Source organism: Sus scrofa, chromosome 8 (genome assembly GCF_054392235.1).
Source record: "Sus scrofa isolate SSC_HxYL_T2T_F1_AM1 chromosome 8, Sscrofa_HxYL_maternal_Yorkshire_Landrace_v2.0, whole genome shotgun sequence".
NCBI lineage: Eukaryota > Metazoa > Chordata > Mammalia > Artiodactyla > Suidae > Sus > Sus scrofa.
Genome location: NC_139390.1, coordinates 45,249,023 through 45,393,201, shown reverse-complemented (window position 1 = coordinate 45,393,201; position 144,179 = coordinate 45,249,023). Strand labels below are relative to the sequence as shown.

At 37.9% G+C, this 144,179-nt stretch overlaps 2 protein-coding genes and 1 long non-coding RNA gene across 8 annotated transcripts; 1 reads left to right on the top strand and 2 right to left on the bottom strand.

Moving 5' to 3' along the window:
• The first annotated feature begins 54,304 nt into the window (after positions 1 to 54,304).
• CTSO (cathepsin O) lies at positions 54,305 to 90,372 on the top strand. 2 transcript variants are annotated; one of them, XM_084972118.1, is made up of 8 exons: positions 54,305 to 54,442; positions 71,570 to 71,678; positions 72,492 to 72,631; positions 75,752 to 75,919; positions 77,501 to 77,622; positions 84,477 to 84,640; positions 85,446 to 85,538; positions 88,134 to 90,372. In XM_084972118.1, the coding sequence occupies exons 1-8, from the start codon at positions 54,338 to 54,340 to the stop codon at positions 88,166 to 88,168; spliced, it is 936 nt and encodes a 311-aa protein (XP_084828244.1). In that variant the 5' UTR covers positions 54,305 to 54,337; the 3' UTR covers positions 88,169 to 90,372. The 2 variants fall into 2 exon arrangements, with proteins under 2 accessions (XP_084828244.1, XP_084828245.1); XM_084972119.1 differs by lacking the exons at positions 71,570 to 71,678; positions 72,492 to 72,631.
• Positions 78,368 to 86,254, bottom strand: LOC146400458 (uncharacterized). Its single transcript, XR_014812511.1, has 2 exons — positions 86,144 to 86,254; positions 78,368 to 78,756 (listed from the first exon to the last, which is right to left on the bottom strand). It is a non-coding gene; the product is annotated as an uncharacterized LOC146400458 (long non-coding RNA).
• Positions 90,373 to 93,402: 3,030 nt separating the features above from the next.
• TDO2 (tryptophan 2,3-dioxygenase) lies at positions 93,403 to 110,615 on the bottom strand. 5 transcript variants are annotated; one of them, XM_084972115.1, is made up of 12 exons: positions 110,531 to 110,615; positions 110,194 to 110,299; positions 108,878 to 110,007; positions 106,224 to 106,294; positions 104,884 to 105,011; positions 103,503 to 103,689; positions 102,160 to 102,267; positions 99,713 to 99,824; positions 98,575 to 98,632; positions 97,921 to 98,000; positions 97,029 to 97,119; positions 93,403 to 94,000 (listed from the first exon to the last, which is right to left on the bottom strand). In XM_084972115.1, the coding sequence occupies exons 5-12, from the start codon at positions 104,991 to 104,993 to the stop codon at positions 93,847 to 93,849; spliced, it is 900 nt and encodes a 299-aa protein (XP_084828241.1). In that variant the 5' UTR covers positions 104,994 to 105,011; positions 106,224 to 106,294; positions 108,878 to 110,007; positions 110,194 to 110,299; positions 110,531 to 110,615; the 3' UTR covers positions 93,403 to 93,846. The 5 variants fall into 5 exon arrangements, with proteins under 5 accessions (XP_084828241.1, XP_003129045.3, XP_084828243.1 ...); XM_003128997.7 differs by having other exon boundaries at positions 108,878 to 108,968; XM_084972117.1 differs by lacking the exon at positions 97,029 to 97,119.
• Positions 110,616 to 144,179: the final 33,564 nt, after the last annotated feature.

Genomic DNA, 144,179 nt, shown 5'->3' with positions numbered 1-144,179 from the left:
TCTCTTTATTCTCCTTATGAAATCCCTATCATGTGTAGATTGGCATGCTTTGTATTATCTCATTGGTCTCTTACATTGCTTTCATTTGGCTTTCTGTCTGCTATTTTGATTGGGTGATTTCCATTATCCTATAATCCAGATCACTTATTCATTCTTCAGCATTATTAATTCTGCTATTTATTACCTTTAGCTCAGGTTTCATTTTGGTCTAATTTTTCTTGTCTCCTCATTGTTACTTTTTACAGTAATCTGTATTTCTATTGATAGCCTTTCTTAATTCTGTCAATATTTTTATTATCTCTTCTTTAAATTTGGTGTCTGTTAGATTGGAGAGGTCTGTTTCATTGTTTGTTCTTTCAGAGAAGTACTCTTGACCATTTACCTGGGAGAGGTTGCTCTGCTTCTTCATGTTACTTATATTTCTCTGGTTGTGTTTAGGAAAAACAATTTTCTTTGAAGGCTATTTATATGTGGAAGCATCCTGGTGTAGCTTGTATAGGTTTACTATTTTTTATGTGAAGACTGTTTTTAGTATTTATGCTATCTGCCTCTTTCCTCAGTGTGTGCAGGCTGTTATCCCTTTCATAGCGGGTATGTGGATGTGGTAGATGTGGCATTTTATGTGTGTTCTTGGCGCCTGAGATGGTGGAAGCAGCAGTTGGAGTCTACTCCCAGATCTCACAGTGGCGGTGTGGCTCACACCCACCTCCAGATCTCATGAAAGCAGTGTCCTGTCTCCTGAGGGTGTGATCATGGGAAAAGTGGCTCCTGTATCATTTCCCCTCCCCTGATGTGCCTCTCAACAATGGTGTCTCTCACCTCTGGTCGGCCCAAGCTGCTTCTGTGTACATCCCCAGTTGCAGCTGCTCCACACTTCAGCCCTTTCAGGCTGTTTCTGCATAGCCATCCCTAGTCCTCTCCTGGAGTCTGACCTTCAAAGCCCATGCTTCAGCTCCCAGCCCCCTCTCCCCACCTCCACACCAGCAAATTCACATCTCAGGATGGTGAGCACAGGTGGTGGCACTGACCATCTATGTCTATACAGGTCTCCCTTTGTTCTGGCTGCTGCAAACTGGTCACTGCACTTTCCTGCAAGACTCCAAAGCTGCCCCTCTGCTCTGGCTGATCTTTCCACTGGTGAGGGAACTTTTCAGGGTGCAGGAAACTCTCCTCTTTCATAGGTCCCTCCCAGGGGTGCAGGTCACATCCTAATTCCTTTCTCTCATTTTTTTTTCTCTCTCTTTCTGTCCTACCCATTTATGTAAAGATTTTCTTGCCCTTTCAGAAATCTGAGGTCTTCTGCCAGCATTCAGTAGGTATTCTCTGAGGACTGTTCCACATGCAGATGTACTTACGATGTATCTGATATATCTGTGGGATGAAGTGAGTTCCACATCCTACTGCTCCACCGTCTTGATCACTGAAAATCCCAAATAGTAATTTTCTGTGTCTCTAATGAATGGAAACTTCACATAACATTTAATGCTGCTACAGTGGATGTGCCATTGTAGCAATAACTCTGTCCAATGGGAGACACAGCAGGCTCAAGCCTCAAATGGCAGGTCAAGTCACTTTTACCGACAAAAGTGTACAAAGCTTCCTCTTTTTCTGCTGTAATGTGGAGAACACAGTATAAGTTACAACATAAGCCAGCAGCTAAGAATGAAATGAAGCAAAGTGGACACTGAGATATGAAGTCCTTAGCCCCCCAAAGATTCACTTTTGTTTTTAGGTCCTCACAAACAGGAAAGGAAAACTGGAGTTCCCATTGTGGTTCAGTGGGTTAAGAACCCAACTAGCATCCATGAGGATGTGCATTCAATCCCTGGCCTCATTCAGTGGGTTAAGGATCTGGCATTGCCTCAATCTGTGGTATAGGTCACAGATGTTGGTTGGACCCTGCATTGCTGTGGCTGTGGCATAGACTGGCAGCTGCAGCTCCAATTTGACCCCTAGCCTGGGAATTTCCATATGCTGCAGATGTGCCCCTCCAAAAAAAAAAAAATGAAAGAAAAAAAGAATCTGAGGTGAGCAGTGCACAGTGCAGAAATGATCAAAGGAAGTAGCCCTCTAAGCCAGGCCACTGGAGGAAATGCTCCATCAGAGGCTGAACCTGAAGCACTTCAATCTAAGAACATGATTCGCCTCACACAAAAACAGGGGAAACTTGACCTCACAGGCCAAAACAATCTAGCAAAGCTTACCTACCAACAGCCTTGGCTCATGTTTTTATCAGGTCCTTAATGAAGAGAAGTGGAAAGCTTGTGTCAGAGTCCCCACACTTACCACTGGTTGTTGTATATAAATTATGTGTGTATTAAAGGTATAATTTTCAAATAATTGAATAGAATGTGTCTTGTCTCTAAAATTAAGATTTTTTTTCATAACTCAACAAGTCCTTTATAATAGTCACAAGGTTCCAAATGTTTAAAAAGTATGCAGTCCATATATTACTTGTGAGTGAATATCTGAAACACAGAATGCCAATGAACAACTGCAGTTAAGGTTATGATGCACAGAAAGGACAAAACCAACTGAGGAGTGTGCCTTAAAGAGGACTGCTTCATAGCACTACTGACAACTCTTTATTCTACAGTAGACACCATTAAGATAAGAAAATAGGAGTTCCTATTGTGGCTCAGGGGGTTAAGAACACAATATAAGTGTCCATGAGGATGTGGGCTCACTCAGTGGGTTAAGGATTGGGTGTTGCCATGAGCTGTGGTGTAGGTCACAGATGTGGCTTGGATCCAGTGTTACTGTGGCTATAGTTTAGACCTCAGCTGCATCTCTGATTTGACCCCTAGCCTGAGAATTTCCATATGCCCAGGGGAAAAAAAAAAAAAAGAAAGAAAATATACTGAGAAAATGATATCTTGTTTTTGAGAAATATCTACACCACATTTTTCATATACTCATTCTTTTACATAATAAAATAACTATATATTCTTATACAAAACAATAGATGAAATTGCAAAAAATACAATATTATTGTATTTTATTAAAGTTTATCCAATCACCTTTGAAGAAATTAAGTATAATTTCCACATGATTAATCTATTTTCTTTCATATGTTCTCATTTAGAATTCATAATTCAAAAATGAAAATTCCCTAGGTACTTAGATATTCACTCAGATAAGATGGATACCTGGATTTTCTAATTTTCCCATTGGACCAAACTGATAAATAAATTGCAAATTAATGAGTATATGTCTTTATAAAACTACAACACCCAAATATCAACACAACAAAATCCAGAGGGAGTAGAATGATCAACTCCATATTTCCTAAGTCAGTCTTATGAAAATAAATACTAACTTTGCATTGGGTTTCAGAATATCAAATATGCAGTCTCAGAAAAGGAGTGGGAACAGAGATTTAAAAGAGAGGGAGCAAGAGAAAGGAAAAGAAACAAAAGAAAAGAAAAAGAAAAAGTAAGAGGAGACTAAAAATCAATGTGAAAAGTCTAAAATTCTCAAGAGTTTTAATAGTAACCAGAGTAACAAAACCTGTGTCACATGGCTGGCAACATAGGTAATAGGCTAAAATAACAGGGAAAAAACTCTAGAACAAGGGTAACATTAGGTTGAGATCCATAAGTGTATTTTATTTTCCTCTGACCATAAGACATATGGAGTTATGATTTTAAAGAGAAAATAGAGGAAGTTCAGTTCTCTGTTTCCTGTTCTATTTTTAGTTCTCTTGCATTTTATTTTAATTTAATTATTTTTTAATTGAAGTGTAGTTGATTTACAATGTTGTGTTAGGTTCTGGTGTATATCAAAGTGACTCAGTTACAGGTACATACACACATATACACACATATGTACATATATATATATATATATATATATTCTTTTTCAGATTCCTTTCCATTATAGATTACAAGATATTGAGTATATAGATGGCTATGCTGTATAGTAGGTCCTTGTTGGTTTGCTTCACATTCTATTCCATTTCCATGTCCTGTTTCTTATCTTTTCTGATGCTCCAAAATTTACTAAAATAAGATGTAGAACATATCAGTTCCCTCAAAACACAGCCCGTGTCTAATGGAATGTTTACAAATCAACTTCCATTTAAACTAACAACAATACATCAACAGGAATAAAAACAAAATTACAGTAACTATAAAGGTAAATATTTGCATTTGATACATTTTGTATATTCAGATATACAGATGGCTTCTAGAGTAGACATATATTTTGAAAGGTGATTTCTTTGTTAGTGGAAACTATCTCACACATGTGCTTGAGTAAACTCTCTCTCACACACACATACACACACAAGCATATGTGGCAAAAGAAATGCAAAGCAGAGCTATTATTAATTTTTAATGACAAATGGGAGTACAGAAGTCTTTGATCTTTGCATGCCATCCACAGGATAGACTGGTATTTAATGTAGTTCAGGAAAATAAAGCAAATCAAAGTAAAATACTTTTAATTAGTGGTTTAACTATGTGATTAATGATGCTTTTTTAAAGAAAATGCCTGAACCAGTAAATGAAAAACTCATTATTTACAAAAGCTGGTTTCTTCCACTTAATGACTTCTAATAGGCAGATAAATTGAATAACAACGTATGAAAACTATTAGCCTGAACATTTTCACAGGGAACAAAATAGAATGTTGTGTTTCAGCTTGTTAATCAACTAATCTTAAAATAATGAAACAAACAACATTATAAAAAGGCTTCTGTTAAAATGGCATGTGGCTAGCTTTTAAACAACTACACAACAGAGCTGAACTTTATTTGCATAAAAGAATAATCTGTACTAAAATGAAAAGCATTTACCAAAAGATTAAATCAGCCCTTGAAAACACATTCTGGTTTTCTTTATGCTTTATTTATTTGGAAGCAACTGCAACTCTATTTGAAATGTCTAAATAATAAATTTCATCCCAAGAAAAGATGTCAAATAGGTCTTTAAATACCTGGTTAAAAATACTGAAAGTACACAGAAATTCAAGACACCACTATCTTAAAATCAATGAAATGGGGACTTTATCAGTAGGATAGAATTATCAGAAACTTGGCCTCAGGGTCAGCTGAACTTTGTGTGACTCCAGCTTAGAGTTTCACAGATGAATGTCCTTGACTGGATCCTGAATATTCCTGAGCCTCAGTAGACTCATCTATAAACTGCACATAATAATATTATCTTTCAAAGAGTTCTCATGAAGCATGAGGTAATGCACATATTAGCTGTAGATGCTGGTTTTATTAACCTTAACTATTGCTGTACCAACCAAATGTGTTTAATAGCTTTACCACTAATCGTGCTTATCACTATGTGTAGACCCCAAAAGCAAAGATGGCAATCATCTTCTTTGAAAATTTAACCAATTTCCCCTATGCTGTTTGTACAAACATGTTCTCAAAATAAAATGTAAATATGACTGTTGCCATCAGAATTTTCCTAAGGTGACCCTCTATCATCCATGATTATAGAATTGGGTGAGGGCTACAGTAATATGTCTTCATTTCACTCTTGGAGGAATATTTATTTAGAGTGAAATAGTAATTATTTGATATAATTGAATAAACTAGCAAACTTTTCATTGGAACAGGTTTTTCTTGGTTTTGGGAAGTGTGGAAAGTGTTTTTCCCTTCTATTCCCATCTACTGAAATATTACTCGTTTTTCAAGGAATAAATGCTTTTTTTTCCCAAAAAATGATTTATGTCAATACTCAAATGAGGATCCCTTTGTGGCTTAGCAGGTTAAGGACCAACTACTTTGTCTCCGTGAGAATGCAGATTTGATCCCTGGCTTCCCTCAGTGGGTAAAGGATTTGGCATTTCTGCAAGCTGTGGCGTAGGTTGCAGATGCAGCTTGGATCCAGTGTTGTCATGGCTGTGCATAGGCCTGCAGATGCAGCTCTGATTCATTCCCTAGCCAGGAACTTCCATATGCTGTAGGTGCAGTTGTTAAAAGAAAAAATAGATACTGAAATGAAATTAGATTATGCTTTTTCCTCTGATGCCATAGTGAGTCCCTTGTGACTCTGTTTGGCCCTTTCTCCCTTCTGTTCCTCTTACAATTGTCTTACTTGTGTATGTGATCTAAAACAGCTTCTGACGGTTTCTCCACTCCCCACCCCGATGGTTCTCAAGGACAGGCTAGACATGGTCCAGCTCTTACTTCCTTCTCTAGTCTTTCCCTGCATCATTTCCATGGCTCAGGCTTCAGCTCACCACTCAAACCTGGACCAGAAATGTCTGGAAGACCCTGTTCTGGTTCTTCATGTGGCTCTTCTCATCCTTCTGGCTTCAGTTCAAAAGTTGATCCTAAAGAGAGGATTTCTCTGACCAGATTTTCAGAGTATCCAAGCCACCATCCTCTGTCACTCAGACCATAACTGTAGCTTTACTATGGACCCCTGGGAACAAAGATTATTTTCTCCCTTTGCGATTTAGATGTCTTTGATTCTTTACATTTGTAGTTGCTCTGGCTGGGACTTCATTACTTTATTGAATACAAGTGGAAAATGTGAGAATCCTTGTCTTGTTCCTGATCTTATAGAAAAAGCTTTTTCGTTCACCATTGAATATAATGTTTGTTTGGGGTTTTTCATACATGAGATTTATTATTATAAGGTAGACTGCTTCTGTTCCTAGTTTGACCCATTTTATCATAAATTTTGTCAAATGCTCTTTCTGCATAATAGAGATGATCATGTGGTGTTTCTCTATTTTATTAATGTGGTTTTCTACACTGATTTTTGTATGTTGAACCATCCTCACATTCCAGAAATAAGTCTTTTCTTGGCCATGGTGTATAATCTTTTTCATATGCAGTTGAATTTGTTTTTTGTGGAGTTTTGTTGAAGATTTTTACATCAATATTATACAGGATATTGGCCTGTAGTTTTCTTTTCTTGTATGGTGTTTTTTTCCTGGCTTTTGGTAAGACTAACATCAAAGAATGAGTTAGGAAATTCTTCCTCCTCTTCACTTTCATAGAATAGTGTGGGAGGAACTTGCATTAATTCTTCTTTAAACGTTTGGTAAACTCCAACAGTGAAATCATATGGGTCCAAAAAGACTTAACACAGGATAAACAGAGATGAACACAGGATAAACAGAGATGAACACAGGATGAACAGATAAGTCACTGGTACTCCATCCCAGTGATGCCCTAAAAGGAAGTTGTGATTTCTTGGTGGGCTTGGATCAAACAAAATATAGTTAGGCACTTTAGTTTGATGCTTTATGGCAAAACCTCCCATTACACATAAAAAACTTAAGGTCAAGTTGGTAAATTGAAAAGTGCTGTTTTGTGAGTTTATTCAATGACTAATTCTCATCATAAGCTGTGGAAGCCTAATTAAGAGCACAGTTGCACTCATTACAATTTAATGTTTGACAATTCTTAAGAGCTGAATGAAGTGAACAGAGAGATAAAGCTGTCCTTTCTCTGACAAAAATAAAGTGTGTTTTTACCTAATATGAATTCTATTTCCAAGCAGTGTAATAAAATTCTGTGATGTGATTAACTTCCTTTATTATGCAGGTCAGGACGTCATAGCATTAACTTCTCTACTTTCCCATCTTTGATGTAACACAGATGAAATGGCATTAATTTATGGATCTGAATATCTGGTTCAATACAAGAGGAACCACTTTTCCTCAGTTGTTTGGTCATACTTACATTTTTATGGGTCACTTTGGACTCCTCTATAGTCTAATGGAATAGTAAAAATAGTGCCTTATAGTGAGTCCTTAAATATATTTGTTCCAGATATTGAATTAATCATGAAGGGAAAAAAATTGATCCTAGTGATTCAAAATTTTTTTGAATTTTGAAAATAGTAATTGTCTAAATTCCTAGAGTAAATAGTAAGCATTATATCCTTGAATGAAAATTAATTTACTAAAGATGGGCTCATGCTTTTTGATGAGTCTATTTTTAATCATGTCAGTAACATTAGAAACACTCTAAATATTTCTATTATTTACTATGGTAACAAATTAAATTTAAAGAGTACAGAAATTAAGTTTTAAAGATCATAAAACTAGATAAATCACAAATACATTTTTGTTTAAAATCTTTGTCTAACTCAATCTATGAGCCTGGATATACTTTCCCAACAGTACATATATTTTTTTAATAAATCATGTTTGCAAAGTGCCTTAACAAATTCTGTAAAGATGGCAGAGTAGATACTAGTATTTCATTTTACAGAAATAGATGTCCTCTTTAAAACTGTATTTCAAAAATGATAAAAATTCACTTTTGAATCAAAACTTCCCAAATGGCAAAACAGTTTCAATCACTTGTTATTATTATTATTATTTTTTAGGGCCACACCCATGGCTTATGGAAGTTCCCAGGTTAGGGGTTGAATCAGAGGTACAGCTGCCAGCCTATACCATAGCCACAGAGGCATGGGATCTGAGACTCATCTCTGACCTACACCACAGCGCACAGCAACACCAGATCCTTAATCCACTGAGTGAGACCAGGAATCGAACCTGAATCCTCATGGATAGTAATCAGATTCATTACCACTGAGCCACAACAGGACATCCACTTGTTAATATTTAATTAATGTTTATTTGGACCAAAATTATATTTTTCAGGTTGTCAAAGCAAATCATATTTTTTTCAATCCCTTGAAAATGGATTGGAGTTTACAACTGACATAACTTTAAACATTTTTGATTTTCAAAGTTAATGACTATTTAGTAACTATACCGGACATAAGTTTTGGATGTTCATTACAGAATTTTGGTGTATTGACTTACCTAAAATTCCTTTGGAAAGATTAAAAAGTATCCATATAGAAATACCGTATTACATAATATTATTTCAGAGGTGAAAAAGGTTACAGTATTTACAGGAATAGTATTTTTGGTCTATTTTTAGGCAATAGAACCAAAGCAACTTCATATTAGAGGAAATGTTACAGAATTCTGATTGTTTCAAGTTGTGTTTTGTCAGGAGAATCTTCTGAAATGAAGATCAGAGCAGAGGACGTTTCTTAGTGAAATGCAGCCCAAAAATGTCGTAATTGATTATAAGTGGAGCTTTAGGCCAAGGAAGGCCTTCAAAGGACCACTGTGTTAATGTGTCATGGCACGGAGGGTGTTCCAAGAAGGAGGTCAGACCCAGGACAAGGCGGTTATCTTCTACTGAAGCAGCAAGCAGAGGGCTGACACCAGCAGGTAGGCTTCAGGCTGCAGGGGTCATAAGCCCCTCAGTCCCCAAGGGAGAGATGTTTGAATAGAAGACAACTTTGAACTTCATTACTGTGTTCATTACTGTGAAATTCTAATGACTGATGTGGCTGAAGGCTGCTGAGAAGTGGGTGATTACCATTTACCTCACCCCTCTTGTCTTTTAGGTGGTCACAGTTGTGGTTTATTGAGTCTGGTGCAGTTTGTGTTTCTCACACTTCATTTCCTAAGACAGTGCTGTTATATTTGCTATTGTGTTTCACAGCTGTCTGTGCCTAGCCATGCCCCCACTCCAGCCCATCCCCTCCCTCTCCCTCTGCTAATATCTGCACGTGCTAAATTTCTCCCAAGCCTCCCTAGACCACTCTGTCTATGCATGACTCGCTGGAGAAGGGACAGCGAACCACCATGCCCCCTTCTCTCAGCACTCCATCCAGAACTGAAACTGACAGCACTTATGATTTGAACCATGCCAGAACCGAGATTGGGACTTGAACGCATGTTCTGGGACTTGAACCCAGCCTAAACCCAGATTGGGACTTGAACACATGGTTTTAAATTAGAATCACTCACCCAGTATTTGAATTTACTGAGGTTCAGGTCCTTTGTGCATCAGTGAAGAAGGAATTCAGTAAGAGACAAAACTATAGGCAAGAAATAGATTTACTTAGATAAAATACTTGTAAGAGATATAAGTGGGCAGGCAAGGAGGCTCTGCCCCGAGGATTAGGTGGGCTACAGTTTTATAACCCAAGGGGAGTGGGAGTGGGAAAAGACCGCCTCTTCATCTTTCTTCAAGTAGTAGCTCCTCCTAAGCATCCTGTAAGAGAGCATTTGACCCGACAAGGTCAAACCAGGACAGTTTGACCTGAGGCATATATCATGCCTCCACTAGCCAAGCAAGCCTTCCTCATTCTGATGGCTTTCTTGAGCAATTATTAACTTACAGTTGTCTCCCAAAGTTCCCTAGGTTTCCCTCTATCTATGGTCCCTTATAGGGAATTCTACAACTACCTGTGTAACTAACTATCCTGCTCCATCCTTATCAGAAACAGGAACTGCCTTGGACTATATGTCATAACATCTTATCCCCAGGTGGCCGGTGCTTTGCACCACTATCCAGTTTCCCATGGAATAAGCTTCAAGGACCCACAATGGGAGCTCTCATGGTAGCACTGGCTGCCTCACCTTTCCTGGCTCAATTTTCCTTTCTTCCCCTGTACTTTCCTGAACCTCCCCAAACAACTGCTATCACTTGTATCCTTGATTCAGTGTCTTCTGGGGAATCCAAACTAAGATTTTATCTTTTCATTCAATAGTTTTAGGAAACAGCTTAGGGCAAACCAAGAGGATCCTGGAATTAGACTACACTGCTGGGATTCGGATATGAAATTCTCCACACATTTGCTCCAGGATTTTGAGCAAATTAGCTAAAGTATCTAAGGCTTTGTTTCCTAAACAGAGAGTCAGCCAAATTCAAGGTTAAGGAAGAATCCTCCAGACAGCCACGTCTGCCTAAGTACTGCAGTGAGACTGCCAAAATGTCAAATCCTCATAACCCCACCCCTCACTTAATGCATCAGCAGGCTGCCTTCAGAATTGATAATTTGCTAGAACAATACTCAAGAGCTCAGAAAAGTTACATAGACTTAGTACTGATATATTTACTGATTATTAGATACAATTACTATTATAGTTTTATTATAGTCAGAAGATACAAGTAAGAACTAGCCAAAGTAACAGCTGCATAGTGGGATCTGGGAGAGCTGCAGATGTGAGCCCTCCTCATCCTCAGGTATGTGCACAGACTATAGTCAACCCAGGGAGTTCACCAGACCTCAATACTCAGAGTTTTTATTGACATTTCATTGGGTGGGCATGGCTTGTTGAATCATTGCCATGGGGTTGAATTCAACTTCCATCTCCCTTCTTCCAGCAGACTGAGCTGATATCACCTGGCCAAAGCCCTAACTCTCTAATCACATGATGAGTCTTCCTCATTAGTATAATAACAGTCATCTCATTGGCATAAACAATCTGGTGTGGTTAAGGCCCACCACAGATAACTAGGACGCTCTAATCACCTAGGAAATTCTAAGGGTCTAGCGGATAATTTCTAGTAACTGGGAACAGATGCCAGACTTCTATTTGGACCAAGGCCAAATTTTTAATATGCATTTTCTAATTTATAAAGTGAGTTTAATGGCAGCCTTGTATATTGGATTTTGTAAGGATTAAATGAGTTTTACATATAAGTTACTTGTACAATTCATGGCAAAGTCCTGCAAATTTTAAAATATACATATATATTTTTATGATTATGTTTTCTTTATGTGCCAGTTATATTTCCTTTACTTCTTTGACAACTGCATGTAAGAGCCTTTATAGGTAAATTTGTAGAAGGATATTCACATATTTGCAAGCAGAGCTGTAGAAGCAATCTAGGATTTGATGACAGAAAAATTAAGGTCTAGCTGATTTTCCCAAAGACAAATTAAAGGTGAAAATAAATAAGAAACAGTAATTTATGATACTGAGTGAGTCTGTTAAGTGCAGATCACCATTCAAAATGAAACTGAGAAAAACGGGGAATATTTCAGAAAGTGATTACTAGGTTCAAATGTAAATAAAATGAATTTTTTCTACTTTAACTTTTTTCAAGTTATGGAAGAAAAATACTTTATTCTCATTTGTTTTTTTTCTTATATTACACTGAAACATAAAAATAATGATCAGTATGTCCAGGTATTACTGACCACAAAATTACTTTAGACTATGCATCTGAGAAAAATAGTTACTTATCCAATGTGCCAACTCATCACACATGCAATACCTGTGCTATGGGAAAATAAATGACTAAAATATAAATGGAGGCTGGAAATTTCACAGATGAAGCCAGTGCAACAATTCTCATTAACCTCTAAACTAAAATGTTCTATGAAACCAATTTGTGTCCTGCCAGAACTGCATGTTTAATATTCTCTCTATAACTTTAATTTGTTCTTTATCTTTTCTCCACAGACCTCAGTATGAAAATTAGAAATTATGCATTACCATTATAAGTTTAATCTTTAACTCTATCTGGCTGTTGTTCACCTTGGACTAAAATATAGAGTGATATATAGGGAATGAAATTAAAAAAATTTTTTTTTTCTTTTTAGGGCTGCACCCACAGTATATGGAAATCCCAGGCTAGGAGTAGAATCAGAGCTACAGCTGCAGGCCTACACTACAGCCACAACAATGTCAGAACTGAGCTGCATCTGTGACTTACACCACAGCTCATGGCAATGCCAGATCCTTAACCCACTGAGCAAGGCCAGGGGTAGAACCCACATCCTTATGTACCAGTCAGGTTCATTACCACTGAGACACAACAGAAAGTCCAGAAAAAAAGCATTTTTAATGAATGTTCATTTGTTTTGCATGTAATTTGTATATATGATAATGTTCCCAGTGATTTTAAATAACGAATGTTTCATTAATTAGGTCACAAAATAGAAAATAAGTTAAATATTATTTTTCTTATGACTGGAGTTTCCCAATGAATAAAATAAAACCATGAATCTGAGATGTACCCATGCCAGTATCAATCCACAGTGTAGCCAGAGTTTGACTCAGGAATAATATGGACACATGCATCTGCAAAGTTCTCTTTGTTATGTTTTCATATACATAAAATAAAGTCTCTCACCACTGACATTTAACACACCCTGAAAGAGCTCAGGGTGGAGATCAGGAGTGAGGACTCTGTGCTCTGGGAAAACTGGCTGGACAGGTCTTCAGATAGATATTTTCATAAGGAGAATTTAGGAGCCCAATTCTTGCATCCCTCTTATAGATAGAAAAGCACAAGAATAACTAATGGAGATATCTGCTCCTCATGACTGGCAGGAACCTTCTTGTGACTAGCAGTAACCGTCTATCTAAATATGTGCTTAATTGCTTAATTGCCTGAAACCCCCTTCACCAAAATCACACATGCTGACCTCTTCGTAGCAGTTCCTCAAAGCTGTCTGAGAGGTTGTCTCGCAGGCTATAGTCCTCATTTCGTTCCAAATAAAACTTAACTCACAACTCTCACATTTGTGCTTTTCTTTTTTGTTTTTTTTTTTTTTTTTTTTGTGTGTGTGTGTATGTCAACACCACTAATTTTGTTTTTACATATTTTGACTCAAATGATAGAAATATAAATTTCTATACTGTACTCAACTTCAAATGATACAAGGAGCTTGGATAATTTAATTCTGATATTCACATTATGGTGATCATTTATTTTAGTTTTACCTTCATTTCTTTGACCCTATGAGATACTGTTTTATATACTCAATGTTTGTTGAAATGTGTCCTCACATTTACCATTTACTTGCTCATCATTGCTTTTTGCATATCAGACCTCTCAACTAGGATCACTTTTAGGGTGGCCAGAGGCTAGAATATAGGCTTTTACTTAAGGTCTGAAAATGTCCCAGTTTTTGCTTACATAAAAATGCCATCATTTTACTCTCATGTCTGAAATACCAGTTAGCTGATTATACAGTTCTATTTTTGTGGCTATCTTCTTTCAGAATTTTGAAGTAGTCTTCCGGTTTCTATGGAAAAATTAGCTGACAAACCAATTGTTATTTCTTTGATTGTAATCAGTCAGTTCTCCATGGTTCTTCTTAAGAACTGTGTCTTTGGTGAACTGAAGCTTTGCTGCAACATGCCTGGGTCTGTATGACCTATAGGCTAGGTGAAGTCTGCTGTTCTCAACTTCGGCACCTCTGACACTTTAGGCTGCATAATTCTTTGTTGTGGATGCTGTCCTGTATCTCCTAGGATTATTAGCAGCATCCTTGGCTTCTACTGAGTGGAGGCCTTCAGTGTGACCCAGCTACGTCAACCAAAATTATACCCATCATTGACAAATATCCCCTGGAAGGTAAAAATCACTCCTCAGTAAGAACTGCTCAACTAGCTTAAACTACGTTAAAAAAAAAAAAAAAAAAAAAAAAAAAAAAAAAAACAAAACTTCCAATTTCAACTATTTTATCTTGAAAGAAAAATCTCTCAAGATTACCCATTCTCTTTCTTCTGTTACAGTTGACCCTTGAATGACAAGTGTTTGGACTTCATAGGTCTACTTAGACCCCATTTTTTTCCAGTGAATATAGTAATTCACAACCCCAGGCTGGTTGGACCTGTGGCTGTGGAACTGCAGACTGGGAAAGACAACTATTGATCTTTGTCATCCACCATCTTAGTATCCACCTAGAGTTCAGGATCCGATATCCCCAGGTGACCAAGGGACAACTGTATATACTAACTAAATAACCCACTGGTAATTTTCTCTCCTGAGTGCCTTTCTCACATTGAGTACCATGGTGAAATACTCAAATCGAATTCTCCATAAATGTTTTTCTTTCAAGATTTAGCTCTCTTCATAAATTCATAAATTGGCATTCTGGGGGGAATATTAGTTTCTAATAGATCCTCTTTTTTTAAGAATTTTTTATTATGGTTGGTTTACAATGTCCTGTCAATTTTTGCTGTACAGCATAGTGACCCATTCATTTATATATATATATATACACACACACACACATTTTCTTTCTCTCACATTATCCTCCATCATGTTCCATCACAAGTGACTACATAGAGGTCTCTGTGCTATACAGCAGGATCTCATTGCTTATCCACTCCAAATGTAATGGTTTGCATTTATTAACCCCAAATTCCCAGCCCATCTCTCTCCTTACCCCTTCCCCTTGGCAACCACAAGTCTACTTTTCATGTCTGTGAGTTTGTTTCTTTTCTGTAGATAGGTTCATTTGTGTCATATATTAGATTACAGATATAAGTGATATCATATGTTATTTGTCTTTCTCTTTCTGCCTTATTTCACTTAGTCCCATTCCATCCATGTTGCTGCAAATGTTAATATTTCATTCTTTTAACGGCTGAGTAGTATTCCATTGTGTATACGTACCACATCTTCTTAATCTATTTACCTGTCAATGGACATTTAGGCTGTTCCCTTATCTTGGCTACTGTGAATAGCACTGCTGTGAACATAGGGGTGCATATATCTTTTTCAATGACTGTTTTGTCTAGATATATTCATGGATCCTCTTAACATATTGATCCATAAGAGGTTAATTTGCCCTGGTAGAAAAAATAAACTTGAGTTTCTAAATCTACAAAGCTAAGAGTCTGCCTTTGAATAATGTATTAGAGCTCTGTATGCTTGTAAGTAACAAAAATAAAAATAAAATGGCTTGGGAGTTCCTATCGTGGCTCAGCGGAGAAGAATCTGACTAGCATCCAATGAGGACACAGGTTCAATCCCTGGCCTTCCTCAGTGGTTTGAAAAGCCAGTGTTGCCATGAGCTATGGTGTAGGTCACAGATGTGGCTAGAATCTCACATTGCTGTGGCTATTGTGTAGGCAAGCAGCTAACTTATTTGACCCCTAGCTTGGGAACCTCCATATGCTGTGGGTATGGCCCAACAACAACAAAAAGACAAAAAATAAAATAAATACATAAATTGACTTAAATAATAAAAAGAGAGGGGGAGTAAATATTATAAGAAGAAGATATTTGATGGAATAGCAAGGCAAGGGTATAGTACAGATTCAGAAGGAGCCAAAAAAGTCATCTTGCATCCAAGAAGTATTCTCCTCTCTTTCCACTGAATCTGCTTACACAGCATCTTCTTCCTACAGACTAGTCTTCTGGTTTGCTACTTGGTCCATTGGACAGACAGAACAAGAAGGACTCTTAACCTAGTCCTGCATCTCCAGGGAAAGGGGCATGGGGGGTACTTAGGAGAACCTTCCTCCAAATGTTCTAAGTTTCTTCAGTGCCTACATCTGGTAGGGCCTAGTGACAGAACCTAGTCATGTGCGGGTCCTGGAAATGTAAACCCTGAAATGTTGTATTGTCCACTGGGGACCAGCCAGCTCAGCAGGCCTTTCTGGGCAGGACACCCCAAATCTGTACTAGGACTTTACTGGCCTCAGTCCCTGTTTCTCCCTTTCAGGACTCTCTTAACGATACCCATCTCTCTCTGTGCGTGGGGCCCACCAGGTCCCCAGGAACTCTGGGACTTGCAACTGTGGGGAAGCTATTGATTCTTGCATTAGTTTTCTAGTGATGCATAATGAATTACTACAAATTAAATGTATTTTAAAAAACCTTCAAAATATACCAGTAGATAATAGCAACAAATGTTTATAAACAGTCTCATATATGCCACATGTCCATTGTGGGCTGACCATGGCTTTGCTCCATGTCTGGGATCCAGGCTGATAAATGAGGCTTTATTAAGGGCATTTCCATTAACCATGGCAAGAAAAGAAGGAAAACCTGACTAAATATATGCTAGCTCTTAACACTTCAGTTTAGAAGAGACCCATGTCGCTGCTAATTCTGTTTCATTAACTAAAGCAAATTGCATTGCCAAGCTCAAAATTAATTGCATGGACAAGATCTTTCCTCCATAGGAAGAAGCAGAGAATATCTGGAATAATAATACAGTCTCACACAATATGAATACGCTTTAATTTATTTGACCTCTTGAATCTGAAGATTATAATCTTATATCACCTCTACTATACTCAGTAAAACTTCCAAAGTTTTCTCTCTCTGTTATTCTTCTCTTCTGGAATTTCAATTTGTGGTACATTACTCTTTCTGAAACTTCTTTGAATCTTAAACTTCCTTTCACTTTTATTATTTGCTTAGTCTTCATTATGCATTATAAATAATATCATTAAATACATCTTCCAGTCCACTAATCTCATCTCCAGCTATCTTTTAGAGCTTATTCTTCTGGTTACCCTTAAGTTTTTATGTGCATCTTGGACCTAATGAAGGTGTACATTAATTAATGTTTCTGATAATAATTAGAATGCCTTGATCCATCCTCCGTCATAACATTTGCCCTGTGTATTAGTTCCTCCTTGTATTTAAAATCCCAAATTTTGGGAGTTCCCGTTATAGCGCAGTGGTTAAAGAATCCGACTAGGAACCATGAGGTTGCGGGTTCGGATCCCTGCCCTTGCTCAGTGGGTTAACCATCTGGCTTTGCTGTGAGCTGTGGTGTAGGTCGCAGACGCGGCTCGGATCCCGCGTTGCTGTGGCTCTGGCATAGGCTGGCAGCTACAGCTCCAATTCGACCCCTAGCCTGGGAACATCCATATGCGGCGCGAATAGCCCAAGAAATGGCAAAAAAGACAAAAAATAATTAAATAAAATCCCAAATTATTTATCAATAAATTATATCTTCCACATGTATTATATGTATATACTATATAATATTACACATATTTTATATTAAATAAATGTATACTACATAAACACATACCTATTATATGAGCATATACATATATGCTCATATATATGTATATGCTCATATACATATATATGAGCATATATATACATATCTTCTTTTTAGTTCTTTTACAATAGCTTTTTTCTGGATCCAGTTTCTTTCCTAATAAACTTCATCCTTTCATTTCAGTAAAATTTCATGAATGATAAAAATTCACTTGTATGTTAAATATCTTTATTTTACCCTCACTATTGAAGGATAATTTAAGTTGATAGTTATTATCTCTCAGCACTTTCAAAGACATATTTTTGCCGATATGAAATTTTCTGCCAAGTTATAATTCCAGTACTTTATTGTTTATAATTTGTAATTTATCACTTCCCACTTAAATATATTTACCTTCATCTTTCTCATTCTGCAATTTTTCTTTTTTTTTTTTTTTTTTTTTTGTCTTTTTTGGCATTTCTTGGGCCGCTCCTGCGGCATATGGAGGTTTCCAGGCTAGGGGTTGAATCGGAGCTGTAGCCACCGGCCTACACCAGAGCCACAGCAACGTGGGATCCGAGCCGCGTCTGCAACCTACACCACAGCTCACGGCAACGCCGGATCATTAACCCACTGAGCAAGCGCAGGGACCGAACCCGCAACCTCATGGTTCCTAGTCGGATTCGTTAACCACTGCGCCACGACGGGAACTCCTGCAATTTTTCTAAAATGAATCTCAGAGCCTAGGTAATTATCAGGACTTAAGTTACTCCTACAATTGGAGGAATTATTTACTTCTCAGTCTGAAAAATTATCTATTATTTATTCTAATTTTGCTTCTTCTCTATTTTCATTTGTTTCTTCTTTTGGAACCCCACTAGATAAATGTTGCCTCTGTCTTAGTCTCCCTTTGATATCTCAACATGTTACATTTTCCATTTCTGTTTTTGTGTTTTTTCTGTGCTCAAGCAACTGGAGGAGAAGAAGGTGTCTTATACAGGGCATAGGACATTTTAAAAGATGCTATAAACGCATGAAAATAAATATAGCAAACTAACCACTTAAATAGATAGTTGCTAGGAAGAATTTTACATAGCATATAAATTATGAAAAACTCCTTCAATAGCAATAGACAAAAAAGAAAAATCAGCATTTTATGTAAAAATGTAAAAAGAAACATTCCCATACATTAAAGGCAAATCACTTTCAGAGTGAAGTAGATTAGTTCTCTTTTGTTTAAAAATATACATTCCATGTGGTTTTTCTTTAGTTTGTTACAAAAAAAATCCTAACATTGTAATGAAGCCTAGCAAGAAGGTTTATAAAGAGTAGAAAGTATCTAGAAATATCCCTAAGCTTTGGTATTTTGTACCTGGATTTGTGAATTCTTACTATTCTCTCACAATACATCCTGATATAGGAAATTAGGTATCATTCACTCTTACAATAATTCCTTCAATAATCGCTATGATTCCATGCTCGGAATGACCAGCCAAACACAGCTTCGTGGCCACCTGACCCTTTCCTTTACAGTTATGACATTTCATCCCTCTTTCCCTTTGATAAAGACTTCTCATAGAATCAGTCTCAACTATACTGCAGTAAGATAGCTTTCCTACTACCCAATAAAGGATATGCACAAGTTTAAATCTTTGACCTTGAGACCTGAAAAATAGCAAAAACAAGAAACATTTCTCTGGACCAAAAAAACGGAAATTGTTATTGGTGAATGCAATGTGCAAGAGACAGAAACACACTCGAACAGAAGGAGGCCACACTTGGGAAATTCACTTCAGCTGAGGAAAAACAGGGGTCAATATATTTTATACGGATAAATAATTCTGACAGCTGTAGAGGATTTTCTACTTTCTGTGGAACAGTCTCCAAATAAAAATGTCTGAGTGCTTGCTCTAATATTACAAAGCTTTCCACATATCTACCACTGATTCTTCTCTTAGTATTACCAAAAAATGGCAGCAAGCATTTGCTGGGAACTTACTGTGGTCAAGGTCACAAATTGCTCCTATGCTAAACACACCTGAGTGGTTTGAGAGCCAAAGTATCCTTAGAGAAAAAAAAGAATAGAAAGATACAGTTCTCTATAATGGATTATATTATTAATGTTTATAGATTCCTGAGAGAAGTAGTCAGAAAGAAATTTCTTCACCCTTCTGTAATGTCAAAACAGACATTTCCAACTAAATGATCATTTTTCTCTCCTCTCTTTTGACAATGGACAAGGTGACCTTGAAGGCACATAAATGATCCATTTGTTCAGAGTTGGACATCAAAATACCACCCTTACATTTAGATTGCTTTTATGCCTGCAGACTAAGGAAGAGGCAGGTCATGTCATTGGAGAACAACCAAGAAGGGATATTAGTAAACATCATTGAAAATGATGTTGAATTAAAAAAAAAAAAAGTGTCTTTCTTTATTTGGCCACTTGAAAACCTCAGTTCATTCCTCTCAGTAAAGTTCCCATAGAAATTTTCACCTTCTACCTCTACTTGGGACCCTGCAAGTGGTTTCAGTGGAAGATGTGAATAACCCCAATTAATGTGCCCTAAATAAATCAGAGTAGACTCAGAAACAAGCTTGGAGCCTGCACCTTCATTGTTTCCATGCTTCCAGGACTCAAAGAGAAGCAAATTTTCCTGCTTCCAGCTCTTCCTTTGTCTCTCCTGATCATTTGATAAACTTGGTGAGAAAGATGGTAGACTGGTCCTTCCTTCTATGGTTTCCCTAACAAACTGTACAAACTGTGGGAACGGAGGCACTAACAACTGTGTTCCACCGTCCTAGTCATCATAAGCATCATTGCGTAGGCAGGAGAAAAAGAAGACTTCAGAAAACAGTTCTTTACTGGGCAGAAACTGCTCTGAGATAATCCCATTTTAACTGCTCAATTACACTAATGCAGGAATTTAAGAAAAACAAAAAACATTCACACTGATTACAGCATCACTAGACTATGTAACAAATTGCATATTGAAGTTCTCCTGGAGAATTATACCATCTCTCTCATTGGTAGAGATAGGCCTGTAAAATAGACTTGACATTTTAATGCCAGTGCATTCTAAAGTTCCAGATGACAGCTGCAGAGCCAACATTTTAAAGCGGTCAGAAAATTCATGCTATACAATGGTCACAGCTGGACCCATCCATCAAACTGTTTTTGCTCAAATGAGATTCAGTAGTTGTCAGATAATTAAACCGTGTGTGTTCTGGACTTTAGGATTTTAGCCATGGGAGCTAGATTTGGAAGGAAAGCAAAAATGTTAAGCTTTCCCTGTTAATTTAGACTGAGATGTAGATTTTTAAAACCTTGCGTAATTCTAGGATGTTTCTGCATTAATTGAGCCCTGTAGTTGTTATCAGCCGTGTTGGTCACTGAGGTTGAGAACATTAAATGATGAGGATTGAATTAAAATACTGATATTCACCCTTGTAGAAACAGAGGGTTCAATATAAGTCAGTTTCTCCTTTCCTCCTTACCAGGGTCCATACACAAAGTAGTCTGTGGTTCCAGTGTCTCAGGTGTGACAGGCCCTGAGTTTCACTCTTTGTACACTTTTGGGTAACACATATCAATCGAGATGGTTTTCACTGTATGATACTGGAATATATGATTCTGATGCCTCAAGTGAAAACATGACTTTTAAAAAACCTTGGCTCTGATTCATTTCACACTAACCGGAGTTAGCATTATCTGTGAGCCTCAGTTGAAAAGTGTCAGGCTTGCTTGAATTCAGGTAACCCTCATAATAGTTCTCTGAGGTAGACCTCCTATTATTCTTATTTTTCACCCAAGGGGACTTGAGATACATCTTAACTCATTTAGCCTCAAAATATTCAATAGCACCCATTTTGCAGAAATGGTGATAAGGCTCAGAGAGATGGAGCATTGAGCACAAGACTCGCTGGCTGCCGCGTGGCAGAGTTGGGAATGGAAGCCAACATGCTAACTCCACAGCCTGTCTCCTTAACCATTGGGCCATCTAAACTCATCTTTGCAACATGAAATAGTGGCTGCAGGAATTCCCCACATTTGTGACTGTATCTAAGGGCAGAGGATGAGCGAACACCCCTGTGTTTATTTTAAGAATCAGAAACCCGTTGCTAAGCACCCCCCCACCCCCCGCCAAAGATCTGCACTTGAGTCACACTCTCCAGAATGGTCACCTGCCCAACCCAATGCTCATTGCAAGTGGCACGGCAGCTCACAATTTGCCTTGCGTGGATGGGAAGCAGCCAGGCTCCCTGGAAGCCTCCTGGAGAAGCAACTCCAGAATGACACCTGTGTTCTGCCAGCAAGGATATGGTGTTTGCTGTAGGTTTGCCCATGGAAGCCAAGTTCCTGGAATGTTCAAATAGGGACCCAGTACATGGTCTCAAACAGTCCTTAGCCTCAGGTCTCCCTTTGCAGTTTCAAGTCATGCCAGAATAAAAACGGAAAAGAACTGTCAGAAAAGAAAAATGCCTGCAGCAAATCCTCCCCACATTGAATTCCTCTTAAAACAAACATCCATTCTTTGTTCTGACAAAATATGTGTTGAAAACATTCCTTGTGCCATTTTTCTAATGTTAGAGATACAGTAGTGAACAAACACACACAGTCAGGTTTGTGGAGCTGACATGAGAGGAAATATTTAGCATGTAATATATAAATGGATATTACAATTGGAAAGGATGGGGCTAGATGGTGGAGTGGTAGAGTGAGGCAGGATGGATGGTCCAGCAAAGCTTCTCAGAGAAGGTGACATTAGATAAAGGCTTAAATGACATGAAGGAGAAGTAAGGTGGCTTGATGGAGTTTAGCATCAGGACTCTGAGGTTCAAGGACATCAGTTCAAATCCCAGCCTCTGCCTCTGGTTCCTCACCTGCAGAGCTGGGACACCTAGGAGTTAAGGGAAGATTAGATGAGTGAGCACCTTTCAAGATGCTTGTACTGCAGAGTGGGGCACTGTGAGTGCTCAGTAAATGTCAGCTCTGTTATTATGTCAGAAATAGTAGTCCAGGTACAGGCATCAGCAAGTTATCCTAAATAGGAATGATGCTACTGGGAAGCAGAAGGAAAGGTGGGGGCAGGAGGGAGAGGAACTCAGTGAATGTGAAGAGGGAGTTTGGAGGGGATGAGATCTGAAAGGGAGGCAGGTGCTTATTTCCCCCCACCAGTGATAAATCCCAACTCTGGCTCTACATAAGGCTGACCTTAGTCAGAATCTCTAAAATGTGAAGCTCAGGTGTTAGGTTCTGAAGTTCAGCCAAAAAGGAAAATCACTGATGTGAGCTTTGCCTGTTAAAGAAAGGAGCTTGCCTTTTTATTCTAAGAGAAGAGCCAAGCCATTGGGATGTCCATTGTGTCCGTCCTCCTACCCACTTCTGCCCTCAATCTCATTTCGGCATATCAAATCCTGAACTGTCTTTTTTTTTTTGGTCTTTCTAGGGCCGCACCTGTGGTAAATGGAAGTTCCCAGGCTAGGGGTCAAATCAGCTGCTGGCCTACACCACAGCCACAGTAATGTCGGATCCAAGCTGCATCTGTGACCTACACAAGGGCTCACAGCAACACGGGATCCTGAACCCACCTAGCAAGGCCAGGGATCGAACCTGTGTCCTCATGGATATTAGTTGGGTTCATTATTGCTGAGCCACAATGGGAACTCCCGAACTGTCTTTCAAGGATGTCATGTTCTCTTGGATTAGAAGACTCCTGTGACAACCTCTCTCTCCTCAGGGCCCACCAACACTTTTCCTTTGCTTCTGGATAACTCAGCACTTCACAGATTGTGCTTTTGTGTCCCTGCCTTTCATTCTCCACCAGTAGGTAGATTGTTCCACAGACCGGTAATGTCCTGTGCATTAAGATGCAAAGAGGTATTTTGAAAGAATGAATTTAGGACTTTGCTCAGAAACAATGGCTTAGAATAAAAGCTGGTATTATACCAAAGCTCCCTAGCTTTTGCAAATTGGCCCACACAACATACATCCAAATGGTAAGCACTAAAAAATGAAGAGAAAGTTCCTGTTTTGGCTCAGCAGTAACAAGCCCAACTAGTATCTATGAGGATGCGGGTTAGATATCTGGCCTCGCTTAGTGGGTTAAGGATCCAGTGTTGCCATGAGCTGTGGTGTAGGTACAGATGAGGCTCAGATCCTGAATTGCTGTGGCTGTGGTGTAGGCCAGTAGCTGTAGCTGCAATTTGACCCCTAGCCTGGGAACTTCCGTATGCCACAGGTGTGGGTCTAAAAAGTAATAATAATAATAATAATATAAAAAATAAAATAAAGTAATGAAGAGATCAAAGATGTTTTCATCAGGTTAGAGGTATTTGCTGAAATTGGGAACACCCAGAATACTGTTATGCAATCAGGGTCAGAAAGACAAAATAAGAATGTCAACTACATGGTCTAAGCTTAATTTCCTCCAGCAAATTAAATGAAGTAAATTATACTCAGAGTTTTAGGTTTTATATCATTATTGGTGTAGGGGAAAATGTACCAACAAAAAGTTCGAAAGGAGATATCCCTGCCATGATGACTAAGCAAAATCTGGCCAAACTGCCTCTAACCCAGCCAACTACCTCTAACCACCCCTCCCCCACACATCTGCTTCTGTAAAACTCACTCCCGCATCTATTACTTTGCCAGTTCTCACTCCGGTCCGCCAAGCACAGACCCAGAAGAACTAGCCCATAAAAGCCTTGTGAAACCCCTCTTCGGGGCTCAGACTTCAGAGAGCTATCTCCTCTGAGCCTGCTGGCATAATAAACCTGAGTTTTCTAACTCTCTGAGTGCTCGCTTGGTTTCTCGCTGGGTGAAAATGCTGCTGGAGCTGGTACACTGAGGCCACAGAGCCATTGGAGCTGGTACACTGTGGCCACAGAGCTGCTGGAACTGGTACGCTGGCCATAGGGCTGCCACCAGAGCTGATATACTCTGGCCTTGGGCCGCTTCAACATTGGTACACAAGAGTGATAGATTCAGTTTTGGAGCACTTTCTTAGTTTTTCCTTTTTATTTATTTTTTTTTCTTTTTACAGCTACACCTGTGGCATATGGAAGTTCTCAGGAGCAGGGGTTGATTTGGAGCTACAACTGCAAGCCTACACCACAGCCACAGCAACACCAGATTCAAGCTGCAACACTAGATCCTTAACCCACTGAGTGAGGCCAGGGATCGAACCCACATCCTCATGGACGTTATGTCAGGTTCTTAACCCACTGAGCCACAGTGGGAACTCCCAGGAGCAATTTCAAAAGTACAAGGAAAAATCATATGAAAATGGAATTCAAGAAAAAATTGCTTTATGGCTTAAGTGTGCTTTCCACTTTGAGCTAAAACTGCACTTAGTCTTATATGCACAATTAGTATTTATCAAATATCATTCACTTTTCATGGCTGTGATGGACAGCTGGTCTGTCATAAGTTCCCAAATGGATGAATAGTGAAGAGGAAAGAAGGCAAAGTCACTTGCTAGGGCTACTAAAGTGTTTTGCAGTGCAATACATTTAAAAGAATTAGGTTGTCTAACAAATAGAAGGAAACTCCATGTGGAAAAAAGGCAGTCACTTTATATGGGAACTTACCTTGAACAGCAGTCTACAAACAAAATAACAGTTAAAAATGGACTTGTAAGTTCAAGGCTGGAAAAGCATTTAAATGTCAGGCCAACTTTTGTTCACATTGTGATGTATGGTCCTCTTGGGTGTAGATTGTCAAACTGAGTTAGTGTCAATGAAAGAATATGGGAGACAAACTTTCAGGTGTTCCCATTCAGCTAAAAAGAAAAATACAATTCAAAGATTTTTTTACCTACTGAGCTTTTCAAATATCCACTCAGTAGGATGGACACTGCACTGGGAAGAGAGAGTCCGTCTGAATACTAAAAGAACTTGACATCTCATCATTTTTTAAAGGGAATCCAGGCCATTGCTTCTATGCTTTTACCTCAAAAAAGTAAATAGATGCTAAAGATAATGTCATCAGTGGATTCATGTGGTCACTTACCTGGTGAAGTGAGTTTAGAATGGATACTCTTACACAGCTTTCATTAAATTAACTCTCTGCATCCATCAGTTGATACCTTCCATTACCTCTTAGTTCATCCCTGTCAATGTTGGTCATGGTCTGTGACCTTCTGAACTTCATCTTCTACAGACAGAGGTCAGGCATGGTACCTCAGGCAGTCTTTAAAGCTGATAGCCAGGGCATTCAAGATAATATAGGTGGGATATTATATAACTTTTCTTTGGTCTTGGACATACAACAAAACTTGGTCTTACTGTGCAAAATGCAAATGCAAAAACTTAGATTGACAGAGAAAGACAAATAGCATATGATACCACTTATGTATAAAATCTAAAATATGACATAAATATCTATGAAACAGAAACAGGCTCATAGATACAGAAAGACGATTTGTGGTTATCAAGGGGGAGGGGAGGTAGGGAGGGTTGGAGTGAGAGTTTGGAATTATCAGATGCAAACTATTATATATAGGATGGATAAACAACAAGGTCCTACTGTGTGGAACAGGGAATTACATTCAATATCCTGTGAGAAACCATAAAGTAAAAGAAGATGAAAAAGTATACATGTATACATATAACTGAATCTCTTTGCTGTATAGCAAAAATGGACACAATATTGTAAATCAACTATATTTCAATAAAAAAATTTTTTAAAAACTCAGACTGAAATTTTCTAAAGTTCAACTTTTGCACAAACTATACTTGTATATATTTTTCCTGGGTAACTCTAAGTCCCCTTTGATTTGCTAAATCAAACATTTATATAGCATCTGACAGTTAAGTATGTTGAGCTACCTTATTTTGGAAAATCCTCTGAGCAACAGCTTAATTTCAGAACATCACCGCTTTCATCAATAAAGCAGTGAAATTCTTTGAATTTTTGTTGTTGTTGTTCATTGGCTTTTACAGAGCATCTCCACTTATGCTTTGTAAAAATAGAGGGGGAAAACACAAATTAAATACTGAATCTTTCCTTAGAAATTAGTCTCAAAAACTTAACAAGGATGGATAAGATTAAACTGGTCATCTGCTTCAATAAACACACTTGATTAGCCCGAAGTTAGTCAGTCATAGGTGGAATTGTGAAATTAGATATCAAAACGTAAGACATATATGCAATGTAGAAAATCTTCAAAAATTGTATCTTTGTAACTTATTAATTAAATTAATTAATAAAGTCTGTGTAGGGCTTTTGCTTTCTGAATTTCTTTCCTCTTCAACTCAGAGATATCTTTCTGTTCGTTCACAAGAAGATAATGCTTTGTATACTGTTATGAGACCAGCTATTTTCTGGTTGGAATGAATCCCAGGTCATTGAAATTGCTGACAATATGCAATTGGAAAAAAATAAACTCCAAATGGATTTAATGTTAAGATTAAAATAATGTGAAGTCTTAGGGTATGAAACTACTGAAAATCTGTAAGTTTAAGAGAAAATGTCCCTGGTTGGCTCCAAAGTGGAAGATATTAAAATACAGGCATTTACTGTAATTCAGTCCCAGCTCTAATGATAAAACTAATAAATTTAAGCAGACTAGAAAACAAGAATATATTTGTAAGATTTAATGGAATACTGAGCATAGTCAGATATGCAGTCTCAAAACTGGGAGATCATCTAATTCAAGGAAGCAGATGAGTATCAGAAAAATTAATCTGTGATTTTAGGATTTTTATAATCTTTAGGCTGGGAAAAGCCAAGTAAATCCCTCAGTCAATACTTACCTTTAGAGTTGTTCTACTAAAATCTCCAGCATTAAACATTTTCAAAAAAGAACCATCTTCTCTGTCCCATTCTTCCTCTCTATTTTTCCTTCTTCCATTCTTGCTTAAAAGTGGAAACTGAAATCTGAACCTAGAAATTATCACATTAAGTGAAGTTAGTTAGATAGTGAGAGATACAATACCACTTACATGCAGAATCTATAAAAAGGATAAAAATGAACTTATTTGCAGAACAGAATCAGACTCACAGTCTTTGAAAACTTATGGTTACCAAAGTAGACATGTTGAGTATGGGGAGATTGGATGGGGGAGGGATTGGAATTGGCATATGCACACTGAGGGATATGGAATGACTGGCCAACTGGGACCTGCTGTATAGCACAGAAAACTGTACCAAATATTCCGTGATAATCTACGTGGGAAAAGAATGTGAAAGTGAATGGATGTCTGTATATGCATAACTGAATCACTTTGTCATATCGCAGAAATTATCACAACCTTATAAAGAAACTATACTTCAATAAAACTTTTAAAAAGAAGTTAATAAAAACTTTAAAAAAATTAAAAAAAAACAAGATCTACATACAACACAGGGAACTATATTCAATCCTGTGATAAACCATCATGGAAAATATGAAAAAGAATATATCTATATATGACTGTGTCACTTTGCTGTAGAGCAGAAATTAACACAACATTGTAAATCAACTATACTTCAATAAAATTTTTAAAAAGAAAAAGAAATCTGAACCAGAAGCAAACCAAAAAGAAGCTAGTCATCCAGAGTGAAAATGTGTCAAGAGGGAAGATTGAGTCCCACCCAGATGGCGATGCGCCCAGAAATGCTGACGGAACTCTTCTCTCCCAGAGGATGGCAAGAATGGGAGTGCTGTTTTTTGTTTTTGTTTTCTATTTTTTTGGTAAGATTTTTATTTTTTCTATTATAGTTAATATACAATGTTCTGTCAATTTCAGCTCTACAGCAAAGTGACACTGTCATATATATGACTATTACGTATACATATTTGACTGGATCACTTTGCTGTAGAACAGAAATACACACACACACATATATATATATACATTCTTTATCTCACATTATCTTCCATCATGTTCCATCATAAATGACAAGAGGGGGAGGGAGTGGGATGGATTGGGAGTTTGGGGTTAGTAGATGCAAACTATTCCATTTGGAGTGGATAAACAATAAGGTCCTGCTCTGTAGGACGGAGAACACTATTTAGTCACTTGTGAAGGATGGGAGTGCTTGTACCAAGGTGTTAACATCTGTCCGTGGATGTCATCACTGTGTCAGGCACCCACCCAGACGAGGAAATCCACAACAAAGTTACAGTCGTACACGTTTGTTTTTTTTTTTTAATCAGAAATTCATATTTAAATACATACGTCACATACATCTGACAAATCTAATTAAAGACAACCATACTTCCAAGAACGACTTTCATCCTGGATTTGATGTGGAAAAGAAAGCACACAGGAAGAAAATATCACTATGGAGCACGTCAAACCATCACAATTGGTGGCAGCGGAGAGCTGTTTCTAACCTCAGTTTTATCTAAATGTAATCCCAGGTCCATCATTCATTAGCTGTGAGTCCCTGGATAAGTTACTGAATTTCTCTCAGCTTCACTGTTTAAAGGAGGAAGATTTTATGCAAGCCATCATGAAAATAAATAAGGTAACACACAAGGATGCTTAGCAAACAACCTGCCTATTAATGTGTGCACAGTGAATGTTAGTTTTCCCAGCTTTCCTTATAAAATAGTCTCTGTGACTCTGATCTCAATTCATAATTGCTCATATATTGTAGAAGCAGTTTATTGAGGCTATAAACATGAAATGGCTTTTTTTTCCCCAGTAACTCCTTTCAGCCGTCCTCACTTGAATGTCATCACAGCCAGATTTTGCAACTGAGTAGATTTTCTTTATTAGAATTTTGTCCAGCCCAAGTTAAAATTCCAGTCTCAGACCTAATTCAATGCTTTCTCTTCTGCCACGTCTGGCCTTGCTTCTAAAACCATCTAAGGTAAGAGAAATGGTAAGTTTTTCACTGCCTGCTCTGTGCCCTTGTAAAGTGAAGCACTGCAACATCCTGTCTAGGAGGATGGATTGGAGAGAAATGGGGTGGATGGCAGTTTGTTTAATAGGGACCCTTGTGGTAGGTTGATGCTGCTCCTCTAGCAGATTCTGACTGGCTGGCCATGCTTTCTGAGAAGTGGACATCCCAGGACTGCCCTCCTCCTTGAGAACACATCTGAGGTCCTCAGAAAACCCCTTCATAGCCCTCTGGGAAACAGTTCCCTGAAATGAGACCTTTGGGTCTTGTTCAGCATCCAGGGTCCAGCACAGTCCAGCTACAGCCCCTGATACTCCAGCAAGCCCACTGCTACTGGGGTCCCCTCTACTGTGAGCTAGAAAGACAGCTCAGTTCAGCCCCTCTGCAAGTCTGACCCATGAGAAACGGAATATGAGCCTTTTATCCCCCAGGTCCCTTTGCCCCCATCGGCCTGGCATCAGGCAGAGGAGCACAGAGAGTTGCCCCAAGCATATATCACACTGCAGATCAGACCCCAAGCTCCTCTTGTCTGCCCTTTTCACAGACTAGCCTTCTCTCACACACACCCTTCCCACAGCCCTGCATTCATCACCAAGAAAGGTGATTGAGTCTGGGGTGCCTCCTTCTCAGCTGATGGAGGGGCTCAGGACCAGCACTCGCTCTGCACCTCCCAGGAGGCTGATGATTTCTTCCTGACAGGTCTCAGACAGGTACAGTTCTTACTTTCTGATTCTGTGGGCATCCGGCTGCAAGTGTGGGTGTTCCATTTGAAACGTAGGGAATTTGGTCTTGTCAGTTTTTAGCCGTGGATGCAGGTCATAAGTTTTAGGAGGAAGGGGAAAATGTTAGTCAATTTTGGATGCTAATGTCACCAGAAATATTAAAAAAAAAAAAAGGCAAAGAAAATCTGAGAAACAATGAGATGGATTAAATGGCAGTAAAGACCAATCTTTTGTCCATAAGCAGTTTGCTTTTCTCTCTGTAACATTATTACAAACTCACTCCAATTCCAACTTTATAGCTTCCTCACATTTCCATGCACGAGAGCAGATGGGGGCAGGGGTGGGGTGGGGTCCAGGGGTGGGGTCCAGGGCCAGGTCAGGGTGGGAGAGTCAACCTGTTATCCCTGCTCTCCTGCTTATCCTTGTGCTCTTGTCTAGTCAGTGTTTGTGCGAATTCAAGGATGTTCGGGAGATTGAGAAAGCTTGGGGGATGGATTCTCATGTCTGTGCTGGATCCTCAGGAGGTCCATGGCTATCCAGTGGCCATCCTGCTATTCCTTGGGTGCCCTCAGCCTGGCTCCCTCCCTGGGTGATCTAATCAGTATCTGTGGCTGAGTCAGCAGCTAACAATCACTTGGGAGCTCCCTTGGTGCCCAGCCCAGCCATGGCCACCTACCTCTCCTGCAGGATCCTCCTTGCACGGAGATAGACAATTCATGTTCTTTACCAGGGCCCCTGGCCCTGACGGCTTTTGACGCAAGTCCATCTCAGCATGACCTTGGTGGGTGTCAGGCAAGGCCCTCAGCTCACAGCCCATCATGTATTGGAGCCAGGCAGCTCCCATTGTGGCTCAGGTTAAGGACCTGATGTTGTCTCTGTGAGGATGCAAGTTCCATCCCTGGCCTTCTATCCCTGGAGTCGTTGAGTGGGTTAAAGATCCAGCGTTCATGCAAGCTACAGCCTAGGTCACAAATGTGGCTGGGATCTGGCATTGCTGTGGCTGTGGGGTAGGCTAGCAGCTGCAGTTCTATTCAACCCTACCTGGGAATTTCCATATGCAGTGGGTGCAGCTGTTAAAACGAAAAGAAAAAGGACCAATGAGAACCTTTATATCTCACCATTCCATCCCATCTTCTTAACGAGGATACTAGCTCCTCTGTCCTATGTGAGATGATTTTACAACTATTGTGTGCTTTTCTATCCATGCTCTAACTGTCAGTTTCCCTTGGAATTTTCCAATAACCAATCAACCCAGAGTTTGAACTACCAAATATGTAGTTCATGGAAATTTTTCAGAATGTTTATCACCTACAATGCTGTTCACATAAGAAAAAAGCCATTATTATTTCCAGGGTGATTTCTAGTTAACATTTTGTTATAGTATTGTTGCTTCAATTTAATATAAACAAAAATCCTACTACAATATTTTAATATTATTGTATTGCCCTCATTAAAGATAGAGAAATAATGAAAAAAGGGTTTCAGTGACTGTACATCTGGCAATTGTGTTACTAATGTTTTGGGAGAGGTCTCTGTATAAGTACTTATTATAGAATTCTATGGTACAGAAAATAAAAGTGGTGCTTAAACATAATCCCTGGAGTGCCTGCCGTGGCTCAACAGGATAAATGGTGTCTCTGGAACATGGACACAGGTTCAATCCCCGGCCAGCAGAGTAGGTTAAAGGATCCAGCATTGCCACAGCTGGGTGTACGTAACAACTGTGGCTCAGATCTGATCCCTGGCCTAGGAACTCCATATGCCATGGGGTGGCCAAAAACAAACAAACAAATAAAGCACCCCATAATCCCAGTTACTTTAGAAATAAATATTCCTCCAAAAATTACAGAAGTTTACTCCTTTTTGAAAATGATATATTAATGTCATTTAGATTTTTCAAATGTATGGGCTTTTTGATAGTTGAATTTGATAGCTAAGAAATGAGTTTGTTGGTTGAAAAAATATAGTTATACTTAACATCTAAGAAATGACACCCCTTTTCCTTCCAAGAAATTCTATTACATATCATAAAAATTATTTTGAGAAAAGAAACTAGAGCCATTATCCTTCCAGTCTCTTTAATTATTAGCCTGTAAACTCTCTAGTTTATAAATGAAAAGCCTCAGAACCAATATTTCAAAGTTGAAACTGGGGTAGATTTTAAAAGTATTTATAGTCCAACCTTTCTTTGAAAATATACCTATAGTTCCACAGGTTAAGAACCTGACATAGTGTCTGTGAGGATGTGGCTTCAATCCCTGGCGTCACTTAGTTGTTTAAGGATCCCACATTGCTGCAAGCTGCAGTGTAGGTTGCAGATCTGGCTTGGATCCGGTGTTGCTATGGCTGTGGCATAGGCCATCAGCTGCAGCTCCTATTCAACCCGATTCTGGGTTTAGATCTGGCCTCTGTCTCAGGTGTTCACTCATCAAACCCTTCATTTTTACTCACTCACCCTAGGTCTGATTTTTCCACTGTCAATCCCTTCCACTCAGCACTCAGCACTTAGATCCTGACAAGCTTGACTCCCGACTGTGCTGTGCTTTCTACCTTGCAATCATCCAATAATTCAATGGTAAACTCTTGTAAAAATGTTTAAAATAAACATTTTATTTGTTTATTTAGGCCACACCCACAGCATGTGGGCCAGTAATCAAACCCACACCACAGCAGTGATAATGCTGGATCCTTAACACTGAACCACCAGGGAACTCCCATCCAACCTCTTGCGAAGAATATTTTTTCTCAAAATACAAAAGTTACAAATGAATCAGAATTTTTATGAATTTAGACTATAAATTACACTTGAAAATTATGATCCAATTTTACATATTTCATTTTTATTTCAAACAAAGATTAAGTATAAGCTGTTGGGCTTCCTAAATACCAGAGAAGTCATGAAATATGGCAGAAGAGGATAGTTTCTGCTTTTATCCTTTCCTCTGTCATAAGGCTTAGTTAATTTTGTTTTTGTTTTTTCTTTTCAGGGCCACACTGAAAAGAAAGAAAAAATATGTCACTAATTATATACTAGTGTCATTTAGATTTTTCAAATATATGGTCTTTTTGATAGTTGAATTTGATAGCTAAGAAATCAGTTTGATGGTTGAAAAAATATAGTTATACTTAACATCTAAGAAATGACACCCCTTTTCCTTCCAAGAAATTCTACTATATATCATAAAAACTATTTTGAGAAAAGAAACTAGAGCCATTATCCTTCCAGTCTCTTTAATTGATTATCAGTCTATAAACTCTTAGTTTATAAATGAAAAGCCTCAGAACCAATATGATATATTAATGTCATTTAGATTTTTCCACAGCATATGGAAATTCCCAGGCTAGGGGTCAAATGAGAGCCAGCCTGCACCACAGCCACAGCAACGTGGGTTATAAACCACATCTGTGAACTACACCACAGCTAATGGCAATGCAGGATCCTTAACCCACTGAGTAAGGTCAGGGAACTAACCTCACATCTTCATGTTTACTAGTCGGATTTGTTTCTGCTGTTCCACAACGGGCACTGTGAGACTTTTTACTGAAAAAACCACATGTCCTTACATTTGATTTCATGGTAACATCATTCAAATGAGGTTAAGAGGTTTCATATCCTACTCAGATGATGCTAAATATTTGAGACAAGGTTAGAAGATGATCTTAAGACACATATATATTTTATTAAAATTAATTAAAGACACATATATATTTTATTCAAAATTAATCACTTCTCACACACATTCAATCCCTCCAATTTGAAACTTTAGAAATTCTATAGATTTAACAAACACATTTAAATAATGCAATTTCTGATTTAAACAGCACTTAACATTTATTATTTAGACTTGAACTACATTTTCAGCACCTGATATAGAAGTATTCTTCTCATGAATTGCATTTTCATGTTGTTTATTTCATTGAATCAGAGTCAGTCATTTCAGAGAACATTCAACAGTCATCTAGTATGAATGAAACAAAGAGTAAGAGTCAAGAGTACAGGTTTCTAGCAACATGGAGATTGCCTGTAGTTTGCAGATAAGAAAGAGAAAAACAAATTAAAAAGAAAATGTTCTTTGATCGTTCAATGAAGAAAATAAGCAAAGAAATGGGATGGAAAATGACTACCGGTATGTGTGCTGTTTGAATAAGGAAGCTCAGGGAAGGCATCTGAGCTGAAAACTAAAGGAAAAAAGGATAAGCAGCATGAATCCTCAGATACATGGAGATCTGGGAGGAGAGAGCTCTAGGCTCAGAGGAAAATAGATCAAGGTCTTCGTGTGTGAATACACCTGTGGTGTCCAGATGCTGTAATGAAAAGGGAGGATCCTTATGGCCTGTGAGCAAAGGGGATCGTGGTACCCAGCAGGTTTATCATCCTGGGCAGGGACCAGGTTACCTGCAGAAATTTGACATAAATGGTGGTTGTGTCCAGAGGCTGATTTCCAGGGGATGCTGGATGCAAGCTAACAGAGAATTTTGCTTACAAAGAAACAGCAAGGACTAGGTATTTGTGGACCTTATTTCTAGTAATCACTCTTGTTGACTAACTATACACACTTGGCCAAATGAACCATTCCTAAGGATCTCATTTTTCTTACCTATAAAACATAAGTGTCTACTCTGTCCAGATGCTATTGTAGGCTTGAATAAATTAAAAAATCTAATTATCTAGCATTGACTAACAATGAAAATGATTAAGCCTCTATATTTTATGTTAGTCATATTTGGCATCTGTTTTGTCTTTTGGAATCAAACTATAATATGCTTAGCTTTGTGGCTAGATGAAGTAGTATGGTAGCAACAAAATAAGTACTTTCTTTGCATTAAGCTAATAACTGCAATATGCCCACACATGAATGGAAGGAATAATGCTAAACCTCTGAAAGAAACAAAAATCCTTTCAAAAGATAATGAATAGAATTTACATATTTATTCAGTCAACACATAATTGTTGAATACCCACCAAATGTCAAAAAAGATGATGATCACCTAGGACTCAAAGTTAGTGCTAGCATAAGGTAGGAGTTCACATTTAATAGATAATTTATTAAATTAATGCATAATCATAATTAGTAAATTATTGTACAAATGACACTCAAGTTTCAGTTGAAAATATATCAAAGAGAGAGAGAGAGCCAAAGAGAGCCAAACTCAGGTTTCTCTAGAGAAACAGAACCAATAAGATGTACTCATTGATTAATTGATTAATTGATTGACTTAAGTAACTGAGTCACATGATTATAAACTGGCAAGTCAGTCCCAAGATCTGCAGGGTGAGTGAGCTGGAGACCCAGCATCATCTACAGGCTGGAGTCTGAAGATCTGAGAACCAAGAAACTGATGGAGATGTTTGTGTCTGAAGGCTGGCCAGCTTCAGGGCTAGGAAAGGCCAGGGTTTCAGTTTGGGTCTGAAGGCTAAAAGAAATCCAGTGTTGCAGTTCGAAAGAAAAGAGGCAGTAGGAATTCTCCTTAGCTTGGAAGGATTAGCCATTGTGTTCTAGTCTTTTGGTTCAGCCTTCAACAGATTGCATAGGGCCCACCCACATCTTGGAGGGCAATATGCTTTACCTGGTCTACTGATTGAAATGTTAATTTTGGGGGGTTAGTAGGTGCACACTATTGAATTTGGAGTGGATAAACAATGAGATCCTGCTGTACAGCACAGGGAACTATACCTAGCCACTTGCAATGTAATGTGATGAAGGATAATGTGGGAAAATAATATATATATTACTTTTTAAAATATTAGATAATATATATTATTAAATATAACATATAAATAATATATATTATTAAATATGATATTTATTATTTTTAAAAAATATTACATATATGTAGATGTATGGTTGGGTCACTTTGCTGTACAGCAGAAATTGATAGAATATTGTAAATCAACTGTAATAAATAACATTGAAAAAGAAAAGCATTAATTTCATCAAAAATGCCCTCATGAAGACACCTAGATTATGTTTCATCAAATATCTGTGGCCCATCTGGCCCAGTCAAGTTGACACATAAAATTAAGTATCACAGCATCCAGTGTTCAAGGCTGATTGAGTAATGCAAATAAGTGATACTGATGGCAGTAGAGAAGGAAAGAATTGCAAAGATTTAAACGCTATCAGGGGAGTTCCAGTCGTGGTGCAGTGGTTAACGAATCCGACTAGGAACCATGAGGTTGCGGGTTCGGTCCCTGCTCTTGCTCAGTGGGTTAAGGATCCAGCATTGCTGTGAGCTGTGGTGAAGGTTGCAGACGTGGCTCAGATCCCGCATTGCTGTGGCTCTGGCGTAGGCCAGTGGCTACAGCTCCGATTTGACCCCTAGCCTGGGAACCTCCATATGCCGCGGGAGTGGCCCAAAGAAATAGCAAAAAGGCAAAAAAATAAAAATAAAAAAATAACATGTTTTTTTTTTTTTTTAAAAAAAAAAAAAGCTATCAGGGAGGAAGGGGGAAATGGTAACAGTGGGGTTGTATGGCAAACATTTTCTACCATTCCAGACCAACCAATGCTTATTCACGAAGTTCAGAAAAGACATGTGCGAAATAAAGACTAGGTGCAAAGACAAAGCAACTCTCCCCAGCCACGTATTTGCACTGTGGCAATGCCACTGGGTTGTATGTTTTTGCATATTGCTGGCTGCATGTGTGCATGTACGTGTGTAACTATGTGGCTGGGGACTGGGATGTGGAGAAAAGGAGGTTAAAGAAAGGGGAAAATTCCTAGGCTGAACTGGTGTATACGCTTCCTTTGCTAGCTCCTGCTTCCTGGAGTCAGTGCTGCAGTTTCAAGGCAATGCACAAACACAGAGCTGTGAGCAAAATATTAATGACAACCTTGAAAAATCACACAGTTCAATCTCTGCCTTAAAGTATGCTTACGTCTTCTGGAAATGAGATTCTATCTTTTTATTTTTCTATTCCACCAGAAAAGAACATTCCTGAGGCTAATTCATTATCAGAAATATTCGATTACCTCTACAATACCACCACGCAAAATATTAGTGCATAACAAAAAGCCTCTTAGAGTACTTAGTGCTCCAATAATGCAATTACTGTTGCTTCTCTTAGTGCTGTGTGTTGGTTCTTTGTTCTACAATCAATAGACATCAATTGTGTGATGGGGGACTTGCTAATTGGCCTCTTTGGACCTCAATTCCATCCATTCTAAAATGAAAGTTTGGATTATAGGGGCATTATGGAATATTCTAGTTTTCATTTTGTACCTATGATTTCTACAGCTTTAATATTAGATCACCCCCAACTCCTTCCAGGCGACAATCCCTGTCTTAAAAGGTACCATGCTGCCATCATATGGTCAGACTTGAAATGACACACATTTACAGAAACCAGTAAATACATTTTTCAAAATTATTTTTTATGAAATACTTTTTAAAATTATTTAGAGTGTCTTGTTAGCTTCAGTTGTATAGCAAAGTGATTCAGTTATATATTAACATATATATTCTTTTTCAGATTCTTTTCCCTTAAAGTATATTGCAAAAAATTAAGTATAGTTCCCTGTGCTATACAGTAGGTCCTTGTTGATTATCTATTTTACAGATAGTAGTCTGTATATGTCAATTTCACTCTTCTAAAAACTAAAAATAGAACTACCATATGATCCTACAGTCCAACTCCTGGGCATATATGTGAAGAAAACCATAATTTAAATATATATATATATATATATATATTTTGTTTTGTTTTAATTAATGTCAAGTGAAGCCCTATATTTGAAGTTAAAATTCATAAATAGTAACAAAATCAATTTGGATCACTTACCCACTAAAAGTGCCAAGGTTTTACCCACTCACAGTGATGCAAAATTTTTCCTGTAGGAATAATAATAGATACTCAGAATTTCCTTGTGGTTCAGTGGGTTAAGGATCTGGCATTGTCACTGCAGAGGCTTGGGTTGATCCCTGGCCCAGGAACTTCATATGCCGTGAGTGCGGCAAAAAAAAAAAAAAGATTCTATTATTAGTTAATGTTAATGAGCACTAGCAAAGTGCTAGGCACAATGAAAATTTTACATAACTCACTCATTTAATTTTTTAAAGATAAGTTGTTTTGATATGTTAATTTTTAGATGTGGACACTAAAACATGTATGGGGAAAGTGCCAGGAGGTCATTATTAACCTAATTTTCTGACTTGTAGCCCAAACTCTTTCACCACCATATTCTTCTTCAACCACTTTATATTTACAAAAGTGCACTTTCTAACATTTCATTTTTTCTAGAAACATACACAAGGAAGTGAACAAAGAATTCTTAAAAATGTGATAATACATAAAGAAAACTACACAAATGCAATGCCTTATACGAAAATAGGAACTCAAGGAAAGTTAACTTCTTTCTGAAATACATAGCCTCTTGCTGCTACAATACTGCTTTGTTTATAATTAATATAAACTACCAATCCATTGTGATGTGAATCAAGAAAGAGATTAAAAATCTTACAATGACTACTGAGCACTGATTTTCTGAACAGTTCAAACCTTATGACTGGTAAGTACCAAAATATCTGTTAAGAATTTTGTAATGAAAGGGGATTTTTTTTTTTTCAGGCTTAAAGCTCTATTTGATGACTGCATAAAACAGATCATCAGTGGCTGTGTTTCAAGTTGCAAAAAAGAAAGAAAAAAGGTCATTTTTAATTTAAAAATGAGAGAGGTGTGTCCACTCAGAGAGGCAGCATAGGATATTAGAAATATGACAGTATAGTCAGGATAGCCTATCAATCCTGGCTCTCTGGGGCAGGCTATGTACAGTTTAGGAGTTTAGATGAATCTCATTAGGAAATGTCTCCACCATACATTAAAGAGAATAGACTCCATGGTTTGTATATCTCTGCTAGCTTCTACATTCCATGATCCTAGTGGTTCAGAAGTCTTGGGTTCAGATCATCTTTATCTTTGACTCACTTTGTTTAATAATGTTATAGTTCCTCTTTGATTGCAAGGGTTAAGTTTCAGAAATCCCCAAAGTAGGATTTGTGTTAGCAGGCTTTATTTAATTCATTCAATTATTTCTCAACCACCTCCCTAAGACTTGAGGTTAATAGTCTTATCTTCGCGCATAATAATAACTCAATGGCAGAACATGTACCATCAGATCCTTTTAATGCATCACACATTTTCCTGATATTTACTATTCCCAAATTCCATGAAGAAATCGTGCTTCCAGCCCTGCCATACATGTTACCTCTATTTTCTATTTCAAACTCCGAGAACCCTATTTCTTATATCACAATTCAGAAAAGTAAACTTAAACAAAAATTGCCCAGATTTGTTGGGTCAGTGAGATTATTAAAGAGGAAACTGTGGCAGGGCTTATAAAACCTAAATAAGTTAGAGTCATTAGGAAATTACCTTATTTCCCTGATAATAATTGCAGCCAACTCTTATACTATATGACTACCAGTCCAGTGTCAAGATCAGCAAAGTTATTAAGATGCAGAATATACAAATAAGGGCTATTAACATCAAATATGAAATATTTTTGCCTAAAAACTTAACAGTGAATAAAGTCTACCAATGTTGGTTCTGAATCTTCTCCCCAAGGGAAATTTTATAGCTAACAATTATAGCTACTATTATGAATCAACTTCTATGGCTCAAGCACTCTAGATCCATTATCTCTGATCCTCATAACAACACCAGAAGTAGAAATTATTTCTACTTTATATATAATCTAATGGAGGGCCAAAAAAGATAAACAATTTCTTAAGGTCACACGGAGAATAGGCAAACAAGTACAAGAATCTGTGTTTATCCAAATCTAATGTTGTATTTTATACACTATATATGTCACACCCTCTGTGGCATTAGCTAGGCTCTTAGCTTGAGGATTACCTGAAAGACTACAGTGCACAAATATGGTTATTAACAGTAGTGATCAGAGTTCCCACTGTAGCACAATAGGTTAAGAATCTGATAGCAGTGACTTTGGTTGCTGCAGAGGTGCAAGTTAGATCACTGGCTTGGTGCAGTGGTTTAAAGTATATGGCATTGCTTTCAGCTGTGGCTCGGAGTCAATCCCTGGCCTGGGAAATTCTATATGCCACAGGAGTGGCCATAAAAAAAAAAACTGTTAATCATCAGGAACAAGGTAAGGATATTCCTTCTTTGCACTGCTTTTCAACATCATACTTGAAGTCCCAGCTAATGCAATAAATAAGAAAAGAAAATAATAGCTATGTAAATTGGAAGCAAAGATATAAACTGCTTTTGTTCACAGATGACAGATTTATCAATGTAGAAAATCTGAAAGAATTAACCAAAGAACTCCTGGAACTAGTAAATGATCATAACAAGGTTGCAGGAAATAACATTAATATTAGTAAAGTCAATGATAAAAAAATGGAATTTGAAATTAAAAATATAATATAATTTACATTAGCACCCTCCCCAAATGAAATACTTAAGAACAAATCCAACAAAATAGATACAAGATATGTATGAGAGAAATTACAAAACTTTGATGAAAGATAACAAAGAAGAACTAAATAAATGGAAAGATATTCCATGTTTATGGTTAGTAAGACAATATTGTCAGGATGTCAATTCTTGCCAACTTAATCTGTGAATTCAACAGAATCTCAGCAAAAATTCCAGCAAGTTATTTTGTGGATATTAACAAACTAATTCTAAAGTTTATACAGAGAGGCAAAGGATTAAGAGGAGCCACCTTGATACTGAAGGAGAAGACTAAAGCAAGAGGAATGATACTATAAAGTTACAGTAATCAAGACAGTATGGTGTTAGTGAAGTGTTAGTCAGATAGCTTAATGGAAAGAATAAAAACCTCTGAAGTAGATCCATCTAAATATAATCAACTGGTCTCTAATAGAGAAGCAAAGGCAATACAACAGAGCAAAGACCATCTCTGTAACCAACGGTGCTGAAACAATTGGACGTTCACATATAAAAATAGTGAATCTAGACACAGACCTTACACCTTTCACAAAATAGGCAGAGACCTAAATGGAAAAAAGCAAAACTATTAAACTCCTAAAATATAACACAGGAGAAAACCTAGATGACCTTGGTATGGTAATGATTTTTTAAACACAATACCAAGTGCACGATGTATGATATAAATAAATCATAAGCTGGACTTCATTAAAATGTAAAAGTTCTACTCTATGAAAGACAATGACAAGCAAATGAGAAGATAAGGCATAGACTGGAAGAAAATATCTGAAAAATACATAAGATAAAGAACTGCTATTCAAAATATACAAAGAACTCTTAAAACTGAACAATAAGAAAATAAATAACCCATGTAGAAAATGGGCCAAAGATCTCTGTTTTTCATCTTTTTAGGGCCATACCGGAGGCATAGGGAGATTCCCACGTTAGCAGACGAATCAGAGCTGTAGCCACCCGTCTACACAACAGCCATAGCAATGCCAGATCCAGGTTGTGTCTGCCACTTATGCCACAGCTCACAGCAACGCCAGATCCTTAACCCATTGAGCGAGGCCAGGGATCGAACCTACATCCTCATGTATACTAGTCAGATTCATTTCTGCTGAGCCACAACAAAAACTCCCGGTCCAAAGATCTCAACAGACACCTCACCGAAGAAGATATACAGATGGTAACATATAAAAAAATCAATATCATATGTTATTAATAAATTACAAATTAAAACATCAATAAGATACTACTACACACCTATAGAATGGCTGCAATCCAAAATGCTGACAACGCTAAAGGATGTTAAGAAGTGGAGCAACTTGAACTCTTACATACTAATGGTAGGAATGCAAAATAGCACAGCCACTTTGAAAGAGAGTTTACAATTTCTTGCAAAACTAAATATACTCTTACTGTATGACATAGCAATGGCTCTTTTTAGTATTTATTCAAATGAAATTGAAAACATGTTCACAAAAAACCGAAAATTGATATTTATAGAAGCTTCAGTCATAATTGCAAAAACTTGGAAGCAGACAAGATGTCCTTCAGTAGGTGAACTGATAAACTGTGGTGTATCCAAACAAGGGGATATTATTTAGCACCAAAAAGAGATGAGATATTAGGCCTTGAAAAGATACTGAAGAAACTTAAACAAATATTACTAAGAGAAACATAAGCCAATTTGAAAAGGCTACACACTGTGATTCCAACTATACGACATTCTGGAAAAGGCAAAACTGTGGAGACCATAAAATAATTAGTGGTTGCCAAGGGTCAGGGGAGGGAGGATAGGAATATGTAGGCAGTAGCACTATTTTGTATGATACATATCATTATACATCTGTCAAAACCCATAGAATATTCAACATCAAGAGTTAATACCAATGGAGAATAGCGAAGTGCTAATGTAGGTCATTGATTGTTACAAAGGTACCATCTGGCAGGGAATACTATTAGTGGGGGATGTACATGTGCGGGGGGGAAAAGAAACATAGGGGAGTTCGCTGAACTTTTTGTATACCACTCTAAAAAATAAAGTTTATTACTGGTAAGAAATAGTGATCAATTAAAAATCATTTAAACCAAGTAATCCCTCAAAGCAATGAAACTAAATCATTCTGCAGAAACTGTCTCTGTAGTTTGGCCAAGAACAGTTCTCTTTTTCATATGCCTCTTGAGCTGTAGAGTTTTCTGTAATTCTTAAATGTAAAGCTAGAGATTTATAGGCAGGATGAGTCGCCCACACTATGCAAATTCCACCTGAGGACATATATATTCTTTATATGTATATGCGTGCATGTCCCTCCCTGTGGGTTTTTCTTTTTTCCTATGTCTCATCTTGGGGATAATGTGATTTTTGCACTACAAAAAATGACAGGAAAAGTCAAAGGTATGTAATTATTTCAGGCTCCATCTAACTTCAGGGAATGGAAAGGTATTAAAGCAGAATATACATTAGTATTAATGACATGCTGAGAATAAAGGACCCTAGAATGATTTTCTTAGATCATAAAAAGGACACTTTTTTTCCTATTTAAAGTTATTACATGAGAAAAGAAAAGGGAGTTTTAGCCTCCTGCAAAAAATTGTCATGTGGAATGTATTGTTTATACCTACAAATCCCAGATTTTTCTGAAATATTTAAGACCAAAATTTCTAAGTCTATGAGGAGAGAAATGCTACTATTTTGCTACAAGCAGTTAATAATGGTTCTGAGATAAACTCATTGGCTGTCTCCACAGTACATGCAAAGCATCAGAGCTAAAGCATTCCTCTGTTCACATTTATTCAAAGGTCAGCAAGAGAAATGGATTGGGGTTTCTATAGAAACCACTCATGGTTTTAGGTGTTTCTTGGGGCATTTTTTTTTTTCATTAACTGTTTGGAGAAAGGAGGTATACATTAGAGATTTTTATTAATGATATTTTCCCTACTGGGTCGAAGCTCGTTGATGAAGTTACCACTTTGCCCTTTGTTTTACCACATTTTTTGGCAACTCTTGTTGCAGCCTTTCCCCTCCAGCTGAGAAAATGGAATGAGCTATTTCTAAAGCCTAACAAATCCTGCCCATTGGCAGTGACTGTTCAGGTGGCATTTCTTCTATTTGGCTGTAAAGGAAATTTGTATATGATAAATATATAACATATTTATCGTTCAGGATTTATGTATTTCCTATGAAACGTAGCAAGTACAAGAAATCAAAACAACTTCAATGCCTATGTGAAACCAATTAGCAACCGCAATAACAAAAAGGAGAGATTGGGGTGGATATCGTGAAATTAATAAAATTTTCAGGAGTTCCCGTCGTGGTACAGCGGAAATAAATTCGACTAGCAACCATGAGGTTGCAGGATTGATCCCTGGCCCCGCTCAGTGGGTTAAGGATCTGGCATTGCCGTGAGCTGTGGTGTAGGTGGTAGACATGGCTCAGATTCAGCATTGCTTTGGCTCTGGCGTAGGCAGTCAGCAACAGCTCCAATTCGAATCCTAGCCTGGGAACCTCCATATGCTGCAAGTGCGGTCCTAAAAAGACAAAAGACAAAAAAAAAAAAAAAAAAAAAAATTCAGTGTAAAATCCAAGACCAAAGATAACCAAATATTTCAATCAAGACACTAGTTAATGAATTGCCTGGAGGAATAGAAATCCCTCCCATAAATATAGAGAGAAAAATTAAAAAGAAAAAAGAATAGTCCAACTCAGAGGTAATACAATGACAGGTGTATTACTGAGTACCATGTTTTCCTGTAAATCATATCAGAACAGAGAAAGCTCATAGGGGACTATGAAAGATATTATTATTAAAGAAAAGCCAACATAATAATAAGAAACACTCACAGATGCTTCTTGGAATAAGTGAGGGCAGTTTGGGCTCTGAAGTCTGACATATCATTTATGTCTCACCTTGACCACTGATATTTAGAATTTTAAATAATTTCCTCAATCCCTATACAAGTCAGTTTCCTCATTTGTACAGTGAGGATGATAATTCCTACCTTGCAGAGTTGTTGTAGGGATCAGAGGTCATGGATAAGCTTCCTTCTCATTGGTAGATTCATTATCTGAAAACCTATAAACATGAGGCTGTGTAAGGATACAAAATTCCTCATACCATGAAAAACTATCACTAAATAACTCACCTCATAAAATTAATATCCATTCAAACATTTTCCCCAGTTTAATGCTAGCAGCTTTCTCAGCTGATGTTTCTGATTATTTGATGATCTTTAGCTAATTTGGGGGGATGCTGCACCCACAGCATGTGGAATTTCCCAGGCCAGGGATCAAACTCATGCCACAGCAGTGACCCAAACCACTGTAGTGACAATGTTGGATCTTTAACTTGCTGAGCCACAAGGTATTCCATCAACCGATTATTTAAAGTCTACAACATTTTGGAGTTCCCATTGTGGCTCAATTGGTTAAGAGCTCAGCATAGTCTCTGTGAGGATATGAGTTCAATCCCTGGACTTGCTCAGTGGGCTAAGAATCCATCATTGTTGCAAGCTGTGGCATAGGTCACAGATGTAGCTCAGATCATGCATTGCTGTGTCTGTGGCATAAGCCTGCAGCTAAAGTTCCAATTTGACTCCTAGCCCAGGAACTTCCATGTGCTGTAGGTAAAAAAGAAAAAAAAAAAGAAGTCTACAATATTTCATGCAATTATAGTACTCATGGACAATGAATTAATAATGCATATATTAAGAAGATGCAAAATCTTATAAGGCATGTAAAAATGAGGATGAGGAACTGGAGAGGCTACACAGCAGAGACTAGAACCAAACTCCAACAATTCAAATACTATACCCACCAGTTATCAGATGCATAACCATGAACAAGTATCTCAACTTTTCTGTGTCTCAGTTTTCCATGTACACAAGGAAAAAACAATACTACTACCTACTACAAGGATTTGTTATGAGGATTGAATAAAGGTAATATTAGTAAAGTGTTTAGAATAAATCTTAGAAAATCACAATGTGAGCATTCCTTAAGTAAAAATAAAAAAAAATGACTCCATAAAAAAAATCATTTACTTTTTTTTTTCTTGAAGTATATTTGATTCACAATGTTCTGTTAGTTTTAGGTGTACAGCAAAGTGATTCAGTCATGCGTGTGTGTGTGTGTGTGTGTGTGTGTGTGTGTGTACACATATATTTTTCTCTTCATATATTTTCATTGTGGTTTATCACAGGATATTGAATGTAGTTCCCTGTGCAATACAGTAGGACCAATTGTTTATCCATTCTATATATACTAGTATGCATCTGCTAATTCCAAACTCAGAATTCAACCTTCCTCTGCCACACCTCTGGCAACCATAAGTCTATTCTCTATGTCTGTGAGTCTGTTTCTGCTTCATAGATAAGTTCATTTGTGTCACATTTTAGATTCCACATGTAAGAGCTATCATATGGTATTTGTCTTTGACTTACTTCAGTATGATAATCTTTAGGTCCATCCATATAGCTGCAAATGGAACTATTTCATTTTCATTTTTTTGACAGCTAAGTAATATCCCATCATCTATATATGTACCACATCTTCTTCAACCAATTATCTGTCAATGGACATTTAAGTTGTTTCCATGTCCTGGCTATTATGAATACTGCTGCATAGCAAAGTCATTTTAAAGATGAAGTGAAAGATTATAAACTAAGGAAAACCCAGAAGGTTTATGTCAAGATAGAAACAATAACAAATAATGATTTGAATATTACAGAGGTTGAGAAGAATTTGTGAAAATAGATGAAGAGCTGGATTATTTTCATGCATACAAAAATGACCATGGTTGTTGTTAGACTGTTAAAATCAAAAAGGCTGTGGTAGCTGGTTTTCCAGATGCACCCAATGAGCCCCAGCTCCTTGTATGCACAGCCTGGGTCATCCCCCCCCAACCACACTGGACCAGGCTTGGTCTGCGTAATGTAAGGCAGGGGGGATGGAGTTCCTAGATGTCTGCTCCATGGAAATTGTGTGAGATAATGACTTTTAAGCTGCTAAGTTTGGGAGTTTTTTTTTCCTCAATAAATATTTTTGAGGTATAATTAACATATACCATTCTGTTAGCTTCAGGTGTAAAACATAATGATTTCATTTATGTATATATTGCAAAATGATCACCAGAGTAGTCTATTTAAAATCCATCACAAGACATATTTACAAATTTTTTATCAACTCTCAGTAACTTTCAAATATACAATACAGTATTATTAATTATAGTCACCATGCTGCATATTATATCTTCATTGCTTATTTATTTAATAACTAGAAGTTTGTACCTTTCGATCCCCTTCATCCTTCAGGCTGCCTCCCCTCCCCTCCCAGCCTGACTCTGGCAACCACCAATCTGTTCTCTATATCAGGTTTGGCTTTTTGTTTTTGTTTTTTAGATTCTACATGTAAGTGAGATCATTCAGTGTTTGCCTTTCTTTGTCTGACTTATCTCAGCATAATCCCCTCAAGGTCCATCCATGTTGTCACAAATAATGGGATTTCTTTCTTATTATGGCTGAATAATATTTCATGTTAGGCATATTTGCCACATTTTCTTTATCCACTCATCTGTCAAGAGTCATTTAGGTTGCTTCTCTCTCTCAGCTATTGCAAATAATGTTGCAAGGAACAGGAAGGTGCATATCCATTTTCGAGTTAGTTTTTTTTTTTTTATCCTTCTTTCAGATAAATACTTAGAAGTGGAATTGCTGAATCATATGGTAGTACTTTTTAAAAATTTTTTGAGGAAACTCCACATTGCTTTCCATAGTGGCTGCACCAATTTCCATTCCCAGCAACAGCGCACAAGTATTCTCTTTTCTTCACTTTTTTACCAGTACTTGTTATTTCTTGTCTTTTTTGTTGTTGTTGTTATTTACAATGCTCTGGCAATTTCTGCTGTACAACAAAGTGACCCAGTTTTATATATATATACATATACACATTCTCTTTCTCATGTTATTCTCCATCATGTTCCATCATAAGTGATTGGATATAGTTCTCTGAGATCCAGCAGGGTCTCATTGCTTATGCACTCCAAATTCAACAGTTTGCATCAACTAACCTCAGACTCCCAATCCATCTCACTCCTCCCCCTTCCCCTGGGAAACACAAGTCTGTCCTCCATGTCCATGATCTATTTCTGTTTTGTAAATGGATCATTTGTGCCATATTTAGACTCCAGATTTAAGTGATGCCATATGGTGTCTGTCTTTCTCTTTCTGACTTGCTTCACTCAATTGGAGAGTCTCTAGTTCCATCCACGTTGCTGCAAATGACATTATTCTGTCCTTTTTATGGCTGAGTAGTATTCCATTGTGTATATGTAACACATCTTAATCCATTCATCTGTCTATGGGCATTTAGGTTGTTTCCATGTCCTGGCTATTGTGAATAGAACATACAGGTATCTTTTTGAATCAAAGTTTTGTCCAGATATAAACCCAGGAGTGGGATTGTTGGATCATATGGTAGTTCAATATTTAGTTTTCTGAGGTATTTCCATACTGTTTTCCAATTTACATTCCCACCAACAATTAAGGAGGATTTCCTTTTCTCCACATCCTCTCCAGCATTTGTTGTTTGTTGACTTGTTAATGACAGCCACTGGTATGAGGTGGCACCTCATTGTTGTTTTGATTTACATTTCTCTAATAATGTTGAGTATTTTTTCATGTGCCTGCTGGCCAACTGTATGTCTTCTTTGGAGAAATGTCTTTTTAGATCCTCTGTCTTTGGTTTGTTTTTTGTTTTGTTTTGTTTTTGGTGTTGTGTTGTATATGTTGTTTGTATATTTTGGATTAAACCTTTGTTGGTTGAGCCATTTGCAAAAATTTTCTCCCATTCTGTGGATTGTCTTTTCATTTTTTTAACAGTTTCCTTTGCTATGCAGAAGCTTTTGAGTTTAATTAGGTTCTATTTGTTCATTTGTGTTTTTATTGTCTTTATTCTAGAAGGTGAGTCAAACAAGATGTTGTGATTTACATCAAAGAGTGTTCTGCCTATGTTTTCCTCTAGGAGTTTATAGTATCTGGCTTTACATTTAGAACGTTTTGAGTTTATTTTTATATATGGTATTAGAAAATGTTCTAATTTCTTTCTCTTAAATGGGGTTGTCCAGTTTTACCAGCACTGTTTATTAAAGAGACTATCTTTCCTTCACTGTATGTTCTTGCCTCCTTTGTCATAGATTAGTTGACCATATGTGCTTGGGTTTATTTCTGAGCATTCTATCCTGTTCCACTGATCTACATTTCTGCTTTTGTGCCAGTACCATACTGTTTTGATGAATGTAGCTTTGTAGTAGAGTCTGAAGTCAAGGAGCCTTATTCCTCCAATTCTGTTTTTTCTTTTCAGTATTGCTTTGGCTATTCAAGGTCTTTTGCGTTTCCATACAAATTTTAAAATATTTTGTTCTAGTTCTGAAAAGAATGTCATTGGTAATTTGATAGGGATCACATTGAATCTGTAGATTGCCTTAGGCAGTATTGTCATTTTGACTATATTGATTCTTCCAATCCAAGAGCATGGTATATCTTTCCATCTGTTTGTGTCATCTTTGATTTCTTTCATCAGCATCTTATAGCTTTCAGAGCACAAGTCTTTTGTCTCTTTAGGTAGGTTTATTCCTAGGTGTTTTATTCTTTTCAATGCAATGGTAAATGGGATGGTTTCCTTAATTCCTCTTTATGAGCCTTCATTGTTAATATATAGAAGTGCAATCAATTTCTTTGTATTAATTTTGTATCCTGCAAATGTACCAAATTCATTGATTAGCTCTAATAGTTTTCTGGTAGTATCTTTAGGATTTTCTAGGTATACTATCATGTCATCTGAAACAGTGATAGCTTCACTTCTTTTTCAATTTGGATTCCTTTTATTTCTTTTTCTTCTCTGATTGCCATGGCTAGGACTTTAAAAAATATGTTGAATGGCAGTGGTGAGAGCCAACATCCTTGTCTTGCTCCTGATCTTAGTGGAAATGCTTTCAGTTTTTCACCATCAAGAATGATGTTAATTGTGGGTTTGTCATAAATTGCTTTTATTATATTGAGGTAGGTCCCCTCTATCCCCACTCTCTGGAGAGTTTTTATCAGGAATGGGTGTTGAATTTTGTCAAAAGCTTTTCCTGTATCTATTGAGATGGTCATATGGTTTTTATTTTTCAGTTTGTAGATGTGCTATATCACAATGATAGATTTGCAACTATTGGAGAATCCTTGCATCCCTGAGATAAATCCTACTTGATCATGGTGTATGATCTTTTTAATGTATATTTATATTCAGTTTGCTAATATTTTGTTGAGGATTTTTACATCTATGTTCATCATTGATATTGGCCTGAAATTTTCTTTTTTGTGGTAACTTTGATTTTGGTATCACAATGATAGTGCATCATAGAATGAGATTGGAGGGTTATTGTTATGTAGCAATAGATAACTAACATGGGAGCGAAAGAAGCCCCATGTGCTTTTCTGCAAATTTAATGAGAAAAATTACACCTCCCACATAAATACAATTTATACTGTTTATTCTAAACAGTAGCAGGCATATGCACCTTTAATTTTCAAGATAAAAGCTTCTTCGAATCACTTTTGTAAAGCTATTTAATAGATAATTGTGATTTCCCCTTTAACCAACAGAGACTTTCACAGTCTATACTTACCCATCTCATCTTCTTCTCCCTCCCTCTTCCTCTCTTCTCCAACCATACTTATGACTTTGAACATGAGAGGAACATTCCCATCTCAAGGTCTTGGCACTGAACTCCTCCTTCCCATCTCAGTCCCTCTTCTCTCACTTACCTAATTATCTCATTCCCACCTTTGTTTAGATGTCTCTTCCTCAAGGGGACTTTTCCCAAACAGCTTACTTTAATTGCAATCCTACTCCCTCACAATTTATCCCATTGTATTGACCCCCAAAACTTTTAGTAATTGTTCTGTACATCTTTCCTCACACGGTGGCTTTATGAGGGTGGGGATTTTCATCTTTTTAGCTGTAGGTTTTGTTTTTGCTTTATGTGGCTGAACTGCAGCATATGGAAGTTCCCTGGATAGGGGTCAAATCAAAGCTGCTGCAGCTGCCAGCCTATGCCACAGCCACAGCAACATGGGATCTGAACCATGTCTGCAACTTACACCACATCTCACCAACACCAGATCCTTAACCCACTGAGTGAGACCAGGCATCAAACCCATATCCTCATGGATACTAGTTGGGTTTGTAAACCACTGAGCCACAGCAGGAACTGCCTAGTTGCTTATTTACAGATAGATCCTCACTCATTAGAACCTTGTCTGGCACTTAATAGGTGTTCAGTACATATTTATTGATGTGAGCTTAGGAAGTAAATTTAGTTTAAATGTCTTTTTTTTTTTTTTAACCATACCAATTATCTTGGGGCAAGGTGGCTGCTTGTACTTAAATTTTCTGACTCAGTAGGTTGTCAATAAACAGTAGCTGTAATCTGAATGCAAAGCTCTCTTTTAAAAAAAGAAGTATTAGCCTAAGTGACTTACAAGAAAAGGGCTGCGGTTGTAAAGACATTGACTGTGAACTCACTACTGTTTAAGTCTCTTTTTTTTCACCACCTATGCTATATGGAGTTCCCGGACCATGTATCAGGTCTGATCCATAGTAGCAACCAGCTGCAGGTGTGGCAATGCCAGATTCTTAACTCACTGTGCCGGCCAGGGAGCAAAACCCTATCCCTTTGGGCCAAAGTGGGAATTTTAAATTTTTACCACCTACATTCTGAGAGCACATAAAAAATTTCCATGTCTTTACTCCTAATTTCCAGAACAGATGTACATTATTTTTGTTACAAATTTTCCATCAAAGAATAAAATTACTCACTGTACCTAGGTAAAACTAAAGATGTAAATCAGGTCGTGGCTCTAAAAAAAATCTAAACTGACTATGAGTGGATTTTGAAGACTCCTGGAAGACTTGTTTAGAGATTATAATAGAAAGGACCCTTGGCTCAGAGTGACTCGTTTCTTGGTTTAATGCTCTACTGTTGCTATCTTGAAATTTTTAATAATATATGGATAAGGGGCTTTTCACTGGGGCCTGCAAATCACATAGCTGGTTCTGAGGCCAAAGAAGACATTGTTACTCAGCTACTGTTCATTGTCCACGTAAATGAGTCTAGATGGAAATGCCCAGAAAAGAATATGAATTTTCTCTGTGGGAGCTTCCTTAGCCCTTTTTTTACTTCCCTGATGAGTAAGGGGACTGGAAAAACAGCATCAGTGGTTGAGGTACCTCTCTCTGCTCTCAGTGATGTTGCTGAAATATTAGATGCCTCTGTGCACTGATGCCAAATAGAAATGCAGAGGCAGAGTTGGAAGAAACAGAAAAAGTAGGTCTAATTGATGGGCAAAGAGGGGGACACAGCAGGCTAGTGCCTCAAGGACTGTGATCTCCCCACTCCCTTGGAGTGAGGAGTCTTACAGTGTTTGAGGAGCAGGGAGTGGACAGCTTAGGGACATTTTCCTGATTGGTTGTTGGTGAGGTAATTGAGAGTCAGTGTCATCAAACTTCCGGTTCCAACTGGTCTGGGATCTATGTCCTTATGGGCAGCATGAAATTGACTTCTTCCACCTAGTGGGGGTTTCAGCACCTGCAAAACAGCTGAGGTTGCAGATGTGGCTTGGATCTGGTGTTGCTGTGGCTATGGTGTAGGTCAGCATCTGCGGCTCTGATTCAACCCCTAGCCTTGGAACTTCCATAAGCGATGGGTGTGGCGCTATAAAATAAAGAAAAAAAAAGAAAGAAAGGGAAAAAAATGGGAGTTTACATTGTGGTGCAGCAGAAACGAATCTGACTAGTATCCATGAGGATGCAGGTTCGATCCCTGGCCTCAATCACTGGGTTAAGGATTTGGCATTGCCATGTATTGTGGTGTAATGTAGGTTGAAGATGTGGATTGGATCCATGTTGTTATGGCATAGGCTGGCAGCTGTAGCTGATTTGAAATTTGACTCCTAGCCTGGGAACTTCCATATGCCACTGGTACAGCCCTAAAAAGCAAAAGAAAGAAAGAAAGAAAGAGAGAGAGAGAGACAAAGAAAGAAAGAAAGAAAGAAAGAAAGAAAGAAAGAAAGAAAGAAAGAAAGAAAGAAAGAAAAATGGAGGGAAGAATCTCACTGTGACATCAGGGCAGGACGTTGGGTTCTGCATCCTTCTCCACTGCAGGCCCACTTGGCTGACTCTTCAGATCCTGTCTGGCCTGCCTGACCTTCTAAGGATTGCTAAGGGGGTGTTGGGAGTGGGGAACTAGTCAATTTTTAACTGCTCTGTTCTTCCTTTTTACTTATTTTTATTTTGGAGAAAAATCAGCAGGTCAGGCAAGGCACTGTGTGCAATCAGGAGGGCCTAAGTCAGGAATTAGGTTAAACTGCCTAACAATCTCAGTCCTATAATTAGGTTCTTGTAAAGTGAGAAGGGAGCAGAAATGGGCAAGCAGGAAAGGGGCGAAATAGCGCCTTTTATCCTTAAAGGGGTTACCCCTTTCACCAGAAAATTCTTAACCTGAGATGCTGCCAGATTGGTATGCTAATTGATTTGAACATTAGTTTTGTTATTTCTGTGGTCCACTCTCATTGATTAAGTTAATATCAAGTGCAATGATTTGAAAAGAATAAAAACACAGAGAAGAAAGCATGAAGAATGGGTTACTATGAACTACACTGAGCAGGTGGAAAACTGTGTAACACTAATAAAAGGAGATGGGGAAAGCCACCTTAAAAATACAATAAATAGGAGTTCCCATCGTGGCTCAGTGATTAACAAACCCAACCAGCATCCATGAGGATGCAGGTTCGATCCCCGGCCTTGCTCAGTGGGTTAAGGATCCAGTGTTGCTGAGACCTGTGGTATAGGTTGCAGATGCAGCTCGGATCCTGTGTTGCTGTGGCTCTGGTGTAGGACGGAGGCTACAGCTTGGATTTGACCCCTAGCGTGGGACCCTCCATAGCCTTGAGTGTGGCCCGAGAGACAAAACAAACAAACAAACAAAAACAATAAGTAGCTAATACTGAATGCTTAAAATGTTCTGGGCATCTTGCTTGATGTGACTTGGTGTGACTTGATTTATTTATTACTTATTGTTTATTATTCATTTTTATTTATTTTATTATTTTTATTATTAAATGATGTGACCTTATTTTTTTTTTTTGGCCCCGCCCAAGGCATGTAGAAGTTCTCTCAGGCCAGGGATCCAACCAGAGCCACAGCACTGACAAAACAGAATCCTTAACTGCTAAGCCACCAGGGAACCCCATGACTTACCTTATTTAAATTGAACCACAAACTTTAACTACCTTTCTCTTCCTGTGCAAATGGAAGTCATAATGTAATAAATCAAAGCACTGTGTACTATTTTCACAAATGTACTTTTTTTGTAATTATTTATACATATCTGCTGAATAAGTGACTGTAAATTCTCGAACACTATTTCAGAATTAGGTTCAGAATGTCAAGGACCATGGCAGAAAGAGTAGGATTAGGTCAAGCTAAGTTCCACTACTGCCTGCATCTTTCCATCTAAAGGAAGAAAGATAAGGGGCTTAATTCAGGAACTGCAGGTCACAAAACAGGTTCTGTTGCCCCGCTTTTCTGTAAAAAGGACTCCTAGGCTGTTCCCTAGTAGATGGGAGATGAACCCAGAAAGCACGCGGTCCTGCGCATATGTTTCCACAGAAAAGAGCTAGAATCTCGCCCTTTGCTGTAGACCAGATGCCCAGGTACAGAGCCGTGCGGACTGAAGGGGCGCAGTGTCTCTAGCCCCCATGCTCCGCCCAGGAGGCGGGGAGGAGTTGGTGAACCGAAAGAGGAAACGCTTGACCCGAACCCTGCGGGATGGAGCTGCTGCGCTTCTGGCTGCTCTGCTGCTGCTGCTGCTGCTGCGGTGCTGACGCCACCCGGATCCCGCCACGGGGCCGTCACCCGCCTGCCGCCTTCCGGGTACCGCGTGCATTCCTGCTGGGATCCCTTCCCGCACCGGGTGGGGCGAAGGGCCCGCAAGTAACACCCCCGGGGTCACTTGCCTCTTCCTATCTGGGGTTGCAGGGGCTACCGGAACGCCACCTCCGGGGGTCGCCCGCCCCTTCCTGTCCCGGAGCGGAGAGGCCAGGACTTTGGAGCTATCAGAGCTCCACTCTCGGGTTCACTTGCCTGTTCCCGTTAGGAGCGAAGGGTCCCACCCGAGCGCCAATCCCAGGGGTCTCCCCCCGCCCCGTCCTGCTGGACGGGCAGCGGGGCCACACAAGAGCCACTCCGGGGGTCGCTTGCCCCTTCCGGTCCCGGGGCGTTGAGGCCAGGGCTTAGGGGCCACTCAAGCGCCACTCCCGGGGGTCGCCAGCTCGCGGTCCGATGGCGAGCCAGGGTTCCTGAGAGCGGGCGAGCTCTCCCTCCCTCATCGAGTTCTAGGGGGTCTCTCTCCCCCTGACCTGTGCTAACCCCTAGATTGGTACTTCAGGAAGAAAGAGGTTTGGCTGTGGGTTTATATGATGCGCCGCAAGTAATCATTGGCCACGTCCAAAGTGTTTCTGATTGGAAGACGCACACACTGCCCTGGCCTTCTCACCGCCTTCCTAAACTGGCGGTTGCACAGTCGCGGGAACCAGAAGCAGGCGGAAGAAACGTGTGGTTCTTCCTCCGGAGAGGGGCGCTGGTACCCTCCTTATGAAATCAGAATTTTATCAACAAAAAGCCTAAGTTTAGCAAGCTCAAAGACTCTTACCCATCTCTGTTTTGCCTGAACCCGGGCTCGCCATCTTACACGTTCACCTGACTCGGTGGAGACTGATTTAGAGAGAAAGGGGAAGCATTTCATTTCCTTTTCAGATTATTGTGAAGGGTTCACAATCTCAGATTGTACCCCAGCGTTAAAACTCGGGAACAGGCCAGTAACCTGAGTATAAATAAGGTTTTTGTTTGTTTTTTTCCTGAAATCAAGGAAGCTATCAGAAATAATGATTTAGAGTTTGCCTTACCATAGTCTATAAATCTGATGGCATTTAATTTTAAAATCGTAACGTCGTTATCATGACAATGTGTTATAAAAAAGAATTCATTCATTCTTAAAATAAGTATGAAATCAGTAATACTGGCGCTTATCCAAATTGTATGTATGTGTACATATATATGTATGCATGTATGTAGGTATGTGTGTATTTATGTATGCACGTGTGTATGTATTTTTTGCTTTTTAGGGCCTCACCGGTAGCATATGGAGGTTCCCAGGCTTGGAGTCAAATTGGAGCTACAGCTGCTGACCTATGCCACAGCCACAGCAATGCAGGATTCCAGGCGCATCTGCGACTTACACCACAGCTCATGACAATGCCAGATCCTTAACCCACTGAGTGAGGCCAGGGATGGAACCCACAACCTCATGGTTACTAGTCAGATTTGTTTCTGCTGTGCCACAATGGAAACTCCATGTTCTTTCTCCTGGTGTCCTGGTGTTTTCTTGAGATTCTGCAGCAGTGCTCTTTTCTACCTCTCCTGCTCTTGCCCCTGGAGGGCCAGTGTTTAGGAAGTTCCACTGTTGCCTGAATCTGTCCATCCTTATTTTTGCCCTATTGTATTGCTCTAGAGTTCCATTCTAGCTTTCAAAACCAGAAGCATGGGTATAATTGCTTGAGAACAGTTTTTGTCTTCTCCTCCCGCCCTGAGCTTGGTGGTGTATGGTGGTGAACACTACCCCTTAGGGAGAAATGATCATTTGCAGCTATATTGATAAGGTATTCATTGACTTAACAGCTAACAGCACCACCATATTCCTTGAAAAATTAGTATTTGAGATATTGGAAGCACAAGGAAGGCAGAATAATGAATGTATATTTTAAACAGAAGTAATTTATATAATTTGTAAGCATATATGTATTTACTCATATTATATAGTTAACTTATACCGGGCCTGTGAAAAGGCCATACCAAGAGATGATGTCTAGAAAATGCAGCTCTTCTCAGGAGAAATGTAGGGGTACATGTTGGGAGATAGAAAGTTAAGTGAATGAAGATTCTTAGTGCTTTTAAAAACGTTGCATTGGAAGTTCCCATTGTGGCTCAGCGGTAATGAGCCCGACTAGTATCCATGAGGATTCGGGTTCAATCGCTGATGTCACTCAGTGGATTAAGGATCCAGCATTGCTGCAAGCTGTGGTGTAGGTTGCAGATGCAGCTCGGATCCCACATTGCTGTGGCTGTGGTGTAGGCTGGCAGCTGTAGCTCTGATTCGACCCCTAGCGTGGGAGATTCCTTATGCAACAGGTATGGCCCTAAAAAGCCAAAAAAAAAAAAAAAAGCATTGAGAAACGCTGAAAATGTTGTCAAAGCAGTTGCTTCCAGTGGGGGTTTACTTCATGAGATGGAGGCCTGGGAGAACTTGTAGGTCTCCTGTCCACAGTTGTTGAAAACTCTTTTTGAACCTGGATGGCTGTTTAGACCTGGGACAGGGAGCTGGAGAAGGGCAAAGAGAGAAAGGGCTTTGCTTGCTTGGTACCAATGAGCATTAGGCAACATCCTTCTGGCCTGGCAGGATGGATTAAAGTGTGATAACTGAGAGTATAACCCTGGGAAGCTTTATCTCTTTAACATTATGTCAAATTACGAATCGGTTGAGACTTGCAACAAATTATTGGTCTACCTAATATTATTTACAGATTCTAGAAAATTTCCTTGCTCCACAGTCAAGTTAAAATGAAAAAGCAAAGTTTAAAAATTAAGAGTTATGAAGTGCTGTTTGTTGTGTTAAGGAGAATCTGTAGGATTCAGAGTGAAAAGTGGACAAATATCGAAGACCAGGAGCTGTATAGAGTCTTTGGATCTCTCCTCATGTTTGCAAGCAGGCTGATGAGTGGTGACTGCCAGAAACATAGTGTGGGAAGGTATTCAGGGAATCACAGCTGTAGACACGGAGAAATGGTCCGATTGATGAGTCATGTTCTGCGTGGTCATGGTTCAGAGAAAGGTAAAATCTTTTGTCATCCCGCCTTCTGTGTTTTCCTAAGTGCCCCGGGAATACTCTCTAAATGAGAATTAGGCGACACCCATGACATTTACCCACACACTGTCATTATATTATTACTGGGTGAAGACCAGGCTCCTCCTTGGATGATTATGCATGCTTCACAGGATAACTGATGGGGGCAGGGTGCAGGGGTGGGAGGGTAAGAGCGCCTCCCTCTGTTCTTTTACTCCTTAGAAGCTTCCAGTGTTCAGGACACCCCTACTGTTGGATTAAATCTGTTCTTTGTGCCAGGACCTAGGTGGGCACTGAAATGTACTGAGGGTCTTCATTTGACCACAGAGCAGCTGAACTCTTGACCTCTTCGGGCCACAAACCCAATTAGGGAATCATTAAACATTTACTTCAGAATCATGTCTATATGCCAATACTCATGTGGTTTTGCATACAATTTTGAAACTTCACCTTAAAAATTGTTTCCATCATAACATATGCTACATTAAAAAAATAAAATAAAATTATGTATACTGGTAGGCATGTTTGTTTACGTATGAATAGAAGATCATAGCATTTTACAGTGAAGGGGCCTAACTAATGAGCTACAGATGTTTGCTATAAACAGCCCCTTAAGAACTGGATTATTTCCTCCAGATAAACTTGATCCAGAAGGCTTTAAGTTGTAATTTCTATCTAACAGAAGCATTAAGAGGTGAAATTGACTTAAGATACTCTTGTTCAGGTGGCAGTTTCTAATGGTTCTAGCTTCTCATGCACTGCCAAAATGAAAATATGTCATCAACTTGAACTTTTGAGTCGAAATTGATTGGTTCATTTGTTCTTGTGTCCATTCATGTGTCCAATGCTTTAACCTCTCCTGTGGATAGGGAGAAGGTTTAGGTTTTCTGACTCAGTGACGAACAAGACACACACTAACTTCTAAGAAATTACAGCCTAGGAAGTGAATCTTATGTTTAAACATTGATCCATAAATGAGAAGAATGTAAAGTACACTAGAAAACCAGATTGTTTCAATCAGTTCACAAAAGGATATCTATTGTATTCAATCTTTATGTGCCTGCCCACACACAAGTATGCAATAACTACACATCTCTTATTATTTGACTTTACATGGTAAATATATGTGTGTGTTATTTCAGACTTCAGCACAATATATAAAAAATGATTTTTCAAAAAATTTTTAAAAAATGCTTTGTCTAGGAAGCTTTTCTAAAGCAGTCTTTTATAAAAGTATGTCCTATGAAAAAATTTGTTATTATTCACATGTAGGTTTTCTTGGGAACCCTAGTGACATCTGGAATATTGACTGCACATTCTAACATGGTCAGCAGTATCCTTGCCTTTTACCTACTAGATGCCAGTCATGTCCCCCATCCCCAGTAGGGCAATTAGTCATGTCTCCAGAAACAGCTAAGAGTCCTGGGAAGGGGAGAGGAGGAAGGAAGGAGGCAGCCTTTCAGTGAAAATCACCCATGGAAAATGACTGCTCCAAATCTCATGAGAAATTCTTGGCAATGAACCAACACTGTACACAAGCATTTTACTTTTCTTCTTATTCCTGGAGTTGCTGCAAAATTCCAAAAACTGAAAGCACCAGCAATGAGAACACTTGAAATCTGTTTGTAAAATGTATGATTCATCCTGCAGCAAACCTCAGAATCTGCCAATAAAGAATGTAAAAGTCTAAGAAGCAGAAGTGAAACACCCTGGGTTTAGCGAGCCAAACAGGAAGTGATCTTATAAACCACCTTCTACTTCCCTCCCAATTTCAATATACAGCTTATCCCCATGCATGGGAGTCATCAAAGGGAACACATATCAGACTGATAAGTTGCCCAATAAATCACCATTAGTAGAAGAAAACCTAGGAGTTCCCATTGTGGCTCAGTGGTAATGAACTCAACTAAGTATCCATAAAGATTTGGGTTCAATACATGGCATCATTCAATGGGTTAAGGATTCTGAGTTGCCATGAATTGTGGTGTAGGTTGTAGACTTGGCTCTGATTTGACCCCTAGCCTGGGAACTTCCATGTGCCACTCATGCAGACCTAAAAAGAAAAAAAGAAAATCTAGATGTCAATGGAGAACATATACTAAATTCTCACTGCCTTCTCAGCCAAAAAAAAACTAGATGTGAGGTCTAGTAAAGTAGACCCTTCCCAGGATTTCTTATTGGCTGAATAACCACACTTCTGCACCAAATACTAGCTGTGTTACCCAAGACCAATTATTTATTCACATCTTGGTTATTCATCTGTGAAGTGGAGTACCTAGTACAGGGTTAACATCAACTACGCAAATCACCTAGGAAAAACACATTCAATTGAATAATCCCTTCAACCTTGCATATTTAGTGCACCCAATAAGTGAGGAATTTAATTTTAGAGCCAAAAGCAGTTTGGTTTTACTTACTCCTTCAGAAAGAGTTGGATATCTACAAGAGGAAAAGGCATCATTTAATTTACTCTGACCTATGTTGTCATTTGCTTCTAGGTATTTTTTAATTTCCTTTTTGATTTCTTCAGTGATCCATTGGTTGTTTAGTAGCATGTTGTTTAGTCTCCAGGAGTCTGTGTTTTTTGCAGTTTTTTTCTTGTTGATTTCCAGTCATATATTGTTGTGGTTGGAAAAGATGCTTGATATGATTTCAACTTTCTTAGAGTTACCAAGGTTTGATTTGTAGCCCAGGATGTGATCAATCTTAGAGAATGTTCCATGTTCACTTGAGAAGAATGTGTACTTTGTTGCATTTGGATGGAATGTCCTATAAATGTCTTTTAAGCCCATCTGGTCTAATGCTTCATTCAGGGCCTGTGTTTCCTTATTGTTATCTGTCTGGATGATCTGTCCATTGCTGTAAGTGGGGTGTCAAAGTCCCTCACTATTATTGTGTTATTGTCGATTTGTCCTTTTAAGGTCATTAGCAGTTGCCTTATGTATTGTGGTGAACCTATGTTGGGTGTGTAGATATTTAAAATTGTTATATCTTATTCTTGGATTGATCCTTTGATCGTTATGAAGCATAATGAAGCATTAGATCCTTTGATCAACAAAGATACAACACTCCAAAACCTATGGGATGCAGCAAAAGCCATTCTAAGGGGAAAGTTTATAACAATACAAGCCCACCTCAGGAAACAAGAAAAAGCTCAAGTAAACAAGCTAACTTTATATCTAAGGCAGCTCCAGCGAGAAGAATAGACAAGACCTAAAGTTAGTAGAAGGAAAGAAATCATAAAGATTAGAGCAGAAATCAATGAAATAGAAATGAAGAAAACCATGGAAAAGATCAATGAAACAAAAAGCTGGTTCTTTGAAAAGATCAACAAAATTGATGAACACTTAGTCAGACTTATCAAGAAAAAAAGAGAGAGGATTGAAATCAATCAAATTAGAAATGAAAAAGAAGTAATAATGGACATCACAGAAATACAAAGGATCATAAGAGACTACTATATGCAACTATATGCCAATAAAAAGGAAAACCTAGAAGAAATGGACAAATTCTTATAAAATTACAATCTTCCAAGATGAAATAGAAAAGATCGACGGACCAGTCACAAGAACGGAAATTGAAACTGTGATTAAAAACTTCCAACAAACAAAAGTCCGGGAACAGATGGCTTCACAGGAAAATTCTATCTAACAATAGAGAAGAGCTAACACTCATCCTTATGAAACTATTCCAAAAAATTGCAGAGGAAGGGACACTCCCAAACACATTTTATGAGGCCACCATCACCCTGATACCAAAACCAGACAAAGATTCCACAAAAAAAGAAAACTAGAGGCCAACTCCACTGATGAGCATAGATGAAAAATCCTTAACAAAATACTAGCAAACCACATCCAACAATATATTACAAGGATTGTACATCATGATCAAGAGGGATTTATCCCAGGGATGCAAGCGTTCTTCAATATCCACAAATCCATCAGTGTGATACACCACATTAACAAACTGAAGATAAAAACCATATGATCCTCTCCATAGACACAGAAAAAGCCTTTGACAAAATCCAACACCAAATTCTGATAAAAAACCCTTCAGAAAGTGGGCATAGAGGGGAACCTACCTCAACATAATAAGGCCATCTATGATAAACCCACAACTAACATCATACTCAATGTTGAGAAGCTGAAACAATTCCTGCTGTGATCAGGAATAAGACAAGGATGTCCACTCTCACCACTACTATTCAACAGAGTTTTGGAAGTCCTAGCCACAGCAATCAGAGAAGTAAAAGACATAAAAGGAATCCAAATTGGAAAGGAAGAAGTAAAACTATCACTATTTGCAGATGACATGATACTATACCTAGAGAATCCTAAAGACTACCAGAAAACTCTTCAAGCTCATCCATGAATTAGGCAAAGTCACAGGATACAAAATTAATACACAGAAATCGACTGCATTTCTATACACTGACAATGTAAGATCAGAAAGAGAAATTAGGGAAGCTATCCCATTTACCATCACATCCAAAAGAATAAAATACCTAGGAGTAAACCTACCTAAACAGACACAAGTCCTGTACTCTGAAAACTATAAGATGCTAATGAAAGAAACCAAAGCTGACAGAAACAGATGGAAAGACATACCATACTCTTAGATTGGAAGAGTTAATATTATCAAAATGACTATACTGCCCAAGGCTATCCATAGATTCCATGCAATCCCTGTCAAATTACCAAGGATGTTTTTCACAGAACTTGAACAAAATATTTTAAAGTTTGTTTGGAAACACAAAAGACCCAGAATAGCCAAAGACATCCTGAAAAAGAAAAATGGATCTGGGGAAATCAGGCTCCCTGACTTCAGACTATTCTACAAAGCTACAATCATCAAAACTATATGCTACTGGCACAAAGACAGAAATATAGATTAATGGAACAGGATAGAAAGTCCAGAATTAAATCCACGCACCTACAGCCAAATAATGTGTGACAAAGGAGGCAAGAATGTACAGTGGAAAAAAGACAGCCTGTTCAGTAAGTGGTGCTGGGAATACTGGACAGCCACAGGGAAAAGAATGAAATTAGAACACTCCCTAACACCATACACAAAAATAAACTCCAAATGGATTAAAGACCTAGATATAAGACCAGACACTATCAAACTCTTAGAGGAAAACAGGCCAAACACTCTCCTACAAAAATGACAGCAACATCTTCTCAGATCCACCTCTTGGAGTAATGACAGTAAAAACAAAAATAAGCATATGGGACTTAATTAAACTTAAAAGTTTCTGCACAGCAAAGTAAACCCTAAACAAAATGAAAAGACAACCCACAGAATGGGATAAAATCTTTGCAAATGAAATGACTGACAAGGGATTAATCTCCAAAATTTATAAACACCTCCTACAACTCAATACCAAAAAAAAAAAAACAACCCCATTGAAAAATGGGCAGAAGACCTAAACAGACAATTCCTCAAAGAGGACATACGGATGGCCAAAAAACACATGAAAACATGTTCAGCATCACTCATGATTAGAGAAATGCAAACCAAAACCACTAGGAGGTACCACCTTACACCAGCCAGAATGGCCATCATCAAAAAGTCTGTGAACAATAAGTGCCGGAGAGGGTTTGGAGAAAAGGGAACCCTATGACACTGTTGATGGGATTGTAAATTGGTGCAACCACTGTGGAAAACATTATGGACATTCCTCAGAAAACTAAACATAGAACTACCATTTGATCCAGCAATCTCACTCCTGGGCATCTATCCAGAAAAAAACTATGACCCGAAAAGACACATGTACTCCAATGTTCACCAGCAGCACTATTTTCAATAACCAAGACATGGAAACAAGCTAAATGTCCATCGACAGAGGAGTGGATCAAGAAGATGTGGTACATATACACAATGGACTATTACTCAGCCATTGAAAGAAATGAAATACCGGCATTTTTAGCAACATGATGGACCTAGAAATTATCATGCTAAGTGAAGTCAGTCAGATAATGAGACGCCAGCATCAAATGCTATCACTGACATGTGGAATCTGAAAAAAGGACAGACTGAACTTCTTTGCAGAACAGATACTGAGTCACCGACTTTGAAAAACTCATCGTTTCCAAAGGAGACAGGTTGCGGGGTGAGAGGATGCGCTGGGGTTGTGGGATGGAAATCCTATAAAATTGGATTGTGATGATCATTGTACAACTATAAATGTAATAAATTCATTGAGTAATAAAAAAAAAGAAAAATAATAATAATTTACTCTGACCTAGTCCTAGTCTGTGAAGGAGATTGCGCTGATCTCCTGCAAGAGGTTGTGATTAAGGACCAGCATGTAGCTTAGAACCCCTGACTACCCCAACTCCAATGGGATTTTACTCTTAGAACTTTTGAAAATGACTGTTTCCCTATCAGTTTACCTTAAACAAAGCAGCTTCTGACTGCTGTTACCCATAAGTGGAAAGTTTGGGGAATTAAGGTGCTTGGAAAGAGGAAGGGTTTCTAATCTTCTAAGAAAAATGTTGGTTTCTCAAGAGTTTTAACTCTCCGCCTAATCAGGGTATAAGACTGGTCAGGTGTCTTATCAATTGAGTTCTCTTCTATTATTATCAGACTGAAACAATCCTCTTGGTTTTTGTTTTGTTTTGTTCACTTTATAGGGCCATACTTGCGGTATGTGGAAGTTCACAGGATAGGGGCTGAATCAGAGCTACAGCTTCTGGCCTATACCATAGCCACAGCAATGCAAGATCTGACCCACGTCTGTGACCTACACCTCAGCCCATGGCAACACCAGGTCCTTAACCCTCTGAGTGAGGCCAGGGTCGAACCCACACCTTCATGGATACCAGTCTTGGATTTGCCATGATGGGAACTGCCTTGGTTGAGCAAACATGGTCCTTCCTTTCCTTTTATGGGTTTGTAAGAAGTGTAGAGAATGATTGAAGTAGCATAGCTAGGGCAGCAAAGCAGAAAATGAGAATACAGAAGAGAGTGCTCAGAAACATCTGATGTTTTAATCATTAATTGAAATATGTGATTACCTAAGATTCTAGCTTTTAAAAGGATGGCTGACTATTAGAAGTTCTAATCAAGGTAGCTTTAAGTACAGGGCCCTAAAGTATGAATTATTATTATTATTATTTTAGTATAGCTGATTTACAGGGTTTTGTCAATTTCTACTGTACAGCATAGTGACCCAGTCATACATATATATATATATATACATTCTTTTTCTCATACTATCCTCCACCTAAGGTATGATTTTGATTAGAGAGACTTAAGGTGCATAATATCTATTAATGTTGAAAGGACATGTTTTCCCTAGTTTTAAATTTACGGGATCATTTCCTCAAGTTCTTTGGCCCTAGATCCCCTTCCAGGCAGGAATCTGGTATGTCTTATTGTAATTCATTCAATTAAAACAAAACAAAACAAAAAAATAGGTAAAGATAATTATTTTTCAGGAGATCTCTTTAATGCTGTTTTGATTTATCACCTCTAAGTTTGTAGTGTTCGATCCATCTGTTTTCAAACTTCAACTTTCAAAGCTGCAAATAATATGTCCCCTGTATGTTCCCCAAAACTTTGCATCTTTTATTTAACAAATGAAATTAAGGGTCAGGACTTTTCATTTTAATATCCTGTGTGGCTTTAGGAATATTTACTATATGGTTGATCAAGGTTATAGCCTCCATTGCCTTGTATTGGGATCATATGCTGATAGATCCTATACCTATGATCAGTTCTGTGACAGAGGATGTTAATAGCATGAGGAATGGGGCTCAATTTAGGCTCATAGTGTGTGACGTTTCCATGAAATCTGCTCTAACAGCAAGAATGAGATAGATCAGAAAAGTCTCTTGAAATAATAGTTATTACCAGAAGTGAAATATAAGACTTAAAAATTTTAAATTATTTAAAACCACTGTTAGGCATTTCCCTAGTGGCCTAATAGTTTTTTTTTTTTTTTTTGAATGATTTTTATTTTTTACATTATTGTTGCTTTACAGTGTTCTGTCAGTTTTCTACTCTACAGCAAAGTGACCCAGTCACACATACATATATACATTCTTTTTCTCACATTATCCTCCATCATGCTCCATCACAAGTGACTAGATATAGTTCCCAGTGCTATACAGCAGGATCTCATTGCTTATCCATTCCATCTGCAATAGTTTGCATCTGTTAACCCCAGATTCCCAGTCCATCCCACTCCCTCCCTCTCCCCCTTGGCAACTCCAAATCTGTTCTCCAAATCCATGAATTTCTTTTCTGTGGAAAGATTTACTTGGGCCTTATATTAGATTCTAGATGTAAGTGATACCATATGTTATTTGTCTTTCTCCTTCTGACTTCACTTAGTACGAGAGTCTCTACTATCTCTACTAACATTCCATCCATGTTGCTGCAAATGGCATTATTTTGTTCTTTTATAAGGCTAAGTAGTATTCCACTGTGTATATATACCACAACTTCTTAATCCACTCATCTGTTGATGGACATTTAAGTTGTTTCCATGTCTTGGCTATTGTGAATAGTGCTGCAATGAACATATGGTACATGTGTCTTTTTTCAGTGAAAGTTTTGTCCAGGTATATGCCCAAGAGTGGGATTGCTGGGTCATATGTTAGTTCTATTTTTAGTTTTCTGAGGTAGCTCTATACTGTTTTCCGTAGTGGTTGTACCAATTTACATCCTCACCAACAGTGTAGGAGGGTTCGTAATAGTTAAGGATTCCACACTGTCACTGCTGTGGCACAGGTTTGATCCCAGGCCTGGGAATTTCTGCATGACTCAGACACAGACAAAATAACCCCACTGTTAACAATGAGGTTCTCCTGTACAGCACAGGAAACTATATCCAATCACTTGTGACAGAACATGATAGAAGATAATATGAGAAAAAGAATATATATATATATGTGTGTGTGTGTGTGTGTGTGTGTGTGTATATGTATATATAAACTGGGTCACTTTGCTATACAAGCAGAAATTGAAAGAACTTTGCAAATAAACTCCAATAAAAATTTTAAAAAAACATAATATATATGTGTATGTATGACTGAGCCACTTTGCTATGAACATGACACTGATACAATATTGTAAATCAACTATATCCCAATTAAAAAAACAAACAAACACTGTTATTTGGAATTAATATAATTCCTATTGTTATAGAAAATAGAAAAATAAATATTCTTGGATATTCTGATAATTTTATTTTACTATGAAAGCAGTGTATTTATTTCAGTAGATTACTCTTTATTTCTGATTCCGTGAGAAAGATTTGCTCCACATCAACCTAAGGAAATATGAAAACATCATCTTTGGATGTCATTTTTTATAATCCAAATGTTCTATGTCTGAAGGGGAAAAAAGATCATAAGAGTATTTCATTGAGCACTTTTTATGTTAGATACTGTAAAATGTGTTTTCCAAACATTATCTTATTTAATGTTCATATTCTGCCAGTTCTGCATTACCACATTTGCCAACAAAGAAAATAAAGCCCAGATAGGCTGAATGTATAGTCAAAGATTGCACAGCAATGTGTATTTGTGTGGTTAGACATTTGAGTTTGTTACAGGGTTGAGAATAGAGAAATCCTCTGTGTGTGTGTGTGTGTGTATGTGTGTCTGTGTGTCTGTGTCTGTGTCTGTGTCTGTGTGTAGATAAAGAAGAAAATTATGCTTTGTTCAGAATTCTCCAGGGAAGTACTTTTAATATTATTAGCAGTCTTGTAGGGTCAAAAGAAGCAGATTGGGATTAGAGGTGGGAGAGGGCAAAGCCAAGCATTTTGGGGTTCAGAGGAGTTTGCTTTTGCCAACTTGATAAAAGCCTGGGCTGGGACTCCATGAAATGACAGAAGTTGCTGCACTGGAATAGCAAGGAAAATTCACAAGTGGAGTTCTATTAGAAGTTGGTCTCTAGAGTTTCCTAGAATCTTTCCATCTGGTTGAAGAAGTCCTTTTCATTCAGTGCTGAGAGTTTTTAACATGAAAAGTTCATGAATTATGTCAAGTGTTTTTTCTCTACCTATTGAAAATATCACATGGTTTTCCTTTTTTATTCCACTAATATTACGTTGCTTGATTTTCAAACATAAAACCAATGTAGTCTTTTTTATTTTTTGCTTTTTAGGGCCTCACCTGTGGAATATGGAAGTTCCCAGGCTAGGGGTTGAATCATAGCTACAGCTGCAGGCAGGCCTACACCACAGCTGCAGCAACCACAAGCCCTGAGCTGCATCTGCAGCCTATGCCCCTGTAGCTTGCAGCAACACAGGATCCTTAACCCGCTGAGCTGAGGCCAGGGTTGGAACCCACATCCTTATGGATACTAATCATGTTCTTAACCCACTCAGCCACAATGAGAGCTCCCCAATATAATCTTTTTAATGAAACTTACTCGGGCATGATGTATTGTCTTATAAATTGTTGAATTCGATTTGCTAATGTTTTGTTAAAGATTTTACGTCTATAGTCATGAAAGTTATTAGTGTGTAGTTCTCTTGCCTTGAGATATCTTTATCTGGTTCTAGAATCAGGGTTATACCGGCCTTTTAAAATAAGTTTCAAAGGGTTCCTATCTCCCTTATTTTCTCAAGGAACGTGTGACAACTGGTATTTTTCCTTTCTGAGTTGTGTGGAATTTGCCAATGAGGCCATGGGGTCTGGTTTTCTTTGTGGGATGATTTTCAGCTAGGAATTGAATTCCTTGAGTTGGTAGCAAGCTGTTCATTTTCTACTTCTCTTATATCCAGATGTGGTAATGTGTGTCTTGCAAGAAGTTTGTTCATTTCGTGCAGGCTATCAAACTTACTGAGGCATCAAGTTGTCCAAATACTATTCTTCTATTGCCTGGAGCATCTGTAGTGGTTCTCTTTCCTTCCCTGATATTGGTAATTTATGTGTCTCCTCTTTCTGTTTTCTTCCCTTTTTTTTTCCTTTGTCACAGGAGTAAAACCTGTGGGAAGAAGTGGGAGGAAGATCAGGAAGAGTATCTGACTCAGTGCAGCTCTGAGCTGAGTGAAGGGAGGGGGGGGGTGTTGGGGGAAAGTGCCCTAGGCTTCCCTGTAGTCCTAAGACAGGCTGAGACCTGGACCTTGGACCCTTTGTCGCAGTGGCTGCAATGCTTGCACCTGGACAAACATCTCGAGTAACAAAATACAAAGAAAATATAAGGGACCAAAAACAACCACATGCATGCATGGTTGGGGCAAATTATGGGCAATAGGATGCAAAAAAAACCAAAACAAAATGAAGAAAAGCACAAAAGACTAAGTGCCACTTCTGAAGAGCCTAGCGTAAAAGCAGGCGTCAGAAGCCAAAGCCGGGCACTACACATGCCCCCTGCACCCAACACCACCAAAGGGGTGGGCAGACCACCTAAGCCACTGTTCTACCCAGACCTCTGGACCCACCGCTACCCTCACCCCATATAAGGAACCAGCTCACCACCCCCCCAATGAGTAAGCAATCAAAGAGAACTGTTGTTTATTTTTGCTCCCCTCAGCAGCAGCAGGGGCCCCAATAAAGCCCTGCTTGAACTTCTCATTTGGTTTCTTATCAATGTCTATTGATTAAGGAAGGCCAAGAATCCATGTTGGTAACAATTCCAGGGAGGCTCAGAGAGGCCAGTGTGAACTCAGCAGGGACTCATTAATCACAAACCAGTCTTCAGGGGGTTCATTTTCCCCCAGATAGTCCAGTCTTAGTGCTTAGTCGCTGGCTGGATGCAGCCTGTGGGAACCAAGGCCTCCCACCCTTCATGCAGTCCTGGTAATTCAGGTGCAGAGGTTAAGCTGCCTGCAGATGGCGGTTTGTGAGGCCCATTCTCCTGGCTGCATCATAAAGGTCCTGCATTCTGAGTGCCTCCCCTGATCACTCCAGCTTGTAATGATGGCTGATAAATTCCTATAGAACGAATGACTCCTCCTCATTCTTCAGCAGTTTGCAGTCACCAACTTATATTTGTCACATGGCCTACATGCATTTGCTTTGTATTTCAGTTCTCTGTTTATGTTTGCACATTTCCTTTCCAAATTATATTCAAAGCCTGGCTTCATCAAGATTATTTTTAAAAGCCTAAAATTCAATAACTGTCAGTTATTTCATTAACACTCCTTGAATGCATGATCAGTAAGGAATAAATGAGATTATGATGAATCCCAGTAATAATCTGCTTAAAAATAAGGAGTTTATGCCATTTGCAACAACACTTGGTTGGTCCTAGAAATGATCATACTAAGCGAAGTAAGTTAGACAGAGAAAGACTAATATCATATGATATCGCTTATATGTGGAATCTAAAAAAATAATACAAATAAACTTCTTTACAAAACTGAGAAGGACCCATAGACACTTATAAATAGACTTACAGGAAGAGGAGGATAAATTAGGAGCAAGGGATTAGCATATACACACTACTCTATGTGAAATAGATAACCAGGAGTTCCCGTCGTGGCGCAGTGGTTAACGAATCCGACTAGGAACCATGAGGTTGCGGGTTCGATCCCTGCCCTTGCTCAGTGGGTTAACGATCCGGCGTTGCCGTGAGCTGTGGTGTAGGTTGCAGACGCTGCTCGGATCCCGCGTTGCTGTGGCTCTGGCCTAGGCCGGTGGCTACAGCTCCGATTCAACCCCTAGCCTGGGAACCTCCATATGCTGAGGGAGCGGCCCAAGAAATAGCAACAATAACAACAACAACAACAACAACAAAAAAGACAAAAGACAAAAAAAAAAAAAAAGATAACCAAAAAGGATCTACTGTATAGGAGAGGGAATTATATTCAATTATTTTATAATAATTATAATGGAAAAGAATCTGAAAAAGAATATATATATATATATATATATATATATATATATATATATATATACACACACACACACACATACATATATTTTTTAAAAAATAGCTTAAAACTATCCAGGGCATGACATACATCAAATGTAGTTATTCATTTATTCATCAACAAATATCAATTAAGCATCTGTTGTGTGCCAGGCATGTGCTCAGTGAGAAGAACACACAGTGCTGAATAAGACAAACCAACCTGACCCTAAACCAGCCTGCTTATAGGTTTGTGAGATACACACAATAAATGCATAATTTAGAGAAACGAGTAGGAAACTTACCAAAGGATGGTCTCCTGAAGTTGTATTTACTCCAAACAATTGGTTAGTATCAGGAAATTGAGGCAGGTTCATATAAAAGACAAACCTAAGATTATTATCACAAAATTCAAAGCTGAGGAATCTGTAGACAATAGGCTGATCTCCCCTTCAGATAGACAAACCAAACGATCTTCCTGGGACATTTCTAGGATTGAATCTCTTTGCCAGAACTTTTGAATCCCAAATGACATAGAGATCTCTATAAAGCTTAAGTGGAAGCAGATTTATTTATTCATTACTTAGTCCTTTTTTCATGCTCATTCATTTGGCTGAGAAAGACAAAGAAGACGCACTTGCCAGACTCATAATTGTTTGATCACATGAGTGTCTATGTTAAAGAGTTTCCACTAGTATCTAGTCTTTATCTGCAATTTACCTTATTTTTTCCATTATAATAAATAAACATATAGTTAGTACTTTCAGTGTGCTTAGCGAAGAGGAATTACACATGGATAAGACATTCCTCTCCCGGCCTCAAAAATTACTACTGAAATCAGATAGTATTTTTTGTTTGTTTTATGGCTGCACTTGCAGACTAGGGGTCCAATCTGAACTCAGTTGCAGGCCTACACCACAGCCATGGCAACACTGGATCCGAGTTTGATCTGCAGTCTACACCACAGATTGTCACTGTTTAACCCACTGAGTGAGGCCAGGGATCAAACCCATATCCTCATGGAGACAATGTCCAGTCCTTAACCCTCTGAGCCACAATGGGAACTCTGGGTAGTATTTTAATTTTATTTTTAATACTACCTTTACTACTAGCTTAACTACTTAATCAAGTTGAATTTGATTCTCTTATATAAACTTTTATTGTGATCTGCAGGAAATAAATCAAGCTTTGACTTTTTCATCTGAAAAATTATCTCCAAGTAAATTATACAAATATTGCTCTAGAAAAGTTAACATAGGTGATTAAATTAACATTTTTTTTTCTTTTAGGAAAGTCTTCATAGACATCGGTACTTGAATTCTTTATTTTCTCATGAAAACTCCACTGCCATTTATGGAATAAATCAGTTTTCTTATTTGTTTCCTGAAGAGTTTAAAGGTATGGTATGATGGTACTAATAGTTAGTTTCCTGATTTTATTTTGTTTCCTTAATTTTTGAAAATTGTTCAATAGTGAATAGAGTAAATTGAGTAATAATTAACATTTATTAAAAACATAATAGGGGAGTTCCCATCATGGCACAGTGGAAATGAATCCAACTAGGAACCATGAGGTATCGAGTTCAATCCCTAGCCTTGCTCAGTGGGTTAAGGATCCAAGTTGCCATGAGTTGTGGTGTAGGTCGCAGATACAGCTCGGATCTGGCGTTGCTGTGGCTCTGGTATAGGCTGAAGGCTACAGCTCCTATTGGACCACTAGCTTGGGAACCTCCATACTCCACAGGTGCGGCCCTAAAAAGACAAAAAAAAAAAAAATCTAATAGGTGTCAAGTGTGTATCAGGTGCCAACAGTTGGAAAAATAAAACCATGGCCACTCTTATTACTCTTTAAGAATGAAATATGATAAATATACACATTTCCATGTGGTTCTGAGGGACAATACCTCATCATTTTCTCCAGTTTTCTAGAGCTGTTTCTACTCAACACAGCCATGGTTCCATAAGTTATGATAAAGCAAGGATGTCAATTATACTCACTTTTTTATTGGTCTGCTTCTATCAAATCAGTCATTTTATGTGACAGCTCCAGCCCTATTGTAGGAATTTTCATTTTTGCAGCTTTCAGCTCTTCCATGTCATGTCATGGAAAAGCGCATAGGCAGACTTGATTAATAACTGTGTTGAAAAGTTCTTCCAGAAAGAATCCTTGTAATATCATTTGCTTGTTTTTTCATTTCACGTTCGTTCTCAGCTATTTATTTAAGAAGCAAACCTTCCAGATTCCCCAGATTCCCAGCAGAAGAGCAAACGTTCATCTCCAACATCTCTTTGCCCTTAAGATTTGACTGGAGGGACAAGCACGTTGTAACATCAGTGAGAAACCAGCAGACTGTACGTTTTAGGTTGTTTTTGTTTTTTATTTTTTGTTTTTTTTCCTCTTTTCATTTCTTTTTTAATCCTGGCTGGAACGGATTTGAGGTCCAGTTCAGCCAAACTTGGAATGGAACTATCATTTCTGTATGTTAAATCATACCTCAACCATCAAAAAAGGGTAATGAAAAGGGAACCCGTGGTACAGTGAGAGGTAGATGTTGAGGGTCCTGCCCACCCTGTGCTGTGTCAAGGTTAGCAAACTTCCAGAACAGCAGATGGAAGGCTGGCAGGGGCGAACTTGATTACCAAATGTTTATGGGGTTCAAATGGAAAGTCACGCTGTACAAATAACATGAAATCAGGCACCTTTCCCACCAGTGTGTCCTGAGCTCATCAGAAAATCCCACCCCCTACAGGATCGCACACATATTACCTATGATCCTTAAAACTGCAGTCATTTCTTCTATTACGTGATAGGACAGAATGTTCCTGAAGATCCCCACTGTGCAAAATCATGCACTAAAAATGAAAGGGATGATGGGAGAAATGAAGTTAGGACAGAGCACTAAAACTAAGTGACGCAAAAAAAAAAAAAAAAAAAGAAAGTCGTAAAATTGCTGCACAGTTTTACATGCAGTAAATGATGAATGTGTAAGTCCTGTGCTACACAGAGCCCTGTACCTTGCAAAAGTCCTAAGTATGCCTCTGAGTGTGGGTGGAAGGAGAGCGGCAACTTGCGAGTCCTTGAGATGGGTGGCGGGAAGATTATCTGGAATCATTACAAGAGCGGGACTCAGGATTTGGGCGGGGTGCTCATAGCTCGGGGTGAGCCATCTCGCCAGCAGATCCGAGGTCCAGTGGGCGGGCTCTGCGCCCCTTGCCTTACACAGGGATGTCAGCCCGCTCTGGCAAGTCCGTTCCCTAACCACAGGGATGTGGTTTCCGTTTATCTGCAGTGAAAACCTCAAAGGTCATTCAGCCTCCTCAAGTAAGGCCAGTGTTTTGGACCTAATAGTTACCCAGTCACCGTCTAATTAGGAGGATCTTTTAAATTTCTCAGATGCTGTATTTACTGTGAATAAAAAAATATTCCCCCCCAAGTCATTTGCTTTATAATTAGATGTGTAATGAAGGGTGGTACAGTCTGAAGCACAATCTATCCAGGAAGTGCCTACATTGTATTAAAGGGGAGGTTTTCACTAGGAATCTTTTAACTAAAGGATAGATGTTTTTGAGTAGGAACTGCCCTCCTGGAGCAGCTGTAGGGAGGGAACCTAAAGCTACCTGTATTTCCATTTCTCCAGGAGTGGAGACCCAGCAGTAGCTCCCTTAGGAATGCCTTACTTAGTCTGCCAGCTAACTGGAGCTAGAGACATAAATAAGACCACTCCCAATCAACAGAGTCAGTACGTCATACATATAAATACATCCATTATTTTTCCCATATAGCTTCTTACTAACTATTGAGTAGGTTTTCCTGTGCTATACAGAAAGTTCCCATTTAATCATCTGTTTTATACAGTAGTGTGTATATGTGATTCCCACCCTCCCAATTCTTCCCTCCCCTCGATGGTTTGACTTAGAGTAACCATAAGATTGGTTTTGAAATCTATAAGTTTGTTTCTGTTTTTTTTTTTTTTACATAAGTTCTTTGGTATCATTCTTATTTGATTCCTCATATAATATGATATCATATGCTATTTGTCTTTCTCAGTTTGACTTCCTTCACTTAGTACGATAATTTCTAGGTCCATCCATGTAGCTACAAAGAGCATTATTTCATTCTTTTTATGGCTGGTTAATATTCCATTGTATATATGTACCACATCTTCTTTATCCATTCTTCTGTTGATGGACATTTAGGTTGCTTCCATATCTTGATTATTGTAAATAGTGCTGCTGTGAACATTGGGTGCATGTGGATTTTCATGCTATAATTTTCTCTGGATTGATGCCCAGGAGTGGGATTGCTGGATCATATGGTAGTTCTATATTTACTTTTCTGAGGTACCTCCATACTGTTTTCCATAGTGGTTGAACCAATTTACATTCCCATCAATGGTGTAGAAGGGTTACTTTTTCTCTACACCCTCTCTAGTGTTTATTGTTTGTAGATTTTTTATATGTATGACTGGTTCACTTTGCTGTATACCTGAAACTAATACAACATTGCAAATCAACTATATTCCAATTATATTTAAAAAAATAAAGCCATAGAGTCACTCAGAACTTCACTTCAAAGATGACCAGCTGTCCTTCCTTTCTTTGCCTATAGCACCTGGTCTCAGGATTAAGTCAGTGCTGCCCATTTTTAAATTCCACTGTCATCTCTGCCTTCTCTGCCTACTCTTTCTTTTAGAAAATTAAAAAAATTTTTTTTCAAGTTATAGTTGTTTACAATGTCGTGTTCATTTCTGATTCCATTCCCTCCACTTCCTCCCTTTCTTTAGGGCGAGACCTTTTATTCTTTTGTTCTGGTTTGTCCAATAAAAGCAAGTTAAGAGATCCAGATTTAGGAAGGTGGTTATCCAGTATTTTAATGGGAAATGATTAGCATGGGTTTCTGTCACTGGAACATTTCATGTGCGTTCATCTTCAGCCCCTGTGTCCATCACATAATTGGTGAAACATGCACATACATTCCCATCCCTGGTCGCCTCACCCCTGCCTTCTGCCCTTGGGGTGGGGGTGGTAGATGGGCACAGAACTGAGTGTTGGGGAGAAGCAAGAGGGATTGGAGAACGGAGTGGGGATTTAGTACACTTCTTAGATACAGAAACCACCTGTTCAATGAACAGGTGGTTCATTTTTAAAAAAAAAAAAACCAAACTAGCCCATTTTTTTTCTTAAAAAAGACCATCAGTCCAAGTGCTTTCTCGATCTCTAAAATTCCCTTTTACTTTGCAGTTCTCAAACTTATAATAGTTTACTTTGAATGAACTAGATTTCGATGCTTATAAAAGAATTGTGGTTTTCATTTCTTTTTTCAATTAGAAAATCAACAGATAGACATTTATGTTCTGTAAGCCTCCAGATCCTGCTCACTTGACTTGAGCATTTGTGATATTTAGAGATGTTGGTTGACTTGGTTTGAACATTCCTTGATAACCGATACCATTTTATTTCTATTTCTGACAGTGTGGCGGGTGCTGGGCCTTCAGCGTGGTGAGTGCAGTGGAGTCTGCATATGCCATAAAAGGACAGCCGTTGGAGGTCCTGAGTGTCCAGCAGGTCATAGACTGTTCATACAACAACTATGGCTGCAATGGAGGGTCCACACTCAATGCTTTGTACTGGCTCAATAAGGTAACTAGTTCCTCAGCCTTTTAAAGCTGATTGTTTGTATGTTCAGAATTCAGACACTTTACTCTCATACACTAAGTAATGTTTTCAACTTCAGAAATGTAGCTAGCCAAAGGTTGACTCAATCAGAAGATTTAAACATGAATCGCTTCTGGGCAGATCAGCCATTGAAAAATCAGTGTGAAAAATCTTAACCTGAAATCCATTTTCAGAAAAATATTTGTTTATTTGATCCAACATTGTAAATCAGCTATACTTTAAAAAGTTGTACAGATAAAACAAAAAGTTTTGAATGCTTTTGGGGGAGCAGATGTGTTCCTTAATGACCTAGAAAGATGATAATTTATGAATTTTCATTTCCATAGATGTTCTGAATATTAAGGTTGAAAGGGACATCGGAGTCAGCTAATTGAGTACTTCTTTATGCAGTTGCAGAAATGAGCCCCAGGAGGTGAGACAGTCTTGCTCAGTCACTAGCTGACAGAGAGCTACAATTTGGTCCTCCCCTCCTTCCCAAGGGCTTTACCTAATCCTCTTCCTCTGACACTATCCCAGGTCAAGCATCAGATGCATGAGACCCACCAATGAGGGTGCTATTTTGTGCTATGAAAGCTTGTCAGGATGGAGTTTTCTGCATTTGAATAGCCTTCCCTTGTCCATTTTCTGTATTTTGGGCCACTTCCCTGTACATATTATGAGCCACAATGGCTTGTGTCTCCTCATTCCCATAAGCCAAGCATTCTGAAGAGGAGGGTTCTATCAAGACAATTTAAAAATATGTGGCATATGTCAGATGAAAGGCATAGAGAGAAGTGGACAGAAAGATGATTGTGAGCATAACGCATGACCACAGTGCTGTGTGAGCCTCAAAGGCTTGCCCTGGAAGGAAAGTGGACTACACCCTTGTATCCTCAGGAGAAAGATGTGAACTTTATTACTCTCACAGTTTATTATCAGATCATCAGAGGTTCTAGTGAAAGGGGGTATGAGAAAAACATGAGTAAAAGAGAAAGACGCTGAGTTTAATTACTTGGGATGTCCATAAACTGGGATTTCCCTGGTGGCCTAGCAGGTTAAGGATCTGACATTGTCACTGCTGTGGCTCTGGTCACTGCTGTGGCGCGAGTTTGATCCTTGACCCAGGAACTTCTGTGTGTCACAGGCGTGGCCAAAAAAACCAACCAAACGAACAAAACACCTAAAGCTTTAGTATAAGGGTTTTTTTTGGGGGGGGTTGTCTTTTTTTCCAGGCTGCACCTGTGGCATATGGCTAGGGGTCTAATCAGAGATATAGCCGCTGGCCTACACCACAGCCACAGCAACACCAGATCCTTAACCCACTGAGCAAGGCCAGGGATCGAATCTGCCACCTCATGGTTCCTAGTCGGATTCATTTCTGCTGCGCCACGACGGGAACTCCTAGTATAAGATTTTAATATAAGATTTTTCATAACTTAAAAAATATCCACACAATGAAGGTGCAGCCATGTGGGATCTTATTTTGACACTTTGTAGTGAGTTCCACTTTATTTTTCAAACAACCGTGTAACAAAGAATATTTTGGGTGATTTTTTTTTCTTGTAGACACAAGTAAAAGTGGTCAGCGATTCAGAATACCCGTTTAAAGCCCAAAATGGCCTCTGCCATTACTTTTCTTGTTCACATTCTGGAGTTTCAATCAAAGATTACTCTGCATATGACTTCAGGTAAATGTCTTATTCTGTTGTGGTTTCCTCTGTATTTCTTAACCTATACTTTATTGAGAATTCGGAGTTAATAACTTGATTGATAGGATCAGTACATACTTTTAAGTAAAAACTAGAGACTTAATTGGCAATTGCCATGGAGTTCTGTGGATGTTTTTTCTGAAATATCTCCTTAATCTTCCCTGTGTCATTACAAATAGAAATAATGCACTTAACACATTTAAAACCAGTTGAAGGTATAATGGATAGCCCCTCTTACCAAGTTTAAGTGTCACAATTATCCTTACCTATGCATTTTGGTCTTACTGTTGAATCAATTAAAAAAAAATGCTTTGTGTAGACCTTCCAGCTCATGTCAAGCATTCTGTTCACCTAGAAGAATTTTTAACATCCTCTCTGTCCCTTGCATGTTTTAAGTAATCAACTGTAAGAAAACATGACCTGAAGTTTGCATAGCAAGTTCCAGTAGGCAGAGTATATTAAGAGGTAATAGGTGACACGGCCCATCCTATAGGTGCGGTGGGCTGCAGGGGTGGCTAAGAATAGGTTGAGGAAGAGGACTTGAGTTGGAACTTGAAGGACATGATAACTCTGGGCAGGTTTAGGGGAAAAGAATCATTCAAAAAGTCTTCTAAAACACCTGGAAAACTCAAAGCTGGATGGAGAACCACTATGGCTACTTGATTTAATGCAAATAAGTGTTCAGGAGTGACAAGGACAGAAGGAGAGTCATCCAACTCCTGGCTTCGTTTTTTCTTTTTATTTTAATATGAAGGCAGATTTGCAGTCTTTTGAAACAGAGAAAACAGAAAAATGTTACATTAAATTCAGCTAAGGTGACACACTGCCCTAAAACTTATTGAATATAAAAGAATCTCTTTGTCTAGATGATGTGTCCCCATGGGATTTGAAAGAAATTAAGGATGAAATTGGAGCCTTGAGCAAAATGAAACCCCTATACATCAGCATCCATGTGTCCGAGGACAGAGTAATGGTCCCTTCAGTGATGGTCTGCAGTAGAGGCTCCCAGGGAGGCAGAACTCTGCAGCCGGCAGCATGAGTTTCCCAGAGGGCAGGGTGCACAGGGCATGTGATAAAACACTCATGGTCACTGGGCACATTGCTCCACACCACCTTTGAGAGGAAAAGTCATACAACTTAGAATAGATTTACAAGGAGATCCTGCTGAATAGCATTGAGAACTATGTCTAGATACTCATGTTGCAACAGAACAAAGGGTGAGGGAAAAAATGTAATTGTAATGTATACATGTAAGGATAACCTGACCCCCTTGCTGTACAGTGGGAAAATAAAAAAAAAAAAAAATGAAAGGAAAAGTCATGCACTTTCTAAAATGTTCTCACTTTCTAGTGATTCTCAATAAGCTGTCAGATCCTGGAGGGTCTAAGTGAAACCCATGCATGAGAAGGAACTACATCTTCAAAAGGTCCTTAGAAGGGGCTCAGGGAGTAGCAGCATGAGCAGCAGATTGAAAAAGTGATGGAGAAACAAAAGAATAATAAGCATTAGTCTGTGGTAGACAGAAACAGTGAGTGAGGAAGAGAGACAGACAGACAGACTGAGAGACAAGGTGAAGGTCAATGCATTGGGGCTTAAGAGGGATTCATCAACCCTTGGATTAGAAGAGAGAAGGTTCCTTTAAAAATCCCCATGTTATGCTGAACACCAAACTCCCTGAGAACACAGCGCCAAGCTGTGTTAGACTCTGCAAGAAGACTTTCTTTGGATTTACTCATTGATTCAGATATTTATGGAACCCTGTTTTAGGTTCTGGGGATTTGGTAGTAAACAAAACAGATAAAAAGCCTGCCCTCAGGACTATAGCTTAGTGATAGAGACAGCAATAAAGCAAACAAAATTGTGCCTAGTCTGTGAGATGTATTAGCTTTTAAAGAGAACAGAATCGCAGTGAGGTGAAAAGGAAACATTGAGGGGAGGGGAAAGTGTACAGTCTCAGAAAGGGAGGCCAAGGAGGGTTCCCTGAGGAGGTGACATTCGAGTGGGAGGGAAATAGCAGCAGGAACCGTATGTGCAAAGACCCTGAGACAGAAACAGTTCTGGCATATTTAAAGGACAGTAAGAAAGCCAGTGTGGGCTCTCATGGAGAGAATAAGACTGACAGGTTACGAGGTGATAAAGGGCCTTGGGTCATGTAGTTCCCTTAGAGCAGAGTCTTAGAAGACTGGTCTTAGATGATGAGATGCAGAATAAAGCTCCACAGGTATATTGAGGGATTTTTTTTTTTTTTTTTGTGAGGATACGAGAAGAGAGTGTCAAGGAGTGCTCCAGGATTTTTGCCCTGAAAACACTCAAAGAAAGAATTCGGCATGACTGGAGATGGGAAAGTTCAAGACGGGAACAGGGTATATTAGGTTGGTTTGGGAAGTATAGGAAGTGATCTGGGAAGCCCTGGGAGGGGTGTAGGGAATGAGACACACCAGAGAGCCGCATGTCTTTGGGAAGCAAATTCCTACTAAGGGTCACTTGGCCCTTGGTCCTGGGGACCCCTGGGGAACAAGGTAGACAGTTCACTTCAGGCTTCTCCCCCTCAGGCACTCTTCACTTCCATGATTTATTAGCTGAAGGTGCAAATGGAGCAGAGGTGAAGAATGGGCTTGATTCCCTCGCCCTTTAAGAGAGAGGAGCCTCGGACAAACAGCTGAGAGTCTCCTTGTGGGACTCTGGTTGACTGCACTGCAGAGGTCAAGGCCAGAGGATGTGGGCAGATCCGTCTAACATCTGGTATAACCAGACACTGGACCAAGATCCTGGTACTTGAATATTATCACTTCCACCTGAAGTACCTGAGCCTCAGAGAAGGTCACATAGATAGAAAACTCTAGGGCCAGATGAGAATGCGTAATCTGTCCAACTCTGAAAGTCATACTTTATCCCTGACCTCTGTTTTTAAGGTCATGAGCTCTTAGGTTTTTATTATTCTTTGGCAACATCAACCCCGGGCAAAGCTATCAGCCAAAACTTTCATAAAATCTTGTCAAAAAATAAAAAATAAAAAAAATAAAAGGAGTTCCCGTCGTGGCGCAGTGGTTAACGAATCCGACTGGGAACCATGAGGTTGCGGGTTCGGTCCCTGCCCTTGCTCAGTGGGTTAACGATCCGGCATTGCCGTGAGCTGTGGTGTAGGTTGCAGACGCGGCTTGGATCCTGCGTTGCTGTGGCTCTGGTGTAGGCTGGCGGCCACAGCTCCGATTAGACCCCTAGGCCTGGGAACCGCCATATGCCGCAGGAGCGGCCCAAGAAATAGCAAAAAAAAAAATAATAAAAAAAAATAAAATAAATAAAATAAAATCTTGTGCAGAATCATAAAAGATCTAAAAAAAAAATCCATTGAATCATAAAAGCATAATGTAGTCTTCAAGCAAAATGATCACTCATACCTAGTCTTTATCCCACATTTTTGCTCATCAGACCCCAGGAAAAACTTCAGAAATCAAACTAGGATATGAGGAAGACCATGTAAATAAACAAGAAGGGAAAAAACCTACTACATATAACAATGGACTGAAAAACTAAGATACAATATAACACACTGAATTCTAGGGAAAATGAGATACAAATTTAAATGCTCATCAGGGGTCGGTAACAGATAAGACTCACCTTAGTCACCACATCTTGATGACAGTAGAGTTTAGGGAATTCTTCAAAAACTGCAATGTTTATATCTTACTGATGTGAAATTAATAGTAAGTTCCCGCAACAAGCTTTGATATTATAGCCATTATGTATAACATACATTTTGATAGTAGTTCTGTATTGGGCTAAAAAAAAAAAAAATGGAAATAAAGAAGTTCCCATTGTAGCTCAGCCGGTTAGGAACCCGACATAGTGTCTGAGAGGATGCGGGTTCCATCCCTGGCCTCACCGTAGCATTGCTACAAGTTATGGTGTAGTTTGCAGATGCAGCTCAGATCTGGCATTGCTGTGGCTGTGGTGTAGGCCTGCAGCTGCAGCTCCAATTCAACCTCTAGCTCTGGGAACTTTCATATGCCACAGGTGCAGCCCTAAAGAAAAAAAGATGGAAATAAGGATACTGTTTGGAGTATATTTTAACTTTCTTGAAGCCCACACTCTTCTGAAAAACAAGTGACAATGCCAGTCAGTTCTGGAGCCAAATGGAGCCGTTCTTGGCTGGCCTTGACCATGGCATGCCCTCCTATTTCATATTTTTCAACAACTGTGAAATCTTTTCCCTAGTCCTGCCTCAAAGCAGAGATTATTACTAAATTGTCACCCACAGAGTTAACTACCCTCTGCATTCTGAAAAGCTTCTCTCTTTCTTCATCTTTCTACTTTCCTCACACCTTCCCTGTAACTTGATCTTTGCTTTCCAGTATTTACTGTGTATCTTTTGTTATCTTTAAAAGGTGGAGCCAGTTGTGTCCTGGTTAATACAGAGATTATCATATTGGCCATAGTGGGATTACAAAGCAGTCCCTCAAATTGAATAAAATAGAATATACATTGTACAATAAAACCTATCCTGAACAAAACTATCAATTTATTACATAACTTAGAAATGAGGGAAGGAAACCAGGTTTATTGCAAACCTAGAGTATAATGGATGTGTTAGACCTACTACAAAATCTATACCTATAATTTCATTCTTACGTTGATTCTGCAGAGTGGATGAGTAATAGTGGTATACAGCTGGAATTTGAACCCAGCTATGTGTTACCTCAAAGCTCACACCCTACCATGGTGCTTTTCTCAGAACTTTATCATTTTGCCATTTTAGGTAGTCTTACTGAATACCAACTATTATTATAATAGCAAAAATTAGAGATGCCTGCTTATAGAAATCTAAAAAAAAAAAACAGATCTTCATGTTAGCAGGTAACATGAATAAACCTTTAGAATGAATGTGTAATTTCTATTTCAATAAATTCCACTATTGGTCACTCATGTATTTTCCTCATCTGTGCATAGAATATCCCCTTGATAGAAACTGATCTCCAGCTGGCATGATGATGGCTTATTTACTTGTTCAAGGCACTAATTCACCATGGTTTGCTGCAGCAATAAACTAGCAAATGCTATCTTAATGGCCTGAAATATCAGCAGCTTGATTTCAGTGTCCTGCACCCACAAAGCTGACCTTTAAAAATGTAAATTAATGGTTTAATCACGGCCTTTTAAGATCCATGAAGGCTGACTGTTTTGTCATATTAGACTTTTTCAACACAAGTCCATGTGGGGAAGCAGTAAATCTGTCTCACCATCTTCACCATCCCATCCTAGTTCTCCTGGCTCTTAACAATTCTCCTTCCCTGTAACTGTATTCACCACATTCAGGTGAATTCCTCTAATTTCTTTTTTTTTTTTTTTCTTTTTTTTTTATTACTGAAATGAATTTATCACATCTGTAGTTGTATAATGATCATAACAATCTGATTTCACAGATTTCCATCCCACAGCCCAAGCACATTCCCCCACCCCCCAAACTGTCTCCCTCGGAGATCATAAGTTTTTCAATGTCTGTGAGTCAGCATCTGTTCTGCAAAGAAGTTCTGTCTGCCCTTTTTTCAGACTCCACATGTCAGTGAAAGCATTTGATGTTGGTGTCTCATTGTATGGCTGACTTCACGTAGCATGATAGTTTCTAGGTCCATCCATGTTGCTAAAAATGCTGGTATTTCGTCCTTTTTGATGGCTGAGTAATATTCCATTTTGTATATGTACCACATCTTCTGGATCCATTCCTCTGTCAATGGACATTTAGGTTGTTTCCATGTCTTAGCTATTGTAAATAGTGCTGCAATGAACATTGGAGTACATGTGTCTTTGCGAGTCGTGGTTTTCTCTGGATAGATGCCCAGGAGTGGGATTGCTGGATCAAATAGTAGTTCTATGTTTAGTTTTCTGAGGAATCTCCATAATGTTTTCCATAGTGGTTGCACCAATTTACAATCCCACCAACAGTGTACTAGGGTTCCTTTCTCTCCACACCCTCTCCAGCACTTATTGTTTGTAGACTTTTGGATGATGGCCATTCTGGCTGGTGTAAGGTGGTACCTCCTAGTGGTTTTGATTTGCATTTCTCTAATAATGAGTGACACTGAACATCTTTTCATGTGTTTCTTGGCCATCTGTATGTCTTCTTTGAGGAATTGTCTGTTTAGATCTTCTGCCCATTTTTGGATGGGGTTGTTTGTTTTTTTGGTATGGAGCTGCAGAAGGTGTTTATAAATTTTGGATATTAATCCCCTGAATTCCTCTAATTTCTTTATCTTATGTTCAATGACATAAGTTGGCTGGTCTCTTGACTCTTACCTAGTGTGGCAGAGATGACAAGATATCTCCACCCATCAGGCTTTCCACTTTCCTTATTTTAAGATTCCCCATAGTTTAGTTGGGTACTTTGCCAGCTGGCTACAAAATTTCATTTCCCATCTTCCTTGATGCTAGACTTGGTCATATGACTGAGTTCTAGTCGATGAGACCCATGCAGATATGTACAGAATATGTGACTACATCTGGGATCTCAACCTGATAGTAGCACTTCCCCTTTCTACTTCCTGTTGTCTGAAATAGGTGTTAAATGCCTGGAGCTCCAGCAGCCCTCTTGGGCCACTGATTGACCTCTGGAATAGAAACTTCCAATAAGAAGAGGCTGGGTTCCTGGGGTCCTGGAATCCCATAGTGTTCTGGACGTCCAATCTTCTAGACTTTTTTTTAGGTTTCATCACTTAAGTCTTCTATAATTGTAATCAAACCTACCTTTAAACGTATACAGATTAAATAGATCACTAGATCACTTCTATCAAATGCTTTTATTTTTAAATTTCTTAACCAAATATTTCTTCCTTCGGTAGTGGCCAAGAAGATGAAATGGCAAAGACACTTCTTACCTTAGGCCCTCTGATAGTGATAGTGGATGCAGTGAGCTGGCAGGATTACCTGGGAGGCATTATACAGCATCATTGCTCAAGTGGAGAAGCAAATCATGCTGTTCTAGTAACTGGCTTTGATAAAACAGGTAAGTGCTGATAAGAATTGACTGATTGCTTCCCAGCTTGAACTCCAGCTGGATAAATGATTGCCATCCTTTTAATACTGAAACGTGGTCCTATTATACCTAAGTCCTCATGACCTTCACAAATTTTCACTAAACTTCAGGTATACACTCCCTGTCCATTTTGGTAGATGCCTTGTTAAAATGACACTAAATTCTTATTTATTTATTTTGCTTTTTGGGGCTGTACCCATGGCAAATGGAAGTTCCCAGACTAGGGGTCGAATTGGAGCTACAACTGCCGGCCTACACAGCTGCGGGATCCCAGCTGTGTCTGTGACCTACACTACAGCTCACGGCAATGTTGGATCCTTAACCCACTGAGCGAGGCCAGGAATCGAACCTGCATCCTCATGGATACTTGTTGGATTCATTGCTGCTGAGCCATGATGGGAATTCCCAAAATGACACTAAATTCTTGATGTAAATAATATGCATTCTCCATCTGGAATGTTTAGGGAACTACTAATTATTTTATTATACTTATCTAACAATTCTTTCCTCCTTTTTTGAATTCCCTGGAAATGTGTGTGTGTGTGTGTTTTCATTTTCTGTAGAAACTGTATTAAGGGAGATGAAGTCAAACATATTTCTATTATGTGTGTGACACTAGTGCAGTTCAAGTTTACTTAACTGGTTTATTATCATTACCTTACATTTTTAATCTTTTTCTTAGAGCCACTGTACTTTTCAAGAACTGAGCTTTAAAAAAACATTCTTTCACCACAGATACATTTTTCAAGGTCTGTTGTCCTTTTATGTTTTGCAGGAAGTACCCCATACTGGATTGTGCGGAACTCCTGGGGAAGTGCATGGGGCATTGACGGTTATGCCCTTGTTAAAATGGGAGGTAATATTTGTGGTAAGTTATGAATTTATATTTAACACTCCAGGTTAAATGTCGAGGAAGAGACTATGAATATATTAATATTATAAACCTCTCTAGTCCATACTGGGTAGCCAGGGTACTCAGATCACTCTTACAGTAATAATTGCAATCCTTTAAGCAATCGATAAAAAAATAATAATATTTTTTAAATAGATATTACTGTACACATTCATGTTTTAAAAAGAAAAAGGAGTATAGTAAAACGAATATAATGAGCAAAACATTATAAGATACATTAATAATTTACCAAAGTTACTAGTTCTAAAACCAGAAAAACACTCAAGAAGTTGAATTTCTCCAAAAATGTCTGCTAGTTCCAAATTTGCTTTTTATAACTGTATGACTTTCTATTATTTTATATATTATAATACCTATTCTAGTAACAAAAGGATGACTTATTCTTTGTAACATAGTGGGTAAAAATCTGAGCGTTAGAATTGTTTCTGATTTCATATGCCCCATGTCAACTACAAAACTCTAGCCAAGCACTCACTGGAATTGAGAGGCTTACGCAAATAACAAACATGCTCTTTTTTATTCAATAAGGATGCATTTTTTTTTTCAGTGAGACAACATACCTTGAAACAACAAACTAGGTGTTCCCACTGTGTTGCAATGGCTTGTCTCTGTTGCCAGTTTATCTCTGTTGTCAATTTGATCCTCAGCCCCTTGAAGTGGTTTAAGAATCTGGGGGTGCAGCCAAAAAAGGGAAAAAAACAAAACAAAACAAATTAAAAGAGCTCTAAATATTTTATACAAGGTTTTTATACATTTTTATACATGTTATACTTGTATTCAAACTCCATTCTAAAACTTTTGATCTAGAAAATCAGCATATTTTCCAAATCAAGTTGGACCAAAACAGTATTATGAATGATTAGTTGTAACAAAAACACATTTTAAAAATTGTAGAACACCCCAGATTGTGATGTTTTTTCTTTTTTGTTTTTATCGTCACATCTGTGGCATATGGAAGTTCCTGGGCCAGGGGTCCAATAGGAACTGTAGCTGCAGGCCTACACCACACACAGCAGCACAAGATCCAAACCACATCTGTGACCTATGCTGCAGCTTGCCGCAATGTCAGATCCTTAACCCACTGAGCAAAGCCAAGGATGGAACCCACATCCTCACAGACACTATGTTAGGTTCTTAACCCACTGAGCCACAGTAGGAACTTCACGTGATATTTCTGATTAAAAAAAATTACGGAAAAATTTGAGGATTTATGTTTTGATTCAGTCTAGTGACAACTGCTCAATCGTTCCATGAAGCGGAATCCAGGAAATTAATCACCTCCGTAAAACATTTTTCTTAAATGACTTATTGAAAAGAGTCACAATCACGGAAGCCTTTCAGCCAAAGCACCAGCTGCCCAGTCAGGCCTCCACATCCCAGCTTCCCTGGGTCTTATTGTGGGTGAATTGCTATTTCCATCCTGGGAAACCCTGCTACGACCACACTTTATTTCACTGTAAAGTCTGGGGTCTGGATCTGGGCTGAGGGGGGCAGCTCCGTTCAAAGCTCTGGCAGGAGGCATCACAGGAACACAATTTAGACACTGGTTCATCTTTGCCTGGACCATGACTCTGTATCCCCACCCCCACTTATTCCCCAGCCCTCAGCTACAGAGGGTGAGTTGAGATCATCTCTCCTCTCTACCCATTGCCCAATCGAAGTCTCCAAGGCCTTCCTGGTTAGTAATCACACAGGAATCCAAATCCTTTCTGAAAGCATTTCCTGAAAGTTAAATTCCTGACGATGATCACACTACTGTTATGAACAATGGCAGAAGACAGGTAGCAGTCCGAGGACCCAAGAGATTTCAGAGACTCAGCTGGTCACAGAGAAATCCAAACTTCAAATCGGATCTTTAATCACTTTCGCCATGCTGCTGCCATCTGTGTTCTCATACCACACGTATGATTTATTGAAACTTTCTTAGAGCTTGAGATTAAAATTTCAGTTGTGGGGAGTTCCCATCCTGGCTCAATGATTAACGAACCCGACTATTATCCATAAGAACACAGGTTCGATCCTTGGTCTTGCTCAGTGGGTTAAAGATCTGGCATTGCTGTGAACTGTGGTGTAAGTCACAGACACAGCTCAGATGCTGCATTGCTGTGGCTGTGGTATAGGCCGGTAGCTACAGCTCCAATTCAACCCCTAGTGTGGGAACCTCCATATGCAGCGGGTGTGGCCCTAAAAAGACAAAAGACAAAAAAAAGTTTCAGTTGTATTTAAAATAATCTGATAAATTATGTTCTAATAAATAACAATAATCAATTTTTAATTGACTCTAAGCAAGATGTATGAGTTTGATACAGATTTCAGATACATTCACCTGTTCAATTAATAAGTCATTGTATCATAGTTTTTTAAAACAGAAATATTAGGCACCTCTTCTCATATCTGCTTTTGAGGTTGCTGTGTTTATACTGACAGGTAGCTAGCTGTAAACTGTGTAACCTAGTATGTTGTTTCCCAGTGAAAACTGTTTTAATTTACTCCTTAAAAGGCATATTAGAGAGAAAATGATGTAATATTGATAATTTCTTTTTTTCTTAGGTATTGCAGATTCTGTGTCAGCTGTATTTGTGTGATGTGTTGGATGGAGCAAGAGACAGCTGCAAAACTGAAGATTTATAATGAGATGTAATACTTCATTCTTGGCATTTTGTACCTTTAGTCTTTGGCAAAGTGTTCTAGGGCCTGGTAGTGTTTAAACTAAGTTGTAGAATACACTCTTCTTTTTTTTTTTTTGAAGATCTTTTTTTATTATTATTATAGTTGATTTACAGTGTTCTGGCAATTTCTGCAGAACAACCAAGTGACCCAGTCAAATATATGTATATATATACCTACACACAAACACACACATTCTTTTTCTCACATCATCCTGTATCATTTTCCATCATAAGTGACTAGATATAGTTCCCTGTGATATATAGCAGAACCTCATTGCTTATCCACTCCAAATGCAATAGTTTGCATCTACTAACTCCAAACTCCAAGTCCATCCCACACCCTCCCTCTTGGCAAACTGTTCTTATAGAGAGATAGACAACCGAAATCAGTGGGAAGAACACCAGTTCCAGGGCCTGGGAGGAAGTCTGTGGAACTGTTTCCTAATAGGAGGAAGATCAGATCAGGACAAGTTTTAGGTCTCTTTCACTCTGAAGGGGTTATTATCTGGTTTTGTTTTATTATTGTTTTTATTTGCTATTTGTTTATTTTAATGACATATGTCCAGTAGGATGAAACAAATGATAAGAATTTATTTTCCTCTATGGGACATAATCACCTACTGGAACTGCCCCTCTGTACAAGATTAGCCAATCTAAAACCATGTGTGCCTCTCACAACTGTGTTCTCAGCCCTCTGAGATGGATTTATTAAGAATTTTGAAATGACAATTGCTTTAGCCCTCAAAATGGTGCTTACCCCTTGACCTGTGTAGATGCTGTATAGAAAGAATCCAAAAGACAAAGTCAGTTTTTAAGGCAAACAGTTAGCCTGACTGAAATTAAATGACTAATATGGCAACTATGTGATAAGAAAATCTCAATTAGCCTTGCCTGAAACACAAATTGTTGTTTGGAAATTTTCACTGCTAATAGGATTTCTATAGTACATTTTATTTCCTCCTTTATTCTCCTTGTGTTGAGGATCGCTATGTCTTCCCACATCTTCTCACTCTTTCTCTTACTGCTTTTTTTTTTTTTTTTTTTTTTTTTTACTATGCTCATAGCATGTGGAAGTTCCCAGGCCAGGGATCGAACCTTGGCCACGCAGCAACCAGAGCCTCTGCAGTGACAATGCCAGAGCCTTACCCCATGGAGCCATATGAGAACTCCTTTCTCTTACTCTTGACTCTAAACTTCTAAGTATTCCTGGAGGTCTGGATTCTCTGGCTAAAGAAGTCTCATTGTTTCCTTTCAATTTCTATTTTATAACTATTTATTGGGCTCCACTAGTCTCTAACCCTTTATTGACACCAGGACCTCACCTGTCTATTCCTCTGTCACTTGGAGGCACCACCCCTTTTAAAGTTCAGTCTCATTAATCTGGGGTGTCAGCTGAAAGGTTTTCCCAGTTTTCTGCTTATTTTTCCCAGACTCCTTTCCTACTTTTGTGTGGGGCATCCCTTTGCCTTTCCCCTGGGTCTTACTTCCTGAAGCCCATCTTCTCTCTTGCTCCATCACTATGTGTGGTTGTAAGAACCTCAGAACATAAAAGCTGGCCTTCTGGTTGAAAATAAGTACAACTGTACTATAAGAGTTAACATAAGAAAATTATATCCAATGCTATATATAGAAATATTTCTTCTCTAAAATCCATGGTTGCTTTCCAAGGTAGACTATCTTCACAAAAGCAAAACTGTAAAGGTAGCAACAACTACTCAAAAAAACTGAGGTTATCCCCTTTTTCTCTCTCATTATTGGCCTTATTTATCAATCTCCTTATTAGAAAAAGAAAATCAAGAACAAAATGTATTTTGTTTTCTTACACCAACCATAAGCAATTTCAAAAGAACACATGTTGACTCAGTTTAATGTTCCAGAACACCACATTTCTATTTTATTTGGTTGGCATTCTAAAGATCCAATTATGTCAAAAAGGAACTATGTCATTGTTTTTCTAGTTTGTGTTCATTTTTTTCATTTCTGTACAATATAAATGCTTTTCTGATACTCTTTTACAAGTGACAAATTTATTTTAATTACAAAATGGTTAATACTTCCCAGCTCTTCTGGATTCTGATAACATTTATAATAAAACAACCTCTATTTGACGTTGGGTAAAAGAAGGCTCTGTCCCTAAGTGAATGACCTGTATTTTGTAAACACAGTGTTAATATGCTTTACATTCACACAAAAGTTTTCTCAGCTCCAAATTCATATATTTAATTTTGGTTTTTCCCCATAGACACCTTTACCTCAATGTGTCCAAATCATCTTCTTCCCCTCCTCAAAAAAAATAAATAAATAATAAAAAAAGAGTTCCTGTTGTGGCTCAGCACGTTAGGGACCCAACATCATGTCTAGGAGGGTGCAGGTTTGATCACTGGCTTCATTCATTGGGTTAAGGATCCAGCATTGCCACAAGCTGTTGCATAGGTTGCAGATGTGGCTCAGATCTGGTGTTGCTGAGGCTTTGGCATAGGCCTGAAGCTGCAGCTCCAATTTGACTCCTAGCCTGGGAATTTCCTTATGCTGCAAGTGCGGCCATAAAAACAAACAAAACAAAACAAAACAAAATCAGCCCACCAACAAATAACAGCAAAAACACCTGCGCTCCCTAGGGTATCTATTTTGATTAACGGCACCAAAATTATGTAATTAATCAAAATTGAAAGAAATATTAGATATTATATTATAAACTATACCTTAGCAACTCATCTCTTAATTTCTCTCCATTTTTACTATCTTTTCCTAAATGCATGTTCTCTAGTATCTCTTACCTCCACTTTTCCATAGTCAACCCACCAAACCCCATGTCCCTTAATCTGAGGGTTCTCAAATACAGTCCCCATACCAGAAGCCACCTGAGGACTTTGAAACTCTTCACTCAATAGGCCCTCCAGCTAGCTGTTCCTGGTGGATGTTGCAATAATCCATCTTTTTCTGTCTGCTGGATTTACCTTTCTAAATATACACCATTACCATGTTTTTCCTCTGCTTTAGACCATTCAGGGGCTCCCAGTACCTACAAGATAAATCTCAATTCTTTTAAATGAGCTTTCACAAAGAAGCGCCTGTCTACCTTCTCAGCCTCAGCAACTACTGTTCTATGTAGGCATACGCTTTGCTACAGGCATAACAATCTGCTTGAAGTTCACTCAGTGAGGCTGAGAGGAAAGCAATGAAATATTCACATAATAATTAGGAGCCATAATGAAAATAACCAGGATGATCCTGGATGTGATTTCACAGGGCTCTTAAGGTGAATACTCAATTAGGGAGACTTACAGTGATTTCATGATTCATTTAAGAATTATTTAAAGTGGATCATCAGCACTAGAAGCAAGTTTAAATGAAGGCAAAAGTACTCATTGGGATTATAAATGGTTTTGACATTTACACTAAGATTTACTGACATCATTTGAAAAAAAAAAAAGAAACTCTTAGAACTATATAGCTTAGTTACACCAAAAAAAAAAAAAGGGCATAGATTAAAAGCAGCTAAATCAGATCATTTAGTCTATTAAAAAGAATAAGCCTTGACAAGCAGCACTTATTTTGAGATTCCAAGGCATCTTGGTAACAGAACATCCATTAACACATTTCTTCATTGCTTCATGAGAAAAAGCAAAGATTATGAGGCAAGTATTTCATCATCATCATGTAGATAGAAAACCAGAGCTTAAGCTGGTTGTTTGTACCAAAGTAGATAATTAATAAATGGATTTGCTCTCAAGTTTGCTGACTTATTTCGAAGCAAAAGTCATTGGCCAGCATGGTACGTGTCTCCATATTTTTCAGTTTAACCATCATCAGGTACTATATATGTGCATGTTTACACATACACACACACACAAGCCATGGATGTGAAGGGAATTATATGTAGTTTAGAGACAATCTAGACAATATGATCCTTTAAAAAAAAACACCACCACTTGTGTTGAGACCAAAGAATAGTTCAATTCCATCAAGAACTTGCTGCTTGCCATAGACCCTAGGTTACTCTAGGTTTCTGTACATTCCAGACGTCTTTGATAATATTTTTTATTCCCCCCTCGTAACAGAAATTTAACCAAATATTGCCAGACCAAGCAAGAAAAAAAAAGACTGGGGCTCATGTCTGATCTGAACTCTTGGTCTAACAGTTTTTGTTCCCAGTGAACTAGGTCATGGCTGAGTCTGTTTCTCCCCTTTCTTCTGGAAAGACTCCTCCTCTCTGCCTCCAATTTGCTCTGCACAAGGGTGGGCTCTGTCTCCTAGACCACCAGCATGGTAGCTTGGAAGAGCACCTTTGCCCCCTGAGAGTCCAGAGGGGCTGGAAACAGCAACCCAGGCTGAGGACGGAGCTGGTGTACAAGGGGGAAGAACAAAGCCAGCACCTATAGAAAAGAAGAGGTGAGGAGTGCCCATTGCAGTGCAGCAGAAATAAATCTGACTAGTAACCATGAGGTTGTGGGTTCAATCTCTGGCCTTTGCTCAGTGGGTTAAGGATCTGGCATTGCCATGAGCTGTGGTATAGTTGCAGACGTGGCTCTGATCCTGTGTTGCTATGGCTGTGGCATAGGCTGGTGGCTACAGCTCCTATTGGACCCCTAGCCTGGGAACCTCCATATGCTGCAGATGATGTGGCCCCTAAAAAAAAGAAGAAGAAGAAGAAGAAGAGGTGAGACAGAGGTCCTCAAAGGGTTCTGGGAATGAAGCAATGGAGTTCTCTAAAAAACAAGATCTGTCTCTGTGGCCTCAGGTATCTCCAAGCTTCTCTTATGTCTTGGAGCTAGTGAAGTAATCACCCAATTAATCCCGTCTGGGTAAGTTTACCATAGACTTCAGGCATTGGTCATCAAAAGTTCTAAAAACCAGGGAGTTCCTGTCATGACTCAGCAAAAATGAACCAGCCTAGAATCTATGAGGATGTGGGTTTGGTTCCTGGCCTCACTCAGTAGGTTAAGGATTCCATGTTGCTGTGAGCTTCAGTGTAGGTGGCAGACAGGGCTCAGATCTGGCATTGCTGTGGCTGTGGCATAGGTCAGCAGCTGCAACTCCAACTTGACCCCTAGCCTGGGAACTTCCATATGCCATGGGCGTGGCCCAAAAAAGACAAAAAAAATTTAAAAAAATAGTTTTAAAGATACAAGTGGAATTTCCAAACAGTGTACGTCGGAAGACTAATTTTTATTACTGAAAAACATTTTTGATTGAATAAGTCTTTGTACACAATGATACATTTTATTGCATACAATATTTGAAATAGCTGAAATTTACAAGCTTATAAAGTTTGAGACAATGAGATAGTTATTATGTTAAATGGTTATATTCAGACAGGTCCCAGGAACATTAAGTTTTTAATAGGAAAACACCATATGATAATGGTACGATTTAACTGAACTAGTCTCTTATCTTAATGTTTAATCTGATGTCATCACAAACATGAAATAAAAAAATTATTTCTGAGATTGAATCAGTGCCACAGTGCTTAACTATGTATATACATATATTATAGTAGGACTCTGTATATTCAGGAAAATTCATAGCAAATTAAAAAAAAAGGAACTGCAGACAGAGAAATTAATGTTCTTTATAGATATTTGCAGATGATTTTAATCTGATTCATCACTGCTGAAGTATGAGCTGTCACAGTACTCAGCCGTGTAAAGGAACTTATGAATAATTGGGTTCATCTTCGGTATCCAGTGTCGGGGAACCAGATATGTTGAGAGGTTAAATAAGTCTACAAATACCTTGTACCTGTCACTGAGAAAACACATATATACAGATGTTTTAGACATATTGACATGAAATATTGTCAAATTTCTCAATAATATTTTTCCATAAATAATTAATATTCATATGACATGAGTGGCTCAAAAGTGTTATGAAATAAGAGCCACAATTCTTGCAGTTTGCCTGACATAAAAATATATATTCCAGGGAGTTCCCGTCGTGGCTCAGTGGTTAACAAATCCGACTAGGAACCATAAGGTTGCGGGTTCGATGCCTGGCCTTGCTGAGTGGGTTGAGGATCCAGGGTTGCCATGAACTATAGTGTAGGTTGCAGACGCAGCTCAGATCCCTATCCCGCGTTGCTTTGCCTCTGGCGTAGGCCAGTGGCTACAGCTCCAATTAGACCCCTAGCCTGGAAACCCCCATATGCTGTGGGAGCAGCCCAAGAAATGGCAAAAAAAAGAAGAAAAGAAAAAAATATATATATATATATATATTCCATAATTGATTTATTCTTCTTTATATAATTCGTTACACATGCATATATTTATTCAATTAAGGATATTGTTTATTTCCACAAACTTGCCTAATTTGCATTTAAAACAACTTTATTGTGGTATACTTATTATATAAAGAACTGCAGAGGAGTTTCCACTGTGGTGCAATGGGATCAGCGGCATATCTGGAGCTCTAGGACACAGGTTCAATCCCTGGCCCGGCACAGTGGGTTAAAGATCTGGCATTGCCATAGCTGCAGCGTAGGTCACAACTATGGCTCAGATTTGATCCCTGGCCCAAGAAGTCCATATGCCACAGGGTGGCCAAAAAGGGAAAAGAAATAAAAGAGAACTACACTTAGAGTACAGACTGTACAGTTTGAGTCTGGACATATGCAAACACCTGTATACTATCATATTCAAAGTAACAGACATATCCAATAATTCCCAAAGTTTCCTTGTTTTCCCCCCATCTTTTTTGTGGAAAGATGCTCAATATAATTACTTATCAGATAAATGCAAATTAAAAATAAAATAATATTTTAATAATTATTATATATGTTACATGTTGTATAAATCAAATAGTATTAAAGATTGCTTCATTTTTATTCCATATCCAGGTTTCATGTCCATAAACAACATTCTCTGTTTCAGTGATCTAGACCAGGCTGGTCCAGATTAAAACCTAGAGTTTTATTATTGTCATGTTACCTTCATGAAGATAAGGGTATGTTCTTGTTTCTGACTTTTAAAGGATGGTATGAAAAATAATAAATTGAAAGCGTACAGAGTTCCCAGTTGTTCATTGGAAAATATTTCCCACCTGTAAAGTAGCTGCCTAATAAATGACATGAATGCATTAAAAAATTGAAACACCATCTTAGACTTATAATAAATGTCTATAAGAGAGTTTTTCACATTAAAAATTGCTTTTTCAGGAGTTCCTGTCGTAGCGCAGTGGAAATGAATCCAACTGGTATCCATGAGGATGCAGATTCAATCCCTGGCCTTGCTCAGTGAGTTAAGGATCCAGTGTTGCTGTGGCTGTGGCATAGGCTGGCAGCTATAGCTCTAATTCAACCCCTAGCCTGGGAACTTTCATGTCTCGGGTGCAACCTTAAAGAGCAACAGAATAAAATGTAAAATAAAACAAAATTGCTTTTGGGTTTGTTAGTTAATGATTTTAATTTTCATTTTTATAGCAGAAGAATATTTGCCTTTGAAGTCAAATTGAGTTCAAATTTTGCTGTTACATGCAACTCAGGTGACCTTGGCCAAGTTGTCTAAACCACAGTGTTTTGGTTTCTACCTCTGTTAGATTAAAAACTATAACCCCTTCCTCTGACTAGGCCTTTGTGAAGATTTACTGAGATAATGACACCCTAAGAATACTGTTCATTATTCCCACAATGCAGATGTGTGTGCTCCTTTTACACAGGCAGTTAAAGATCTGGTATTGCCATAGCTGCAGCGTAGGTCACGACTGCAGCTATGGCAATGTCAGATTAATGTTTAATCTGATGTCATCACAAACATGAAGTAAGAAAATTATTTCTGAGATTGAATCAATGCCATAGTGCTTAACTACATATATACATATATTATAGTAGGAGTCTGTATATTCAGGAAAATTCATAGCAAATTAAAAAAAAAGGAACTGCAGACAGAGAAATCAATGTTCTTTATAGGACATTATTCCTGGGCAAAGAGAAAATGTGTAATGGTGGTGAAAATTCAAACCAATAAATTTTATGAATCACTCAGTCTAGCATTTATTCCCAGGGGAAATGTATAAAAATGATGAAAATGGAACTTGTGCGTTTTATAATTTAGTCAATCTAACAGTAAGGGTAGGGATGAAAATAGTGAATTATAAAGAATTTTGGAGACTAAACATGAACATCTTTATTCTTGAACTGGCCCTCTCTTCCCAAGGGACCTTGTAAGTTTCTCGGTTTTCAGCTGTGCCTGTCTAACTATAAATTTATCTTTCTATAATATTGTGAATCCTAAATAAAGTAAGAACACAAATGTCCTAGAAATCTCTCTAGCCTGTTTTAAGTGCTTGGTAAATGTTGACCTCTTGCCTTGTAAATAATATGAAAAAGGTACCTTATGGAATACATGAAAGTAGTTTTTATACTATAAAATAAGGAGTCACATCAGCAAACAAGAAAGGGTTTTCAGCTGTGTCATTCCTCTGGCCAAGAGGAGGTTCATGGAATTCATGATAACTCTTTTTATCCAGCCCAAACCTGAGCCAGGACTTGAAACATTTCTCCTTGGATTCGCTCCTTCCTGTACTCCCAGGTCATGCAGCCATTGGTACCATACTCCCTTTTAATCATAGGATTCCAATGATGAATTTCCAGAGGTAAGGATTTTTACTATGACCTCTGAAGCTTCCAATGGGACTACCTCAGTCTAACTATTAAAGAGTGGTGCCAGCAGTCCAGGTAGGAGCGAGTATAAATGCCTTTTCTTAGATAATGCACGTCTACAGGGGGAAACAAGAGCTGGTGACTTCCACAAAGATTACAAGATGAATTTCCCCACCATACCTCACTGTTGAGCGCAGATACTGGTAACCTGAAGACCCACCGGTGCCAGCCTTGCTGCCCAGCATCCTGTGCACCATGCACACATGATTATCTAGGCAAACACACAGATTAGCTCCGTGGATATTTTCTGCCATTAGTTCCACGCTATGCTAAAAATAAGGTGCTGGTAATGATTATTGCTTCTGAGAAAAGGCTCACCCCTTGTCGCTTAGCAAATGGAAGGTTCAGTGTGAGCAGATGAGACTTGTGGGGAGGTTGCCTGGCACCCTGCCTGGTCCAGGCTACATACATTTAACTCTATCCATCTTACATTTAGCCTTTGGAAGCCATGGGGGGAGGTATGGCCCACTGTGCCTTTCACGAGCCCTCCTTACTATTGCATTTATGGGTCCTTTCCTCTATTAAAAAAAAAAAGAACTATTGAAATTATATTTTAAAACTGTATTGAGGAGTTTCCTTGTGGCTCAGTAGGGTTAAGGATATGCTGTTATCACTGCTGTGGCTCTGGTTATTGCTGTGGTGCAGGTTTAATACCTGGCCTAGGAACCAACTTCCACATGTTGTGGGTGTGGCCAAAACAACCACCCAAAGCCAAAAAACTGTATCGAAAGAAAGATAAATACATTTCTATTATATATTAAAACATTTTCCTTGACCTCAAGTTTATTTTCTTCTGATTATCAAACATAACATTTTCCTGGGCCCTCAAAATTACCATGAGCCCTGATCTCTGTGCCCACTGCGTGCATTGGATAAGTCAGCCCTGAGAGAAATTGCTGGGCTGGCTTTTTACAAAGTAGCCATCCACATGCAAAAGAGTGGAGGCGAGAGGGGGACAGGGGGCCCGGTGGGGGGAAGGGGAGTCTGGTCAGGTAGGGAAGGAAAGACTCACATCTCCACTTGGTCATGAATGTGTCTATGTCCATGAGGAAAGTCAGCAGCTGGAAAGGAACCTGGAACCTGGGCTCTTCCCTGGGGAAGAGACGATGATAATAATAATAATAGTAATGTAATGATAATAATAATGATAAACAACCTGTTCAGACAAACCCAGTGTGTCAGGAAGAGCATATCTTCCTTAATCTCTTGGGCCTGAAACCAATGTTCCCTTTGCCTCTTGGAACCTGTGGAAGCTCGGATCACTTCTTTGGGCTTACTTTCCTCATCTCTTACTTTCCAGCTTGCAGCATGTGTTTAGAGAGTCTAGAATATTCCTTGAGAAACATGGAATAACCAGCCTGAGTCACATCCGACATCCATTCTCATAAAAGGCAGGCATGGACATAACCTCAGATTTCCCAATTAATAACAGTCAGAAACTCATTCATAATTAATTATTTTTGAAGTTACCTCCTAGATCTAAATGGCTTTTTAAAACTATGACTGCAATTTATTAGATTTATACTATACTATTTATAATATATACTTCATATCTACTTTATATGAAGTATATAGGTATATACATATATATAGGTACTCAAATATATTTTTATATATCTAGTTCTCAATTTTAACTTCCGCTTCTCTTTCTTTGATTTGTTTTTACCTGTAAAAATATATCATCAAGGCCCCCTGAAGTGCTCTGTATGAGAGCCGTCTCTCTCCTGCAAGACAGGTAGCAAGTTTCAATTTAATAACTAATTTAAGACATTCATATTAATTTGGTATCATCACCTTAAGTAATCAAGTGTTAGGAGCTTTTAGAAAATAATGTTAATGTTAATTTAAATATTTTATCCCTTAGCTTAAATTTGGAAAACTATCAAGATGTTATTTTACTACTAGATTATATATATATAAACAGCCATAAAAAAGAACAAAATAATGCCATTTGCAGCAACATGGATGGAACTAGAGACTCTCATACTGAGTGAAGTATCAGAAAGAGAAAGACAAATACCAAATGATATCACTTATATCTGGAATCTAATATACGGCACAAATGAACCTTTCCACAGAAAATGAACTTTTCCACAGAGAATAGACTTGTGGTTGCCAGGGGGAGGGGGAGGGGAAGGGAGTGGGGTGGATTGGGAGCTTGGGGGCTAATAGATGCAAACTATTGCCTTTGGAATGGATTAGTAATGAGATCCTGCTGTGCAGCACTGGGAACTGTCTGGTCACTTATGATGGAGCATGATAATGTGAGAAAATAGAATGTATACATGTACATGTAACTGAGTCACTGTGCTGTTCAGTAGGAAAAAAAATGTATTGGGGAAATAACAATTAAAAAAAGAAAAAAGAAAATAGAGCATATATATATACTTTATATACATATACTTTAGTTTCTCAAAACATTTAAATGTCATGTTAGAGCTTGGGGTTAGTAGATGAAGACTATTACATTTAGAATGGATAAGCAATGAGGTCCTATTGCATCCAATCTCTTGGGATAGAACATGATGGCAGATAATATGAGAAAATGTGTGTATATATATATTGACTGGGTCACTTTGCTGTACAGTAGAAATTGGCACAACACTGTAAATCAACTATAGTTTTTAAAAAAGAAAAAATAAGTAAAATCTGATATAGAAAATAATTCTATGATAAATGAAAAATTCCTTGTTACTCTGAATGGAAATATCAATATCTATTTTATTTCCCCTAAGTGAGGTTTGATATTTTGCTTTCACAGTCTTACATTCCAAAGGAAGGATCATTGGAACAGAGGTGCCTACCTTTACTAAGGAGATGTTCATGGCGTTTCTCATCAAATAAGGACAGTAACACCTTTTTCTGTTTCTGAAACTCAGCCATCTGTTCCTCTTTTTCCTCTGACTCTTCCTTAGCCTTTGGAGAAAATACTGAATTAATATTCCCAAGAGAGAATATGTTCTTATTTTAGAAGACACTGATGTCAGTAATAGACTAGCCAGGGGCAACAAGGGTGTACCTAGGATATTTACTCTACCATCTAATATTATATCTTGGAAACTGCCTTGTGAGATGGAGTCTTCCTCATACTCACTGGTCCTATCCTTCTGTTTAAATTTAAATGATTTGTTAACTCAAGTATTCATTTCATAAACATCATGAGAAATGGACTCAGATGGGCAAAACTTGACATAACTTCAAATGGTCAATAATGATCTAATTTTCTTTTTACAGCTGCACCTGTAGCATATGGAAATTCCTGGGCCAGGGGTCAAATCAAAACTGCAGCTGCAGGCTTATGCCACAGCCACAGCAACACCAGATCTAAGCCACATCTGTGACCTATGCTGCTCATTGCGGCAATGCCGGATACTTAACCCACTGAGCAAGGCCAGGGATTGAACCTGCATCCTCACAGAGACAATGGTGGGCCCTTAATCCACTAAGATGCAATGGAACTCCTACAACAGTTATTTAATATAAGAAGGAAAGTAATTCCACTTAAGAAAAGTTAAGAATTCCTAGTCAGAGAAATTATTAATTCTATTGAAATTCCATATTCAGTATATAGTATTCTGTAAATACTACACTATTACCCTATAGTGCTATACTATATATATACATATATATACTATTACTATATTCTTTAATACTATGCTATTTTTCACTGTTACATGTTTATCCATTTGATCTCTATTGAGTCATTCAAGAAAATTCTTATTGCCCAGCCTACTACACATAATCTGCTTTCAACTCAATTACTTGCACTGGGGCAAAAATAAGTTACCCCAATTATTTCCAACTTATCAGAACAACTACATTGTGTGGTAAGAATGTGTGTGCATACTATGGCCAATTAATTATTCATTTACTCATTACATGTCAGGCTAATGGGACAGAGATAAAATTGTGAGCAAAAAAATGAGTTCTCTGATCTCTATCTGGTGGGATTAAAACAATGCAAACAAATTGCAACCATGGATGGTGGTGTAAAGGAGCAGTAGAATGTGGTGATAACTTATAGCAGCAGAGTGATCAGGAAAGACTCTCCTGGAGAAGGTTTCCTTGAGCCAAGACCTGAAGAACAGGAAAGAGTTATTTGGGGAAGAAATATATGATCTGAAATTTAAGGAGGTATCTAAACTAGAGATAAGCAGTTGATAATTTCTGGTGTATAAGCAGATGTTGAAGCAGTGGGTATAGGTGAGTTCACCTACTGAAAGAGGACAGAGAGATAAGACAGACAAAGGATCTGAGTCCATGTGTTGTGAATCCCCATCACATATCAGTTTGAGAGAGACAAATGAGCCCATAAAGGAAATAGAGAAATAGAAGTCAGAAAAATAGATGAAGACAGAAAACTGAGGAAAACCATAGAGGAAAAATGTTCAGGAAAGTCTAAGTAGTTATTAGTATCAAGGAGAGTAGGAAGTGAAGTGGAGATTAAAAATGGCCATTGGAGATTAAAAATGGCCATTGGATTTATTTATGAGGCCATTTGTAAACAATAGGGCAAGAAGGCAGACTGTATTGGATAGAGAGATAGAAGGAAAGTAATTATTTTAACTGCTATTCTAAATACTTTACAAATATTAATCTAATTTAATATTCATAATAATCCTATAAAGTCCGCCAAGGAGGAGAGTGAAACAAAGAGGGATTAAGCAGCAGAAGGTGTTCAATGTCACATGGTCATTAGGACGTGAAGGTGGGACTTGAAGCCATGAATGTGATCTCAAAGTCCCTGCTTTAAACATTACATGATACGGCCTCTCAAGACAGAATTGAATCAGCTCTTTCAAGAAATTTAGTCATGAAGAAAGGATGAGCAGCCCATAACTTGGAGGAAGTGAGGAATCAACAGAACTTTTTTTTAGGTAAGAGGAATTTGACATTGCCTGAGGGCCAACAGGAAATACCCAGCAAATGCATGAGTGAAGAGAAGTTATATGATTCAATACATTTGGTTGGCTGGTCCTTTGTGACTAAAGTAGTCATAACATGAAGTTTTCACAAAATTAAAAAGGCCTATTAATCTCATGTATTCAAAAAAGACAAATCTTGTCTATAATAAACTCCTTAATTTAATTTTATTGTGCATAAATAAAATTATATAAATCATGTAATATATTCCAAGCAGATGCACTTGCAAAAGAATATAAGGAAAATGAAGCATTAAGTGAAAATTGTTGAAATAAAATTCCTAGTGCTTCTGTAGTAAATCTGTGCTTACTTATGGCATCATAAATACCTGAAGCCTTATGAATTCTTCTTCCAGGCCTTTGACAATGTTTTTTTCAAGCTTCCCCCAGAAGTTAAATCCATGTGGCTCTAAACCTGGAGTTCTTTCCAGCCATGCCTTAAGTAAATAGTTTTTAAGTGAATACATTTTAACATTTAAAATATGTGAAATACTTTGTAACTAATATTCTTGAACCTGAAATAGGAAATTGTCATGGTTTTGAGTAATATACATAAAAAGTTTGTGTGTGTGTGTAAATAATTTCTCTTTCCCTTCAATTTTTCACTTGTAAAATAGCAATTTTTATTCTCCTAATCTTGAAGGCAATCATACTAATAATATTTACTCTTTACTGATAAATATATTATTACAGAAATCCCAATTTGTTCTATAAATCTCTGAACAAACATATCTATACATCGTTTTAATGAAGTCTTCTGGCTTAGTCTCACAAGAGTTTATGTCTTAAGAGCTGAAGGAATCATAACATGTATGAGATATGACTGCTTCTAAATGTAGGGACATTGTATACTTAGCAAATTTAAAATGAAATAAATACTCAGTTATTTAAGATTCCAGAAGATTTTTAATCTAGAAATAAAACTGAATTTATTTATCTCTGTAGGTTCTCATTTAGCCTATTTTGGTTTTGAGATTAGCTTTGTGATTCCTTCTATCCCTTATTATGGCATGCTATCTTTATACATGGCATTACCATAATATATTAACCTAAACCTACATTTACATTACCCAAGGGATTAGTGAGCAGAGTGTAATTCACTAAAAGAGAGATTTAATCTGCAAAGGAAAAGACTTTGTCAAGGAAATCAAGACTCCACAATTCTTATTTAATAGTTTACTCATGCAAAAGCAAATTAATAATTCCTTAAAACCATTAATAGGCCCATAGAGAATTGATATGAAGAAGGTAAATTCTGAAGAATAGAAGCTTAGTGATTTGGTTTAATTAAGGAAAATGAACAACTTGTGGGACTTTTCAATTATGGATTATTTTAAAGAAATGAAGCTCATTAGATAAATAACTATACAGGTTTAAAATTAATTAAATGTTGCTTAGCTGGGATGTTTAAAAGGATTATTTTAATAAAATAAGGACATTATTAAATATTAACATGTCATTGATTACATAAATATATCTGAACCTCTCAAGAGAATTCTCAATATTTCAGGCAGTTGAATTTATGACTTTAAGGATTTTTAGATTCATTCTTGTCTTATCCACAATGACTGCAACCCAGTTTTGATATGAGTTTTAAAATTCTCATCAAGCAGAAGCTAAATTAACAATATGTACCGAGTTAAGCCCTTAGCAAAGGCATTTGAGCACGAACCTCCACCAGCTGTAGCAGTGTCCTCTCTTGCTCTGACTTGAGTAGAAGTTCATTGTCTTTTCCTTTGAAGGTATCTCGGTAATGTCTCCTGTTGTAAGGGACTCTCAAGCTCTGAAGAACACCTATCTTGTTTTCTAATAATCGGAACTGCAAACTCTGGAAGCCTGATGCCGGGGACAAGTACTCTCTTTGAGAACAGGTACAGGGGGGGACCAGAAGAGAAGGGAAGAGACAACTGACATTGTAAATCTCTGTAAGCATTTCTTCTGTTGGGAAAGATTGTCAGTTTTACTCTCCTAGGTGTCACCAGGTACAGACATACAACAGCCTAGAGCTGGACCCATGATTTGATCTTCACTGAAATAAGGAAAAGGAGCTATGTAACCATCATTGTTGCTGTTGGTCAGTGTTTGTATAGTTTGTAAAAGGTTATATATGTGTGTGTATCTATATAATATGTGCTCATTTACATGTGTATACATATATGTATATACACACATACACATATATGCATGTGTGTATACTAAACTTTTTCTTTAGATTGAGACAGGTGAACACTGAGTATTTTTTATTCAGTGGTGCTAAAAGATTCTTTACAAATCCCATTCAGTTTCTCCTAAAAGTTCAATTCATTAATCTCATTACCTAGTAGTATTATGAGCAGCAGGTAAATCCTGCAAGTAGAACAAACGAGATGTTGCCTAGCACAAAACAAGGCATGGCAAAGTGTGATCACTCACCCCACACAACTGTTACATCCTTATAAATTCTTGTCATCTAACCAGCACCCAGATTTCAATTGGTTACATATATTACAAAAGAATTCCACTACTTTTCATTTGATTGTCAAACATGTAGAAGATACTGCCTGTTCCACATTAAATGCATCTGATGTTCCTAAGAAAATTTCTTCTCGATTTTTGGTATGAAAAAAGCTTATCTATATCCAAATGCATCTGTCTGTCTGTCTCTATCTATTTATAGATCTGCTTGGAAATGTATAGTTATAGTTTAGTCTATAACCTATACTGACTCTTTTGCTGATATGCTTCTTTATATGTTGCTCTTGTTTCTTTTTTATTTTTTGTTTTGAATTATTTACATTTAGTTTTGTTTGTGAGTTGTCTAAAATCTTTCTTGGATAAAAGCAAGGCACCCACAATGAATTGCAATTAATGGATCATGTTAACGATTGTATGTAAAAGTAAAGGATGAAATATTTTCCACAACTGCTCAAATGCATATGATGAACTCTCCCAAGTGCTCATACTGACAAAGTATCAGTAGAACAGGCTTCACCTGTCCCACAACACACCTTCTCTTTGGCCCATCGGAAGGGAAGGGTAACCCCCTGCATGGCAACAAAGCCATGGGTGCACACCTGAAGTCGTTGAAATCTAAGGCTGTCATGGTCTCCAGAACAGAAAACTGCTGGACCAACAGTTTGAGGATCACCACCACTCGGTGCATTCGAGTTACAACCTTCAGCATATTCCTTTCATCCCTGACCTGCGTGGTTAAGAAAGGAACACTGAGTAATCCTCAATTCTGGCAGATCCAAAATACAGTATAAAGAATAATGCGTTGCTATTCATATTATCTCTATTTTAAAGAAGAACATTGGAACAAAGTGTGCCTTAAGTACATGCTGAACTAATAGCAACTCTGAATTGTATGCAAGGAATGTCTGAAACATCATTTTTTTTCTTTAAAAGTAGAAAACTATATGGAAGCAAGTTTTAAATAAATTCTGGAACAACGCCCACTGATTTCAAAACAAATTTCTCCCTCAGTTTTGCTTTAAGGATTAAAGGTCAAGGGAACATGGGGACTTGCGGGTGAGGTTAAGCAAACCCTGGGTAAATCTGCTTTTCCCCAGAGCTTCCATTGATATCAATGGGGATTGTGTTCACAGATACAAGACAGCCACTTTTGGGGGACGGATGTTCTCTCTCCCCCAACACCTCTTGGAGCAGGGTCTCTGAGCTGGAAAACCCAAGACTGTGTCCCATGGCCTCCAAGGACTGAGGCAGTGAGTGGGAAAGGAAATAGGTGGGAGGAAGGATCAGGCCAGGGAGCATCACTCAAAGCTCTGCTCTGCCCTTTCCTAACTCTTGATCCTCCTTGTCCTTTTTGGGCTCATTCTCTTCCTCATCTCTCATCTCTCTCTCTCTCTTTTTTCTACTTCCTGTTTCACTTTCCTCATCATTGTTCCTATCTTCCCATAGCAAATTTCCATTAGAAATACTATTCTGGTACCTAATGATTAAAGAATCTATGTTTGCTGTCTGGGCAATCTACTATCATTCATAAGAAATTTTTTAAGGAAAAAATATTGAGTTCTAAACAAGGGGATTGCAACTGAAATTTGAAAGGAAACTAAAAGTAATGGGAGGTTAATAAAGATACTGGGAATGTGTGACTAAACTCTCCATTAAAAACCTTTTTTTCTTCATCAATTAATAATCCCACCATTTGGTATTAAACTTTTCCCATTAATATTATTTTTCTATTGTACAACACAGGGAACTATGTACAATCTCTTGGGTTGGAACATGACAGAAGATATTATGAAAAAAACATACATATATATATATGACTGGGTCACTTTGCTGTACATGGAAATTGAAAAAAAATTGTAAATCAATGGTACTTTAATAAAAAATATTTTTTACATTGTCCAAAAAAGTATGAAAACAATATTGTGACATAACAACTCACATGGCCATTCTGAAAAATTTCTCGAACAGAATCTAATTCCCAGAGAATTTGCTTAAACCATAGTTCATAAGCTGCAAGGGAAAAAAAAAATCATTGTCAGTTGGAAAGTTATGGGAGAATTTCAACCATAATTATATAAAAAACATGGTTAATACATTGAAAGAGAAATAAAAATGTAACTTAAAAATCAATACATGTCAATATGGCCCTATTTATGCCACAAACAAATGTCAGTGATAAAGTTATAATAATCTCCTTTCACTGAATGTTTTACTCTTCCAGGCATGTTATCTTCATGCTTGATTATCACATTGATTTCTCTCAACAAAATGCTGTTTATGTCTTTTAGGATATAGCACCTAATATAATTCTAACTTCCCATAAGGAAATTGGAGGTGTATGGAGAAGCAGAAGTGATACTCAACTTCATCTATAAAATAAGACATTAATATTCATTAACCTATTGCCTATGACAAAGTTTTTGTTTCTAGGGACTTAGAATATTATGGGAAGGACAAGCTTATGAACAGTCTGAATCTTTGCATTAGAGGATCATGGAAAAATCAATAATCTTTGTGCTTACTAGTGCATTCTATTTGGGCTATCATATGGCCATACTTCTATGTAATTAGGGGAATCAAATCAAATTATACCTTTAAATTACATTTAAGAAGACTTTCATACAACTAATTTTCATATTCAGACAAGTCAGATATTTCTTGATCAGGTTAGATATCAATTTTTTAGGTTCAGCATAGCTAGTGCCATGACCCAGTGACTACACTTTCTGATGGAAAGAGGAAAGGAAAGTCTCCCTATTAGATAGAATTATTAACAGGTAGGTATTAGGTAGCTCCCTATTAGGATATTACCAATTATTATGTGTTTCTTACATGCTACACCTTAAGCTAAGTGCTTAATACACATTATTTCATCTTCACAAGAACACTGTGAATGAGAAGACACAATAATTCTTTCCATTTTATAGATGAGGAAATGAAGAGAATTACTGGTCAAGAAACCTGACAAAGGTTACACTATCTGTAACTGTAGAGATGGTAATCTAAACAAATTTCCGATTCCAAATTGTGCTACCCTACTATGATTCTTCCCCTCTTAATTTTATCTTGCTATGAGCCACCAATAAAAATGTAAACAGGAATCATACCTAGTCATTTGTGATGGAACATGATAGAGGATAATGTGAGAAAAAGAATGTGTGTATATATATGAATAAATAACTGGGTCACTTTGCTATATAGCAGAAATATCAACTAAAATAAAAAATAATAAAAATCTAAAAAAGTAAACATAAATAAACACATTAAGCCAATTAGTTTCCATTTTTAGTTATTTTTTTAACTCAAAGAAGTTGATCATTTTAGCCAGTGAAGAAAACAGTCATTTGAGGAAAAGACACAAAGAATTGGTAGGGAAAGAAAATATCTAGAAAAGAAGCACTGACTAGCATGAGTCATTTGGCCTCATTAGCCAGGGTGTAATATTATGACAGCAACAATCCTGGAGTAAATCTTAATGTTTTGGGGTCACAGACCCCATAACACACATACTCTCAAAATTTTGTACATGATTTCAAAGAGTTCAGGGACTTCCTAAACTTTCAAAGTTTCTGACCCCTCCATTAAAAACCACAATCCAGAGATTAAAAGTCTGGAGAGAGTAAACACTCATTTCAGACCCAATTTACATTCCTGTTTAGTACCAGATTTCAACAGAATGTGTAAATTTACAGTAAATGTGAGTGAACTACTTTCTGAAAATAAGAACTTTTATTAAAGTGCCAAATTGAAAAATATCAACATCTCAGCTTGCAAATTCCAGTTTTTTTTTCCCCTTGGGGCTGCACCTTGGCATATGAAAGTTCCCAGGCTAGGGGTAGAATTGAAGCTGCAGCTGCTGGCCTACACCACAGCCATAGCCACAGAAACACAGGATCCGAGCCTAGTCTGCAACCCATGCAGCAGCTCGAGAAACCGCCAGATCCTTTAACCCATCGAATGAGATCAGGGATTGAACCCACATCCCCATAGGTACTAATTGAATCCTTTTTTTTCTTTTTTGTTTTCTTTTTTTTTTTTTTAGGGCACCACCCTCAGCATGTGGAAGTTCTGAGGCTAGGGGTCAAATAGGAGCTACAGCTACTGGCCTATACCACAGCCACAGAAAAGAGGGATCCCAGGCATGTCTGACCTACATCACAACTCACGGCAATGCTGGATCCTTAACCCACTGAGTGAGGCCAGGAATTGAACCTGAGTCCTCATGGATACTAGTCTGGTTTGTTACCACTGAGCCACAATGGCACTCCACTAATTAGATTCTTAACCCACTGAGCCCCAGCAGGAGCTCCTCAACTTACAAATTATTTGTAAATTCCAAGAGAAAGTAAGTCCCCTTGGATTTAGGACAAAGCTAAAATCCTACCTGCTCCAAAGAACAGTGAAGCAGCAGAAAGAAGACTTACAAATCCCAGAAGGAGGATTTATCTGACAGCAAAGCATTTTCAAGCCTTCTAACAAAGGTGATTCCTTTCCCCTTTCCCCATCTTACACTTAAGAGCCTTGTAGCCTTCCTCATTACTGATCGGAAAATACCTGTGGAATAGTTACTATGTAACCTTTTGTCCAACTTACCTTGATGAGTTATAATGAAAAGATGTTCATCATGGATTTTATTTCCTTTTATTTCACTTTGAAGTTCCTGTGCATTCAAAACTTTTTCCAACTTAAAACAAACAAAAATTACTAATTTGGTAGAAACTTCCAATTATAAAATGAATAAGTTAGGTAAATCTAATGGACATCATAGTGATTATAGTTAATTACAATGTATTATATACTTGAAAGTAGATGAGAATTAATCTTAAAAGTTCTCACCACTTACAAAAAAGAAATGGTGATTATGTGACATGATGCAGGTGTTAGTTAATGCTATGGTGCTAATAATTTTGCCATATATAAGTGTATCAAATCAACACCCATGCACTTAAACTTATGAAATGTTATATGTCAATTATATTCCCATAAAGCTAAAAAGTTACAAAAAGAAAGACTGATTTTAAAATTGCAAAACTTTATTTTTACCAATTTTAATGAGAAGACCATACTGAAAAAAATCCCCCAAATCCCAAATTCTCAGGAACCAATCTACTTTCTTATAAACAAGTACTGTCTCCTCATAAAGAGTGGGTTGAATTTATGATTTTTATTTTTTTCAGAAGAAATTATGTTTAGTAAGATTCTATCATGACAAATTCTGTTACACTCATGGAGAAATCATATCCTGTCTATAACTTAACGTGAGTATAATAAAAGTTTGATAACTTGTTTAGCCTGCTGTGTATTTACTAGTCTCTTCGAAGAAGATCTTAACATTGCTTATCAGTTCATTCTTAGAAACCCATCAGAGAGGTCATCAAGGGCTCTAATCATTTCATGTCTTAAAAATAATCTCCAAATACTTCTTTGTAATATCCTTCTTTCATCTACTAACTATTTCAAGAAAACATGTGCCTTCAACATTTCTACTTTATGATAAAGAATTTAAAAGAGAATTTTTTTTTTCTGGATACATTTGCAATGATCTAGGCTGGGATTTAGAAACCATGTCTTCTATATACATGTTGTGCAATGACTGCCAGATATCTCTACTTTATCTTATCTTATATATTCCGCTGCCCGAATTCTGCATTTTCTGCTTTTCTTGTATTTCTGCCAGGCAGGTGGATCTTCACATAGGAGTTTCTTGAATTTTTCTAACAAAACTTAAAGAAGCATAAATTTATATGAAAAGAGATATCTTTAGGTCCAGAAAACTGTTTAGTGACTGAGGAGAACAAACAAACCAATTCCACCCACCCCCCTCACCACCCCCCAACATGAAAATATCACTTAGCTGAATTTAGCAGCTAATGATCAAAACTAAGCCTTGTAAGGACTCTGCCACTTACTTGCAGGTAATTTCCATAGATAAGTCCTCCTTTACTGGCTCTATTCACACTGGTTTGTGATTTGTCTTCTTCACTGCCTTCAACAGAGAGTTTTTCAAAAGCATATCTGCAGATGAAAGAAGTGAGGAGGAAAATAAGAGATCTTGAGAAAGTACAGTACCCAATAATAGGAGTAACGAACATGCTCTTAAGGATGGTTTTTCCAAGTAGATTATTAAGCAAGGGAATAAGGGTGAATAAGTCAATTTCAACATTATTGAAATTCAGAAATTAGTGTTCATACTTGATTGACATTCCTAAAAGCTTAACCATAATTAGCAAAGAGGTAAATACTCACTCAAAGCTGTTTCCTAAAAATGGGCACCCACTCATGGTGAAAACGTTCTGTCAGAAGAGCCCTGAGCCTTGAAATCATTGGCCTCACTAGATGTTCTGCAGCTGCCTTTTATGAACCCTGCTCACCCGGCCCAGCCAATCAGCCTCTCTGTGTGTCTCAGTGAGCCTCCCATTTCAGTTGGTACTGAAGCTGAACTTCAGTAAACTTTAGAATGGACTCATGTTTGGGACAGTCTGTTTGCTAAAAACATGAGCATTCTGCCAAACTGAATATTTGACTTGCGAGTTCTGCTTTTATATCCAAAGAAACAAACGTTAAATAATCAATAGAGACAAAGTTAAAGAAAATTCACAATTCTATTTCAAGACTACATTGGGCATAGTGTTAGAATATATAAGAGGATGAGCCTGTTAAAAAAAAAAAAAATCCCCAAAGCAAATATTTATTCTTTCAGTCTCAGAGTTAGATATTCTTATAACTCCTAAGCAAAATATTGAACTCATCTTGTCTGTGGGGAAAGAAATTCAATATATATCAGAGGCAGGATTCATACTTAAATCCCATTTCCATCCTATCTTCATAGTTCCTCTGGCCTAAATCTCATCTAATGATTAGGCTGCTGGATTGTATTGAAATGTAAATGGATATTATTTTAATTTACTGGTCACCTGTGATACACTGATTACAGGGAAGTGGGAGACATCCTACTTTTTAGGCACATAATTTGAAAACAATAATAATGTGTGCACAGTTCCAAACAATGTCAGTGCTAAAGCATTCTTTCTAGAAAACATTACTTATTGGTCTAAGTTCTAAACTGTTGCCTTGAAGACTATGGGCCAGGGCTTGGAGCCATACCCCTTCCTTAGTCTACCACAGGGATGTACTAAGAACCACACAGAGAGATGGCTTTTCCTATTTATCCTGCCCTCTAAAAATGTCAATTTATGTCTAATTTACCAAAGTTGTTAGAAGTCAGAAGCTTCATTCATAGTCTTGGTTCTACCACTGTCTAATTGTGTGATGTGGGAAAATTAATTTAATGTCTATACATATCAACTTCTTCATCAAAAGATCTTGTTCTATCCTAAAATTCTGATTTTATAACTAATAAATGTTAATGCAGGTTTACAGAAGGGTAAATAGGATGAAAATGTTATAAGAACTGGGAAATCATCTAAAACACATCTTTTTAAAAATAAATTTCATTGGAGTATAGTTGACTTACAAATTCATGTTAGTTTCAGGTGTACAGCAAAGTAAAACATTTATATGTATACATATATCCATTCATTTTCAGAATCTTTTCCCATATAGCTTGTTACACAGTATTAAGTAGGTTACCCTGTGCAATACAGTAGGTCCTTGTTACCTATCTATTTTATATATATATATATCCCTCATATTGCCTTTGGGTTTTTATAGACACCTCTTGCAATTACTTATACCTGGAACAGGATCTGTCAGTAGGAGTGGCAGAAATAATGCCTAGTGCCCTGGTTTGGAGTGTTTGGAAACACAAAATTTACCATCTCTTCTTTCTCCACTTAGTTATTCAACTGGTTATGTTTTTACAAAAAATACAGCCAAAGAATTTATTCTACTCTCTGTAAGCCTTTCAGCTGAGAAGTATTCCTCATTTATTGGTTCACACGCTAGTGAAAGAAATAAAGAAATGGTTTTTTGCTATCAATTAGAAAAATTGGTTATTTTAGAAACAAAAAAATTTCTTTTAAAATTTTTAACAATTTATTTTTATTGTGATATACTTTTGTTTGTGTGTGTGTGTGTGTGTCTTTTTAGGGCCACACCCATGGCATATGGAGGTTCCTAGGCTAGTGGTTGAATCAGAGCCGTGGCCACTGGCCTACACCACTGCCACAGCAATGCAGGATCTGAGCCGCATCTGTGACCTACACCACAACTCACAGAAATGCTGGATCCTTAACCCACTGAGCAAGGCCAGGGATCAAATCTGTGTCCTCATGGATGCTAGTCAGATTTTTTCCACTGAGCCACGACGGGAACTCTGTGTAGTTGATTTATAATGTTGTGTTAATTTCAGGGATATAGCACAGTAATTCCATTTTATAGTTGTGTATGTATGTATATTTTGTACATACAAATTCTTTTTCAGATTTTTTCCCTTAAGGGTTATTATAAGATATTGAGTATAGTTCCCTGTGCTTGTTGTTTCCTTTCTTTTAAAATAGCATTCCACTTGGATCCTCTAAGTAGTATCAATTCAGCGGCTTGTTTCAGCAATGTGAGAACAGATTACTCAAAGGTTTGAACTTAATGCATAAAATAAATCATAAGTTAAAGCAAAAAAGTTTGTTTCCTTCAGCCAGGACAGTAATTACAATGGCAGCCTTTCAAACACATGTATTCCCACTACTTTTTGCAATAGAAAGTATTATGACTGGAGTTCTCAATGTGGCTCAATGGTAATGAATCCAACTAGTATCTATAAGGATGTGGGTTCAATCCCTGGCCTTGCTCAGTGGGTTAAGGATCTGGTGTTGCATGAGCTGTGGTGTAGGTTGCAGACATGGCTTGGATCTGGCATTGCTGTGGCTGCAGTGTAGGCTGGCAGTTGCAGCTCCCATTCAACACCTAGCCTGGGAACTTCCATATACCACATGTGCAGCCCTAAAAAGAAAACAAAAATTATATGAAATGTTTGATTGGTTATACCCTGGTCGGCATCTTACCAATATTAATATGTTGCCAATTGGAAACCAGTTCGTCAATCTGATGCTTGCGTAATATGGAAAACATTTTCTTTGTGGTCTGATTTAAGACTTCTATAACTAGTATCATATATACTGTTCCTGATAAAGTTTATAGACTGGATATTTTATACAGACATTCTTTCTAGAAATATGCTTTGGCTCAAAGAATCAAATCTCATGGTAAAATCCCAGACCAGAGAGCAGGTAAAAGAGGAGAATATATGGGTATAGGTGATGCTTTGTGGTAATCTTTGAAACTCATTACATGTCTTCATGCACATAACTCTGTGTATGCACAACTATGGAAGGAATATGCTGGAGGGAAATATGGCTGCTGCACATACTTGGAAGACACAAGTCATATCCAATTCTGGGCCTGTAAAAAAGCCTACAAACCATCTAATCTGTTGGGGCTTTTTTGTTTGTTTGTTTGTTTTTGCCTTTTGCCCTTTTAGGGCCACACCCGTGCATATAGAGGTTCCTAGGCTAGGGGTCTAAACAGAGCTGCTGCTGCTGACCTTCACCACAGCTATAGCAATGCTGGATCCTAAACCCACTGAGCGAGGCCAGGGATCAAACCCGCAACCTCATGGTTCCTAGTCGGATTGTTTCTGCTGCGCCACAATGGGAACTCCACCTAATCTGTTTTAAAAGTAAAAGTATTGGAAGTTCCCATCATGGCTTAGCAGAAACGAATCTGACTATCATCCATGAGCACACAGGTGTGATCCCTGGCCTTGCTCAGTTCTCTCCTTGTGTTTCTAAGATTAGGGGATAAAGAAGTTAGCCTGTGAGACCGAACAAAAAGAAGAATTAGCAAAGAGCTGGTGTTGGGCTCAACTGAGAAAGTGATGCTAATTTACTCTATTCCTTCCTCCATCACGGTGATGTTTTCTGACAAAGGGCCACCTGTCATCTGTTGTAGAATATTCCATTTTCTTTTTTTGCTTTTTAGGGCCACACCCACAGCCTCTGGAAGTTCCCAAGCCAGGGGTCCAATAGGAGCTACAGCTTCTGGCCTATACCACAGTCACAGCAACGTCAGATCTGAGCTGTCTTGGACCTACACCACAGCCTGCAGCAACACTGAATCCTTAACCCACTGAGCGAGGCCAGGGATCAAACCTGCAACCTCCTGGTTCCTAGTCAAGATTCTTTTCTGCTGCATCATGATAGGAACTCCAGCATGTTCCACTTTCTTCTTTCATGTAACCCTCAAGGTTTAGAACTGCCTCAGGTCCCCACTCTACCTGGCAACCTGATTGTACTCATTTTTCTTGCCAACAGTTAAAGATTGTAGCAGACACAGAAACACGAAGCCCAAAAGTGAGTTCTCATGGATAAATGTCCCAGCATCCTATTTTTTAGAAGATAGTTTTGAACACACCCTGCACCTTTCTCCGGATCTCCAAGAGTAATCCTTCATTGTCTGCAGCTTCAATCTCCAATACCAATTGAATCCCAATTTTGACTTTTCTTCCTTCCCTTCCTGTCTCACACTCCCCACCTCCTCACTACCTCCTTCTGGGAACAATTCTCAAATCTATTTCCTCCACTCAAACCCTTGTCCTATGCTCTGCTTTGGAGAAAGCCAAGATTAATGTACAGATCTCTTATTCAGGGACTAAATAGTTACTTGTTTTTCAAAACCTTTTTTTCCTTTCCAAGCAAAGGAAGTTCTATAAACAAAAGAGCCATTCAACAATCCATTTTCACTCATTTATTCAGTATGGTGAATTACTATTTACCATATCTTTATATGGTAGTATGAATTAGTCTTTCATTGTTGTTTTGCTATTGTTGATGTTGTGTTTTATTCCCATAGGTAAGAGACTGAAAAGAATTAAAAACCCTTAGCTGGAATTTAAACTTAGTCATATATGTAGGAGCATGCAAAATCTTCCTTTTTTTTTTTTCTCGTCTTTTTTGTCTTTTTAAGGATGCACCCGTGGCATAGGGAGTTCCCCAGGCTGGGGGTTAAATCAGAGTTACACCTGCTGGCTTACACCACAGCTCACAGCAATGCCAGATCCCAGACCCACTGAGTGAGGCCAGGGATGGGATCCCCATCCTGATGGATCCTAGTTGTGCTCATTAACTGCTGAGCCATGAACTCCACAAAATCTTCTCAATAAAACTCTGGAAGAACCATCAACAGGAAATATTTGCTTGGTTGTAATTACGATGGCAGACCCAAGAAAAAACAGAAAAGAAAATATTAGGACACTAATTTCAAGGGAAGGGGTATTCATGTTGATAATCAAATAAGGGACTATTTCTTTCCTCTGTGTGGATTGAGGATGATTAGTGTCATCCAAAAAACAATGCAGAGGTGATAAATAAGAAAAGAGTTTATTGGGAGTTCCCACTGTGGCACAGTGGAAATGAATCCAACTAGTATCCATGAGAATGTGGGTTCAATCCCTGGCCTTGCTCAGTGGGATTGCTGTGAGCTGTGAGCATTGCTGCGAGCTGTGGTGTGGGTTGCAGATGTGGCTCAGATCCCACGTTGCTGTGGCTGTGACGTAGGCCAGCAGTTGTAGCTCTGATTTGACCCCTAGCCTGGGAGCTTCCATATGCTGTGGGTGCAGCCTTAAAAAGAAAAAAAAAGAGTTTATTGGGGTCTTAAAAATTGAAATTTGGGAGACATAGATTTTGGAAAAACCAAAAAAAGCATTCTCAGGAGGAGAAAGAGTCAAAAGATGGGCTTATAAAGACAAAGACCATGAGGTTGTTCAAGATACCTACAGAGAATTTTTATTGATTCTGATGTGAGTCAGGTAATACCTGTCCTTAAGGAATCATGAGTTATTTTAGGGTAAGGATCTGATAAGAAGACAGACTGTCACAAGTTACTTGAGGGTAATGTTTCTTGAGTTTCTGGCAGATGTTCTGGATGCCTCCTTAGGACAATAAATGGCCAAAAGGTCAGATTCCATCCAGGCTGACATTCATAAGTCACACTTCCTGAGTGGCCTCCTGGCCCCACTTTAGAGACCTCTCTTTACAGTACTAACTCCATTTTGAATTCCCTTCCACATTTCCTTCTTCTGATGGAGACCTTTCATTAGAAAGTGTTGATGAGAAACCATTTGGTTATTTGGCATTGGTATCAACTCCCTTTCAACTGGGAAGGCTCATTTCCAGAGAGCATGTCCCACTGAGAGGGGAAAGAGGTAGGTGTGTAAGAGGTGTTCTTTTAAAGGGTTTATAGCCTCATCTGAGTAGCACACAGCTATCCAGATGATGCTGAAAATAGGCTTAGATCTTCATTCAAGGCAAACTATTACATTTAGAATGGATAAGCAATGAAGTCCTACTGTACAGCACAGGAAATTATATCCAATCTCTGGAGATAGAACATAATGGAAGATAGTATAAGAAAAAGAATTATATATATATATGACTGGGGGTCACTATGCTGTACGGTGACATAGACATGGCACTGTAAATCAACTGTACTCTAATATAAGCAAAATTAAAAAATAAAAGAGGAATCTTGTAGGAGGGCCTAATCATCTCAGGACCTCAAGCTACTGTTATTCCTGTGGAAGGTATCATAGTACAACGGTGAAAGATAAAAAGCATAGATAGCTTAAAAACAGCAGAGTGAGAACAAATCAGAACAATGATTAGTATGACTAGTTGCAATCCAGGACACAAGAAGGCAACAAGTCCAGAGGGGAGCCAGCTGAACGTTTCTAGATGTCAGGGTCAAAGAATTTTTTGCAATGTCTTTGATGATGGCATCAGGGGTTTAGGTGAAGTTTCTGAGTGGCTTAGAGAGCAAAAGGCAAGAAGATTGTCTACACAGACATGTTATGGTAATTTCTCTGAAGTTTATATCGAATTGTCCAATTTTAGTTTCCACGGCTTTGGGAAAATGGCAGTTTTAAGGTCTCAATGATTCCAAGTTTTTCTAAAAAAATGGGAGAAAAACTGAAAATGTTAGTTTGGAGAATTATGGCCAGATATTGGAGGAAACTAGAATTCAGAATCTAGTCCAATTTACAGGTAAATAACAAAACCTCCGAGACAACTGAGTACTAGAACCTAATATCCACAAAGATATATTACTTAAACAATTTTTCTCTCTCAAATCACCCTTATTTCTACCAAATATAGTCAAATCAAAACTATTTTTTTCTATCTTTTTTGCATAAAGAAGATGTGGCACATATATAGAATGGAATATTATCAGCCATAAAAAAAAGAATGAAATAATGCCATATGCAGCAACATGGTGGACATACAGATTATATTGAGTGAAGTAATTCAGACAAAGACAAATATCATTTGATATCACTCATATGTAGACTGTAATAAAAATGACACAAAATAACTTTCTTATAAAACAAACAAACTCACAGATTTCAAAAGCAATCTTAGGGCTACCATAGAGGAAACCATGGTGGGGAGGGAGGAATTGGGAGGACAGGAATAACATACACACACGACTGTATAAAATAGATGATTAACAAGAACCTACTCTATAGCTCAGGGAAATCTACTCAATAGTTTGTAGTAACCTAAGCGGGAAAAAAGAATGTGTATTGTGGATATATATGTGTGTATATCCAGTTCACTTTGCTGTACACCTGAAACTAATAGAACACTGTAAGTCAACTATACTCCAAAATTTTTTTTGAAAAAAAGGACTAATTTGTTTCCAAAATGTCTGGTTTCAAAAAACCACATCTGATTATTTACAAACATGTAACAGCAGTAATTACTGACCATATAGGATTTTTGAAATAGGCATTGCTGGAACTTTTCACAAGGAATCTCAGATTGAACTTTTAAGGGACTCTCAAGACCAGGAAGGACAAGCCAAGACTTTGCTATCAGATGTGCCTACAATACCTAGAGATTTGAATGAATTCTTCTTCTTGAGGTGTCCAAAATAGCTTGAGCATCTTCCATGAAGTTACCTTTCTTTCTAACCTGGATAGGCTGCTGGGAATCCTGTAAGAAAAGTACCAAGTGGATATTTGCAGGAGTCTTTATTGGCTCCATAATGTCAATCTTTAGTTCCTTAAAGCTGTCTGGTCATGTCTTAGCCTATTCATGTCCCTATTAAATAGGACATTATAGTCAAAACCTTGGTAATGTAATGTTTCCAATTATTCTCCTGTTATAAAGAGAACAGATCCTTAATGAACTCATGAAAATAACTACATTGAAATGAAAATAAGAATACTAAGAGTTTCTGAACTCTGAAGGGATCAGATAGCTAGATTAAGATAAATGTTTCCTCTTTGTTTACAAAGATATACTTTATCAAATTGCTGCAAGTCATGGATAGCTTGAGAGAAGAAGTTTACCTTAAATCAGGAAGAACAAAACATAAAACAATTAGCAATGTTAAAACAAAAATTTATAAATATTATAATCATCCTCATCAGTTCATTTAGTCCTATGGAATTAATTCTCATTATCTTTGTTAGCAGTTATATGAAGCCACCAGTTTCTTCACTAGAGTTTCATAAATTCTTCCCCAGTTCAATGTTATGATCTGAAAGTTCATTAGAAAACTACTCGGGGTAAGTGTCAAGTCCTTTATTCAAATATCTCTGAAAATGAAACGAATTTCTAAAAACATCAATGTAAAACAATAGCTGTCAATAAATGACAAAAGACATAAGCTGGCATGATTAAAAGCTGATTACCATGCAATTGACACAGGAAATTATGTTATTTCTGTGATATACAACACTTTAAGATAATAAAGAGAAGTAAGACTCATGACATTTTACTAGAACATGTCAGATTTCTAGGAATTTCAGTTTCTGAAACAAATACCGCTAAAGAAAGGCTTAGTATTACTTCTTATTTGAAAATGCTGCCCATGTACTTTAATAAAAGTAATAATAAATTTAATAAAGTAATCCTAATTAACATCTCCTTTTCATAATGAAAGAAATGCTTGAGATATTTCAAGGATCCTTTGAAACATATCTCAGATAAAGTTCTAAGGCAAAAGAGGTAGATTTTGATTTTGAGGAGTTTGCCAAAAATATTGTTAAATGGTCAATTAGGATAATAGGTCACTGAAAAACAATGCTTAGGAATCCATTTAATCAAAATAACAATTGAAGACTTCATAGGCTAATAGAGATGGTTATGCAGTTGTAAATATCTTTGTTTTTCTAAACAGATTGTATTAAAGGTAAAGAAAATCTTTGTTTACCATTTCTCATTAAGATTAGGCCAAAAATCTAATAAAACTTTGTTTTTTAAAAGAAAGAAAAATCAAATTTTAATTTTGCACCAATTTACCTTATATGTTAAATCTCATTTACTAAATTAAATTTATTCCAATTTTATCCAGATTGGCCACACATCAAATTCCTTTCTAAAGATTCTTTTTTTCCCAAAATTTTTATAATTTTCTATGTCCATTTTATTTGTCCCTTGTTTTCTTACCTATTTAGAAATAATCAGATTTACGACAAAAATCACTTTTTCTTCCCTTAATAAAATGCATTTCTCTTCTTTATACCTTTTTGAAAAAATGTCCTCACTTACAAAGATGATTTCCTTATTAATTTTAGCATTTTTAATTACTTATATTAATTAGAACTCTTAACATTTTGAAACCCTAAATTTTTTGTAAAAAAAAAAAAGAAAAAGAAGAACCAAACAATGAATTGCATGGCTTGGTGAACTTATAAATACATTCTATAGTTTTTAGAAATATATGCTACCATCTTCTAATAAGGCACAAGATATGAATATTTACTTACAGACTCCTTTTTCTGTCTCTATAATAAAAGGTCAAAAGTAGGTAAACTTACACTTGTTTAGCAATTAGTATTTCAGTATTTTATCTTATTTGGAAATAATCTAGACATTCCACCATTTAATTAAATTTTAGAAAGAGCTAAAATTATAAGTTACCAAAAACATTTGAGGAAACTATTTTTATGTAGACATACCCTAAAACATAATTATTCTAAAAGAGAGCATCTAAAAATTCATCTTCTATCTACATTTAATTTACTCATGAAAATATCATACCAAGTTATTTTTCTTGCTGCCAGATTTTGTAACATATACCATAAACATATTTGACTTTCAGTAAACCTAGGTACAGTAAAAGTATTATACTTAATGTTAATAACTCTGAAAACATGTTTTCATTAACTAAACCAACAAACTTAACAAGATTCAATACCAAATTTTAATTTAATATTGAATATTTCACGTGAATCTGAAATTCATTTGAGTTTGTTTCTACTATACTTCTGAGAACTTATATAAGTTCTTAATTTTCTAAAGTTAATAAAATAAAATTTTACAAATTAGTATTGGCTATACCATCTGGAGGTACAAAAAATACCATGTCTATAATGTACATATATATATAAGCAGACATACAGAGAGATCTCACAGTTTTTATTTTAAAACTTTAGTAATAAATCAGTTATAATACAAAGCTCATTAGTTTACAAATACAGATTGAATAACTTAAGGCTATTTGTTTAGATGGTTCAAGTCTTTTATTATGTGTGGGAAAGAATTTTAAGGTTTGTATTTGCCCTGGGCAAGCAATTTTAAGAAGGCTGTTTGGGCAAGAGATTCCTTTTAAAGTTTGTGTTTAAAAAGACCTCTCTCCTACATACCCTCTTTTAAAAAATATTTTTAGTCTTGGGATTGGAGACAGTCTAGAAAGAGTTCTAAAAGAAAACATGAAAGAAAGTTTACATTGCAAAGGCATAGGGAGAGAGAAAGACAGGCTCCTCCTAGAAAGACTTTTGTTCCATTTAAAGTCAGAATTTTGAAAAAAAAAAAAAATTGTTTCAAAACATCTTCACTAGGCTATTTGATGCATTGTGGCCTTTTTCTTTTTTTTTAATTTTGTAGCCACACTGTGGCATATGGATTTCCCAGCCAGGGACTGAATCTGCAGCTGCAGCTCAGATTCAATCCCTGGCTGGGAAAGCTGGATTCTTTTTTTTTCCTCAGCTCACAGCAACACTGGATCCTTAACCCACTGAGCAAGGACAGGGATCGAACCCTCAACATCATGGTTCCTAGTCGGATTCGTTAACTGCTGCACCACAACAGGAACTCCGAAAGCAGGATTCTTTAACACACTGTGCTTGGCTAGGGATCAAACCAAAGCCTCTGCAGAGTCCAGAGCCACTGAAGTAGGATTTTTGTTTGTTTGCTTGCTTGCTTTTTAGGTCTGCACCCTCAGCATATGGAAGTTCCCAGGCTTCAGGTTGTAATTGGAGCTGTAGCTGCCAGCCTACACCACAGCCACAGCCACAGCAATGCCAAATCCAAGCTGTAGCTGTGCCTACACCACAGCTCTTGGCAACACCAGATCGTAACCCACTAAGTGAGGCCAGGGATTGAAACTACATCCTCGTGGATACTAGTTAGGTTCGTGACCGCTAAGCCACAACGGGAGCTTCCCGAACTGTAATTCTTAACCCACTGCACCAAGGCAGGGATTCCACATTATTACCTTCTATGAGGGACCAATCTTGGTGTCATAAAATATGTATATAATTTTGGAGAGAGATAGACAGCAAGGAGGAAAGCATGCTGTGGACATTCAGAGAAACAGCAAGAAACAGAAGGAAAGAGAGATTGATTAAGAAAGATCTTTCAGCACCTTCTCTGGCTTGTTCTGCTTGCTTTCTTTGATAATCCCAGGCAAGGCACTTTCTTTCTCCTTTCCAGTGGTTTAACAGTACTTTGAATTTAAATATTAGACTTATTACATTTGTTTGTTATCCTTGAATGTTCTTCTAGGCTGTATTTCCTCTAGGCAAGTATTGTATATTCACCGCCTTGAATTTTCTGTACCCATCATCCAACCAGGTAAAAGAGGACACAACTATTTTTTTTTTATTACTCAAATGAATTTATCACATCAGTAGTTGTATAATGATCATAACAATCCAATTTCATAGGATTTCCATCCCACAGCCCAAGCACATCCCCCCACCCCCCAAACTGTCTCCTCCAGAGACCATAAGTTTTTCAATGTCTGTGAGTCACCATCTGTTCTGCAAAGAAGTTCCGTCTGTCCTTTTTTCAGACTCCATATGTCAGTGAAAGCATTTGATGTTGGTGTCTCATTGTATGGCTGACTTCACTTAGCATGATAATTTCTAGGTCCATCCATATTGCTGCAAATGCTGGTATTTCATTCCTTTTAATGGCTGAGTAATATTCCATTGTGTATATGTACTACATCTTCTGGATCCACTCCTCTGTCAATGGACATTTAGGTTGCTTCCACGTCTTCGCTACTGCAAATAGTGCTGCAGTGAACATTGGAGTACATGTGTCTTTGCAAGTCATGATTTTCTCTGAGTCGATGCCCAGGAGTGGGATTGCTGGGTCAAATGGTAGTGCTATTTTTAGTTTTCTGAGGAATGTCCATAATGTTTTCAACAGTGGTTGCACCAATTTACAATCCCATCAACAGTGTCATAGGGTTCCCTTTTCTCCACACCCTCTCCAGCACTTATTGTTTGTAGACTCTTTGATGATGGCCATTCCGGCTGGTGTAAGGTGGTACCTCATCGTGGTTTTAATTTGCATTTCTCTGATAATGAGTGATGTTGAACATCTTTTCACGTGTTTTTTGGTCATATGTATGTCTTCTTGGAGAACTGTCTATTTAGATCTTCTGCCCATTGTTTGATGGGGTTGTTTGTTTTTTGATATGGAGCTGCAGAAGGTGTTTATAAATATTGGAGATTAATCCCTTGTCAGTTGATTCACTTGCAAGGATTTTCTCCCATTCTGTGGGTTGTCTTTTTGTTTTGTTTAGGGTTTCCTTTGCTATGCAGAAACTTTTAAGTTTGATTAGGTCCCATTTGTTTATTTTTCTTTTTATCGTCAATACTTTGAGAGGTGGATCTGAGAAGATGTTGCTGTTGTTTATGTCAGAGAATGTTTGGCCTATGTTTTCCTCTAAGAGTTTGATAGCCTCTGGTCTTATATATAGGTCCTTAATCCATTTGGAGTTTATTTTTGTGTATGGTGTTATGGAGTGTTCTAATTTCATTCTTTTCCCTGTGGCTGTCCAGTATTCCCAGCACCACTTATTGAACAGGCTGTCTTTTCTCCACTATATATTCTTGCCTCCTTTGTCATAGATTAGTTGGCTGTAGGTGTGTGGGTTGAATTCTGGGCTTTCTATCCTGTTCCACTGATCTCTATTTCTGTCTTTGTGCCAGCACCATATGGTTTTGATGACTGTAGCTTTGTAGTATAGTCTTATATCTGGGAGCCTGATTCCTCCAGCTCCATTTTTCTTTTTCAGGATGTCTTTGGCTATTCTGGGTCTTTTGTGCTTCTAAACAAACTTTAAAATATTTTGTTTGATTTCTGTGAAAAATGTTCTTGGGAATTTGATAGGGATCACATTGAATCTGTAGAATGCCTTGGGCAGTATAGTCATTTTGATAATATTAACTCCTCCAATCCACAAGCATGGTATATCTTTCCATCTATTTGTGTCATCTAAAAAAGGACAAAACTATTGAGTGGAAAAAAAAAAAAAGCACAAAGTAAGAGCTGAAAATTATGTTTCATTTGGTGAACTTTCTGAGGACTCAAGCCCAGGAAGCAGCCTCTCAGATAGCTCTGAGGGACTGCTCCAAAGAGGTAAGGGAGAAACTGGAATACATAGAGGGTTTTACAACAAAAACCAAGGTAGTTAGATCATCAAAATATTACTGTTAAAGAAAACCAGATACTTTCAAGTTAAGGAATTTAGCACTTTTCTGTGTGTAGGAAAATGCAAGAGTCTGGGCTCATTGAAATCATTCTTTTAATATGTACCTTAACTATCTAAGGCCAGGGTACAGTTTTCCTCCATCCTGAGTCCATTCTGGGTGATGGCTGAGTGTAGCTGCCATGGCATTCTTAGTCCACACAATGAATGTTTCTACAAAAGTGAAACCCTTCTTTTCATCACCCTTTGTTTAGCAGAGTCAAAGATGAATTTTTTTTATTTAATTTTATTAGAGTATAGTTGACTTACAATGTTGTATTAGTTTCAGGTGTACTGCAAAGTGAATCAGTGATACATATAAATAATCCATTCTTTCTTCCCACATAGGTTATTACAAACTATTGAGTAGATTTTCCTATGCTACCCAGTATATATGTTATTCCCACTCTCCCAATTCTTCCTTCCCCCAATGGTTTCACCTATGGTAAACATAGGATGAACCTAGAGATTATCATACTGAGTGAAATAAGTCAGAGAAATACAAGTATCATATGATATCAACTATATTTGGAAGCTAATAAAAATGATACAAAAGAACTTATTTATAAAACAGAAACAAATTCTCAGGTTTCAAAACCAATAAATATGAATTTAAAAGCTTAGATATTTAGCAGAGAAGGAGCTTATTGATAGTATTTAGAAATATGGGGATAATCATGGAAAACCTATGAAGAAAGTCAATGAGTTATGGTTTAAAATTAAGCAGCTCAGGTACTGTGGATTATATATTTATGGTAAATATTTGCACACAGGTCAGTAACAACAACTTGCTGAGTACTTTTTTTTTTTTTTTTTTTTTTCTGCTTATTCTTGCGCCGCTCCCGCAGCATATGGAGGTTCCCAGGCTAGAGGTCGAATCAGAGCTGTAGCCACCAGCCTACGCCAGAACCACAGCAACGCGGGATCCGAGCCGCATCTGCAACCTACACCACAGCTCACGGCAACGCCGGATCGTTAACCCACTGAGCAAGCGCAGGGACCGAACCTGCAACCTCATGGTTTCTAGTCGGATTCGTTTACCACTGCACCACGACGGGAACTCCCTACTTTTTCAATAAAAGTTGTTCAGGTGCAGTTAAATATCTTCTGTGCATTTTGAATTTTCATGGGTTCAAGATTAAATTGATCACTCCCCAATAATTGGCCAATATTTGTGCAATGATTTGCATAAATAGATGGATACATTTTAATACATTTAATACATTTTAATAAAGTAAAAGAGAAAATAACTATGATTTTGCAATACCTACTATATGCCAGACACTATACTAGGCTTGTTTCAAAGATTCATACATTTACTTCTCTGAGAATTGAGGCTACATATGCTGGTCAACAGAGCCAAAACATAAACCAGACTCACTCCGAAGTCCTTGCTCTTTCTCCTACACAGACTGCCTTGTAATTTCCAACTGTCAGACTTCAATAATATACTGTGAAATAATAGAAAATATATGTTCATCTCTGCAAAGAGCTCTCAAAATCCTTGTATCTTAGGTGATAAGAGCACTGGAAGCATCTTTGATTTCATATTTGATCTTTTACCCCAGCACCTGACACAGCTCCTAAAACCCTTGTCACTTGCTGGATGATAGGAGTGTCTTTTGATCTAATGAAGTGACTCTGGGTGAGCTTCATGAAGGATGAGTGGAGGATGGAGCATGTTCACTGGAAAGAATAAGCCATGACTAGAATCTTGGAATTTTCTCCCTCGCCTCATTCTTTTGAGAAGGGAGAAGTGTTGAAAATGGAGTTAATGATTGATCTTGCCTATGGTATGCAGCCTCCACAAAAATTCCCGGTAGGGTGGTGTTCACCAAGCTTCCAGGTTGGTGAATGGGGGCGGGGGGTGCACTTGGAGAAGACATGACTGCTCTGTATCTTTCCCCAAGTACCTTGCCCTAAATGCCCCTTTAGCCAGTTGTTTATTCTTTGAGTTCTGTGAGGTGTTCTAGAAAATTAATTGAAACCATCAATTCATTTCAAAACATAGTAACCTCCAATTGTAGCCAAGTCAGACAGAAGTTGTGCGTGGCCTTGGGATCTCTCACTTTGAATTGGTGTCTGAGGGGAAGGGGGGCAGTCTTGTGGGACTGGACCTTTAATCTGGGGGATCTGACACAGTCTCCAGGTATTTGCTGTTAGAACTGGGTTAAATTGTAGGATATATTCTGGTGTCCAGCTTTCTTTTTTCTTCCCTTTGGATGCTTTTTGTCCTTGCTCCCTGTCCTGATTTTTGTGGGGAACACTTGCCACTGGCAAGAGACCCTGCCTGTGAGGGCCCTCCTTCCCCATCTAATGCCATCACCTGGTGGAAATAAGCCTGACACTGGCTCACCACCTCCCCTCTGCTTGATCTGCTGCTCACCGTTTTCCAAGTCTCACTCAATGTCCAAGCAGACCCTTAAAATCTACATTATTGTACTGACAGTTATCAGTAATTCCAGAGAAGAAATAAAGAGAATTGCTTCGTGGGGGGCATAAACTCCACACATTTGGTGACCAGAAGTAAAGTCCTCTGGATGAAAGTAAAGGACACAGAACATGTAAAAAATAATTAGTTATTTTCTTTTTCTTTTTACATACCTTTACTGCTTCTCCTCTTTATCAAGGGTCAAGTCCCATGTTTTTCATATCTGTAAATCTAGGAAATCTTTAGGTATTTTATGAGATAAAGAAATCAACATTTTATGGTAATGGTTTGCTAATTTGACTTCGATTTTAACTTTCATTATATTAAAAGCCAAAATTGCAATATCCGGAATCTGACTCCTAAGGCAGGTTGACTCCTAAGGCAGTGTCTCCAGGAAGTAAGGTATTTGGGAAAGAATAAGTCTCACTGGTTCCAAGTTTGCTTCAAGGATTGGGTCTGTTTAAACAGCCAAAATAAAAGCAGTGCATCCAAACACCATAGGATAAAATATTGATAGGACAGCCAAAGTCTCAGGTCTCTGATGTAAAATAAAAGTGCTTAGAATTTTGTACATAGTATTGTTTTCTTTTCTTAGGGCCATAGATGTGGCATATAGAAGTTCCCAGGCTAGGGGATGAATCAGAGCTGCAGCTGCCAGCCTACAGCAGAGCCACAGCAGCCTATGCTACAGCACACAGCAACACTGGATCCTTAACCCACTGAGAGAGGCCAGGGATCAAACCTGCCTCTTCGTGGATACTATTTGGATTCTTAATCCACCAAACCATAACAGGGACTCCTGTACATAGTATTTTTATTTGATAATATCCTAGGTATTTCAATACCTGGATATTAGAAGTTGGAATCACTTGGATCCATCATCTGCTCAGTACTAGAGAATTATTTAAAACAGTGTACCAAAACACAGCAGTGTATATAGGCTTGGTGGTTAAAATGATAAGCAGGACAGAAAATATCCATTTTTTTCATGAAGCTAATACCCTTAATAAGAAAAAAATGACCAAAAAAATGAAGGAAAATTAAGAAAAAAAGATGATTTTAGATCACAATAAAGGCTATGAATGATAATAAAATGCTACTCCATGAGACACAGAGTAGCAAGGTTTGGAAAGCTTGACTGATAAGGAAAGACCCTCTGAAAAGTGTCACCAAATGAGCCCAAATGGTAAGAAAGAGTCAGCCAGGTCCAGATTGGTTGAATATATCAGAAGTAAGAATGCTTAACTCATGTATAGAAGTTTAAAGCAAATTTATGAAAACTTACAAATAAAATTCTATATCCAATACATTTAAATTCTGAAATTGTTGAAAGTGTGGGATCAGCCCCAGGGTGACTGCTTATACTTGTTTCAATGTAGATCTTTCTGAGTTTGCTTGCCAACAATGACCAGGGCATGTGTTGCCTCAATTCTGCCAGCATTTTTGTCTATTATACAATTATGAAACATGTGTTCCAGTAGTACACAGTGATAATATCTGGGCTGTGCTTGATGAGACCAGTCAGATACCTCTTCAGCTCAACTGTGTTCTTGTCTCATTTGCCTAGGGCAGAAGTACTGGGTGATGGATGATGACATGAATAGAAACACAAATGTTTCACTCCATACATCACCGGTGAGATATAGCCAGAGTATTTCTCTGCCAACATAGAAAGCATCTTCAAGGTTGGGGGCTGGAGAAGAATCCTCATTAGCTTTGATTTTTCCAATTGGATATTCATGCCATGGAATTGTGCAATGTAGTCAGCTGAAATTCTGAAAATAAATGATGCAAAAATATTGCTAACTGGGAAAAATAATTTCTTTTAGTAAACAGTTTCTCAGCCCTCTGTCATGCTATTGTCTGAGAAATTTAAGATACAGAAGTATAATGAAGATTCAATTTTTTAACTTATTTTTTATTAAAATATTGTTGATTTACAATGTTGCACCAGTTTCTGCTGTACAGCAAAGTGACCCAGTCATATATATATATATATATGTATATATACACTTTCATTCTCTAATATTATCTTCCATCATGGTCTATCCAAGAGATTAGATATTGTTCCCTATGCTATTAGAGCAGAATGCCATTGCTTCTCCATTCTAAATGCAATAGTTTGCATCTACTAACCCCAAACTTCTAGTCCATCTCACTCCCTCCCACTTGGCAACCATAAGTCAGTTCTCCATGTCTATGAGTCTGTTTCTGTTTTGTAGTTCAGTTCATTTGTGCCATATTTTAGATCCTACTTAAAAGTGGTATCATATGGTCTTTTTCTTTATGACATTTCACTTAATATGAGAATCTCTAGTTGCAACCATGTTGCTGCAAATGGCATGATTTTGTTCTTCTTTTATGTCTGAGTAGTATTTCATTGAATCTATGTACCACAGAAGATGGCTTTTTAAAAAAGTTTTTCAAAATACCCATTCCACTTCAGATATTGGAAGTGAATCATCATGTGAATCTGTTTTTAAAAAACACCTCTGGAGTTCCCATGGTGGCTCAGTGGTAATGAACCTGACTAGTATCCATCAGGATGAGGGTTCATATCCTGGACTCACTCAGTGGGTTAAGGATCCAGCATTGCTGTAAGCTGTGGTGTAGGTCACAGATGTGGCTTGGATCTGGTGTTGCTGTGGCTGTGGTGCAGGCCAGCACCTGCAGCTCTAATTTGACCCCTAACCTGGGAACTTACAAATGCCACAGGTCGTGGCCCTGGGGGAAAAAAAAAAAAAAAAAAAAGCCAAAAAAAATCTGATTAAACAAAACTGTTTTCTTTAAAGTTCTATAAGAGATGTCTATTTAAGCGGCCATCACATTGTTTGCTAACTCTAGTCATCCACATATCTTAGACCAGCCCTGTTTCTACCCCACATCAGACATCTAATTCCCTTTCTTCTCCAGATGGCTGTAGAAGTTCCACTTTGACTCCCATCCCAAACCACTTGGACTGCAGTTTTTAACTTAGGCTGCTTATTTATAACCAACTTACTTCACAGATGAGAAAATGAAAGCACAAAAAAGTTCAAAATATGGCTTAAATACAACATCTACTTAGAGGTGGGATTTGAACAAAGCCATTAAAAAGTCCCCTGGCTCCAAGAATACAATCATCATTTTCCTGTATTACTCTGCTTCTCTGAAAGGAGACTTGGTTAATAAAATAAGACACAGGCAGGTAGTTTGGTAAAATGTAGTAATTTATTATTTGTTTATACCCCACCATATACAAAAGAAAAAAAACTTTAAGACAATGTATAACATACATTCGATGAACATGAAAAATAATAGTTAAACTTAGGCATATGGAGAACAGGGCAAAAAAAAAATGAATGTATAGGAAAGTGTGACTAAACCATAAATGATACTGTAATGCAAGCTTTAGGAATTTAGACATTTTTTAGATAGGCCAAAATTCGGCTCTAAATTTTGAAGCAGCCGATACAAAGAAGGAAATTAGGTAAGTATATGATTTACAGTTTCATTAAAATAAAGATGAATCGATTGTTCAGAAAATCCACAAACAGTCTTGGTAAGGAGACAGAAACTTCCTTGTTCTAATTATACAGAGATTGCCCAGAGTGTGAATGAAGGTGATGGGTGGATGGGGTAAATCAGACACTAATCTCAATCAATAGATACTTTTTTGCTGGTGATGATATGCCTGAAATGCCTGAGAAGCTTTACTAATGCACTGAGGTTTTTACTTATCACTTTGAAGGGAGTCTGAAAGAATTGTCCTCCTTGATTGCATAGGAGTAATCCAAATAAATGTTTCTGTCATTGAATGCTGGCTTCACACAAGCAGGCTTAGATCCTGCAAGGCTTCCCAAAACCTGAAATCTAATATACGGCACAATGAACATTTCCATAGAAAGGAAAATCATGGACTTGGAGAATACACTCATGATTGCCAAAGGGAAGGGAGAAGGAGCAGGATGGATTGGAACCTTGGGGTTAATAGGTGCAGACTACTGCCTTTGGAATGGATAAGCAATGAGATCCTGCTGAGTAGCACTGGGAACTGTATCTAGTCACTTATGATGGAGCATGATAATGTGAGAAAAAAAGAATCTATACATGTATGTGTAACTGGGTCACCATGCTGTACAGTAAAAAATTGACAGAATACTGCAAACCAGCTATAAAAAAAAACACCATTATTCATATATATATATACAGGAGAAACAATAGAAAAGGTATATATATATATACCTTTAAAATTGCCAAAATAGATGGTAAATCACAGATTTAGGTGGTTGTATTTAAAAAGCCACAGACGTTTATCAAAGAACTAATAACAAATAGAGCATATTTGGGGTATTGGGTACTGGAAATCCTAAATCCCTCTCATTGGAATCTTGACATGTCACCTGTAGATTTCTGGTGAAAGGGTTTTCCTGTGTCAAAGGTAGTAAAGTAAAGGACATACAAGGAGAAGCAGCACTCTGATTACACAGCAGATAGTGATTGGTGATGGGGTATTGTTATTTTCATCCAGGAGGCAGGAGGAAAAAGTGGGCTGGAGTTTTTCTTGGAGAAGTAGGAATCTCTCATGTTAGTGGAAGAGGGAATTTGGGTTCATTATTTGCTGTTTGCTGCAGTGAATGAAAAGCCCAACTTCTTAGGATGGCTTCATGTGGAGCAAAGTAACATGGACATCTCCCTACGCCTTCCTTAATTCTTCAAGAGCAAATCCTTCCTTGACCATATGTCTTCTTGTAACACTATCAGCCCATAGTGAAAGGGAATCCCATGTCTTCAGACTGTCTCTTTTTTCATAAAACTCTGACAAGTGTTTTCTTTGCCTCTGTGTCTAGAGAGCAGGTTTTATATCCTCCAGGGAGCAGCCTTCGTGATAGACACTATGAAGTTATGTGAATTTAATTTAATGATATCCCATGCTTGATTTGATTATAAAAAATTTGTTAACAATGCTAAAAGACAAAAAAAAAAAATAGACTATAGATGGCACACAACTTCGAGGATTGAAATAGTTGTGATTTTTTTCTATCTAAAAAATAGAAACAGGAGTTCCCACTACTGTTCAGCAAGTTAAGAACCTGACATACTGTCTGTGAGGATGTGGATTTGATCCCTTGCCTCACTCAGTGAGCTAAGGATCCGGTGATGCTGTAAGCTGTCGTGTGGGTCATAGATATGGCTCAGATCTGGTGTTGCCATGACTGTGGTGTAGGCCTGCAGCCGCAGCTCCAATTTGACCCCTAGCCTGGGAACTTCCATGTGCTGCAGGTTCAGCCATAAAAAGAAAAAATGGAAATAAATGCTTGTAATTATAATTATTGTCAATCTCCTAACAAAAAATTTGTACAAGTCATTCCTAACTGACAATGTGGGCAAATCTATAACAGTAATTGCTAACACGTATTGAGCTCACCATGGAGAAAACATATTATTTCACTTAATTTGTGCACGAATTTATGAGATGCCATTGTACTTGATCCTAAGAAAAGAGAAACTGTACCTTGGAGAATCTGAGTGACCTCTTGCTGTTACACAGCCAGTCAATAGTAGAGGCAGTCCATTGCAAACACTATGCTCTTTCTACTCTATTACCCTGTCTTCCATTAATAAACTTTGTCTCCAAAAAGAGATTATTATACTTGATATCTGTTCAATGTGATTGACAAAGTATAACCAACCTGATAAACTTGATAACGGCAAGTGGATGAACCACAAAATATAAGAAAAAGAAATTTTATAAAAATAAACAGAAAAATAATGACAGCTCTGCCTGTGATCCAGCAATCCCACATTTGGGCATATATCCAGACAAAATTATAATTTGAAAAGATGAACACACCTCAGTGCTCATAGCAACACTATTTATGATAGCCAGGACAAGGAAACAACCTAAATGTCCATTGATAGACGAATAGATAAAGAAGGTGTGGTACATATATACAATGGAATATTACTCAGCCATATAGAAGAATGAATAATGCCATTTGCAGCAACCTGAATAGACCTAGAAATTATACTAAGCAAAGTGAGTCTGACAGAAAAAGACAAATAGCTTATGATATCACTTTTATGTGGACTCTAAAATATGACACAAATGAACTTATCTATGAAATAGAAATAGACCCACAGACATAGAGAACAGACCTGTGTTTGCCAAGGGGGAGGAGGGATGAAGGAGAAATGGATTGAGAGTTTGAGATTAACAGATGCAAACTATTATATATAAAATGGATAAACAACCAGGTCCTACAGTATAGTACAGAGAAATATATTTAATATCTTGTAATAATCATAGAAGGTAATATTGTTTTATATTGGAAAAAAAGAAAAATAATGGCAACTTTAAACTTTTTTAAAAAGTCAAATTATCATTCTGACTTGAGGGAGTTGTGGCTTATTTTAAGCAAACGTTTTTAGTCACCCCAAGCTAACAGAGCTGTGGGCCCTTAAGCCATAGCTGCTGCTACCAGCCTAGGGCAGACTTCATGTCCCAGAAGTGAAAGAACTATTGCTCTCTCATCAATTGCTGAATCACTTTGGCACATCGATAGTGATTCCTCAGCAGTTCTGCAAACACTCCTGCACTAATAGGGTTCCACTGTCTTTAGCCAACTGTTCTGTTGTCTAGTCTGAAACACATGTTTGTCCTGGTGAAAGTGGTTTTAGTTTTGTGTTCAGTGAATGCCCATAATTGTTATTGGAGGGGAGGAAAAAGAGTTTCTCAACCCTTTTAGGGTCCCTGGCTGTGTCTGAAAAGTAAACTGACAAAAACTGATTAACAGGAGGAAAGTAGACAACTGTTATTGGATTTTTGCATATCCATGGGAGCCTTCATAAGGGAATTAAAGACCTGAGGGACAAGAGCAGGAAGTTTTTACATTTTTTAGACCAGGAAACATGTTTATGAAGGAATGACAAAAGAAAGGGGGTCTGTGGTGGTAACTAGTGAGGAAGTAACTAGAAAGATAAGGGTGAGTGGAATGAGGTTTGTTGGCAGATTCCTTGGGAGATCTGGGCTAAGAGTCTGACTTTGGTCAAAGGAGAATTTATTCCCTGCCTTAGGCAGAAAATGGGGAGCTTTTCTGTATTTACTGCTTCTTAATTACCTTTAGCTTAACATATTTTTTATGCCAAAGAAGGGTATTTTTGGGTGATATATTCTGGAGTTTCCTTCACTATTGACTGCTTGGTCACTTTGGTTGTCCTTTATGTTTATATCTAACTCTGCATTTAACATAAAACACACATAGAACAATATCATTCATTTAACACTTCTTTTTAAAATTCTATCTTTTCTTTAGGAGATAGGTTATATCAGAGGAAAAACCTCCAGGAAAGAAGTCTTTGAATTTTTCTTTATTCAGACAAAAATATACACATTGTAACACAATGTCAACACAAAAAAACACAAAGTCAAAAATGAAAGTTACCAGGGTTCTACTTCCCAGAAATTACCAAACATTAACTTGAGTCACATGCTCCCCCAATCTTCCCTGGTCTACAAAACCAAATTATTTTTAATGCTATAAATGTAGGCAAAACTTTGTTACTTCAGTCGAAAAATGTTAACACATGCATATTTGACAATTTCTATTATGTACTTTTTCTAACCCAGCAAAGACACATTCACCTCTTAAGAGCTGTCAGCAAACCAGCAGCTCTTTTTTTTTTTTTTTTTTTTTTTTTTTTTTTTTTTTTATTTTCCCGCAGCTCTTGATTAACTGGTTAATTTCACTCTACTGAAAATCTCCTGCAAAGATGCTAGTCCCCAAAGAAGCCCTAAGTGGTTTTTTCTTCTTGCCCCGGTCCTTGTACTACAGTGAGGAATAAAAATTATACTCACTTCTCATTCTTGTTTTCAGACTTGCTTTTTCCCTAAAAACGTCACTACTCCTTCTGTTGCTATTATCCACAGAATCTTGCATCTTTTCATGTTTCTCAGTGATTTTATCTACCTGCTTATTGGTAGGTTCTGCTTTGTAGGTTCTTGGAATTTTCAATATGTGGATAGATGATCTTATGAGAAACCTGGCCATTCAGTTCCTCTCCTTCCTCTCTGAGGATCTTGAACTTCACTCGCTCTGAGCCATCATCCCCACTTTCATCACCCACACTTGCAACACCTAGCAGTAGCCATTAGACACAGGTGGCTATTGCACTCTTGGAATGTGGTTGGTCCAAAAAGAGATGTGAGTGGAAAATATACACCAGATTTTGAAGACTGAGCCTTAAAAGAAGAATGGGGAAAAAAAAGTCAACTTAATAATTCTCAACTTGATTATAAGTCTGAATAATATTTTTTTTATTTTTATGGCTGCACCTGTGGCACATAGAAGTTCCTGGGTCAGGGGTCAAATTGAAGCTGCAGCTGCAGCCTAGGTTACAGCCGTGGCAACACCAGATCTGAGTGAGCTACATCTGCAACCTATGCCACACATAGCTTATGTCAATGTTGGATCCTTAACCCACTGATTGAGGCCAGGGAGCCAACCAACATCCTCACAGAGATTATATCAGGTCCTTAACCTGCTGAGCTCAACAGGAACTCCTGAATAATATTTTAAATTATTTTGGTACATAAGACATTATTAAAATTAATTTCTCCTGTTTCTACTGCTTTACACCTATAAGAAAAATTAAAATTACAAGTCTGGCTTGTCCTAGTGCCACACTACTGGATTCACTTTAAAATTATAACTATAAACCTCAAGTGGTCTCTTCGCATTACCAGGAAGTCACATGATACATATGATACATGGCTTGACCACTCATTCTAACAATTTTCACATCTTCTCCTCTTTCTCATACCCCTATTTATGGTATCATTTGATGATTTTAATTACATATGCACTGAGAAATTTGAAACACTTAGGGGAGTATTTCCATTGTGACTCCATTCACCACCTAGTATCTACTCTCATACATTCACTCTGGGTTCCTGCCATTTGCCATAAATGAGCTATTCATATCAAACTCTCCATTTGTCTATTACATCTTGACTCCTCAAGAACTTTGCCCCAACAAGTATGCCCTCTTTCTCCCACATTATTATTATTATTATTACTATCTTTTTAGTGCAGCACCCATGGCATCACATCTCTGTATTTCACTCTTAAATGTCTTATCTATATGTGTACACACAGACCGTCATTTCTGAAAATTATAAGAATTTTTACTCATCCCATTTTGCATGTCAGCACTATTTTTTCTTCCACTTATACTAAAACTTCATGAGAGTTGTTTATCTGCACTGTCTCGACTTCCCTTTTTAAATTCTCTCTTTGGCCACTAGAATTTTTGCCCCACCACTTCTCTAAGATTGCTGCATTGCTAAACTCAGTGGTCAATTTTCAGGCTTCATCATGCTGGAAGAAACAGCAGCATCTGACAAGATGATCGCCCTTCCTCTAGATTAATTTCCTTCATTTGGCATCAAGTATATATCACTCTCCCTGGTTTTTAAAATGGAAGATTCAGGGGTCTGTCCATGGTCATCTTCTGTTCTCTGTAGAGACTCTCTGCCTTAGCAATGCCTCCTAATGGCCTTAAATACAATCCATGTGCCACTGATTCTCAAACATTTGTCTCCAGCCCAGCCAGACCTCCTTTCTGAACTCCAGACTCATGTGTCCACATGCCTGCTCAACAGCTCTACCCGGATGGCCAATAGACATTGCAAACTGAAGAGATCCAGAACTGAGCTAATCTTTCCCTTTCCATAAGATCTACTCTACAGAAAGTCTTCTTTTTCTCATTCAATAGCATTTCCATCCTTCTGGTGTTCAAATAAAAAATCCTAACATCATCCTTGATGCCTATCTCTTTCTCACCACCACATGTGAGCCAGGAGGAAATCATCTTAGCTCTACCTTTAGAAATATATGAAGAATCCAACAACATCATGAAAATTTTTCCATCACCCATTCACCCCCCCCACACACACACACTATTCTTCATACCTTAAGCAAGAGTAAGTGAAAATTTGATCATGTCACTCAACTTTAAACAAACTTGCAAAAATTCTCTATTTTATTAAAATAAAAGACAAGATCCTTACAATGGCCCACAAGTACAGTACTACATTTCCTCCCATCACCCTTCTGGTCTCCTCAGCTCTCTCTCCCTGACTACAGTCCAGCTATGCTGGCTTCTTTACTCCTCCTCAAAAGCACATAGCTTTCACCCGGGACCTTAGCTCTAGCTATGCTGAGTGTCTGCAATATTCTTCTATTCTTGAGAAATTCCTTTACTGTCTTTAGGACCCTGCCAAAATTTCACATTCCCAAGTACATCCACACTTTTTACCAAGTCCAAACTTAACCTGCTCACCACTTGACAGGACAATGAATCAAGAGAGGAGGTGTTGGGATAAGTGACAACAATTTTTTTTAGGAAGCCAGCAGACTGAGAAGATGGTGGATTCATGTCCCCAAAACCCATCTTGCCTTAGTTAGAATTCAGGCTTTTGTAATGCTAACAGGGGAGGGAATAAAGTCAAACATTTCCTGATTCCTGTCAGCCTCTGAAGGGGATGTGTTAATTTCTTCTTTCCTGTAGCCATTCACAGGTTGGCCTGGTCAACAAAGGTATTTTAGCTTAATGCTTACTATCTGGGAGGCAGAATTCCCAGAGATTGACCATTATGTATACCTTAAGCTTATAAACAACATTTCTATAGTGATTAACTTGGTAAAAGCTATAGAACACAAAGGTTAACATAAAAGAAACAAATTCAGTATGGAGTCAGATTAGTTCTTCCCTGTTACACACTGACTACTTCATTTGTCACCATAATCCACACCATCTCCTCAGACCAAGGACTCTTGATCTCTCCTGCTATGTTTTACTTAGTTTTCTACCATAGCACATTCTCTGACTCATTTGGTAACTTACTGATTAGGTTTACTGTCTTCTCCTGCTAAACTAGCAGCTCCACAAAATTAGGCATCTTTGTTTGGCTCATTGCTGTATCCTAGACAGCTGCAAGCAGCATCTGAATCACAAAATCCCTGGAAATTTAATGGTAAACCCAAGTACAGTGCAAAAGTATTTCTCATTGCTTTTGACTTACTGAAAACATGACAAGGATTTTGACCTTATGAAATGTTTCATGAAACATTTCTCACTGTCTTCTACAGCTAACCTGGCATTCATCTGGATTGTCCCATTTGTTTGCCATAGAGCTGTGAAAGAATTTTATTTTGCCTATAAACTCAGTATTCATTTTTGAAAACTAGGCTTTCTCATATTTTCTTTATTGCCAAGGAACTTCACAATGTTTTACAAATTCCCAGTTAAAATCCATCTGATTTCTCTTTGGTGTGTGTCCTAGTTTCCTAGGACTGCTCTAAACATTTACCACAAATGCAGGGGCTTAAAACAACAGAAACGTACTGTCTCACAGTTTTCCCAAAGTCCTAAATCAAGGTGCTGCCAGGACCATCCTCCCACAAAAGGCTCCAGGGAAGAATTCTTCTTACCTCTTCCAGCTTCTGAGGGCCCCTGGACATCCTTGGCTAAATGCAGCCTAATGTCAATCACTGCCTCCTCTATGCCTGGCCTCCTCTCTCTATGTCTCTCTATCCAAAATTCAAGATGATTTTATCTTGAGATCCTTAACATATCACATCTAAAAAGACTCTATTTCCAAATACAGTCACACTGAGGCTGGACATGCCAAATTTGAGTTTGTTTTCTTTCTTTTTTATTACAGTATAGTTGATTTACAGTGCTGTGCCAATTTCTGCTGTACAGCATAGTGACCCAGTCATATATATATATATATATACATATATATATATATATACACACACATTCTCTTTCTCATCCTATCTTCTATCATATTCTATCACTAAGCACACAACTTATAACACTTCATTAAAATATTTCCCAAAGTTATGAAATTGATGACAACCTCAATATTTTTGTTCTAAGTGGTTGGAAGGCATATAAATTTCTCCCAAATATTCTATTGAACAAAGAGATAAGAGAGCAGAGTTGAGAAAAGAGACAGGAATATAAAACTGTCAGTAGAATATTTGGATAATTTGACCCTATCTGGGTAACCTTGACTCCTATGTCATGTACTATATGGACACAAAATTTTGCAATCTCCTGGGCCAGCAAGTTAAACATTAGTGGAGTCCTTCACCCTATATTGACCAATAACAGGAGTATTTCCAATACTGTGAGGAAAGCCACAGACGTGTTTAAACAGAGACTGTTTCCCTGATGACATGTTGCTGCTGAGTGACAAACAGAAACCTCCCACAGATGGGACCAATAGCAGGCTATGGCAGAAAACTGGAATGAGAAACACATTAGCAGTTCCCCGAAACCTTTCATTTTCAGAAAGTTGTACACACCAGCTGGGAATGGGCTTTTTGAGTATATAGATAATTAGGATATACCCTAGCTACATTTAACATGTTTGTTAATGATGGTGTTACAGATATGTAACATTTTCCTGTGTATATTACTCCTGTGTGTATTTCAAAACCATTCCTTCTTATATTTAAAGATCTAAAGATGAGCATTTCATTCAATCAGTGCATGAAAACACAAATCAAAAAATCCCATTGGGATGTCAATTTCAACATCTTATTAAATAACAAGAAAGAGAATAAAGAAATAGAGTGTATGTGTTTCATTTCAATTTTGCGTTGACTAGGAAGTTCTGTTTCTAGTATATCTGCTAGGGAAAGATAGAATAAATATAACAAAGGGAATTGAGTTATTTAAAAGTTAGCCTGTCTCTCTGTTGTTTTACCATGTTTTTTATAACCACTCAAATAATTGAGAAAGAAAAATGATCATGAACCCCTCCTCTTCTACATCTAAGTATTTTGTTGCTTTAAATTCATTTAGCTGAGTAGGAAGCATCACAGGTCTGTGTTTTCAAATTAACAATATTTTTCTTCATATATATATATATATATATATATATAGTCTTTTTGCCTTTTCTTGGGCTGCTCTTGTGGCATATGGAGATTCCCAGGCTAGGGGTTGAATCGGAGCTGTAGCCACCGGCCTACGCCAGAGCCACAGCAACACGGGATCCGAGCCGCGTCTGCAACCTACACCACAGCTCACGGCATCGCCAGATCCTTAACCCACTGCACAAGGCCAGGGATCGAACCTGCAACCTCATGGTTCCTAGTCAGATTCGTTAACCACTGAGCCACGAGGGGAACTCCTAAAACATATTTTTGAGTTACTAACTCTTAATAAATAATTATGGACAATTAGACAGTAGTGAACACAGTAAACTTAGGTCAATTAGTTCTTCCAGAAATTGTGTCAATTTAAATAATTTTTAAAACGCTAACCACAGGAATAGATTTTAATATATAAAATAATAAAGTAATTCATTAAATTAAAAAATAAGGGAAATCAGAAGTCAAAACTCTCCTTTACAGAACACTGTCAACAATAATGTAGAAAGAATGGAAGAAAGAGAATTATTTTGTAACATCATAGCAGTAATTTATTCAGATAAGATTATTGATTTTTGCTAAATTCACTGGGTGAAAGTTTGGGAACAGGATAATCTAATCTCAAAATAATGCTTCCACAGATTACTTATTAATTACAAAGGGAAAAGTTACATTTACAAAGAAGAAATCTGACTGACACCATCTTAACCAAGCGATCAAGCTTATTCCTCTCACCAATAACAGGAGAAACTAAGATCACATGCTTCTTGATATGATGCTCTGTGAAGGACCCACATACCTGTGTGCGTCTCCGATAACCTTAAGTACTTGACCTGAACCTTATTGTGAAGACGAAACTGTACAGCTCCAAACTGAAAAGCATTCTGTAAAATATCTGACATGGACTGTTCAAAAATGAGAAGACCAAAAAAAAAAAAAAAGAAAAGAAAAAAAAATCAGTGAATGGCTATGAAACCATTCTGGATTAAAAGTGCATAAACAGAAATGCAATCCTTGACTCTTGATGGGATTTTGGATTGGGAAATACAGAGTGTGATTTGGAAAGAATTTGGAAATGGTCAGTATGGAATGTATACTAATAATAGTGCTGTATCAAAGTTAAGTTTCCTGAGTGTGATTTTATATCATTTTTACACAAGAGGATGTCCTTTTTTTTAAGCAACAACAGGATGGTTCATTTAGAGATGAAGACAAAGCAAATGTGGGAAAATGTTAAAATTTAATGAATTACGTAAAGAGTATTCATTGCACAATTTTTGCAACCTTACTGTAAGTTTATACTTTTCAAAATGAAAGTTTGAAAAAATTACAATAATTTTCTTATATCATGATAATGTGCACATAATGAAAAAAATACAAAGCTAGGACAAACTTTTTATTCATTCAATAAATACTTATTGACCCTCTCCTGTTTACCAGATACTTTTCTTCCCAGTTGGATAGATCAGCCATAACAACAGCAGGCAAATAGCCCTGCCTTTGTGGAATTTACGTTTTTTCTCCTGTCTGAGCTTCTTTCACTGTTAAATGGGTGAGGTTGTGGGGGGTGGGGGTGGCAATAAGGGTTGGACTTGGTGATAACATAAAGTCCCTTTGTACACTAAATGCTTTCATTTTAGATCTGTGAATTTATTGGCTTTGAATATACATGATACAGTGACTTCCTTAGTGCTTTATAAAAATGAATATATTGAAATGATTACAAAAATACTAACCCACAATGCTTACACATAGGGCATAACAGAAAATAGCAGTTTCCACTTTTTGTATTAATACAAACCCAAAGCAGGACAGCATTAAATTATTTATTAAAAACATGTAGGTTGTGAGTTTGCTTTGTTTTTTCTTTCCAATATTATTTAGAAAAATATCTATTCTCAATAAAAGAAATACTCTTTACATTGTCTTCTTTGGAAGACCCTATAGTCTATCAAATCTGTCTAAATCTAAAAAAGAAACTGCATCACTATTAATGATTATGCATTGCCCAAGTTAGAAAATAAAATATGAAGTTTTCATTCAAAACTAAATTTAGAAGTAGTGCTAAAGATGACTTTTTATATCTTTAGCTATATGCCAATCCAATTGGATCAAAATTTTTATTAGAAACACATAAGGTTTTTTAAAAAATAGAAAAAAAAAATGTGTCTGTATAACTGGTGCTGGGCCAGAATATATTTCTCTAGACATTGCATAAAATTCTTAACATTGCTTATGCTCTGGATTCAAATAAAATATCAGAGAAAATGTTTTTCCCCATCTACTCTATTGCATGTCTTGCTTTTATCAGTAGTAATTAGTGGTTTTCTGCTTTTGATGCTACCTGTGCAATGGTGGTAGATAGCAATAATTTAGAACCCTCTAGAGTCTGATTGGATTTGGTTTTGTCACTTAATTCCACACCTTTCTGTTTGTGAGCTCATTAAGGGTTAGGAATGGAAGAAATCTGACAATGGAATGCTATGCAAATCAAGGGCTATGGGCACAGGGAAGAAGGAAAGTGGGAGCTTCTGTATTGTTAGTGAGCTACTTAGAGAGTTAAGTTAATAACACAGAAGAGAGTAGCAGTAACTGTGACAAGTCTGTGCATGAGGGTTGGAAAAATAATTTTCCAGTATAGCAGGGCGACGAGAAAGAAGAGTATACTGAGATAAAAGAACCTGCTAGCACAGCGGGACAACTTCCTGATAATCATGAAGAGCCGAACCCAGTGCATGGTCGTGTTTCTTTTTATAACCCGGGAGAGGAGAGAGGGGAGAGGTCTTGAAATACACCTGCTGACCTGCTGATTGGTTGGGGGGAAAGCCGTCTTATGGTACACTTGCTGGTTGGTTGGAGGCATATAAGGTCCTTATAGGGGCAGGGTGAGAAGCAGGTCGCATACCTTTCTTAGTAGGAGGTAGGAAGGAGTATGCCAAGTTGCTAAAGACCGAGGAGGGGGCATGATCATTGGGGTGATGATAACTGCTGTGGTAAGTCTTGTCTTGACCAGAGTCTTTGAGTTCTATCTCCTTAAGGGGACTTAAAATCCCACAAATGATGCTTGGATTTGATTTCAAACAGGGACAATAAAGGCAACTAGGAGGGGATGTCCTCACTAGACAAAGATAGAGCTAAAATTTGCTAATAGAGAGAGATGAGAGTGAAATGTTATCAAAACTGCCAAGGAAGGAGAAAAGGAAAAAAATGTTGGAAAGTTCACTCTAAAGTAGAAGAGACAGGAGGTTTCAGAGCAGTGCAAGCAAAAGTAACTACAATCATCACTTTAAATGTCACGGGAAGGAATAAGTGTGAGCAAAAAAAAAAAAATAAGCTGTTTTTAAAAATTCTATACTTTATCAAGTAAAGTATAGGAAAGACAGGAGCACTCTTTCCTTTCTGTTTCTCTCTCTTTTTTCTTTTTACGCTAAGACACTATAAGGAAGTAACCAAAGGTTGTGAGCAAGAAGGAAGAGAAAGTGAAAACATGAAATAAACTTCAAGAAAATTTCTAGTTATTAAAAAAATATAAAATTTATAGTTATGCTTGAGCATTGGCTAATTATGATGCCGATAAAATATGGCTTTGGAGGCGCTTTCTCTCTTGATTTTTCCTTCTAGCACTTTCCCTCCATGGCACCCATCTCCCCCCATCTTTATTAATTGGTCCCCTACCTGGCCTGCTCTTTCCATCCTAGCCCCACCTCCCACTAGTCTGTTTCCAGACTTAAAGCAGCTAATGATTCAGCCTCTAGACATTCAAATAGTGAATAACTGACAGCACACTAATAGTAACCTCTAGAAATGCTGTGTAAAGATGCTTAGAAGAAAAAACGAAGTGGGACTCACAAGGGGAGGAAGGGTGAACAGGTGAATCAGCTGATACCTCTCTTGGGAGAACCTGGATTTTAAGACTATAATGGAAGTTATCATTAACCCCAAAGAAGAAATCTTATATTTTTTTTATTTTTTAATTTTAATTTTTTGTCTTTTTAGGGCCACACCCATATGGCATATGGAAGTTCCCAGGCTAGGGGTAAAATCAAAGCTGCAGCTGCTGGCCTACCTCACAGCCACAGCAATGCAGGATCCAACACATCTGCAACCTAGACCACAGCTCAGGGCAACACTGGATCCTTAACCTACTGAGTGAGACTAGAGATAGAACCCACATCCTCGTGGATGCTAGCTGTATTCATGAACTACAGTGGGAACTCCCAAAGGAGAAATCTTTAAGGGAGAAAGTCATACATCATTAAGATTGACCCTTTTCTTGAAATCTTTATTTTTTATTATTAGAATTTCATTGATTGACAGTGTTGTGTTAATTTCTGCTGTACAGCATAGTGACCCAGGCATATATTCTTTACTTCATACTATCCCCTATCCCGGTCTATCCCAAGAGATTGGATATAGTTCTCTGAGCTGCACAGTAGGACCTCACTGTTTATCCATTCTAAGTGTAATAATGAAATATTTAGTTTGGTAATTAGGGACATCTGCCCAGGACTTTCATTGCAATTTCTTGCAATTTCTTAGTTTGCTTCGTATAGGACTAGTTTCAACTTAGAGTACTGAGTTTCCAAGAAAATACGTGTAACATATGGCTAGTGGTTATAGTGATAGTTCGCGGTTATAGGCTAATGTTACCATGGCAACTCTAAAAGGCTCTAAGATAACATATAATTACTCATTTCTGTCAAGAGATGACGCCACTTATACACAACAATGTATTATCCAGTTTATTATTTAATATAATCAATTCTAATAATTTCTCAAAATTGTGCATATGAACAAGTAATTGACCTTT

Bases quoted from the DNA above. Each gene is read 5' to 3' on its own strand.
- CTSO (XM_084972118.1), top strand. From the start codon at position 54,338: ATGGAGCTGCTGCGCTTCTGGCTGCTCTGCTGCTGCTGCTGCTGCTGC. The intron at 72,632-75,751 runs GTACGTTTTAGG...TATTTCTGACAG, and splicing joins CAGTGAGAAACCAGCAGACT to TGTGGCGGGTGCTGGGCCTT. The intron at 77,623-84,476 runs GTAAATGTCTTA...TTCCTTCGGTAG, and splicing joins TACTCTGCATATGACTTCAG to TGGCCAAGAAGATGAAATGG.
- TDO2 (XM_003128997.7), bottom strand. From the start codon at position 110,565: ATGAGTGGGTGCCCATTTTTAGGAAACAGCTTTGA. The intron at 108,969-110,193 runs GTAAGTGGCAGA...GTTTGTTTTAAG, and splicing joins TCTATGGAAATTACCTGCAA to TTGGAAAAAGTTTTGAATGC. The intron at 105,012-106,223 runs GTGAGTTGTTAT...TTAACCACGCAG, and splicing joins AAATTTTTCAGAATGGCCAT to GTCAGGGATGAAAGGAATAT.